Source organism: Arachis duranensis, chromosome 8, assembly GCF_000817695.3.
Source record: "Arachis duranensis cultivar V14167 chromosome 8, aradu.V14167.gnm2.J7QH, whole genome shotgun sequence".
NCBI classification, from domain to species: domain Eukaryota; kingdom Viridiplantae; phylum Streptophyta; class Magnoliopsida; order Fabales; family Fabaceae; genus Arachis; species Arachis duranensis.
The window spans coordinates 3837611-3981789 of record NC_029779.3 but is presented as its reverse complement, the minus strand read 5'-3'; the positions used below and the strand labels follow the sequence as shown (position 1 = coordinate 3981789).

The window sequence follows — 144179 nt, the reverse complement described above, 5'->3', positions numbered from 1 at the left end:
AACAGCATCTGCAGTCCTTCTTCAGCCTCTGATTCAGATTTTTGCTCAGGTCCCTCAATTTCAACCAGAAAATACCTTAAATCACCAGAAAAATACACAAACTCATAGTAAAGTCCAGAAATGTGAATTTTGTTTAAAAACTAATAAAAATATACTAAAAAGTGAATAAAACATACTAAAAACTACCTAAAAACAATGCCAAAAAGCGTATAAATTATCCACTTATCAGCAACCTAGGTAGAGAAGTCTCCAACGATCTTGATAAAGTATATTCAACTCCTGTCCATCCTTGCCGAAGGACTTCCACCTTTTGAAGAGATTCTTCAACTTCGAGTTCTTCCTCACCGGATTCATCCAACTCTTCTCCGTCACTCGAATTATAAATATGAGGTGGAGATAAATCTACCTCAATGTTGATTTCAATTTCATCTGGAGAAGGTTGGCTTGATTCGTGATCATCATCACCAAGGGAACTTGCCTCTTGATCTATTCCATCCAATTCTTCATAAGGAATATGCCTTGGAGGTTGTGCACTATCCTCCTCAACATCAATTTCAGGCTTCTTGGAGGAATACTCTATAACCCTAGATTCCTATGGAGGTTCAGCATTGATGAGCGGATATTTTATACGCTTTTTGGGGGTGTTTTCACATAGTTTTTAGTAGGATCTAGCTACTTTTTAGTACATTTTTATTAGTTTTTATGCAAAAAATCATATTTCTGGACTTTACTATGACTTTGTGTGTTTTTCTGTGATTTCAGGTATTTTCTGGCTGAAATTGAGAGACCTGAACAAAAATCTGATTTAGAGGCTGAAAAAGGACAGCAGATGCTGTTGGATTCTGACCTCCCTACACTCAAAATGGAATTTTTAGAGCTACAGGAGTCCAAATGGTGCACTCTCAATTGCGTTGGAAAGTAGACATCTAGGGCTTTCCAGTAATATATAATAGTTTATACTTTACCCAAGTTTAGACGATGCAAACTGGCGTTCAACGCCAGCTTTCTGCCCTATTCTGGCGTTAAACGCCAGAAACAAGTTACAAACCAGAGTTAAACACCAAAAATAGGTTACAAACTGGCGTTTAACTCCAAGAATAGCCTATGCACGTGAAAGCTTCAATGCTCAGTCCCAACACACACCAAGTGGGTCCCAGAAGTGAATTTCTGCACTATCTATCTTAGTTTACTCATTTTCTGTAAACCTAGGTTATTAGTTTAGTATAAAAACTACTTTTAGAGATTTATTTTGTATCTCATGATATTTTTACATCTGAATTTGTATCTTTGACGGCATGAGTCTCTAAATCCCATGGTTGGGGGTGAGGAGCTTTGCTGTGTCTCGATGAATTAATGCAATTATTTCTGTTTTCTATTTAATCACGCTTATTTCTATTCTAAGATGTTCATTCGCACTTCAACATGATGAATGTGATGATTTGTGACACTCATCACCATTCTCAACCTATGAACGTGTGCCTGACAACCACTTCCGTTCTACCTTAGATTGAATGAATGTCTCTTGGGTTCTTGGCTCACGAGTTTGATTGCCTCTCCTGACAACAGAGCATTCAAATCCGTGAGATCAGAGTCTTCGTGGTATAAGCTAGAATCAATTGACAGCATTCCTGAGATCTGAAAAGTCTAAACCTTGTCTGTGGTATTCCGAGTAGGATCTGGGAAGGGATGACTGTGGCGAGCTTCAAACTCATGAATGCTGGGCGTGGTGACAGACGCAAAAGGATCAATGGATCCTATTCCAACATTAGTGAGAACCAACAGATGATTAGCCATGTACATGGACCCTTTTCACTGAGAGGATGGCTGGTAGCCATTGACAACGGTGATCCACCAATATACAGCTTGCCATGAAAGGAGACCTGCGTGCATGAAGAAGAAGACAGTAAGAAAGCAGAAATTCAAAGGGCAGAGCATCTCCAAAACTCCAACCCATTCTCCATTACTGCGTAACAAGTATTCATTTCATGCTCTTTCACTTTTCACAATTAAAACTAAGAACCACTATTGATATCCTGACTAAGAATAATAAGATAACCATAGCTTGCTTCAAGCCGGCAATCTCCATAGGATCGACCCTTACTCACGTAAGGTATTACTTGGACGACCCAGTGCACTTGCTGGTTAGTTGTGCGGAATTATATAGTGTGAGTGTAATTTTCGTGCACTAAGTTTTTGGCGCCGTTGCTGGGGATTGTTCGAGTTTGAACAACTGATAGTTTATTTTGTTACTTAGATTAGGAAAATTTTGTCTTTTTGGTTTAGAGTCTTTTACTTTCTTTTCAAAAAAAATTTCTTCAAAAATATTATTTTTCTCTATTAATTGCTAGTTTCTCATTGAGTCTAGTTGCATGTTTTAAATTTGGTGTCCTTTGTGTTTTTGTCATCTAAAAAAATAGTTTTTTTTATCTATTCAATCCTTGTATTTGTTGAATGTGTCTATTTTCTTGGGAATAGTTGCCCCTTTTAGTCTTTCTTTCTAAAATCTTTTTAAAATTAATTTTTCTTTGATTAAATCTTGTGCCAAATCTTAAGTTTGGTGTTCTTTTGTTAATTTTTCTTTAGTTTTCAAAAATTTTATTTTGGTTTTCTAAAAATTTTAGGTTTGGTGTTCTTTCTTTTGTTCTTGTTGTTCTTGTGAGTCTTCAAAGTGTTCTTAAGTCTTCAAAGTGTTTTGATCTTAAAATTTTTAAGTTTGGTGTGCCTTGGTGTTTTTCCTCCAAAATTTTCGAAAACAAGGAGCATTGGATCTAAAAATTTTAAGTCTTGTGTCTTTTGTGTGTTTTTCTCTTTCATAATAAAAAACAAAAATAAAAAATATCTTTTCCTTTAATTGCTCATAATTTTCGAATCCCTTGGGTTGACTTGGTCAAAATTTTTCAAATCATATCCTTTTAAGATTTCTAAAATCATATCTTTTTCAAAAACATCCTAACCACTTTCTCTCTCCTCTTTTTTTTTCGAAAATCCTCATAAAATATTTTCAAATCTTTTTTTTATTTATTTTAGTTTTTTTATTTTATTTTTTCAGAATTTTTTTAATAAATTAATATAATAAAATAAATCCACATCATCTCCCTTTCTCCATCATGGACCTAAGTGGAAATGAACAGTCCAGAAGGACTCTAGAGTCATATGCTAACCCTACTACTGCTTCATATGGGAGTAGTATTTGTATACCCTCCATCGGAGTCAGTAGTTTTGAGTTGAATCCTCAGTTCATTATCATGGTGCAGCAAAATTGCCAGTATTCCGGTCTTCCACAGGAAGAACCTACTGAGTTTCTGGCACAGTTCTTACAAATTGCTGACACAGTACATGATAAGAAAGTAGATCAGGATGTCTACAGATTATTACTATTTCCATTTGCTGTAAAAGACCAGGCTAAGAGGTGGTTAAATAACCAACCTAAAGCTAGCATAAGAACATAGAAGATGTCAGACAAATTCCTGAATTAATATTTCCCTCCTAAGAGGATGACACAACTAAGGCTGGACATCCAAGGATTCAAACAAGAGGATAATGAATCCTTTTACAACGCCTGGGAGAGGTACAGAGAGATGCTAAGGAAATACTCCTCTGAAATGTTTTCAGAATGGGTGCAGTTAGACATCTTCTACTACGGGCTTACAGTAAAAGCTCAGATATCTCTAGACCACATGAGAAAAACAATTAAAGAGGCTCAAGAGCTCATTAATACAGTTGCTAGAAATCAGCATCTGTACTTAAGTAGTGAGTCCTCCATAAAAGAAGAGGCTAAGGCAGTATCAACTGAACTTAGTCCTCTAGAACAAGTTGCTGAAATCAATCAGCATTTATGTTATCTAACAGAAGAGTTGGCAGAATTTAAAGAGATGTTACAAGACACTAAGGATGCTAACAGAAACATGGAAGCACAACTTGATCAGACAAGACAGCAGTTATCAAAATAGATAACAGAAGAGTGCCAAACAGTTCAATTAAGGAGTGGAAAAATATTGAATACCTCAACTCAAGGCAGCAGAAAGCCAAGGAAAGAATAAATAATAGAGGATGAGCAAACTGCTACCCAAAATCCCTCTGAGCACAGTAAGAGCCCAGAGAGGAATGATTCTGGCGTTCAAACACCAGAAAAGGGTGAAAAACTAGCGTTAAACGCCCAGTGGACGTCCAGTTCTGGCGTTCAAATGCCAGAAAAGGGAGAAAAATTGGCGTTAAGCGCCCAACCCATGTTCAGTTATGGCGTTCAAACGCCAGAAAAGGGAGGGAATCTGGTGTTAAATGCCAATCCAACCCCCAATCCTGGCGTTCAAACGCCTCTAAGGGGTCAGACACTTGCAAGTGCTGATAATAACTCCCTCAAGAAGGCTTCTCAACCTACCTCTGTAGGAAATAAACCTGCAGCAACCAAGGTTGAAGAATACAAAGCCAAAATACCTTATCCTCAGAAACTCTGCCAAGCGGAATATGATAAACAATTTGTCCACTTTGTAGACTATCTCAGGACTCTTGAAATCAAGATTCCGTTTGCAGAGGCACTTGAGCAAATACCCTCTTATGCTAAGTTCATGAAAGAGATCTTAAGTCATAAGAAAGATTGGAGAGAAACTGAAAAAGTTCTTCTCACTGAAGAATGCAGTGCAATCATTTTAAAGAGCTCACCAGAGAAGCTTAAGGATCCTAGAAGCTTCATGATACCATACACATTAGAGGGTACCTGTACCAAGACAGCTCTATGTGATCTTGGGGCAAGTATCAACCTAATTTCTGCATCCACTATCATAAAGCTTGGCTTGACTGAATAGGTCAAACCAACCAGGATATGTCTTCAACTTGCTGATGGCTCCATTAAATACCCATCAGGCGTGATTGAAGACATGATTGTAACAGTTGGGCCATTCACCTTTCCCACTGAATTTGTAGGGCTGGAAATGGAGGAGCACAAGAGTGCAACTCTCATTCTAGGAAAACCTTTTCTAGCAACTGGACGAACCCTCATTGACGTCCAAAAAGGGGAAGTAACCCTGAGAGTCAATGAGGATGAGTTTAGGCTGAATGCTATTGAAGCAATGAAGCACCCAGACACATCAAAAGACTGCATGCGTGTTGATATTATTGACTCCCTGGTATAGGAGATCAGTATGGCTGAGAATCTCGAATCAGAGCTAGAGGATATCTTTAAAGATGTTCAGCCTGATCTGGAAGAACCAGAGAAAATAAAAGAACTTCTGAAAATTCCTCAGGAAGAAGAGAAACCTCCTAAACCCGAGCTCAAACCACTACCACCATCCCTAAAATATGTATTTTTGGGAGAAGGTGAAACTTTTCCTGTAATCATAAGCTCTGTCTTAGAACCACAGGAAGAGAAAGCACTAATTCAGGTGCTGAGGACACACAAGACAGCTCTTGGGTGGTCCATTAGTGATCTCAAGGGAATTAGCCCAGCCAAATGCATGCACAAGATCCTACTGGAGGATAATGCCAAACCAGTGGTTCAACCACAAAGGCGACTGAATCCAGCCATGAAGGAGGTGGTGCAAAAAGAGGTCACTAAATTACTAGAGGCTGGGATTATTTATCCCATTTCTGATAGCCCCTGGGTGAGCCCTGTCCAAGTTGTACCCAAAAAGGGAGGCATGACAGTGGTTCATAATGAAAAAATGAACTGGTTCCTACAAGAACAATTACAGGGTGACATATGTGTATTGACTATAGAAGACTCAATACAGCCACCAGAAAGGATCATTTTCCTTTACCATTCATAGACCAAATGCTAGAAAGGCTAGCAGGTCATGACTATTACTGCTTTCTGGATGGCTACTCAGGCTAGAACCAAATTACAGTAGATCCCCAAGATCAAGAGAAAATAGTATTCACATGTCCATCCGGAGTATTTGCCTACAGAAAGATGCCCTTTGGTCTGTGTAATGCACCAGCAACCTTTCAGAGATGCATGCTCTCTATTTTCTCTGATATGGTGGAAAATTTTCTGGAAGTCTTCATGGATGACTTCTCAGTATTGGAGACTCATTCAGCTCCTATCTTGATCATCTAGCACTTGTTCTGAAAAGATGCCAAGAGACTAACCTAGTTTTAAACTGGGAAAAATGTCACTTTATGATGACTGAAGGAATTGTCCTTGGGCATAAAATTTCGAACAAAGGCATAGAAGTGGATCAAGCTAAGGTGGAGGTAATCGAAAAATTACCACCACCCACCAATGTTAAGGCAATCAGAAGTTTTCTGGGACATGCAGGATTCTACAGGAGGTTTATTAAGAATTTTTCAAAAATCGCAAAACCTTTGAGTAAACTGCTAGCTGCTGATACACCATTTGTCTTTGACACAGAGTGTTTATAGGCATTTTGAGACTCTGAAGGCTAAGCTAGTCACAGCGCCTATCATTTCTGCACCGGACTGAACATTACCATTTGAACTAATGTGTGATGCCAGTGACTATGCTATTGGTGCAGTATTAGGACAGAGGCATGACAAGCTTCTGCATGTCATTTACTACCCCAGCCGTGTTCTAAATGACACGCAGAAAAATTACACAGCCACAGAAAAGGAATTGCTTGCAGTGGTTTATGCCATTGACAAGTTCAGATCCTATTTGGTAGGATCAAAAGTGATTGTGTACAGTGACCATGCTGCTCTTAAATATCTACTTACAAAGCAGTATTCAAAACCCAAGCTCATAAGATGGGTGTTGCTTCTGCAAGAGTTTGATATAGAAATAAGAGACAGAAAAGGGACAGAGAATCAAGTAGCAGATCACCTGTCCTAGATAGAACTAGTAGAAGGGATGTCTTCTAATCCGTAGGTGCGTGCCTAGAGAAGAGGCACAGAAGATCCTATGGCATTGCCATGGATCACAATATGGAGGACATTTCGAAGGTGAGCGAACAGCCACCAAAGTCCTCCAATGTGGGTTCTACTGGCCTACAATCTATAGAGACTCCCGAGAGTTTGTACGTAACTGTGACAGTTTCCAGCAAGCTGGTAATCTGCCTCATGGTTACGCCATGCCTCACAAGGGATCTTAGAGATTGAATTGTTTGATGTATGGGGTATTGACTTCATGGGGCCTTTCCCACCATCATACTCAAACACTTACATTCTGGTGGCAGTAGACTATGTATCTAAATGGCTGGAGGCAATTGCAACACCCACTAACGATACTAAGACAGTACTGAAGTTTCTCCAGAAATATATCTTTAGCAGATTTGGTGTCTCTAGAGCTCTAATCAATGATGGAGGTACTCATTTCTGCAATAAACAGCTTTATACTACTATGGTCCGATATGGAATTAGCCACAAGGTGGCAACTCCATATCATCCATAGACCAATGGGCAGGCTGAAGTCTCTAATAGAGAACTAAAAAGAATCCTGGAATGGACTGTAATTGCCCGTAGAAAGGATTGGTTAAAGAGCTTGGTGATGCTCTATGGGCATACAGAACAACATTCAAGACTCCTATAGGAACCTCTCCATACCAGCTTATGTATGGGAAGGCGTGTCACCTGCCCATGAAACTAGAGCATAAAGCCTACTGGGCAACCAGATTCCTAAACCTTGATGCCAAATTAGCTGGAGAGAAAAGATTGCTCCAGCTGAATGAGCTAGAGGAATTCAGACTCAAAGCTTTTGAAAATGCCAAAATTTACAAGGAGAAAACAAAGAGATGGCATGATAAGAACCTGTCATCTAGAGTCTTTGAGCCAGGACAAAAGGTTTTCCTGTTTAACTCTAGGCTCAGGCTATTCCCTAGGAAATTAAAATCCTGGTGGAGAAGACCATATGTGATTACAGGCGTGTCATGATATGGATATGTAGAGTTTCAGGATATTAATTCTGACAAAAAGTTCATTGTTAATTGACAGAGAGTCAAAGATTATCTTGAAAGCAATTCTGAGCAAGAATGCTCAAAACTGAGACTAGATTAAAGCTCAGTAAGGTCCAACTAAAGACAATAAAGAAGCGCTTGCTGGGAGGCAACCCAGCCATTGCTGTAGTTTATTTGTTATTTAAATAATAATTATAGGAGTTTAATAAGTTATCATCAGAACTAATTCTCATTTACAGGAGTTCATAGAGTTACAGAAGAATTCAGAGCAAAGAGCAGAGAAAAGAAGCTCATTGGCATGAAAACGCCAGTAAGAGGCACTTTTGGGCGTTAAACGCCAGAATGGGCACCATTCTGGGTGTTTAACGCCAGAACTGCAGCATCCTGGGCGTTTAGAAAAACGCCCAGTGATAAAGACTTTCTGGCGTTTAACGCCAACCAGAGTACCTGGCTGGGCTTTAAACGCCCAAAACAAGCAGCAATTGGGCGTTAAACGCCCAAAACAAGCAGCATTTGGGCATTTAACGCCATGAACGTGGAGGGGAGGTGATTTTGTTTTCCAACCCAATTTTTTTATGTTTTCATCCATAATTTCTTGCATAAACATATTTCAAATCCTCATATTTCAATTTCAAATTTCAAAAAAATAACTCTTAATCCTAAAAAGCTTTTCTTCTTTTCAAATCTTTTTCAAAATGCATATATCTTTTTAATTTCTTTTCAAATCTTTTTCAAAATTCATATATCTTTATAATATCTTTTCAAATTTTTTTTTCAACTCATCATACTATCTTTTCAAATTTAGATTTATCTTTTTCAAAACTCTCTCCTATCTTTTCAATTTTAAAATTACATCTTTTGCATATCATAATTATCTTTTTACAAATCATATCTTCTATCATATCTTTTTCAAAAATGTTCAAACCCACCCCTTCCTTTTAAATTAACATTCGGCCACCCCCTCTCCTCCACAATTCAAATTTGGCTCTCCTCCTTCTCATCTCCTTTCCTTTCTTTTGCTTGAGGACAAGTAAACCTCTAAGTTTGGTGTGTTTTGTGTGATCACTGAGCTAAGACTCACTAAGATCATGGCTCCTAAGGGAAAAGAAACCACTTCAAGAGGCAAGAAAGAGAATAATCCAAAATCATAAGTTTCCCATGTTTGCTACCTCCAGAAATCTGTATCTGGAGTAGACCTTGAAAATTCCCGAGGAACTACAGCAGTACACCTTCGATCAGATCAAACAACGAGGCTGGTTCTTCTTGGAGAGGAACTTGACTGAGGAAAATGCTTCCTGGGTAAGAGAGTTTTACTGCAATTATTTCAAAACTTCCCTGGATGCAGTGCACCTCAGAGGGAAACAGATACTAGTCACTGAAGAAGCCATTGAGGATATTTTGCACCTTCAGCCTAAGTCAGATAAGCCTGATAGTTACCAAAAGGCTGAAGAGGACATGCACTTTCTGATATTTGACTGGGATGCTGTCAAGGAGAGGATAGCCCTTGACCCTACTGTCCCTTAGGTCATGGGTAAGAACACCACCATGCCTAAAGGAATCAAGCGAATATACTTGAATGATGAGGCTCGGCTCTGGCACCAGATCCTGAGTAACTTTATTATGCCGAGCACTCATGAGACAGAGCTGCCTGCTGCTATGATCACCCTCTTCTGGTGTGTGATGGAGGGTAAGGACCTGTACATGCCACTATTCATCCGGCACTATATGGCCAGGGTCCATGTCTGAGGCACCCTCCCCTTCCCTTATCTGGTCACCCAGCTAGGCCGTTGAGCTGACGTGCCTTGGAAGGATGCTGATGAGAGGCCACCTGCTACAAAGTGTAGGAAGATCATCCCTCACAGCAGAAACTTTCTAGCTTTAGGCTACAGACCTCTATTCCTTCCCGCTTCCGATGAGACAGCCACACCTTCAGCTGCCCCCTCTTCTTCCACTACTGCACCTGCCCCACCCACTGCACCCCCACCTGCTCCTGAGTCCATCTACCATTTGGTGCATCGCCTCTTCGCCCGATTGGACCGTATAGAGCGTCGCAACAAGTGACGCTATGAGCACCTCAAGTTGATGATCCGATCCGACGGTGACATCCTCTCTGAGCCTGACACCCCTTCTGACACATCTGAGGCAGAGGCGAGCGCTCATGAGGAGGATACACTGGCCCCGGCGGAGCAGACCGGACCACAGTAGGCTGCGCCACAGCAGGAGGAGCCGTAGTAGCTTCAGGCCGCTAATACAGAGATTCCTATCCAGTCAGAGCCTCCCCTACAGCAGACAGATCCTCAGCCTACCATCGAGACACCAGCAGCCCATCCTTCCGGAGATGACACTTCGTCACACCCTGCTTGAGTGAGCATCGAGGACGATGCCATTATTTAAGTGTGGGGAGGTTGCCATCTCTGGCATCTATTTATTTTGGTAAACCACTACAAACTCTGTTCTTATTTTGTCCATTTTCTGTATTTTTGTACATTTTTCTCTTTTTGCTTTTTTATTGTACTTTTTGCATTATGCACTTTGAGCTATATGTATACATCTTGGATATTTTAGCTTGATTTGCACCTTAGTTTACTAGTTATTTATTAAGTGGATTAATTAGCATAGTTTACCCTTTTTAGCATATGATAGTTGATTTGATTGAAAATAAAAAGGAAGTAAGCTAGAGACTTTAACATAATCAATCCACACCTCTTGTATATATAGCATTACATGTTAGTTAGTTAACAACATTTCATCAAGGAGGAACACTAAAAGTTTAAAGCCATCCAATATATTTTACATTGAGAATAATGGAAACTCTTAATTTATACTTGCATGACATACTTAATTGATATATGATTTATGAGTTAGAGAACACATAGCCTGTGAGTTTTGAGCTTAATTGTATGGTTACATTCAAACCATAAATTTCATTCCTGTGTGTTTTGCCCTTCTTTTTATTTTATTATGATATTCTTTAATTTGTTTTAATCTATATGTCCAATTATAGAATATAGATACATACCAAGATAGGATTGAGGCCATTACTTGTTTTCACTCACTTATCCCAAAAAAAAGCCTACCTTTTATGCCATCATTGTTAGCCCCCTTGAGCTTTTTAACCCCCTTCTGTTTTATAACCATATTACTAGCCTTAAGCAGAAAAACAAAATAAAAAAATCCCAAGTTGAATCCTTGGTTAGCTTAAGATAGATATTGTGTAAAATTTAAGTGTGGAGAATTTTATGGGAACATGGATGATAAAAAAAAGGGTAGGGAATTAAATTGAATAAGTTATTTGAAAATTTGGGAAGCATGCTCATGTGAAATCAAAATAATTAAATTACCATGTGCATCGAAAAAAAAGAAGAAAAAAATAAAATAAAAAATAAAAAATAAAAAATAAAAAATGAAGTAATTAAATAAGGGGATACAAAAAAAATATATTACCCCAAATGAAAAATAAAAAGAATCAATGCACATAGGACAAAATTCAAAAATAAGTCTGATACATGAGCATGTAATACAAAAAGTGAAAAAATTGGGTAGCTAGGTAAAGTATTTTAAATTGTATAAAGTATGTATGTTAGGTGAGATCTTAGACTAATCAAGGATTCACTTATTAGCTCACTTGGCCTTATACATATACTCCTACCTCTACCTTGGCCCCATTACAACCTTGAAAAAGACCTCATGATTTTTGTATGTCTGTATTCTATAATTGTTGATTGGTTAGATGAAGAACAAAGTTATAGAAAGTAAAAATAAAAAGAAGATTAGAGTGATTAACCCAATAAACACTGAGTGTCTAGAGAATAAACACAAAATCCAGTGAGGGTTCAATAGCTCATCACCATATATCTCTACTTCTATTGTTAATTGTCTTGCAAGTTTGAAAAATATTTTATTTACCCATCTCAATTGTAAAAGTGCTTTAATATTATCTAAGGATTGGCTATGCGTGTGTGATTCCTTGAGAATGTGAATTAATTTAACTACATGTAAAGCTTTATATATAGGTGAATAATAACTAGATTTGCATGACTCATTTAGGTAGTTGCATCTAGGATAGATTGCATTGCATGAGATTCCACCATTTTTGCCTTATTCTTTCTCTTGGATTTAGCATGAGGACATGCTATTGTTTAAGTGTGGGGAGGTTGATAAACCCATATTTTATGATATATTTTGTGCTGAATTTAAGTGAATTATTCAATTCTTCACCCACTTATTCATGTGAAATTCCATGGTTTTACTTTCCCTTCCTTATTATGTGATGTATGTGAAAAACATGTTTCCTAGGCTTTAAAAATATTAATTTTAATTACCTTTTATTACCATTCGATGCCGTGACTTGTGTGTTAAGTATTTTCAGATCTTCTAAGGCAGGAATGATTTAAATGATGGAAAGGAGACATACGAAAATGGAAGGAAAGCGCAAAATGGAATTTTTGAAGAAACTGGCAGTGACGCGAACGCATGGACGACGCGGCCGCATGCCAGCATGAAATGGCAGTGATGCAACCGTGTGATTGATGTGATCACGCGCCATAAGCGAAACGCATATGATGTGGACGTATGACTGAAGCGACCGCGTGACAAGGAAAACTCCAAATGACGCGACTGCGTGACCCACGCGAACGCGTGACAGAGACATGCACCAGAAATTACAGATCTCGTTCCCAGCATTTTATGGGCTCTTTTTGGCCCAGATCCAAGCCCAGAGAACACAAACCAAGGGCTGTAAAGTGAAGGAATGAAGTAAACACTCAGGGGGCAAATTTCAGAAAGCACTTTTCATAGTTTAGATGTAGTTTTTAGTGAGGGAGGTTCTCTCCTCTCTCTTAGGTATTAGGATTAGGATTTTTAGAAATTAGGAATATTTTCATCTTCTTCAATTATAGGTTCAATGTTCCTTTTATTTATTTTCTCAATTTAGTTTATGAATTTCTATGTTCAACTCAACTTCTTTATTTGGCTATAACTGCCCATGTTACATTTGATATCTTTATCAATTCATGATTTTGAGGTATTTCAGTTCATTATTACTCTCTTTTATTTATGTTATTGTTGCTCCTAATCTGAAGACATTTTTATTCCAGTAGATTTACTTTTCTCCTTTTGGTCTTGGTTAAGAAATCAGTAACTCAATAGTTATTAGACTCAACGTGATTGATAATTGCTATCTTTGCTAATTAGCTTGAACTTCTATAATCCCAATCTTTTTCTAGGAATTAACTAGGATTTGAAGATTAAACTAATTAGTCACTTGACCTTCCCTTGCACTAGCAAAGGTTAACTAAGTGGAATTAAGATTCAATTTTCATCATCATTGATAAGGATAGCTAGGATAGGACTTTCAATTTCTCATACCTTGCCAAAAGTTTATTTTACAGTCATTTATTTATTTTACCTGCCATTTAAATTACTTGTTCCTCATCTTTAAAACCCTGACTTACAATCTTTATAACCAATAATAAGAACATACCTCCCTGCAATTCCTTGAGAAGACGACCCGAGGTTTAAATACTTCGATTATCAATTTATTTAGGGGTTTGTTACTTGTGACAACCAAAACGTTTGTACGAAGGGATTTTCTGTTGGTTTAGAATCTATACTTATAACGCGACTATATTTTTACAAATTCTTTACTAGCAAAAATCCTAACATCAAAGACCTTTTTCACTGAGAGGATGGATGGTAGCCATTAACGACAGTGATCCACCTACATACATCTTGCCATGGAAAGGAGTATGAATGATTGGATGAAGACAATAGAAAAGTAGAGGCTCATCAGGAACAAAGCATCTTCATACTCTTATCTGAAATTCCCACCAATGAATTGCATAAGTATTTCTATCCTATTTTATGTTCTATTTTGTTCTTTTAATTATCAAAACCCCATAACCATTTGAATCCGCCTAACTGAGATTTACAAGATGACCATAGCTTGCTTCAAGCCGATAATCTCCATGGGATCGACCCTTACTCACGTAAGGTATTACTTGGACGACCCAGTGCACTTGCTGGTCAGCTGCACGAAGTTGTGTATCATGATTTTGTGTACCAACGATCTATTCCATCATCACCAGGTCCAAGCTTTGTGAAATATCTCCACACATGTGATGTTGTTGCCTTTGTCTTTTTCTTTTTAATATCTTCTGCCGTTTCAGATCTTTCCATATCTTCAGGATTTTGTGTTACATTCCCACCATCAACTTCCATAGAGACAAAATTATCCATTGCAAAATCAACAACTCAACCTAAATAACACAAATACATAACAATATCTAAATCAGCAATAAATCAATAAGAAAATATTGAAACAGTAAAATTTCAAAAGCATGAAAGAAGCTAAGCATCAGAATTCCAGTTTTAGAAATAAAGCTGCTCATAAAGTTTCAGCTATTGATAACTGATGTAGGAATTGGATGTGTTGGATTTTATAAAAATGGGTGGGTCAAAAGCAAACCATCAATTTGTTTGTGATCCAAAAAAATATTAAAATGGTACTAATACTTAAATAGAAGCCACACAAAGATAGGCAAGAAATAAGATGAATACATACAGTATCAAGTTACACGCATTGCAGTTGCAGTGAGTTTTCAGAAATTCACCAAGTCTCATTTACTAAATTCTTGGAAATAACAATATTCATGAAACTGAACACCAAATTCAATATAAACAAATGAAATGATTAATATAGCCTATACAAAAGAAAACAAGTTCATCAACAGTTCAGCACCCGCTCCAAAACAAAATAAAGAAATACACAAAAGCATTGAATAGCATGTATTGTTCACAATATAATGCTGATATCTGAGAGGGTTACCTGCCTGCTCTCAAAATTCATAAACAAATTTCATAAACAAATTTCTAAAACAAACACCAGTAAAACAAATTTCATAAACAAATCCACAGCAATTTTCAACAGCATCAAAGAAGTTATCCAGTGTCCACAATCTCAATCACAGATTCACAGTTCTTTACTTGAAAAAAACAAAAAAAATCTTTACTTACTGAATACTGACTCACAATCATCGAGAGGCAGAGGAGGAGAGAGTAGCGCCACCGGGATCCACCAGAACACAGAATCGTCGAGACAGCGTAGAGGCAACACGAGACAGCGTCACCAGGACTTCAGTTTGGTGAGGGCTGGTGAGATAAAATAGCAACCGACGACGTGACTGACCGACGACGAGAGGCAGCTCAGAGAGAAGTGGAACTGGAGCGCGCCGCCATGAACCGCGACGGTGTGATGCTGCCTGCGCAAGGAGCTCGGGGAACAGACGAGGGAGCTGAGCTGTTGAAGGCTGAAGCCGGGGGTCAGGGTCCGTCGGCCTGAGGGTCTCACCGTCTCAGGGTCAGGGAAGGGAGTAAGGGACGAAGGTCGAAGGGTTAGGGCCGACTGTTTGTGGGAAGTGGGAACTGGGAAGCAGGGGAAGGAAAACTTAATTTTCCTATATTTAAATCACGTGTAAATTTACGAAATTACCCTTAAAAAAACAATATGGCAGCCCACTGGGCCAGCCTGCCCCACCCCGCCTTGGCCTGCGGTTTTGGCGGGCTTTTAAAATTTGGCGGGTTCAAAATCTCGTCCCGACCTGCCGTTTTTGGCGGTTTGACCCGGCGGATTCAATCCGTTTTGTCACCCTTAGTTTACACCTATGTCATAGTAATTTAGGCTTTCACTGATTGAATCTTTGTTTAAATAAATTTCACAACCCTTAACATATGATCGAACAGTTTCTTCATGATAGTACATATTAGCATAAAACTGTCTAACTAACTTAGGATACACTAGTTTTCAAATTTCAAACAAATTTTCCCAATCAAGGTAAACAATATTTTCAATAAAGTTCAAGCCTTTTTCAGTCAGTGCATCTAAATCATCTAGATATGTTAAATATAAAGGGCATTTAGATATCACATCCTTGTGAAATTCAAAGTTCATATTAGAATATCATAATTAGGAACAAAATTAGAAAAATATCAAAGAGGGTCAGAAAAAAATCAATGTAATATATTAGGATATTATTTCATAATTAGCGTACTCATTAGCACACTCTTGGTCTATATATTGGTAAAAACCTTGTAATCACAAGAGAGAATGATAACAAATGATACTTTTCTAAATAATTCTTCTTTTCTTTCCTAAATCTTTTGTACTATGGTAACATGGTATCAGAGCAGAGTTGGGTTCTAAGAACTCAAAATCAACCATTTCTGACAAATTGAAATTACAAATTACAAATATGCTATGCAATAGTCTTGGAATGCGATCATCATAAACCAATTCTGACAATTTGTCAATTGGTTTCAAATTAAATGGAGATAATTATCCATTATGGACACTCTGATAAAAAAGGCAATTGGTGGAAGAAAAAAGAAGAAACACACCAAAGAAAACTGCTTTAAGATTATGGATTACCCAGATTGGTGGAAAAACAAGCCCAAGTCATCGAAAAATCAGAGTAAGGAAGCTGCCGCTGTGAGCACCTCAGAGGTCACCAGCAGCAATGGCGAGGCCAGAAGAGAGGAAGCAAGTCGTGATGGCAAGGCAACAGCGTTGGTAAGGGTAAGGACTACTGAACTCCTTGGCTGCTCAGTCCAAGCCGCAACTCAATATGAAAGGGAGACCCAAAATAAAAATGCAATTAAAAAAATAAATGAATGGATTTTTGATTGTGGGGATACCGATACTATGACTCATGACCGCCATGATTTTAACAGCTTGACTATATTCTCAAAAGCCCATACTAAAACAGCTAGTGGAAAATTAATTGATCTTAAAAGAGGAGGCTCCATTATTTTTTCAGAAAAATTGAAACTAAAAAATTGCCTCTATGTCCCTGCACTATCATCAAAATTATTGTCTATTAGTCAAGTAACAAAGGAACTAAATTGTGTGGTACTCGTATACTCTACTTTTTGTCTTTTACAGGACATTCTTACGAAGGATATCATTGGGCGTAATACTGAACGAGAAGGCCTTTACTGCGTTGGTGAAGTAGAGAACCAAGGTCATGCCATGCTTGCTCACGGAATGGTTACTAGGCAACTTTGGTTATGGCACATGCATCTCGGACATCCTTCATTTGGGTACCTCAAGTTTTTATTTCCTAGTCTTTTTACAAGTAGCACTGAACCCCTCAAATGTAAAACTTGTATTCGTGCAAAAAATCACAGAGTTTCTTTTTCTCGAACCAACACAAGAGTCAATTCCAGTTTTTCTCTAATAAACTTTGATGTGTGGGGTCCAGCCCCTATTTCCCATAATAATTTTCAATATTTTGTACTATTTGTGGATGATTTCTCTCGCATGACTTAGGTATATTTTTTAAAACACAAATCTGAAGTGCCTGATAAATTCTTTACTTTCTACCAAATGATTCAAACTCAATTCAACAAGAAAATCCAAGTACTTCGCTCAGATAATGGTGGGGAATTTATAAACCAATCAATGAGCGCTTTTTTTTTATAAAAAATGGTAGTATCCATCAAACTTCTTTCCCAAATACATCCCAATAAAATGGTGTGGTTGAGCAGCAAAATCATAAGTTACTTGAGATGACCAGAGCCATGCTTTTTGATGCACAAGTTCCAAAATCCTTTTGGCCTGAAGCTATAGCGACCTCTGCCTACTTACTGAATCGCCTACCTACCCAAATTCTCTACCACAAAAGATGCTTACAAGTTTTGGCTACTCAGACTCCAATCATGCCTATTCTAACCTTACCACCTCGAGTATTTAGATGTTCCGTCTTTGTCCATATCCCCAAAGACAATAGAACCAAACTTGATCCTTGTGCAGAAAAATGTGTCTTCGTTGGGTACGTTACACACCAAAAGGGGTATATGTGCTACAATACAATCACTTGTCGTATTCATGTGACCATGGATTGTGATTTTTTAGAATCCGAATTTCACTTCAGCCGCCAACATGGCATTCAGGAGGAGAACACTAATGAACCACCAAGTTGGCTAAATAACCTTTGTTGTCTAGAAACTATTCAAATAGAGCAAGTAGATGGAGCCACAGAGCATACTTCACTCAACGTAGAAAATAACTTGGTGCATACAACCAGTGAGAGTCCTTTTGAGAATGTCAGACAAGAAGTAAGTAATTGCCAATCTGATAATTTACTCCTTGTTTTTAATGAGGCCACTAACAATAACAGTATAGCACTGGAACATGAAGAACCAGAGCCCAACACTTTTATTCTTCCTCCAAAAGGAAATAGAGGGATGCCTCCTAATCGGTACTCACCAGAACATGTTTCCCGTAACTCAAGATGCCCAATAAGAGTGGCTATAGAAGGAATAGCAAATGTTGCAAAGGCTTTTTCTACCACACTCTTGACAAAAGACATTCCAAGAACTATCTGGGAAGCCAATGAGAAAGTTGAATGGCAAAAAGCCATGAATACAGAAATAGAAGCTCTAGAGAAGAACCGAACTTGGGAGAAATGTATCCTACCGATAGGAAAAAAAGCCAGTCAGCTGCAAGTGGGTTTTCACCATTAAACACAAGGCGGATGGCACCATTGAATGGTACAAGGCAAGGTTGGTGGCCAAAGGTTATACACAGACATATGGTATCGACTACACTAAAACTTTTTCACCAGTTGCAAAGATTAATACTATCAGGGTGTTATTTTCAATTGCAACAAATGAAGATTGGCCACTCCATCAGTTTGACGTCAAGAATGCTTTCTTGCATGGAGAGTTGAAAGAAGAATTGTACATGGAAGCTCCTCCAAGTTTTTCAATGGGATTTAGAAAACATAAAGTTTGCCGGTTAAAGAAGGCTCTTTATGGGCTTAAACAATTTTCACGTGCTTGGTTTGGAAGATTTACATGGCCATGAAAAGGTATGGGTACAAGCAAAGCAACTCTGATCATACCCTTTTTTGAAAAAATGGGGAGATTTAATCACTTGCCTAATAATCTATGTGGATGATATGATCATAATAGGAAGTGATGCTGAAGAAATTGCAAAATTGAGAAGGAAACTATTTACAGACTCCAAAATGAAGGATTTGGGAATACTAAAATATTTCTTAGGAATTGAGGTTCTACATTCCAGTAAAGGAATTTTTATCTCTCAAAGAAAGTACATTTTGGACCTTCAGGCAGAAATAGGAATGGTGGATTGCAAACCTATAGATACACCCATGCAAGTTAATCACAAGTTGAAGATAGTAGAAGGTTCCACCCTAGCAGATAAGAAAATGTACCAATGACTGGTTGGAAAACTAATTTACTTATCCTATACTCGGCCTGACATAGCTTATGCTGTGGGAATAGCAAGTCAGTTTATGCATAAGCCATAAGAAGATCATATGGAAGCCGCCATGAGGATAGTTCGATATTTGAAGGGAGCTCCAGGAAGTAGAGCCATATTCAAAAGGAGTGGCCATTTGAAAGTTGAGGCATACACTGACGCAGATTGGATGGGCAACCCAAATTATAGAAGATCAACAGCTGGTTACCTTACACTTGTTGGAGGCAACCTGGTAACTTGGAAAAGCAAGAAACAGAAAGTTGTAGCACTTTCAAGCGCAGAGGCAAAATTTCAAGGGATCGTTAACTAAAGTATTATGGATAAGAAAATTGATGACTGAGATCGGGTTTCCATCACAATTACCAAGCCAGTTGAAATGTAACAATAAAGCCACAATCAGCATTTCAGAGAATCCCGTACAACATGATAGAACAAAACATGTTAATGTAGACGACACTTTATCAAAGAAAAAATTGAGAATGACATTATTGAGCTTGCATTTGTGAGATCAGAAGATCAGTTGGCTGATATTCTTACTAAAGTAGTTTCAAGACAAGTCCTTGCTATAGTACTAACCAAGCTGAGTATTGGTGATCCCACTACTCACCTTGAGGGAGAGTATTAGAATATCATAATTAGAAAACAAAATCAGAAAAATATCAAAGAGGGTTAGAAAAAAATCAATGTAATTTATTAGGATATTATTTCATAATTAACGTACTCATTAGCATACTCTTGGTCTATATATTGGTAAGAACCTTGTAATCATAAGAGAGAATGATAACAAATGATACTTTTCTAAATAATTCTTCTTTTCTTTCCTAAACCCTTTGTACCATGGTAACAGTTCATACTTGAAGATAAACAAAATGGGTCAAAATGGGAATAATGGAGGTTACCTAAATGAGATTTGAAACCTACAAGGTTAGAGTCCTTAAATTCTTTTATGGAATGAAGAATATGATTATGGTTACCTTTGGTTGACCGATTTCATGGAGCTGTGGGAGCAGAATGTCCTTGAGGATGGGAAAAAGATCAAGGAGGAGGAGACACGGGTAGTTCTTCCTCAGTCATAGGCTTTTTTCCCTTGGCCGCATTTGCCCTAGAGGTGCCAGCATCTGGTGGTGCCGTTGAGGGACGATGAGAAGTGGTCTTTGTTCATGCCATGGTTTCAGGAATGGGAAATGAGTGTGAGTGAATGTGAATATGGGTGTGTGCTTGACTCTTTGGAGGAGGGTTTTGAGGAGGACAGTTTGCCAAAGAACCTCTACGAGTAGCCACTTTCTTTCTCATTATAATGAATACCAATGAATGCAATTTTTGAAAATGATAGAAGTTGGATGAGGAAGATGAGTGGTTTCCAATAACTACAATGAATGCTTATGGAGAAAATGGTATTTCAAAATAGTTTAAAAAGGTATTTCAGAAAGGATTTTATATTTGCAAGTAAGCATGTGAAAAGACTAGTCAAAATATTTTTGAGAATCTGATTTGACTTGGTAGAAAACATAAAAGAAAATATTTTAGATTTATAATAAAAAAATATGATGAGGCCCACTTCATAGAGTATAACTTCCTTTTGGTCCCATGGTGGGTTTTAAGAAAACACAAGAGACCACCAAAAAAGAGTTCAACTTGACCCATATAATAAAAAAGACAACATTCAGCGTTGATCAAGGAAACTTAGAGGAATTCATCATTTGTCAAGTTTTGTATCCTGTCAACCTGAGAGACAAAAATATGCAGAGAACATCATTATCAAATTAATTCAAAGATTCAACACAAACAATCCCTAAAGTTGTTCTCAACTTACAAAATCTATCATCAGATAGTGGTTTAGTAAATATATTAGTAAGTTGATCATTAGATCTTATAAGTTAAATGTAAATATTTCCTTTTTAAATGTGTTTTCTAATAGAGAGAAATTTTATTTCAATATCCTTGGTTATAGAGTACAGAACAGGACATTTGGAAATGTTTATTGTACTCATATTATCACACATTAAGAAAATACTATTGACTTGCAATTTGTAATCTGCAAGTTGGCTTTTCAGCCATAACAATTATGAATAGCATGAAAAATGCAGCTATGTATTCAACTATGGCTGTAGACAAAGCTATAGTGGCTTGTTTCTTGCTAAACCATACATTAAGTAACTATACATCCAAGAAAATAGCAGATTCCGGATTTGCTCCTTCAGTCTACTCGATCACTAGCAATTTTGCATCATAATAACCCACTATACCAAATTCCTTAGATTTAGGATACCATAAGCCAAATTTGAAAATGCCATTTATATATCTAATGATCTTTTTTAATGGCTGGAAGATGGGATTCTTTAAGTTGTGATTAGAATCGAGAACAAACTCCAACACTAGGTACAAAAGTGAACCGATCATCCCTCTAAACCTAGTTTCATCCATATCTTTGCCATTTTCATCATTTTCAAGCCTAGATTTTGAATGCATTGGTGTGCTCATTAGTTAACATTTTTCAAATTAAATTTCTTAACTAACTCTTTGGCATATTTTCCTTAGTGCACAAGAGTGCCATTAGAAATTTGTTTGATTTGGAGTCCAAGAAAGAATATGAGTTCTTCCATCTACTCATTAATTTGCTAAAAACAAGAATTTATTAGCCAGCCAAAAATTATATCTTCAACATAGACTTGAACTAGTATGAAATGATCAGTAGATTTTTTAATGAAGAGAGTTGTATCTGTAGTATCTATTTGAAAACTATTTCAATAAAAAAGAGCTAAATCTTTCATACTAAGCTCTAGGAGATTGTCTCAAATCATAAAGAGCTTTTGAAAGTTTAAAAATATGGTTTGGGAAATTTTTATTTTCAAAACTGGAAGGTTGTGCCACGTATACTTCTCTATTAATGATAGCATTCAAGAAAGTACATTTAACATCTATTTGGAATAATTTAAACCCTTATTGAGCGGTATATGCAATAACGATCTTATGGCCTCCAATCTTGCAACCAGAGCAAAAGACTCGTCAAAGTCAATTCTTTCTTCTTGATCATACTCTTGAGCCACAACTCTTGCGTTGTTCCTTTTTATGCTACCATCTTCTCCTAACTTGTTTTGAAAGATCCACTTTGTTTCCGTCACCTTCTTCCCATTGGAGATTGGTACTAGTGTCTACACTTCATTTTTCTCAAACTGAATTAACTCTTCTTCGATTGCTTTGACCTAAGATCGATCTTCAAGAGCTTTTTTCACTGTTTGTGGTTTGATTTGAGAAATGAAGGCAAGATTGTTTTGTTCTATCCTCCTTCTATTTGAGGATCTAGTGATAACACCTTGTGACGAATCTCCAATAATAAATTCTAATGAATAATTATTCAAGAATTTTTATTCTCTTCATTTAGGAGATTCGGGATTAAATTCAAATGAAGTTTGATTTAATTGGCTGTCTTTTTTAGGATTTTCTACAAAAGGGAAAGATAAAACTAGTTTGTCTCGTGCAAAATTATCTACATTATCAGAATCAGGTACAACTTGCTTATATTCTATTTTATCTTGACCTTGTGCTTCAGTTTGGTTCTTCTCAGTTAAGTTATCTGCATCAACATCTTCTACAACACTTGGGATAGAATTAGAATCACAGAAAATAACATGTATGGTCTCTTCAATGGTCCTAGATTCTTTAAGGTAAACTCTATAAACCTTGCTAGAGACTAGACATCCCACAAATATGCATTCATATGACTTCGGATCAAATTTTTTAAAATTATCTTTTGTATTCAAAACAAAGCATTTATATCTAAAGACATGAAATTATTTCATATTTGGAGGAATTCTTTCCATAGCTTATAGGAGATTTTCTTTAAAAGCTTTCTGATGATGGTTCTATTTAGAATATAACAAACTGTATTTACAGCTTCAGCCTATAGGAATTCGGGTACATCATTTTCACAAAGCGTGGCTCTAGCCATTTCTTGAAGACTTCTATTTTTTCTTTCTACAACACCATTTTGTTGAGGTATTTTAGGATAAGAGAATTTTTTGATATACCTAATTCATTACAAAATGATTCAAAATTTTGATTTTCAAATTCGTTTCTATGATCACTTCTAATAGAAGCAATTTTCAACTATTTTTTATTTTGAATCTTTTTGCACAAATCATTGAAGGCTGAAAAAGTATCATTCTTGTGAGTTAGGAATAGAACCCAACCGAATCTAGTATAGTCATCAACCACAACTAAGCCATAGTATTTACCTCCTAGGCTTTGAATTTTAGTAGGACCAAAAAAATCAATGTGGAGCAACTCCAAAGGTCTCTTAGTTGAGAAGTCTTCCTTTGATTTGAAAGAGATTTTGGTTTGTTTACCCATTTGACAAGCATCACAAGTAATGTCTTTATCAAATCTTATTTTAGGAAGATCTCTAACCAAAGTCCTTTCTAATTAGCTTAGAGATTTGAAACATATTTGCATGTCCCAATATATTACACCATAACTATTTTTCTGAATCTATGGAGGTGAAGCAAGCTACATTTTGTTCTCTAAGTTTCTCTAAGGAAAGACCATACACATTATTACATCCTTTTACAATAAACAAAATTTTGCCAGATTTTTCATTTACAACTAAGCATTCCAACATTTTGAAAGTTACCCAATATCCTAAATTACACAGTTGACTGATGCTTAGAAGGTTGTGCTTCAAACCATCAACCAAAAATACCTTATCTATAAAGGTAGAAAAATTCTTACCCACATTACCTTTGGTAATGATCTTGCAATTTTTCATTTTCATCAATTCTATCCATTAAAGCAATAACTGAGTGCTTCCCTTTAAATTTTTTATTTTCAGTTTTGATCCATTTACTTTCTTTAATTAAATTAACAGTACTTTCAACTTCACTCATTTTTTTCTTTAAGGCATGTATTTTTAGCTTTTAAGGAATCATTTTCAGCCTCATATTCATAATATTTATCCAAAATTTTTCTAACATGAGCAGTTAAATCATCCATTTGATTGAGTTCTTCATTAATAAGGAGGGGATAATTTACCTTTTTCACTTTGATCTTGGTCAGCCATGAAACAAGCTTGTGCTTCGTGATATGATTCTTCATCATCTTCAAAATCATTTTTCAAGTCCTCCCATGACGCCTTCAGTGCCTTCTTCTTGTCATTCCTCATCTTGTCTTCCTTTTGAGCTTGGGACAGTCATACTTGAAGTGACCAACTTTCTTGCAATGATGAAATATGACCTTACTAAAATCCTTTTTGTGTTCTTTTGAACTTGAGCTTTTGTACGTTCCTTTGCTCCTCATGAGTCTTCTCAACCTCCTAGCAAAAAATACAATTTTGTCATCTAAAAAATTATCACCGGAATCTTCTTCTAATGACTCAGGCTCAGTTTGGGTAAATAGCTTAATTAAGTTCCTTTTGAAAAAATAGCTTAAACAATAAATGCTTATATTAAAAGTAACTTATATATTAAAAATAGCTTATAAATGCTTATATTAAAAGTCTCTTCTTCGAAGTGCTTATTTTAAGAGAAGAATGATAAAAAGCTTTTTATTATGAGAGAAGTTTTTTTTAACTTCTCCATAAGCACTAAAATAGCTTTCTAGAAAGCTGCAATTTAGTTTTGAAAATTGTACCAGATATTAATACTATACATTTTCATAAGTTAAAAGTAAAAAAAAAGTAACTTATGAACCTATCCAAACGGGCCCTCAATATGAGATTTCAAGGCCACTCCTTTCTTTTTAGTGTCACGGTCCATGTGGGTGTTTTCATAAGCAAATAGTTTTTCGCTTAACTCATCATATGACATTTGGTTCATATTGCTACTCTTAGAGATGGAAGTTGCTTTTGTTTTTCACTCCTTGGTGAGACTTCTAAGTATTTTTCTCACTAGCACTATTTCGGTGTAAGTCATCCCCAAAGCATCCAAGATATTTATGATGATCAAGAATCTCTCGAACATCTCATCGATGGTTTCTCCTTCTTTCATTGTAAACATTTCATATTCCTTTCTTAGCATATCGATCCTTGTTTCTTTGACTTGTTCAGTGCCTTTATGAGTGACTTGGAGTTTATCCCTAATCTCTTTTGTTGTTTTACCCCTTGATACCTTTCGGTATTGCTCAAAGCTAATTGAGAAGTGCATCATGTTGATTACCTTTGCATTCAATTCCACCTTTTTCTTATCTTCGTTGTTCCATTCGGCTTTATCTTTAGGAGTCACCACTCCTTTTGCACTTGTTTTTGTTGGAATTTGCGGACCGTTTATAATGATCTTCTAAATACTGCAATCAACATACTGCACAGATATTCTCATTCTCTCCTTCCAGTGGGTATAGTTATTGCTATTGAAGAAAGGAGGTCTATTGTTGGATTGACATTCAATGAGTGTGTGAACCACGATATTCAAACCCATGTCGTTGGCCATTGGATCTTTACTCCAAGCTGTGAAGCTTGATTTTTTGAAACCAGACTCTGATACTAATTGAAGGTTCTCTATGGCCTAGAGAAGGGGGATTGAATCTATGGCCTCTTTTGAACTTTTGCTCTTTTACTTCAAACTTGATTTTTCTCAATGTTGCTATTGAGGCTGTTATGTTGAATATGAAGGAGACAACTTTATTTTCTCTCTTAATGATTAAACAAGAACAGAGCAAACACGTTACTTGTGAGTATACTGAGATGCTGTGACTTCTACTCTATTGATTATGCAAGAGATAAATTCATTTTGTCTCTCATCGAATAAAACCATAAATAGAACAGAGAAGAAAAAATGACATAGCCATATATCCTGGTTCAACCACTATGTGCAATGTAGCCTACATCCAGTCTCCACTACAACTGTGATAGAATTTTTAACTATCTTTCACAAAGATTACAAGCATCAATTTTCCTAGGATTCTACTCGATCTTATTTGTGACAAACCAAACTTTTATCCAAGCTTAATTTGGCTAAGTTCACTCCCTAGACTTTCAACCACTAAGTGCTCACCAAACTTAGCAAGAAAATCTCCTCAGGATCATGAATATAAAACAGAAATACAAATAAAGAAGTTTGAAATAATTTCATGGCTTTTTCAAGATTACTCTCTTTGCCTTTTCTCTCAATGGCTTTTACTGATGCCTCACTTAATGCATTTTTTGCATTGAAAAGAAATAAAGAAAGATAAAAATTGAAGAACAGAAAATTTAATGTAAAACCATGAAGGAGAAGAAGGGATAGCTTGTAAGCTATGAAGACCCAAACTGTGTGCTCACTCCTTACTTCAATTTCTGGTCATTTTACACATTTTATAGAAGAGTAAAGCTTCCAAAATGTGAGATTGGTTGAGCACCTTTGACTTGTTCTTCTTTCCCAAAATCTAGATCAAAGACGCAGAGAAAAGATGGGACAATAGCAGTGATTAAAGATGGTATGCATCCTTACCTTGCTGCTTCTTGATAAACCCATATTTTATGATAATTTTTGGGTTGAAATGAGTGGATTTTATCAACTTATCTTGCACTTATTAATTGAAAATACATAGTTTTGTGAATTTCTCCTAATTGTACTTACTAGTGAAAAGCATGCTTTTTATGCTTGATAATTGCTAAATTTAATTCATTGTTATCCCATTTGATACCTTGATGTGTTTGTTTGAGTGATTGAAGATTTACAAGGCAAGAATGGCTTGAAGAAATGAAATAAAAAGCATGCAAAAGTGGAGAATTCATGAAACAATGAAGATTGGAGATTTTCATAGTTGTAAGTACGCATGGGTCATACATATACATCACTCACAATTCACACGTACGCATAGTAGATATGTACACATGACCTGAATCTCGTGCCTCACGTAAAATGGCACGTCACTCACAATTTCTGGCCCAATCATTTCTGAAGTATTTGAAGACTCAAGGAAGGTCAACCAAGTAGTGTAGGAAGTAGTGTAATGTAGAGTAGAATCATGTTTTACGGTAGAATAGCTTCTCTCTAGAATTTAGGGTTTTTAGTTTAGTTTCTTCTTAGATTTAGGTTTTAATTCTTGTTTTAGTGTAGCTTTCTTTATATTTTCATATTCTAGAATCTTAATTTGGTTAGTTTTACTTGTTAGTTTCTTCATTTTGTCAATTTTAGTTTATGAACACTTGTTTGAATTTCATTTTCCTTTAATACAATTTTATGTTTCATGTTTATTGTTGCTTGATTGAGTTGTTATTATTATTTTCTTACAATTAGTAGTCATAGATTTTATTATTCTTGCAATTCATTATATTTTTATTTTATACCTTCCAAGTGTTTGTTAAAATGCCCCCTTTTTTAGTTTTAAAGTAGAATTTTGCATTCTTGACTTGGAATTGAGGAGTTAGGTGACTTTGAGTCATTGATGTCTAATATTGATTAGTAATTTAGGGTTGTTAGTTAGTTTTGTTTCCACTGATGCTAGTTTTTCACTAATTCTAACTAGTGACTTGGCTAGGACTTGTGAATTAAGATCAATTATGCTTATTTGACTTTCTCCCGATGTTTGGGAATGACAAAGTGGGATTAACTCTTCTTAATTGTCATGTTTGGGGTCAATGAATTGGATAGGAACCTTAACTTTCAATCCTTGTCAAGATGCCTTTTAGCATTTAAATTCCTTGTTTGATCTTTACTTTCTTGTCATTTAATTTATTGTCTTTTGCTTTCAGAACCCCTCTTTTTCCATAGCCAATGATACACACACCTCACTGCAATCTCTTTGAGAGATGACCCAGGATTTAAAACTCCCGATTTTATTGATTTGAATTTGTGATAATCTTATAAACTCTGACACGAGTCATTTGTTTCTTTGGAACTATACTTGTGACGAGATTCTTTTTGAGAAAATCTGAACCGATGTTTAGCCCGCCGTCAAGTTTTTGGCACCGTTGCCGGGGAATTGTAATGTGTACTTGTTATTGGTTATTGTTAATATGTTAATATTTTTAATAGTTTTCTTTTAGGGTTGCTTGCTTTTGTTAGTAATTAGGACTGTGTTTTCCTTTGTTTCTTGATAGCTTTTGTTTTTCTTTACTCTTTTTTCTATGAATTCTCAACCTTGTGGCTTTGAGTTTGGTTGTGAGTATGTTGTAGGAAATGGTAATTTCAATGACGGTTCGCACCAAGGAGACAATTATCAAATAAGGGAGGGGGCCGCATTCATATGGACAATCCTCATTTCAACCCCCTCCTCCATTCTACTATGATTTAAATTCAGCCTATGCTGAATACCAATCTGATAGATATGGTGGCCTTTGCTCTGATTATAAACCTCAACCACCATCTTTATATAACCTCTATTTTCTTAACATTTTTCTTAACTACAATACCCTCAAGCCTCATTCCACTACCAAACACCTCCACATTATCCAATTCCATATCCACCTTGCAAGTTGCAACCAACCTTATGAACTTTACCACCAACCTTATGTGCCTCAAGAACAACCATATGCATCATATGAACCATACTTAGAACCACTATTATTCCAACATCAATACTTTTATGGCTCTATTGAACCATCACCTCCATATACACCACCTCAATATTCCTACTCTTATGAACCACTTCTCGTATATGATGGCTACCTCGAATATAACACCCTGTCACACAGAGAAAAGGGTATGATCAAAACCAAACCGAAGATACAACGCTCACGAGAAACAGAAAAACAAAAAACTTATACAGAAAACCAAGAGACAGATAAATATCTAAGTAGAGTTCCAAAAGATAGTTATATAATCAAGATCTAGACTCGTCCTGCGAAGCAAAAGCCGCCTAGATTATATACATATACAACCCAAAAGTAATCCAATAGACAAAAATACAAATCCTAATTCTCCAAAGTCAACCTCTAAGAGGGACGAAACATATTATATATATATATATACACACACACACACACACACACACGGGGTGGTGATTCTATACACATATATAAACATAAACAAAATACAATACTAAGTCCCAAGAGTTCTTCCCTTCCAAAGAGTCTCCAGCATGCTTAGTGCGGTGCCTCGCGTCCTGCATCTGAAAACAATAATATATGTATGGGATGAGAACTGGGGTTCTCAGCATAGTAATAGTGCCCACATAAATAATATATAAAGTCCCAGGAAAACCAAAGGCAATCCTAGAACTCCGACACTCAGATTTAAAACTTAGAGTTATAATTTAAACCTGAGAAAGGGTTAACTATCTAGGATACTAGGGTTCTAATCCAAATGTGACTTAACACCTCAATCTCACTCTCCTACAACCAATCTCACTTTTCTTTGACCAATCTCACTCTCTTCCAACCCTCCAAACTCCAGTGGACCTACCCTCGTCACTCCTCTGCCATACGAGGGGTCTCTCAGTTGCACAGACATACAATTTAGACAAAGAAAACACAAATAGAGGTACAGATATGGCAGTTAGTGCAAATAGCAGTTAAGCATGTATAAGTATTTAGGCAAGCCAAAATAAATCATACTCAAGCAAATCACACAAATTCACATGATGCATGCCTGTCCTACTGGCCGTGAGCTCACGTGTCGGTTATACTGTCAGAATCTGACACATTCTGGTAGCTAACCCAGATGCCGTCTCTCGTCTACTGATGCATGAGCATCTTTCCTATCTTTTCCTAGTGAATTTGCATGGATTTTGTTGAGTTTAATAAAGAATTAATTATCTTTTAGCCAATATGGATGCTACTTTGAGTCTTTTGCAATTTTGTTTATTTTAGGTAGCATTCGGCTAGATTTGATGGAGTTTCTGCAGCACAAGAACAAAAGGAGATGGCAGCAAGGAGCAACACATACGCGTGCTGACGCGTACACGTGATTTGGAGCTTTCCATGGCGACGCGTGCGCGTGACTGATGTGTACGCGTGATTTGAAGATTTGCTCAGCAACGAGTGCACGCGACCGACGCGTCCGCGTGACTTGCGAAGAAGACCAGCGACACGTAGGCATGATTGACGCGTACGCGTGACATGAGCCACGTGGAGAAAACGTAAAAAAATGCTGGGGGCAATTTCTGGGCTGTTTTGACCCAATTTTCAGCCCAGAAAACACATATTAGAAGCTACAGAATGGACAAAACATGTGGTCCCCACCCATCAACTGAAGACCTGCTAATTATTTTGATTTAAATTCAAATCTTATTTTTAGGAAAAGATATTATTTTTTAATTTTAGATAATTAGATTTTAAATTAATTAGGATTAGTTATAAAAATGGGATTCCATTAGGGAATTAGACAAAAATTTTACATGCCATCAGATTCCATCTCAGACAATTTACCAGAATCCTTATTTTTCTTCTCTGAACCATGAGCAACTAAACCTCCATTGTTAAGGTTAAGAGTTCTGTCTATTTGTATGGATTGATTTTATTGCTTTTTCTATTTTAATTCATGTATGGATTTATAATTTAAGAATTGTTTTCGCTCTTTATCTTATGAATTTGGGTGGAACGGAAGTATGACCCTCTTTCTATTTGAGTTTTTGTAAAACTTGGAAAAGCTCTTTACTTGAACAACAGCTTGAAAACAATTTCTCCTAAATTTTAATTATTTGGATTTAACAGGATGCGTGACATATAATCCTCTTGTTTTTGGGTAATTAAAATTTTTGCGGCATATAAACTGGAATTTGAACTTCACCCTCTAATTAGAATTAACTGACCAAGGCATTGGCAGTCGATGAATTTTAGAGGAGGCTAGAAAGGTCTAAGGAATTAGGGTTTAATCACATATAGTTTGCCATAAATTAAATCCTACATGATTAAAATAGTTAGTAAAAAAAGTTAATCCGAAAAAATAGATAACTCTGAAGCATTAACTGTTTCTCCAATATTTTATCTTCAACTTATTTACTTGCGTGCCTGCCTTCTAATATTTTCAAATTTAAACCTTTTGAATATCTCAAAACCCTTTTCTGTTTGCCTAATAAGTAAATCTTTTAACAATTATTGCTTGATCCATCAATCCTCGTGGGATCGACCCTCACTCACCTGAGGTATTACTTGGTACGACCCGGTGCACTTGCCGGTTAGTTTGTGGGTTATAGAATATCGCACCATCTACACATCTCCAGGAGGGAAAACGTCAGGAAATTAGTGCCCTACCACCTTCCTCACATCCCACAAAACACAATCAAAAGGAATGCGAGGGAATGAATCGAGGGATTAGCACCCTATCGCCTTCCCCACATCCAACACACCATAATCACAGAGAATGCAGGAGGGGTAAAATCGAGGGATTAGCGCCCTACCACCTTTCCCACATACAACTCATTAATATCATCATTTCCATTAATTATGTCTCATTCATTACTCATACATTCATACATTTCTGCACTTCCTCAAATATTTCACATCAAATCATTTCATCATTCATATCATATATTACCTTATTCACCCTTCTCAATTTAATTCATCCACTTCACAACCCTTCTCTATGGTTTCACTCTATTTCCTAAGCTTAAAGACTAGGTAATGGACCATAGAAGGTAGCTACAGAGGTTTGGAAAGCTAGAGGATTGGCTAAACTTTGTAAAAAATCACATTTCTACCAAATAGAGGTTCTGCATATGCGAGATACCCCTTCGCGTATGCAAACAATCGGAGTCGCATACGCAGCCATGTCCCGTGTATATGAACGTCCAAGGCAGAAGAGAATACTCGCGTCGCAACCATGCTTCCGCGTATGCAAACCCCGTTTCCTTCAAAAGCTGCTAAAACCAGATTTTTGCACCAAACTTCGAACGTGCATAACTTTTTTATTTTAAATTATTTTTCATCTATTCTTCAAACGGCATAAACCTCACGGACCAAGGGTCCAGAAGCCGAGTTATGGCTTGCCAAAGTTGGTTAAAAATTCACTTTTTACCAAAACACCAACACCTCTATTCTTTTCAAATTTTCAATTCAAAACCTACATTTCACTTCTAAAAATAATATCAAAAGTACTTAAAATAGCTATACATTATTAAACAACTCCTTAACCAAACCAACAACAATTACATTCACATACATTAATCTCATGCCACAACATGCCAACACAGATATTCATCGTATCACACATCAATTACACACTAATACACATTTATTCATAAATCAAATCAATAACCAAATTCAATTCAAGCTTATCCTATGGTCATCTAGCCTAAGTTTTCACGTTACATTATATGTTACCTACGAAAAACAAAAATCATACCTTGGCCGATTCCTCCTTAATGACAAAGTATCTCAAATATCTCTATTCCTCAAGTGTTCAAAATCCTGAATCCTCACCGAACAAAAATCCAACCTTCACGGGTTGCTTTCTAGTCACCGATATCACCAAAACATATATCCCACTCTAATTCCACATAAATACCACAAAATCGAACTAGAGTTCATAATCATTAATGGCTCACAAGAGTTAATGGTTCCTCACCTTACCGAAGGAAATTTGGGACAAGACCCGGTAAATCCACAAGACTAATTTGATCCTAAATACCAAAATTTAACAAAATCTCAACACATTTACTCAAAGGTTTTGAAATTGGGGAAGGAAACTCTGGGTGTGAAATTGATATCTTCTTATCAAATTGTTCTGTGAGTTTTAAAGAGAATTCTAAGATGAACGCGTGGCCGATGATGGCTCGTTAATTGAAGCTTCAGATTGAAAGTTATGTGAGATTGAATTTTGGGTGAGAGTTTGAATGCTCTTCTCCCTTTCCTCCTTGTGCCCAAATGTTAAATGTGATGAATGGGGAGGAAAGGAGCTGAAGTTTCCATTTATATGTTGGGCCATGGGCATGGTTTTGGCTCGATCCAACCGGTTCGACCCATTCGGCCTAATTTTGGGCCAAAGTCTTTAAAATTAGCATTAAAATTCATATTTTAATTATTTCTACTTTATTAAACTATAAAATTCAATTTCTTAATTTATTTGATTAATAATTATTTTTTTTTAATTATTTACTAATTAATCGAGGTTTACATCCAACACAATCAACTATTTTTTCCACTATAACCCTCCATGGAAGAAGCTTTCCAACCTTCACCAAGTTTTCTCCAAGAGCAAAAAGAATCCCAAAAAATGTACGATGTTGTCATGGATTCCATAATAGAAACCATAGCTCGTTAAACCTCACTTCGCTCACACGGCAATCAAGGTACTCCCGTTAACGAATGTGGACAATTAATCGAAGAGTGTAGTATGGAAGAGAGCTTGGAGTTTCAAGAGAAAGAAGAGGATTTAAAGCATGAGTTGCAACAAGTTGAAGGAGTTTAGATCGATGAATCAGAAGAAGTGGTTGAAGATTTAGGAGGAGTTGAGCAAGAAGTGGATTCCAAGATTGAAGACACTTCTACTCTAACTAATAATCTTATTGAGATTGTTGAATCTTCCTCTATGAAGTGCAAAATTGATGTTGAGGAGGACTGTGCACAACCTCCGACACATAACTTGGGCAATGAGGAATGTGTAGAAGAAGTTGGTGAGTAAGGAATGGAAATTGAAGAAGCTTGTCAAGAGGCAGAAGTTACCCAACAGGAACAAAAGGGAGTGGAGATCACATTACTAAAGCCATTGGAAGCCTCTCTTCCTAGGTCACCACCATCTAACACATCATTTGAGTGGATAAAAATTTTATCTTTAACTTTATTGATCCACTTGAATATGGTTTGTGTAACACTCCGTTACCCTAAGCTTTACCTCTAGCCGTAAAGCAAAGGATAACAAAGTGTCACGACAGCTCTAAAGCTTATAATATATAATATATGTCTAAGAATTTATATAACTAGAAACCCGATGAAGGAATAAACCTCAAAGTCTCATAAATCGGAATTACAATACGCAAAATGTTCACACACGATACTAAACGTGTAGGCACGGACAGAACAAGACATAATAAATATAAAACTTTGTACATAGCTCCAAGATACACAAGGTAAATATTATTTTAAACAAGATATATATATATATAAGTATGATATAAAAAAGAGGACCAGTCACAGTCTGCGAAATTTAGGTTAGCTAGTCAAACTGAATACATCAGAGTTTTGGAAATTTAAAATAGCTTATACAACTTGTCTCTCAAATCAAGCCTCTAGGGTTATAAAGTCTAAAATAGAAAGGTGAGAGAAAGTACTACAACAAAATAATCAAAGTACATAAGAGAGTATAAGATCCTCTGCTCCGTCACCATCTCGCAACTGACCGAGGTGGGTTACAACCTGCATCTGAAAAATAACAACAGCATATGGTATGAGAACTAGAGGTTCTCAGTATGGTAACAGTGCCTAATATGTAAGATATAAGGTTTCGGGATGCCCAAGACAACCCTAGAACTTCACATCCATTATGGATATTCAAGCTGTATCACACAGCCTTCACCAACCTAACCTCCGTGCAATCCCATCGCCACTGCCTTCTGATCCTCCTCAACCCCAAACAATCACAAGTATATTCAAGCAAGTAATACACAGGTAATATTCATGTATAGCAGGTAATTTAAGAAGTAGGTAGGCATATTATACAATTAGGCAAACTGTAAGTAATCAAAGCAAACATGCACGTAAGAGATGCATATGATAAATGTCTGTCCTATTGGCTGTTATATCACATGTCAATTATAGTGCCAAACCCGACACAAAATCCGGTCAGCAACTCCCAGATTAGTCTCTTTGTTGTGCATACTTAGGAGGAATAATTCCGAGGGATGAGTGCCCTATCACCTTCTCCATTCAGAAGGAAACGTTCCGAGGGAGAGTGCCCTACGACCTTCTTTTGGATGCCGCATGATTATGTGGGGTAGTGCCCTACCACCTTGTAACCAGAGAGAAAATGCATACTCAGGAGGAATAATTCCAAGGGATGAGTATTCTACCACCTTCTCCATTCAGAGAGAAATATGAGTGGGAAGCCCAGCTTCAACCCTCACATCCGAACGTAGGCGGAAGACTGCCACAGCCCTTACGATGGAGAACTAAAGCATATTGCAATCACATAACCCATCTTAGAGACCACTGCTCATAGCACACTTCCATGCATACTCATTCTATTAACCATAATCATTCATTTTCAAGTTCCAACCTCATCATCCATCATCAATATTCCAAATTCATCATCAACCCATCCCCCCATTAGTTCACAAGACAAAATCACCCAACTGACATACCAAGCCTAAGTTATCGTCTTCTAAAACCCGTATATAAATCCATAATCTCAAACATAAACCCATCTATACTAGTCTTAGAGCCTATTTACTAGCCACAAGTCTTAAGGAGAAGTTAAAGAAGTTTGGAAAGCTTGAGAGCCCTTAAAAGTAAAGAAAAACACATTTTTAGCAAAACAGGGGTTGTGTGTACACACCCCCTATCGTGCGTACACACACGTTGAAGAAAGTGCGTCCGGGTACGCATCTAAGAAAAAATTGGACCATTACACATATGCATGCATGGGCCGCATATGCGGGAATGCTGGACAGAGGCCACCACTCGCGTATAAAGCATGGGGCCACGTACGCATGTATATCAAATTCCAGAAAAGTTTAGTTGCAGAAATTTCAGTTTTAGAACCCAAACTTTAAACGTTCATAACTTCCTCTACAAAATTCCATTTTTCTCAAACTTTATATCAATTTAAAGCTTTTTAAACCATATTTAATTTAAAATAATTTTCAACTAATTTTAAAAACTGAAGTTCAAGTTATGATCCACCAAAGTTCACCAAAAATAGGTTTTTACCCAAGGATACAATTCTCAAATTTTTTAAAACGTCCAAACCCAACCAACTCAAACATACTCAAAACAACCCCAAAATCATAATAGACACTCTCAAATATTTGTCAATCACCTAACTATCAAAGCCTCTTAATACTCACCTTCAACTCCAATTCCTCCTAAATTCACACCAAAATTTCTCAATCATTTATTCTCAACATGAACCACAACAACTAATAATCCATGTCATCTCATATTCAAACTCATACAACCTCCATCTAAACCACAATCAAACATAGCATTTATATACAATTAATCATACCACCATATTATTCAAACCTATCTTAAAGGCCACTAGCCCAAGTGTCTAGAAATATTATATATTATATAAAGAAAACTAAAATTATACCTTCGCTGATTCCCAAAATGCACCAAACACCAAAATGAAGCCACCAAACTCGATCCAAAAGCCTTAAACTAACTCCAACAAACACCAAAACTCAATCTAACATCATACAACATACCAACATCAAACCTAGGGTTCACAAAAATAACTAAATACAAGGGTTTGGTGATATCTTACCTTACCTAATGAGATTAGGGATAAAACCCAATAATATTCCAATGCTAGATCACTCCTAAATAAACAAAATAAAAAAATCTACTCAAAAACCAAACGTAAAAATGCAAAATTACTTAGGTCAGAAAACTATAGCATGGATTTCGAAAATCTTGCCACTTTATTTAGATAGAAATGAAGAGCTTTATAAGACTTCTCGTGGCCATAAATGGCTCGTCAATCAGAGCACCTAGCTCAAGTTATGGCTCCTAGAAGATGGTAATAAATAGGGTTCTTCCCTCTTCTCCTCTCCTCTCATCTCAACGCCTCCCCTCTCTCAAATTAGGATAAAATGAGCTGAAAGCTCATTAAAAGATGTATATATATGTGGCTTAGGCCCAACTTGGGTCCGGTCCAACCTGTTAACATTTTTAGCCCGTTTGGCTCACTTTGGCCAAAATCTTTAAGATTAGTGCCCGATTTTTAATTCTAAATTATTTTTGTCCTTTCAACAAAATAAATTTAATTTTCAAAATCTTATTTTTCAAAATATGCAGTACCAGATAGACTAAAGCCGGTACTGCCGGCTTAAGCACTGATACACAGTTTTACAATAAATTTTTGCAAACGATACATTTTCCCACTCAGAAAAATTCATTGAATTCAAATTTCACCTTTATATTTTAAAAAAGAACACTTTTATATTTTTGAACCTATTTCGAGCAATTAAATTATTTTTTTAAAGCAATTTTATGTAAAAACTCCAATTATTACAACTTGCTAGAAATGGATAGAAAACTTAGAACTCTGTGTGGGTTAAAAAGAAAGAGAGAGATGGGTAGTGGTTGGTAACATGAATCAAGGCTCAGTAAAGTTGAAACCTCAAGGTTTGGGTTTCGAGGTTAGTCCAATGCTCAATTGAATGGATCTAGGAGGATGTTTTGGCATTCAAGGTAAAATTTGAAAGCCTTGTCATCCAGATAAAACCATAGTAATCAACTAGAAGACAGGTACAAAAACAAGGTTTGGGATCCCGGGATACTTAGTAAGGATCATAAATTTTGGGAGCTCTTAGCTTGTTTGCAATTTCATTAAAGCTTGGTGCACATCAATTGAAATTTTGGAGCATACTTGAAGTCCAAGCATTGGTGAAAGTACAAGGATGAAATCAAGCACAAGCCTCCATGACAAAGGCTTACCAAAATGTCCAACTTAAGGACAATAAATGAAAGTGCTAGGTGGGAGACACCCCTACCATGGTAACATTTTCTAATTTTCTCTTATGTAAATAGTTGGTTAATAATTTGAATCTCCTTTTTAGATAGGTTTGTTAGATTTAATTAATAGATTAGCTTGTTTAATAATGTTTGGTATCATTTTGGGAACTTGTTGGGTGTTTGGAATGCTTATTATGGTACAAAAGTTTGAAAAAACAGAGCTTAATTCATGCGTATGCATCTCTCTTGTAAATCCCCATGTTATGCGTACGCATCCCTTGTGCGTATGCACCACCCCCAAGTTTTTACCAATTTATGCGTGCGCATAGAGCATGCGTACACATCATATGCTTTCATGAATGAAATTGTTTTTGCACGAGAATCGTGCGCGTTTCATGCGTACGCATAAAAAAATCCATATAATGCGTACACATGGCAAATGCGTACGCACAACCCTTAATTTTTCCAAGTCGTGCATACGCATAGAAGATGTGTACATACAAATTCAAAATGAATACCCCATTTGTGCAAAACCCTGATTCGTATTCACACATTGTTCTTCTTCTTCTTTGTTTATCTTCTTCTCTATCACAGCCCCCTGTTCCATTCTTCTCTGCCCCGTTCTTGTTTACTTTTAGGTTTTGTTTAATTTTTTCTTTTCCTTAATTTCTATTGAGTTAGTTCAATCCTTTTTGGTTAGTTTAGTTTCAATAATTCTATTAAGTTAGATTAATTTTGCTAGTTAGTTGATTTTTTTAGTTAATTGTTTAGTTAGATTGGTTTGCTGATTAGTTGATTCTAGGTTGTCAGATTAGTTACGGTTAGTTGCTGTTAGTTTATTTTAGTTTAGGTTTTGAATTGTTACTGTAATGTTTTTAAAATTATTCTGAGTCTAATGGTTGATGATGGATTCATTGTTTTCTTACTGTTTTCTGAATTTGCTGCTGGAATTGGTTGATATGGCTGTCAAGTTAGCTGGGGTATTGTGATAAAAGTGTTTGAAACTATGCTGGAATTATTGTAAAACTGTGCTAAGCCCAATTAATTAATTGTCTAGCTGCATGAATTATTTTTTACTGTTGTTATGCTGAGATATCCTGCTTCTTTTGTTTCATTGGGTTGCATTTTGGGAATTGGTGTTTCAAGGTCCTTATTGACGATATTCTATGTTGATGTGACCTTGCATGCTAAATGACCAGCAAATAGCCTCAAAATATTTTTAATAAAAAATTTTTGGTCAATCTCTTGCTTTAATGTTTGTTTTCCTAGAATTTTTTCTAAATGCATTGAAGTGACTGTTTTCAATCTCTAAGTGACCAAAAATTGCTCACTTTACATGTTTGAGGTTTCTTTTGCCTATTATTGCAAGTTTGACACATTTTAACCTATGTAACTCGTATGCTTCACTTTCTTTATTCTTAATTGGTTTGAGTTACATTAGGCATGGAGTTCCATTTTTCATTTCAATCTTGCAATATTAGTGTTTGAAAGCGTTGATGATTGAATATATTTTGTTTAAAGTTTTTCTTGTTTATTCATCATCAATTGCTCATGCTTATGCCTTTATGACATGTTAACTATTATTTTCTTGACTATGTGCGCTACACATACTTTAAATCATTCATTTAGCATAATGCGTGATTTGTGAAGTTAGATTTTGAGCTTGCCTATTTTTATCTTTCTAGAAAATTTTCAAGTTCTAAGGGCCATGTTTACTATGTTACGTGACAACTAACCTCTTTCCTTTTTCTAATTACATAGCAACCATGTTTCCATATTTTTTTGTTAAATAGGCAATTCGACTAACTTTGATTGATGTTATTGATTGGAGTGCAATTTCTGGTTTGCTTTGTTTCATAATTTCACTCATACATCCAATTAATTCTCTTTCCTCCTTTCACTTCATAAATCATAATTGCTTGGTCTCTTAGGATTAGGATTTAGGACTTCTCTTAGTTTTAGGAGTGACTCTCAATCCCAGGTTCTTTATTTTTATTTATCCCAATTTAATTTATGAACTCTTCCATGTTACAGATTACTCTTTTAAATTAATGTTATTTGAGATATTTCAGATCTAATTATTTTCATTCGAGTAGATAGTTTTTCTTTTGGCTTTGGTTAAATAACTGGTGACTCGTGAGTTATCAAACTCATTGTTAATTGAAAATTGGAATTCATCCACTTAACTTACCTTCATAGTTAGAAGTTAAAAAGTGGGAGAAAAATCCAATTCTCATTACAATTGATAAGGATAACCAGGATAGGACTTCCAGTTCCCATACCTTGCCAAGAGTTTATTTTATAGTTATTTATTTATTTTTCTTATTATTTTTTTGTGCAACATACTGCCCCTTACTTCCAAAACCCTAATTTACAAACTCATAACCAATAATAAGAACATACTTCCCTGCAATTCCTTGAGAAGACGACCCAAGGTTTAAATACTTCGGTTATCAATTTATTTAGGGGTTTGTTACTTGTGACAACCAAAACGTTTGTACGAAGGAATTTCTTTCGGTTTAGAGACTATATCTACAACGCGACTATTTTTATGAAATTCTTTACTGGCAAAAATCCCAACGTCAAAATGGCGCCGTTGCCGGGGAATTGCAAACGTGTGCCTTATTATTGGTTATTGTAAATATTTTTCTTAAAAAAATATTTTTCTTTTACTTGTTTATTTGTTTTCTCTTTTTCCCCCTTATTTCTGATAACTATTATGAATTCTCACCCCCTCTCGCTTTGAGTTTGGTTCTAACTTTGTTGAAGGAAATAGAAACCATAGCAGGAATATGCATCAAGGTCAGACCAATCAAGGATGGATGGAGCCAAGAGGATCTAATCAACCCTTTAGGCAACAATACCCTCCAAGATATCATGGACAACGACCATTCTATAATGCAAACACAGCTGAAAGATATAGTGGACAACCTTGTAACTACGAACAAGTCCCACCCCGTGCCTATATACCATCCTCTCAACATAACTTTGAACTACCACACTCACAAGCCCCTTTCCACCATTCACCTCCATATGACCCTAATCCTTATTCACCGCACCAACCACCATATGAACCATACACAGAACCACCACCTCAATATGCACCATCTCCTTATCATTATCAAGATGAACCACCTTCCTACGCCTTATCAAAAAGAACCACCTCTGTATTATGAATCTGTTTCCCCAACAAATGAACCCTCCTATCCACCCCAAATCTCCTTGGAGAAAGTAATTGGTGATCTAAACTCTACTATACGAGCTCTTTCCGCCCAAATCGGACCACCAAATACCTTCAACAATCAACCCTCTAGCTCTAGTGCACTTCCTTTTCAACCACAGAATGATCTCTCCACCCCATCACCACCATCCATGGAAGAGCACCAACATCCATCAATCCAAGAGTTGGAAGAGCACCAACATCCATCAATCCAAGAGCAACATGATCCCACTGATACAATTGACATGGAACAAGAGAGAGAATATCATTTTCGCGAATCCATACTTCATAAGGAGCTAGAGGAGGCACTAAGGGTGAAGGTAGTAGACACCCTTGAAGTTGACAGCGTGGTTGAAGAACTAGTGAAAGAAGACAACAAGGAGGATTTTATGCTTAAGGGTAAAGAAATAGTTGGAAGGAAAATCATTAAGGACGAATATGATTGCATACTTAAATACCTGGATCAAGAAAGAAATCGATTACCTTTCCAACGTTCGGACATTCAAAGCACCCCCATGGTTTCATGTGGGAAATCTACTGAAGAATGTAGCATGAAGGAGAAATTGGGCACCCCAGTGGATAGTGAGCAGCACGATTTGATATTGGAACAAGTGGAGGAAGCCGGAATTATTGAAAAAGAAGAAGAGGCAGTGGTTGAAGACTTAGGAGATGCTGAACCTCCATGGGAAAGTCAAGTTATAGAGCATCCTTCAAAGACGATTGAAGCTGATGTTGAGAAGGGTGTACAACCTCCAAAGCATATCATGGTTGAAGACGTTAAAGGAGACGATCAAGAGATGGATTCAATCATTAATGAATTCTTATCTACATTTGAATCCTCTCCCCATTGGACTTGACATGGAGATTACAGAAGAAGAAGCACAACCTCCTTTGCCCTTGGTGAACACTGAAGAAGAGATTGAATTGGAAGAAATCCACCAAGAGGAAGAGGTTGATATTGACGAAGATTGCCAAGAGGTGGAAGATGTCAAAGAAGAGCACAAGGGAGTGGAGCTTGCACGTTCATTAGAAACACCTCCCCCTAAGTTACCATCATCCTTCACAACATTCAAGTGGGTGAAATTCATATCCCTTAGCTTTCTAATTCCACTTGAATACGGGCTACTGGAGACGGATGGTCAACTTAGAGCTCTCTGTGGCATTAAGAGTAAGAAAAAGATGGTTAGAGATAAGATTTATCCTGCAAGGTTCAACTCGGTTGTGTGTTCAACATTCAAACGCAAAGGTTGGTTTAGAGCTCAACTGAATGGGTCTAGGAAGTTGTCTGGCTGCTTCGGTGAGAATTCAGACTGCTTGCCACCCAGATGGAACAATATTTCTCAAAAAGAAGACAGGTGCAAAGGCAAGGTCTGGGACCCCGGAATCCATTCTACCAATCACCACTCTTGGGGCCTTGTCACTTGCTTTAACTTGCTTGAAGGCTTTTTGCGCCTAGTTTGGGATCCCAGAGGCTATTGGAATTACAAACATTGGGTCTGGGACCCCGGAGGTTACTAGAGATACAAACATTGGTGGGAATTCCGGGATCAGTACATGCATAAGCCACCATGACAGGAAGCTCATCAATGTCCAACTTAAGGACTTTAACTAAAAGTGCTAGGTGGGAAACAACCCACCATGGTATGATCATTCCTTTTTCATTTATATTCAGTTTTATTTGTTTTCAAGTTTTATTTTATTTTATTATATTGAACCTGGAGTTTTGCATAACATTCATATTAGCATTGCATACTGCATACTTGCATATATATATATATATATAAAAGGCCACGCGACGCGACCGCATCAGCGACGCGTCCGCGTCGCAAGGAGAGGGGAGAAAATAAAAACGAACAGAGAGTCACGCTGGAGCGTGGCAGGAGGCGTGCCAATGGCATAAATCACCCCACGCGACCGCGTCGCTGATGCGACCGCGTCATATGGGAATAATGGCCTCCCACGCGGCCGCGTGACCAAGATTTCGACGTAAAAGGGTGCACAACCAATTATTGTGCTAGAGTGGTGCCGGATTGGTGCTGCACGCACAATTCTATCCACGCACAATTCTTCTAGAGCCCACTCACGCGATCGCATGCCCCATGCGATCGCATCACTTAAAATTTGGCACTAATAATAATTTGAACAGAGAGTTGTGTGAGTGCGAGGCTGCCCTCGCGCCAGTAGCATGACTTGTGTCACGCGACCGTGTGATCGACGCGATCGCGTCAATCAGTATCAGCGCAAGTCGCGCGACAGCGTGCCCCACGTGGCCGCGTCGCTTGCGTCGCACAGCTTATCTTGATTTGCCAAATATCTTATCTTTTCTTTCCCAATCCTAATTTCTTCTATCTTTTCTTCTTTCTTCTTTCTTTCTTACTTTATTTCTTTCACTTCTCATTCTTTTTCACCTTCATCCTATTTTACTTCATTTATTTGCATATTTCATTCATTGCATTTTAAAATTGTGCATATTTTTCTTTCCTTTTCTGAATTTTTTTATTGGTGTTAAAATTTTTTTCTTATTCAACCGTTGCATATTTTCTTGAATTTATTTTGGTAACTTGTTTTACACTGTGGGATGATATTAATTATCTGCCAATGCCAATCTTTTATGATACTTGCACTCCATTTGTATTGGCATGAACTTGTATTGATACTTCCATTACCCACTCTCCTCCCCTATGTTACAAATTTTATACCACTGGTATGCCATGGCTTCTCTTATTTTCTCACGTACATGTTGAAGCTTCCATGTAAATGAGACCCTTATCATTTGGCATTACCCCACCCATACTTTATTTATTTTCTTATCTTTATTTTTGGGTTACTTTTCTTTGCTTTTTCTTTCAGGATGGCCACCCGGAGGGAAACCGGAAGACGTTTACATGGGGAGACAGACAAGTTCATCTGCAAAATCTTGAAGAAAAGCATCAGTTGGAACAACCCATCCACCTGCACATCTCAGCATGCACCGAGGACGGTGCAATCTTTAAGTGTGGGGAGGTCGGTACCGATCTCCATGGGTTAGTACTTTCTTGTCTCAAACACCAATGTTTAAATTTTCTTTGTAGATTAGTTGTTGCATTTGCATACTTGTTTGATTTTTGCATATTTTACCACTTGGTTAAAGTAATATTTTCTTTTTCAAGAAACCTTTTAGAGCATTTCGCTAATTTGAATAAAATTTAATGTTACACTTGTTTGAAGAAATATTATTTTGGAACATGGTTTAGAGTTCGGACACTGTTTGAAGAATTTTATTTTGGAACATGGTTTAGAGCTCGAACACACAAAACCAGTGAGATTTTGAGCTTATTTGATTGGTTGCATTTTATCAACCAAAATTTTGTTTTAGTGTGTATTTTTCTCTCTAAAATTGTGATCTTTGTCTTGCTTAATTCTATATTTCCATTATTTGATGTATGCATGCACTTACATGATTGAGGCATTTGTTTCACTGAGCTTACATACCCATATGGCCTTACCTTACATTATCCCTTGCAAACCAATGTTGAGCGTATTATACCCCTTTATTCTTTACTTTAGCACATCATTAACTCTAAGCGAAAAACAATAATATCCTTAATTTGAATCCTTGGTTAGCTTAGACTAGTGAAAGTGCTCATGAATTAAGTGTGGGAAAGTGAATTTGGAAACATTTGGTTTGAGAATTGAGTATGTTAGAATTTTCTGAAAATGTGAAAGAAATGTTTAGGACATGATTCATGCATCCAATAATTTAATCATATGCATAGAAAAAAAAAGAAGAGAAAAAGAGCAAATAAGAAAAAGGAGACAAAATGCCCCAAAGTAAGTAGTGAAGGCAATGCATATGTACTGTACTTGAAATTAGAATGCATGAATATGTGGAAAACATGGTTAATGGATGGTTAGATGTTGTATTATGATTACATGGATTGTTTAAGTTAGGTGAGAAAGTTTCAGTTAATTAAGGATTCAGATTTTAGTCCACTTGGCCAAATACAATCCTACCTTGACCCTAACCCCATTACAACCCTTAAAAGACCTCTTGATATGTGCATTTATGCATTAAATTTTTGTTGATTGATAGAAGAAAAACAAGCCTTAGAAAGCAAGGTTAGTAGAGAACTGAGAGAATCAAACCTTAAACACTTGAGTGATTAGAGTGTACACACTACCAGTGAGGGTTCGATGCTCAATCCCTTGTTCCCAGCTTTCATGAGCTATTTTCTCCTTGCAAGTCTATTTGTACTTCATTTTTATGATTTGAATTAGTGAAATCCAATTCATATATGTTCTTAAAAGAATTATTTACTTTTAACCAAGTAGGTAGAAGCATGTTGCATTTAGTTGCATTCATAGGTTGCATCTCATACATTCTATCATTCCTCTTCATCTCTTTATAGTTTCTCTTGAGCTTAGCATGAGGACATGCTAATGTTTAAGTGTGGGGAGGTTGATAAACCACTATTTTATGGTTTATCTTGTGCTCAATTGAGTGGTTTTTATCAAATCTTTACCCACTTATTCATACTATTTGCATGTTTTATATTTTCCTTCCTGATTTTGTGCTTTGATTGAAAACATGCTTCTTTGGACTTATATTTGCTTATTATTAATCCTCTCTTATTACCATTAGATGCCTTGATATGTGTGTTAAGTATTTTCAGAGATTACAAGGCAGGAATGGCTCAGAGGATGGAAAGGAAGCATGTAAAAGTGGAAGGAATACAATAAGTTGGAGAAATTGCTAAGCTGTCCAGCCTGACCTCTTCGCACTCAAACGGCTATAAATTTAGCTACAGAGATCCAAACGACGCGGTTCCAGTTGCGTTGGAAAGCTAACATCCAGGGCTTCGATTTGATATATAATTTGCCAAAGCTGCCCCAACGCCAGGTGACGCGAATGCATGAGTCACGCGGACGCGTGACCTGGCAAGAACGCAACCCGCGCGGCCGCGTGAGCCATGCGGCCGCGTCACTTTTCCGCGACCTGTATGGACCAGAAAGCGCTGAAAATGACTTCTGGGCTGTTTCTAACCCAGTTTTCAGCCCAGAGAACACATATTTAGAGGCTATAAAGTGGGGGAATGCATCCATTCATAATTATGCTCTCATAATTCACTTTTCATATTTTTAGATGTAGTTTTTAGTGAGAGAGGTTCTCTCCTCTCTCTCTTATGATTAGGATTTAGGACTTCTCTTAGTTTTAGGAGTGACTCTCAATCCCAGGTTCTTTATTTTTATTTATCCCAATTTAATTTATGAACTCTTCCATGTTACAGATTACTCTTTTAAATTAATGTTATTTGAGATATTTCAGATCTATGATTGCTTTCTTTAATTTATGTTGTTGGTACTTATCCAAATTATTTTCATTTGAGTAGATAGTTTTCCTTTTGGCTTTGGTTAAATAACTGGTGACTCGTGAGTTATCAAACTCATTGTTAATTGAAAATTGGAATTCATCCACTTAACTTACCTTCATAGTTAGAGGTTAAAAAAGTGAGAGAAAAATCCAATTCTCATTACAATTGATAAGGATAACTAGGATAGGACTTCCAGTTCCCATACCTTGCCAAGAGTTTATTTTATAGTTATTTATTTATTTTTCTTATTATTTTTTTGTGCAACATACTGCCCCCTTACTTCTAAAACCCCAATTTACAAATTCATAACCAATAATAAGAACATACTTCCCTGCAATTCCTTGAGAAGACGACCCGGGGTTTAAATACTTCGGTTATCAATTTATTTAGGGGTTTGTTACTTGTGACAACCAAAACGTTTGTACGAAGGAATTTCTGTCGGTTTAGAGACTATATCTACAACGCAACTATTTTTATGAAATTCTTTACTGGCAAAAATCCCAACATCAGAGGGTATACATAATTTAAGTGTGGGAAAATTTAGAAAATATTGGTTGACAAAAATAAGTATTTTGTATTTTTGTTAAAATTTTGGAAATTGGGTATATACTCATGCATTGAATGTTGAACTATATACATTAATCTCTTTATATATATTATATTATTAAAAAAAAGAAAATGAGAAAACAATAAAAAAAGGACAACTGTTACCCCAAGAGAAAAGTATGACCTGTATCAAAGTTTAATTTGTTTGTCATGAATCCAAACCAATAAAAATTGGAAGTTTTAACTCCTAGATCATCTCTCAAAGAATTACAGTGAGGTGTGGCATCAATGGTTATAAGTAAAAGGGTTTGAAAGCAAAAGACAAGAAATTAAATTGCAAGAAAGTAAAAAGCAAACAAGAAAATTCAAGTGCTAAAAGGGCATCTTGGCAAGGATTGAGAGTCAAGGGTTCCTATCCAAGTCATTGACCACAAACATGGCAATTAAGAGGAGTTAATCCTACTTCGTCATCCCCAAACATCGAAAAAAAAGTCAAATAAGTATAATTGATCTTAATCCACAAGTCCTAACTAACTCACTAATTAGACTTAGTGAAAGACTAGCGTCAGTGGAAACAAAATCAACTAACAACCCTAAACTATCAATCAATATTGGGCATCAATGACTCAAGGTAACCTAAGTCCTCAATTCCAAGCCAAGAGTGTAAAAATCTATTCTAAAACTAAGAAAGGCATTTTAACAAACACTTCGAATGCATAAAGGAAAAGCATGTTAAATTACATGAACTATAAAATCGATAACTACCAAAACAAGAAAATAATAATAGAAACTCAAAGGAACATCAATAAACATAAAAAATATCAAATTGTATTAAAAGTAAATAAGAATTCAACAAGTGCTCATAAACTAAAATTGATAAAATTAAGAAGATAACAAGTAAAATTAAGAGAATTAAGATACCAGAACAAGAAAATGCATAGAAAACTAAATTAGAACAAGATTAGAAGCTAAATCTAAGGAGAATTTAACCTAAAAAACCCTAAATTCTAGAGAAAAATTGGAGCTTCTCTCTCTAGAATTCTACTCAATAACATTACTCTAAACTAGTACTACACTACTTCCTACATTACTTGGTTGATCCCACTTGATTTTTGCCTTCAATTGCATCGGAAATGAGTTGGATTTGGCCAAAATTGGGTCTGAAATTGTGAGTCACATGCCATTTTAAGTGAGGCACGAGATTGGGGTGATGTGTACGCATGACCCATGCGTACCCGCGAATTGCGAATGATGCGTACCCATGAACCATGTGTATGCACAACCATGAAAATCTTCAATCTTCATTTCTTTATGAATTCGCCACTTTTGCATGCTTTTTCTCCATTTCTTCAAGTTATTCTTGCCTTGTAAACCTTCAATCACTCAAACAAACACATCAAGGTATCGAATAGGATAACAATGAATTAGATTTAGCAATTTTCAAGCATAAAAAGCATGTTTTTCACCATTAAGCACAATTAGGAGAAATTCACAAAACTATGCATTTTCAATGAATAAGTGCAAGATAAGTTGATAAAATCCACTCATTTCAACCCAAAAATCATCATAAAATATGGGTTTATCAACCTTCTCATATTTAAACAATAGCATGTCCTCATGCTAAACATAAAAATATACAAGATCAAGGAATATTGAATATTTATTAAAAGTAAACTATATATATCTATTCAATCTATTTCTATTTAACTATCTACTTGTATCTATTTGTATCTACTTGGTTAAAACAAATCAATTTTCAAGAAAACATATAAACAAAGAGGGCTAAAATAATATAGCAATCAATACAATCCCATAAATCCATTTGAGCTCTAAAATATATAATAACTTGCAAAATAAGAAGTCATAAAAGGTAAAAACATATAATTGAGCAATCGAACCCCTCACCGGATGTGTATACTCTCTAATCGCTCAAATGTATAAGGTTGATTTACTAATCTTTCTTTCCAAGAGTTATTTTTCTTCTAACAATCAACAATTATTCAATGTATGCATACAAGTATTATGAGGACTTTTCCAAAGATTGTAATAGGCTAGGGTCAAGGTAAGATTGTATTTCACTAAGTGGATTTGAAATTGAATCTTTGATTAACTTAAACTCTCACCTGACCTATGACAACTTATTCAACTCTAATGAAAAACCTAATTGCCCATTATTCACTTATTTTACACACTCCTGCATTCTTTCAATTCATATCACATATGCATTTATTTTTCAAACTTTTCTTTCTGAGATAACATTTGTTCTCTTTTTATTGTTTTCTCATTTTTTTCAATAATATAATATATACAAAAAGATTAATGCATATGGTTCAACATTCAATGCATGAGTATGAACCCAATTTTCAAAATTTTCAATAAAAATACAAAACACCCATTTTTTCTCTACCAATGTTCTCAAATTTCTCCACACTCAAATGATGCATACTTTCACTAGTCTAAACTAATTAAAGATCGAAATTAAGGATATTTATTATTTTTAACTTAGGGGCAATGATGTGCTAAAATTAAAAATAAAATGAGATTAAATAGGCTCAAATTGGTTAACAAAAGTAGATAAAAGGGTAAGACCATTTTGGTGAGTGAGTTAAAATGAAGTAAGGGCCTTAATTATGTAAATGCATTTATACACAAAATATTAGACATAATGAATTAAACAAGTCAAATATTGTAATTATAGAGAGAATAACACACACAAGAGTAAAATAGCGGTTAATATAATACAACCACATATTAAAGCTCAAATCTCACTTGGTTGTGTGTTCTAGCTCTAATCTATGTTCCATAATGTTTTTCATACAAGTTCAATAAAAGGCTTTAACTCAAATCAATGGGATGTCCTATAAAAAAAATGTCTTGGAAATTAATTATTTTGACTAAGCTTATTATATGTATATGTATAATGTGATTGGATGAAAAGTAAAAATCCTAAGTCCTTTTTCTATTCTCTATCAATCTAAAGAATCATATGCATATAGAAAAATGAACTAGGTCCTATTAGTACATTATCCAATCACAACTAAAAATTAAAAATATATACAAACCATATTAAAGAAAAAAAAATATGTAAAACTACCCAAAATAAAAATGTGCAATAAACTAAAGGAAAAACTAAAAAGATAACTAAAATATATACAAAATAAAATAATAAAGTGCAAAAGCTAGAAAAGTACTCAAAATAGCAAAATACTAACAAATATCGAGAAAGCATAATAAAAATCAGAATGGAGGTATTTAGAAGAAAAATTGTTACCCAATAGCAGATCTGGTCACTCGACCTCCCTATAATTAAAAATATGCATGGTCATACGTGCAATCAAGAAAAAGCTGGAGCTCTACTCATCTCCACCTTTAGTTGGTGGATCCTGCTCCTCCTTCGAGGGGGTCTATACAGCCAAAAAGCTTTTTCAAGTACTCATAGTGTCGCTTGTTGCGACGCTCCATCCAAGCTATCTCTTGGAATAGTTTAAGGACAAAACGGTGGATCGACGAAATGCTGGTGGTGGTGGTTATGCTGCTAAGGGTGAGTTTTCTCCATTCTTTATCCATTACGACATGTTCTTTCGTCTGCTTCCCTTGTTGCTTATGATTACTCATTCTGAAAAGTATAGAACATAATATATTAAGACAAGTAAATTCTAAGACAAGGAAGTATAGATTGCCGAGATGATTAAACAAACATTAAAATAAAGTGATATTGATTAGTTTGTGACATTAAAAAAATAGTGCGCGTGAATTCTAATTTTGAGTACGGTTTAGTTTTTGGCGCCGTTGTTGGAGACTTGCAATGTGTGCTTGTTATTGGTTATTGTTAATATGTTAATATTATGAATAGTTTACTTTTTGGTTGTTTGCTCGTTTTTGCAAGTAGTTAGGAGCACATTTTTCTTTGTTTCTTACTATCTTTTATTTTTATTTTCTCTTTTCTCTATGAATTCTCACCTTTTTGGCTTTAAGTTTGGTTGTAACTATGTTGTAGGAAATGGAAACTTTAATGATGGTTCGCATCATGAATCAGGAAATCAATCGTGGGAGGAGCCACGTTCTTATGGACAACCTTTATGGCAACAACCTCCTCCAGTCTATTATGGTCACAATCCACCCCATAATGCTTACCAATCCAATGGATATGGTGGGTCTCCTTATGGTTATTAACCTCAACCACCATATGCCTATCAACCACCTCCTCAATATTGTCCTCAACCACCATACTCACAAGCCCTATTTTACCACCAAACACCTTCATATGCTCCTAATCCATATACACCACCATACCACCAACCATATGAGCTATATAAACCACACTTAGAACTACCACCATTCTAATATCAATACTTTCAAACCCCAATGACCAATTATCTCCATATTCACAACCTCAACACTCTCATTCTTATGAACTACCTCCCATATATGATGACCACTTCCAACATAATCAACCATCTTTTCCACCACAACTATCCATAGAAGAAGCTTTTCGAACTTCATCAAGTTTTCTCCAAAAATAAGAAGACTCCCAAAAGAGGCACGATGATATCATGGCTTCCTTAACCTCACAGAGCTCACACAGTAATCAAAGCACTCCCATTAATAGATGTGAAGAATTAGTTTTAACCAAAGAGCATAGTGTGAAAGAGAGATTGGAGTCCCAATTAAAGAAAGAAGAGTTGATAGATGATATTCTTTGCTCATTCCTTCAAAAACAAAGTGAGACAAGAAAGGAACAGCAAAAATCAATCAAGCATCAAAATGCTAGAATAACTACCTTAACCAAAGCTTTAACCTGATTGGCCTCAACAAGCTCTTGCAACAATCCAAGCACATCCACAGATGAATGCAAAGAATCAACTTCAATTGAAAAATGTGAAGTGGAAGAGAGTTTGGAACCTCAAGGAAAAGAAGAGGATTTGAAGTATGACTTGTAACAAGTGAAGGAAGTTGAGATAAATGAATCGGAAGGAGTGATTGAACAGTTAAGAGAAGTTGAGCAAGGGACAAGCTCCATTATTCGGGACACTTCTACATCAACTAGTGATATTAATGATCTTATTGAGTCTTCTTCCATTGGATGTGAAATTGATGTTGAGAAGGACCGTACAAAACCTCCAAAAGCCAAAAACTTCACGGCGGTCCAAATGTCGATTTAGACTTTGTCTCAAAAAGAATCTCATCGCAAGTATAGTTCTAAACCAACAAATAACTTGTATCAAAGTTTAATATGTTTATTACGAATCCAAAACAATAAAAACTGGGAGTTTAAATTCTAGGTCATCTCTCAAAGAAATTGTAGTGAGGTGTGCGCATCAATGGTTATAAGAAAAAAGGGTTTGAAAGCAAAAGACAAGAAATTAAATTGCAAGAAAGTAAAGAGCAAACAAGAAAATTCAAGTGCTAAAAGGGCATCTTGGCAAGGATTGAGAGTCAATGATTCCTATCCAAGTCATTGACCACAAGCATAGCAATTAAGAAGAGTTAATCCTACTTCGTCATCCCCAAACATTGAGAGAAAGTCAAATAAGCATAATTGATCTTAATCCACAAGTCCTAGCCGATTCACTAATTAGACTTAGTGAAAGACTAGCGTCAGTGAAAATAAAACCAACTAACAACTCTAAATTACAAAACGATATTGGACATCAATGACTTAAGGTCACTTAAGTCCTCAATTCTAAGCTAAGAGTGTAAAAATCTACTCTAAAACTAAGAAAGGCATTTTAACAAATATTTGGAATGCATAAAAGAAAAAGCATGGTAAATTGCATGAATTATAAAATCTATAACTACCAAAACAAGAAAACAATAATAGCAACTCAAAAAACCATTAATAAACATAAAAATATCAAATTGTATTAAAAGTAAACAAGAATTCAACAAGTGTTCATAAACTAAAATTGAGAAGCTAAAAAGTAAAATTAAGGGAATTAAGATACTAGAACAAGAAAATACAAAGAAAACTAAATTAGAACAAGATTAAAACCTAAATTTAAGGAGAATTTAACCTAAGAAATCCTAAATTTTAGGGAGAAGTTGAAGCTTCTCTCTCTAAAATTCTACCCTAAAACATTATTCTAAACTACTTCTACACTACTCTCTACCCTACTTGGTTGATCCCCCTTGAGTCTTGCCTTCAAATGCTTTAGAAATGAGTTGGATTGGGTCAAAATTGGGTCAGAAATCGCAAGTCACGTGCCATTTTAAGTGAGGCATGAGATTGGGGTAATGCATACGCATGACCCATGCGTATGCACGAATTGCGAATGATGCGTATGCATGACCCACAACCATGAAAATCTCCAATCTTCATTTCATCATGATTCCTCCATTTTTACATGCTTTTTATCCATTTCTTCAAGTCATTCTTGTCTTCTAAATCTTGAATTCACTCAAGCAAATACATCAAGGCATCGAATGGGACAATAATGAATTAAATTTAATAATTTTAAAGAATAAAAAGCATGTCTTTTTACAATTAAGTATAATTATGAGGAATTCACAGAACTATACAATTTCAATAAATAAATGCAAGATAAGTTGATAAAATTTACCCATTTTAATCCAAAATTCATCATAAAATATGGGTTTATCACTTCTCCTTCTTTCTTTTTCTTTTGGCTTCAAGGATTTGAACCATTTATCCATTTTTTGATTCCAAATTTTATTTTTTACCTTTGATTTGTAGCAGTGATACATACTACCTCTATTTTCTTCATCTTATCCAAATGATGCATGTAGGAGGAAGGCAAGTTCAACAAGCTACTATGGAAACACAAAGGTAAAAATGTTGTTATAATTCAACCTTTAATTTGATTTTTACTTTTGTGCCCTAACCTCTAACTTTTATTCTTTTTTTCTCTTTGTTACTTGGATTTATTAATCACCTTTTTCTTTTTTATTAAACTCTAAACTGAGCTTTCTTTTCTTTGCTTGCTTTTAAAAACCTTTCAACCTTGATTTAAGGTTAATTACATTGGTTATAGTACTTGAGATAGAAGAAAGAGTTCAGTTGCTTAGTTATGAGTCAGAGGAGAGAGTGTTGCTTTATTTCTTGGTTTGTGATCAGCAACAATTATCATGTGTTACATGAGAATGAAATGTTTGTTATTTGTTATTGGGCCTTATTTGTTGTAGTTTAATTTAATTTTTGGCTGGTACAATAGCCAAACAAATTATACACACAATTGAGCAAGATTATAATGTTTAGATATCATCAAATTATTATTTTTATTTTTTCAAACTCAACACTCATGTTTACAGGAAGCAAAAAATCTTAGCTTTGGCATTCACTAACTAGTGTTCAACCATTACCTCTAAACCTTTAATTCCCTCTTACCAACCCTACCCTTCATACATATTTTATTTATGAAATTTTTATTATTTTTCTTTATATGAATTCTCTTTTTCCATCTTTTGTTATTTCTATTTTTTGTTAATTCTTATTTGGTTTGCATTGTACACTTTTATAATTGTGATTTTTGTGTATTATATTTATTATTATCGTTTTATAATATGATTTATTAATTCATTAAATAAAGTAAATTAAACAAAAAATTAATCATAAATAATAATAATAATAATAATAATAATAATAATAATAATAATAATAATGAAAAATCATAGCATACAAAAAAAGAGTATCAAGTGTACTAGAAAAAAATACTATAAAAAACATACCAGAAAAAAGTATAAAAAATAAAACATAGTTAAAAAAATAACATTATAATTTAATGTCACATTCTTTTTAACAATTATTTATCTAAAAGTGATTTTAACTAATATTATCTAAATAATATTTATTTTATCAAAATCAATTTTAGAATAGAGTTGCCAAATATAAATCTAATAACACAAACCCTCTTTTATCCAAAATCAATTTTATAAAATTACGTTCATTCACATTCTAGTTTGACAAACGACAATTCAAATACACATTGTGTGTTTAATTTAATATTTCATCCAACAAAGCGTACACTTTATTTTCTTGAATGCCGTTCTTTTTGTTTGGTTTCTTTTTTCTTCTTTTTCATCAATGTTCAACATTCTCCAAAAATACATTTTTCAAAAGCAACATTAGACTTAGTTCAACATTCAATTGAGAGTTCCCATTGAAAATTTATGATAAACTAATTTATTTTCTACCAAACATACCCTTTTTCATATCCTTTTCTCCCTTTCAAAAGAGCTCTTCCATGAAATCTCAAATACAAAGAAAATTGACTTTGAAATTATAAGACTAGTTAATTCAATAACAACCATATATAAGTGAACACTTTCCTTTATTTCATAATTTTTTTATTATCTATCATTTTGAACAGGTTTTTGTGTTTTGGTTTATTCAACCACAACAATTTTTAAATTTATCTTTCAAAAAAGAATGAGTAATTTTTATCTTAATTTCATTCATATACTTATATTTACACATCATTTTATACACATGTTTAAACTATTACACTACGTAAAAAAAAAAACTAATCTCCTAATCACCTTATTATACCTACCAATTTGTATAATACATAATGTCATATTTATTTTATATTTTCTCATAGTTACATATATTCAATTTTTTTGTTTTTTAAATCATATAATAATATTTATTATTTAAATACATTTTAATTAATATATTATATTTATATAATAATATTTATCTTTTGCATAAGTAATATAAAAAATGATATAAATTATGTCTTTTTTAGTAATTTTACATTCTAATGTGATTTTGGTCAATATAACCCAAACATAATTCGTTTTCTCGAGATCAAATTTAACAAAAGAATATCCAAATATAAATTACATTGACACCAATCCAATTTTGATTAAAATTAATTTTGTAAAAACACATTTGTATTAACGTCTGTTTGCAAATGTTAATCTAAACACACACTACTCATGTAGTTTATTGGTGCGAAATTTCTAACCACAACTTACCAACAAGTGTATCGAATCGTAATAAATAATAAATTTAGATGAGTGAGTGTCGATCCAACGAGAATTAATGGACTAAGCAAGTAATGATTGATTGTTCTAGTTAGACAAGTTGAAATGAGGGTTGTGAAGATTAAATAGCATAAAAAGCAGTAAACTAAGAAAAATAAATAGTGGTTGAGAAAATGGTATGAGAATAGAGTTAAGGCTTTGGAGATATTTAAATGTTAAGATTAATATTCAATGTCAACTACCTTGATCATGCAATGATTAAGTTTAGGGTTATGGCAAACCTAAGTGCTTGAATTCATATTACGAGGCAATCTGATTTCCTTTAATCTAACTAACTGTCAATTCCTTGATCAACCAATTGTATTAAAAGTTTAAGTTCAATTTCTGATTTATAAACCACACAAACCCTAAGAACCCAAGAATAATGTAGTTGTATATCACGTACTACATTAAACCCAGATAATTAAGGAGTTGTGAAAAAGTGGTTTCAAAATGTAATTCTAATGATATAGTTTTTCCAAAATTCAATAGAATTCAATTTGGATTAGAGTTATTTTCCAATAATCACTAATCTGTTGGATGAAAAACGAAACCAATTCTTAAACAAGAATCAATGCATTAATCAAGAGTAGAAGAACAAATAATTATTAATCCATCAAAGTAAACAGAACTCCTAACCTTAACAATGGAGGTTTAGTTACTCATAGTGTGTAGAAAATCCTAATAGAGAAAAGTGTAAAAATGCAGAATAAAAATTAGGAGAAGAAAATTCTCTGCGATGGCGAATCTCAATCCTATTTATAGTCCTAATTAAAATTGATTTAAAACTTAAATAAAACCCTAACAAATCTTTTCTAATAATTATTTGATTTGAAATCAAAAGATATGCTTTCGTTGATGTATTTCAAACGTGTGGTCTCCATTCTCAATCACGCTATCAGTGCTAAACGCCGGTAACTGGGCGTTTAGCGCCACCCACAAAACGGCTTGCACATGAAATCAAGGCCTATATGCTAAACGCCGGTGAGTGTGCATTTAGCGCCAACTATCCAGAAAGCTGGGCATGAGTTATGAAAACGTCAAATCGTGGTGTTTAGCGTCCACTGTGTAGAGAAGAAAATGGCTTGTTACACTCTTTGCAGTCATACGTATGCACAACTTATACGTACGCATGAGTCTCTTTTGCTTCTTCATGTGTTTTTTATCATTTTTTTCATTCGAATGCTACTTGAAATCAATCAAAAGCCACAAAAACTCATCTAATGGGGCATAATCCATTAAAACTTTTTAATAAATCAACAGAATACTATATAAATCACATAAAAAAGACTCTAATGATGTTCACACATCACTTATCCATAAAGAAGAAACCAACAATTAAGAAGATAAATTTGGTTGCAAGTGTCAATTAAAAGAGGGATACATTAGAGGTGATAGAAGAAAATATATTTCATTAAAATTGTTCTATATCCATGTTTTTTAACAAAGTCCTGATATAGGCATTCAACGAATCCATTCCAATGACAAATTAATTGACTTGTTGACAAAAATGCTATTTACTTAAACATTTGAGAAGTTACTACATAAGATTAAACTACTAACTAAAAGATATTAAGTGATGTAATCATCATGGAGAGTATTATTTTTTTATGAATTATCTTACATGAATTTATATTACTCAAAATTACTAAAAAAACATGAATTTATAGAGGTGAATTTTTACTATTGTCATTTTTACTATTGTCATTTTTTTTACCAAAAGCTTTAGAGGTGAATTATCAAAAGATTTATGCTAAGTAAATTTCTTTTGCCAATGATCAAGAAATTTTAAAAAATAAAAAATTTTAGAGATATTTTTTATTTTTATATGTATCTTTAAATAATTATTTAAATATTTTTACAAAATTTTAGATTAACTAAATAAACAATTTGCTAAATACAAACATTATCTATCACTTATAAAAAATATATTTTTATTGTTTTTATTATATTTTAAAATATTTTTAAAATATATTTATCACATTTTATAATATTTTGCCTACATAATATATAGTTATAATATAATGGTTGAATTGATAAAAATATCCGAAGATTGCACAGTTTAATTTCAAGTGTTTAATTTCCAGTTTTCCACTATCATTCATCTCTTCTTCTATATATAACTCAAATTTGAATTTTGGTAAGATCAAAATTTATATCAAATGGATTGCACAGTTGCACAATGCACTAATAAAACCGATTGTTATTGTTGACTATTTTTGTTTTACAAATTAAATTGGATCTTTTTCTATCTTTCACCTCTAAATCAGCAATATTAGTTGTTTTTGAATTTTAAAAATAGGATTGCTATGAAGATAAGTTTTCATTTATGATTGAAGGAGGAAATAATTTAGATTGATAGATGGATTATTTTAAAAAAAATAATTTAATAAATAGATAGATAGATGGAGCTGAAATTGGAAGCATGGTTTCCTTGTGTGGGAAGTGGAAATAAAAAAGAAAGGGACTGACTTGAAGGAATAATAAAACAATCAAGAATTGTTAAGCATAAGCGTTAAGCGGCCGAGCAATGAGGCAATGACACAGAGGCAAAGAGTAGTCACGTGAGTGGCACGCATACATCACCGTATAGTATCCGAATAGAAGTAGACACATACAACATACTAATACACTATTTTATTTTTATTTTTAAAATATTAAAGGAAGAGAGAGAGAGAGAGAGAGTAAAAAAAGAAAATAAAGAGAAATTAGTAGGTGTTTGTTTAGGGAGCGAGAAAAGAGGAGGAAACAATGGGCGAGGTATCTGAAACGATGACGAAGAAGAAGAAGAAGGGACGCCCATCCCTTTTGGATCTTCAAAAGCGATCCCTCAAGAAGCAACAACAGCAACAGCAACAGCAGCAACAACAGAATCAACGACACGCCGTTTCGAGAAACGCCAAAAACGGCACCATCGTCGACGACGACGATGACGAGCGCAAGCAGAAGAAGCACAAACTCCTCGTCGGACTCAATCCCCACCTCCAACACCACAGCCACCACGCCACCGCCGCATTATCCCCTTCCAATTCTCTCCCCAGCGGCGATCCCGATGACGCCGCCACGCGCAAGAGGCGCAGAATTGACGCTTCCTTCCACGGATCAGACGAAGCCGTGAGTGCCTCACATTATTCATCTCTTCAATTATTGATTTTCCCCTCTCATATATACAATTAGATTTTGTTTGTTGTTGTTGTGGGGTCTTACAATTGGGGCAAAAAAAAAACCGAAATTTATTCCCTTTTGGGATTTCGCGCGTATTATTTCCTTTTTTATTTTTTAATTTTTTTATGAGTTGAACTCGTTGATTTTGGGCGAGGGGAGGGGGGTGGGGTAGTCGCACTGGTGCTGCCGCTTCTTCTTTCTTTTTCCCTCTTAATTTAAATCCCTTCATTATTTATCCGCACAAAGTGCACGGATATGCCTAAAAGCTTCAATTTGTCTTATCTCTCAGTATTCTCTGTTTCTTTTTTTTGTTTTTTCAATTTTTTTAAATCCTGTCTCTGATCTGTTCAACTTTTTTTTTTCTTCTCGTTTTTGTATTTTTCTTGCTTCCACCCAACCAACCACTCACTACCTTGGTTACTGCATGTGGGTTTGTGACACTTTCCTTAAATTTGATGTGCTTTCTTAGTTTTCGATCCTGTTAAGGATAAACCAGAGTGTGTTAAAAAAAGGGGGTTAGTATAAAATGAGTAGCACATGGCTTTTTGGGATTTGATGATGGGATGATTTTTGCAGGATGGAAAGCTTCCGAAAGCGACTGACAGTAAACATGGTATGAAGCTATAAGGAAATGATTTTTTTTGCCCTCGAAAAATCTCACTCCCTTGGTGCAAGGTGCGTAGTGGGGGAATATTAATGGCGATTTTTTATAAATATATTATGTGTTTGACAGGTTCGCAGGGTGAATCCGGTCCCACTACACCTTTGCCAGACAAAAAGCTCTTGCTGTTTATCCTTGATAGGCTTCAAAAGTATGACTATTGTTTCTTTCTCCCTTTTCTTTTTTTTTTCCCCTCCTTTTTTCATCCCGGGTTTTGTTCTTTTACTTGAGAATTTGACAGATTGTGTTTTCTACTGTTCATCCATTTTGCAGAAAGGACACTCATGGGGTATTCTCTGAGCCTGTGGATCCAGAAGAGGTGCTTGTTTTTCTGATGCTTGCATATATATGATATTTCGGTTCTGGAAATCTGAATTCCCGTAACTTGAGTTGACATAAAGAAACACTGTTGATGCAGCTTCCTGATTATCATGATATCATTAGACACCCTATGGATTTTGGAACTGTGAGGAAGAAGTTGGATGGTGGACTTTACACCAACTTGGATCAATTTGAGGTTTGTGCTGTAGTTTTTACCCGCTTTTGTAGAAAATATATGGGACTTGCTTCTGAGATCAAAGTCCCGTGGATTTTAGCTCGTTTAAGGAGGTTGTGTGGTCCACTTCATGATGGATGAACCCTCCCCCTCTGTGTTTCCTCCTCCCACTTTTCACCAAATTTGTATCAGTTTTTCAGTGACCTCCAAGGCTTAGTCCAGCACTACTTTCTCTTCTCTTCTCATCCTTTTATGAATTCCAATCCATTCACTCAGCCAGCTGTTGTTGTTTTCGTTTTGGATGCTGGTTGTTATGTAGGAAATTGGAAGTTGTTTTTGTCCAAAGACTGAAAAAGATTGGTAAACCAAAAGAACTGTTATTTTTGGTGTTGGATAATATTTCCACTTGGATTTCATGATTTTTTTTACGGAGTTTTGAATACTACTCCCATCATTTATCTAGAAACTTCAGCCTTTTGTATTAAAGGTTTATTGTCAAATAGTGCTGAATTAAGTCCTGATGTGTTGTCATTATTGATCTGTAATTCTTTTTCTATTGTTTGGCTTGACATCATTATAAACCCAAGCCTTGACTGTCATTTGCCTTCTTACCTATTTAGACACACTGATTGCTAAATTTTGGTAAATTACCTTGCTCATCATAGCAGATTTTGCATTTTTTTATACTTATATACCTTTCTGGTAGCTTAGGCCATTCAGATGGTTTGGATTTTTTGTACTACAATTGATCTTTGAGTTAGTATTTCTTAATAGTCTGATAAAATTTTGTGACACTGCTTCATTCTTGCAGAGTGATGTGCTTCTGATATGCTCAAATGCAATGCAATATAATTCACCAGATACTATTTACTATCGACAGGTTTGGTGAAGTCTTGAAACTATATTAATTTTGATTTTTTATTATTTGTTTGTTATATTCTAAAGACCGAACCTTTTTCTTAGGCTCGGGCCATGCAAGAAATTGCAAGGAAGGACTTTGAGAATCTCAGACAAGATAGTGATGATAGTGAACCACAACCTAAAATTGTGCAGAGAGGAAGGCCACCAGGCAAGCACAATAGAAAGTCACTGGTCATGTCTCCCGCAGAGCGCATTGCTCCTGAATCTTCATCCGATGCAACCCTTGCTTCTGTTGGGGATATTGCCAGTGGCTCCAATGGTTATAATCTAAGAAAAGTGCTTAGTAAATTTCAGCCTGCGGATTCATCAACTAGGGCCTCCCACAACAATTTTAACAGTGGAGGTACAAGCTGGACATCTGAATGGGAGAATGAATTTCCAGGTTAGCATGTGGATCAACATCTTCCTGGTGCTTTTTCAGTTCCATCTTTTTGACCCTGGTTAAACAAATTCCCACTATTATATTTTTCTTGCAGCTTCTGTTCTAAAAGCTGTGTTAAGGTACGGAAAGAAGCAGTTTGCGGTTGATGAGACCAGGCGTGATACTTACAATTGTCCAGTGCCTTCACGCAATGAACCACCAGTATTGACTACAGTTGAAGATGAATTCAAGCAACTACTTGCGGTATGAACTTTTCTTATTGCTTTTTCTCTTTTTCTTGTTTTCCTGAACTAGATAAAACAAAATTGGAAGCATATATCAAGTATAAAGTCATCTTTTGCTTCTTACTTAGTTTTTTTTCAACATCAGGTTGGTTTACATGCAAAGCATAGCTATGCAAGGAGCCTAGCCCATTTTGCTGCAGATCTTGGTCCTGTTGTTTGGAAGATTGCTTCCCAGAAAATCAGCAGTGTTTTACCAAAAGGACACGAGTTTGGTCCTGGATGGGTAAGTGAAGATGAAGTGTCAGAGAGGCAAAATCTCCCAGTTTGTGATGAAGAGAAAACTTCAGACCCTTGTTTACCAGAGGATCATAGAAGTAATTTTTCTTCTTCATCTGGATCATTCCTTGTTTCAAATAGATCATGCTTACAAGGTGGTGAAATGGTAATTAACACTGATGATTTTGGTTCAGCTGGCCGGTTAGGTTCAAATGTATCATCTCAAATGAAGATGGTAAGACTTGCTGACTTAACTGGTTCGTCCTCCAGTGTTGGAAATGCTCCCCAGATGTTAGACACGGATCACATAAACAGCCTTCCTAGGCACACGGCACCGACAATTATTAATCAGCCTCTTAAGGCTCAGGTTTTAAACAAGTTTAGTCAATTAGATTCCAGTAATTTGATGGCTCGGGAATCTGGATTCGAGCCACAAAGTTCATCGCAAGGATATGCTGGAAAAGCTTCATGGCCGGGCATGGAAGTTCCCATTCGACACAATTCTATTTCGCTTGGAACATCAAATTCATCTAGTTCCAATATGGAGACCGGTTCTCAGCTGCATCCAAATTTGGCATTGCAGCTCTGATTATATACTATTTTCTCCCATATGATGGCTCCATTTTTTTCACCCTTAATCATTTTAGTTTTTTGACTTGATATTTCAGCTTTCTATGCAAACAAGCTTAGAGTTATAGTGCGATTAACACCGGCCTAGGTCTTAGTCTCTTAGACTTGGGTGATGTTAAATGATTAATGATTAATTCTTCAACCGAGTTACTGCCGTCCTTTCATATTCAATGTAGCTAAAGGAAATAATGGAGACTTGCTACAGCCAGTGACTCAAAAACTTGCTCTTGTATTTCAATATTAGTCCCCTACACATTTGTACAGTTCTTTTTTCTTTTTTCGACAATCTGCACACTTGACTCTGACTATTTTGTTTCTAACGCAAATTCATTATAATCAAAATGGTAATTGTAAGACCCTGAGTGATTGGGACATAATTTTTTCCTTTCCCTTTTCAGTGGATGATGGTTTCTTTTCTGTTGAAATTTGTTTGAACCTTTTTCATGTTTTACGACTCTAGCTATAACATATAAATCTAGTAAACTTTTAATGTCACAATCAAGAAGGCATAAATCCTTGTCTAGCTTATCATAAGAGACCGTATAATATGACTTTAGGTGTGTATCCTTATCATGTTGTAACCTACATGTGCTATGTGTTTTTTCTTTGCGAATTTTTTTTTCATTTTGATCATGATGCGAAATTATTTGAAGGCATGTCATAAGGTTCCTGATTGAAAACGCAGAAGCAAAATATATGTTTTCACTCTCAATGTTCAACAAGTTGTTACTGAGCTAAGCAAAAGAGGGAGCCTAGCTTCATTGTGGTAACGAAAACGAACATGCAACATCGAATGCCTATTTAGCACGATAAAAAGGAGAGGACTTAAAGAGATGCAGAGGATAAAAAGCCGTGTAATATTTGTCACATTTTGAGTGTGGTCACTTGAGGTTATCTCTTAAAATTGTTAAAAGAGAAAATTTATTGATTTGATTTGCTTTGCGTTTAACGTCACGTCTATATTGAGGTGTACTGTTAGCCGAAAATAATCTCTGTGGAGGTGTATAAATAATTCACTCAAACAGTATTCATTAGCATTGTAGTTAGTGATAATAGAATTCTATATAGAAACATTTTCACAAGTATAATAACTACCAATTAACTTAAGATGTTTGTTTACCCATCAAAACTAATATGGGAAACTTGAAGCTGATTCTTAAAAGGATTAGGGAAGGACATTTTAATTTAGTGGCCTATATTAGTGTCCTATAAAAAGTGTGTAAATTTGTAAAATTCTACTTTAAAGTTGTACTAATTACAAAAGGGCCTGTCAGATTAAGTAAAAAAATTGATGAAGTATCAGTTGAAGAATAATTATATCCTTTTGATTAATTTTTTGAAAATATTAAACAATTTTTTTAATATTATGAAAAAAATCGTATTTTGGTATCATTATTAAAAGATAAAAAACCTCTTTATTTTTAAAGTTTTTTAATTGTATTACAACTTAAAATTTAATTTCTATTTTAAAATATTAAAATATCTATAGAATTCATATTAAAAAAACTAAAATATTTGTTAATTACCATTAAATTTAAAATACCAAAATATTCTTTATGTAATAATTTTAAAATTACTATAACACATTTTATATGAATAATTAATATTATTTGATTTAATAGCAATTATAAATTTTAATTTAATATTAAAAAGTTTAGAACATTTTATAGTTAATTTAAAATACCAAAACAACTTTTTTAACCATTAACCTTGAAGAACTAAAATACCATTTTAGAATAAAAATTACTTAATTGTATTAGAAATTGTAAATTTAAATTCGAAACATTTAAAATATCATATAAATTTTTAAAATAACAAAATAATATTTTAAGGTTAATCTAAAAAAATTAAAATACCATTATAGATTAAATTCATATTGTTTGATCGTATTAGAAATGAAAAATTCGAATTTGATTTTAACAAGACTAAAATATATACTCATTTTAAATGACTAAGGTATTCTTTTTAAAATTCAAATAAAAATAATTTTTTAGTATTAATTTTGAAAAATACTAAAATATCCTTTTTGATTTTTGTATTAGAAATTAATATTTAAATTTCATTATAAAAAGACTAAAATTTATATAGAGTTCATTTGAAGAGAATAAAAAATTTTCTTAACATTAATTTTTAAGTGATAAAATTTTTTGTTATAATTATAATAAATTTTATTATTATTATTATTATTATTATTATTATTGTTGTTGTTGTTGTTATTATTCTTATTATTGTTGTTGTTACTTTTTATGACTAACACATTTTTAACAAAAATGTTTTAAATTTTTTAATGAAATTGTTTTTAGAAATGAGCAAGTGATTTATATTTGTAGTGTTTCTCTTATTAATGATGTTGGCACGTATAGAGAGTGGTATAGAGTCTTTAAAAATATGAGTTTCGAAGTCTCTTTAAATGTACACGTGATGGTCATATGAATGTGGTAGTCATGTAGAAGTTAATTATTTTTTTTTCATATTTTAAAATGACCCCATATTTTTCATATATTCTTAATTTATCCTAATTCATTAAGAACTTTAAAATATTTTCCCCACGCCAAAAACTTCCTCAAAACTTATATCATTAAATAAGATATTCGAAAAGAAAGAAAGAGAGAGATGCTCTGGATGAGTTACTTTGGCAAAGGTCCTGTAAATTGAAAATGGAACTTTTCTAATTTTTTTAATATTTGAAAAAATATAGTGTATCTTTTGTTATTAATTTTATAAGTGGGGTCAAAATTAAATATGAGAAAAAAATAAAAGATAAAATATTACAATTGACATCATCTAATTTTTTTTTACTGAAAATGATCCACTCTCTTATAAACTCTGCTTCTTACGACTTTAAGAGTGTGAAAATTAAAAAGTGTGACAAATAATATATTTAAAAAATTTATTTTTTATTAAAATAGAGTTAAATACAATAAATATGTGTGTCAGACAAAGGTTAATAAATATTGTATCTAAAATTTATCCTAACCACACTAATTCATCAAGCGTATGTGTTTCAAAGGATGGAAATAAAAAAAGGTGTATGCTATGGTATCTATATACACTTGCCTAATTTACTAAAAAGAGATAAAAGTTAATATTTAAATTAAAAAATAGAAAAATAAATAATTTTTTAATATTTAAAACTTACTACAAAAGGTAATTTCGATAATTTCTACACCAAAATTAAAGACATGGAAAAATTGACCATAAAAAAAATCTCATTCAACCCACAAGAACAGATGGAACATCAGCTCTACTTTGCTCGTCAAAAACAAAAAGTCAATCTACAACAAAACACCACGTCACCACCACAATGAACCAATTCCAACCCACATTCTTTCGTAATTTTCCTATACAAATGTTGGGAAAAGAATAAAAGAATCAAGAACTGGTCTGGTCAGCTATGCGTGGGTATGGTTGGGCCTAAAGGAGCCGAACCACTTTTGGGTAAATGATTTAAGCCTCTCATCCCTAACCTCACAGAACTTGGTGGCCCAGTCCTCAGGCTCAATGGCCTCATGGCCCAGCCCAGGAGTCCTATCCTTAGAATTTAGATTCACATTTTGCCTCCAATCTACAACATAAGCAGAGACCCTTCTCCGAAACTTGTTCTTGAACTCATCCCACGCTTGGTACTTGTAGTGGTTCACCACCCATTTGTCCAACCCTAATTGAATCGACACGAACCCAGCCTTGTCGTTCACCATAAAGTGATGAATCACGTTCCACAAGCTGGGATTCACTGCATCCACCAACACCATAGACTTGTGCCTCTGCTCCACCTTTCGACGACACGTGTACCCTTGCGTCACACCTTCCAAGGGGTGTACCTTCTGACTCGATGGCCCAAACTCCAAACAATTCACCGAAACCTGCCCTACATGTTTTTCTCGTGGCACCATCGATTTCAGCGAAGGAAATTTTTCATGGCCCTTTCCAATATTACCCCAAGAAGGAGAGAAAACAAATTCGTCAACGTCCACGTACATGATCCATTTGCACATTCCCTGAGACTTGGAGTATAGAACACTGTGAGAAAACCCAGCTTCTTGAGTCTTGGGCCAGATCCAAAGCAACACTGAGATGTTGTAACCCTCTCCACGAAGCTCGTTGATCACTTTTTTCAAGTCATCATCGCTTCCGTTGTCGTACAATAAAAAATTGTCAATGCCAACCTTGGAATGGTACATCACCCACTCTCTTAAGAATTTCGCTACGTTGTAAACCATGGTGCATGCGCATATCTGATATTTGGGCTGGGCCTGAAGAGAATTGGGCTTCTTATTGGGCCTAGGAGTGTAATAAGCCACAGAAGGGACAAGGAGGTTTCCGGCAATGATCTCGAGTGAAACGGTGATTCTCTCGGGTCCTTGTCCAAGGCCCAATTCCAATGGATCCGGGTGCGGGCAACGGAACACCTCCTGGACGGAGCTAGTGACGGTCGTTTTGACGGTGTTACGAATTCCGTCTCCGAAACTGAAGACGCAACGTAGCTCGTTTGGGGAACGGTCGTTGCCCTGGCGACTGTTGACGCCTTTTGCGAACAAAACGACGTCGTCGTCAGTGGAGAATGACTCGTAAACGAAGAAGTTCCATCTCAGGAGTTCCGGCGCCGGCGAAGACGACAAGTCCGGTGACTCGTTGTATGAGGATGACGCCACCAAGTTCGGCTGAGAGAATATACGACGGCGACGAACTGATTCCGGCATGACGCACCTGAAGGTGGTGCGGTTGGTGAAGGGCAAAACGGCGAAGAACTTGGCCGGAGACCTTTGGTTGTTGCGGAAAAGGCAATGGTAGTTGTCATCGCGATCAAGAGGAAGAGGAGGTAAGGGTGTGTTTGGGGAGACGATGAGAAGGATCTCCCAATCGGGGAGGAGAACGGATTCGGAGACGGAGACGGAGAAGGAAAGGGAGGAGACGTTGATGGAGGAGACACGATGTGCTATTGGATGAGGGAGGAGGCCATCGTTGTCGAAGTTGTTAAGGAGGGCGCGCTTGTTGGAGTGGTGGAGGAGGTGGTGGCGGTTGTCGAGGTTGAGATTGAGATGGAGGGAGGAGGAAGAGATGGCATTGCGGGAAAGGTGAAGGGAGAATATGGAGAAGAGGAGAATGAAGAGGAGGCAGAGAAGAAATGTGCCGGTGGCGCGTGTTGATCTTCTCCGCATGGTTTGAATGGAGAAGAGACACACGCGCGAGCGGGCGGTTGTTATTGGATTAATGAATGGAAGCTGGTGAAGGCGGAGAAGGAGGATGAAATAAAGGAAAAATGAATGAAGATTATGGAAGAATGATTAATAAGTTGGCGGACATCTTATAATTAGAAAGCTAGCTAGGCATTGAAAGGTGATACATGACTACTATAGCATTAGGTGAGTGTTGTCATTGTTTTATTTTCTCTGTGAAAGGGGTGAAATGAAAATGTCAAACAGAACACACACGTAAGTAGAGGGATGAGAGAAGACACAAGAAATTTGTATTCAACACAGTTCAAAAGTGATTCGAGGAGTGATGAGTGGGTAAGCTTAAGTTGCGGCCTTGCACCCAAGGCAACATCTTTGTTTCTTCTTGCGTGGGCATGCATATGCTGCCTTCTGGCAAAGTATCTTTCTTTTCAAATGCTTTGTCACGTTGTTTCTAATCACAAATTCAAATTTATTCTAATGCTAAGTGGGATTATTTGGATGTGACAAATAAATCTTTATGAGCATTATATGACATACTAATAAAATATTTAAAATAATATTAAATATTATATAGTTCGAACATTAATTTTAGATAGATATTTTAACGAGGATGTCTTCATATGAATTTTAATATGGGTGTGAGAAAACAATTTTTTTTCCAAAAGTGGCTCAATATCGTAACTAGCTTTTCTGAAATTGTTGGGGGCATTTTGGTCTTTCAATTGTAAACACTAAATCAAGCATAGTTGTTAGAATTGAATCAAACTGATCAGATTACTAGGTCATTGGTTCAAGTTCAACCGGCGAATCACTAGTTGAATCGGTTGACCCAATCCTATGTAAATAAAAAAAAAGTCAAAAATTTAGAATTAAAATTTAAAATACATATTTTTACTAATATTTTAAGAATATCTAGTTATTCTAAAATAATATAGAACAGGAAAAATAAGTATTTTGTTAATTTTATTCTATCATAAATATTTTATTTTATTTTTATATTAAAATAACTATTATTTTTAAATTTTAATAATTTATTAATTAATTTATATCTATTATATTATTATATACTACAAGTATTTATTAAAAAATAATATTAATAGATATTATATAATTATGAAAAGAAAAAACAAGTGAGTTAATAATTATTGTTAAATAAAAATATAATTAATTTAAGAATGAGTGAATTTATGACTAAAATCAAAATAATTAAATAAAAGTAAAATATTTGATAAAAGATATATATCTGTTTTATAATTTGTAAATATATTAATAAGAAGCATGACAGCTTGGTGGCTATGAATGACATCTTTTTCATTGAGGAAAGGGATTTAAACCCCACCTTAAGCATTATGAAAAAATTTTAAATTCTAAATAGTTCGGTTGGATCGATTTTTAGCGAGTTTGATTTTTTTTTTTTATCGGTTCATTGGTTTTTGGTTATTCGGTTCATCGATATAGTATTAGGCATGACTGAAATTATTGGTTCTACTATTTTCATTTGGAATTTATGATTTTTTTAGTGAAGATTAAAGAATTGTGACGGAAAGAGATAGCGATAAAAAAAGAAGATAAAAGTAGATATTTTATAAGTTTTTATAGTGTATCTAATATTAGTACTAAATAGATACAAAATAATTTATGTCTTTGCTTCAATATTTTTAACTCTTTCTCTCTATTTTTGTATTTATATTCCAAGAGAATATTCAAATTGACTCCAAAAATATCAAAACAAAAACATTAAAAAGAATTCATTGGATTGCCATGGCACTATAATACTCTAAGTTAGTACTATTGAATTAGAGTTGAATAGAGATTTAAGATTTGTAAATTCAAGGACCAAGTTCATCATTTCCAAAAATCAATAATTATTTTGATGATTGTCGAAAATTTTAAGAACCAAAATGAACATTACTTTAATTATAAGATTTAATTACTGTGTTAGTCTCTAACTTGTTATAGTTCTATCAAAAATTCTATCAAGTCCTTATATTTTTTTATCTTTTTAATTGAATTTCTATGCCATATCAGATTTTATAATTAAGTCTCTATCGCGACAAAAATATTGAAATTAATAAAATATTCTATTTTTAACAAAATATTACAAAATTTGATATAATATAGAAACATAATTGAAAAAAATTACAGAAACTTAATTACAATTTTAATAAAACTATAAAAATTAAAAAAAATAATTAAACTCGATTATAATATACTGGTATATGCGAAAATTCTATTTTTTTGAGCCATCGAAAATTTCCTTTTCAAGTACTCGTACATCTTAGCCCATTATGGTATGGACTTTTATATGCTCATAATTTTCGAAGGAAAAACTTTATTTGGTTTTGCCTTCGGTCTGAGTAAAAGGTGTGTCTTGGTGGTGGAAAGCAGAAGCCCGACTATTTAAAAGGCTTTTTCTTGAATCAATTAAAAGATGAAAAATCCATAAACCAAAAAGTGGTGAGGTGTGGTGATAATCTATAATTCACATTCACCTTATTAAAATAAAATAGTAACCAACTTGGGTCGATTAAACAACTCATTGAGGAAGAGATTAAGAAGATTGATGATATGGTTAGTGCTGGTAGGTATGACGGAACAGTAGAGGTTAGACGGAAGGCTCTTGTGATTTGTTGTGTGACGTGGTATGCCAGAAAGGAGATTCATTAGAAGCAGATGTCTCGATCCCAACATGTTAGAGATATAGACAAAAACACTAGATACTTCCATAACCTAGCGTCATCTAGAAGGAGGAACAACAGGATTGATTCTCTGGTAATCAATGGCCGATTAGTGAGGAACCAGTCCAGAATAAAGGGTGCAATTATGGGATTTTATAAAGATTTATATCGACAAGAATTGGCTCCTACAATTGGGATCCGTGATGGGTTGGTTAAGCAGATTGAGGACGAGGAAGCAGCAGTGCTAGAGACGATGCCATCGCCTGAGGAAATACGAGAGGCAGTTTGGGATTGCGAGTCCAGTAAAGCGCCAGGTAGTGACGGGTACAATATGAATTTCATAAAGAAATGTTGCGGTGAGATTGGCCAAGAGTTTACTACAGCTGTATTGGATTTCTTTCAAAGTGCGAAGCTACCAACGGATGATAATGTAACATGGGTGACACTAGCTCCAAAATTTGTGAGAGCTAAAGAAATCAAAGACCTGAGGCCTATTAGCATGGTTGGTTGTGTCTACAAGGTGATATCTAAAGTTTTAGTGAGAAGAATACGATCAGTGATGCCAGGTATAGTGGGAGAAACTCAATCTGCATTTGTAAAGGGTCGTAAAATACACGATGGGGCACTCATAGCATGTGAGACGGTCCAATGGCTATAGGTACGAAAGAAGCAGGCGGCAATTATCAAATTGGACTTTCAGAAAGCGTACGACAGGGTGAGATGGAGTTTTGTGGATATTGTGCTGCAAAAGATGGGCTTTGGTCTTAGATGGAGGACATGGGTGAAGGAATGTGTGACTACAGCATCTATGTCGGTGTTGATCAATGGATCACAATTTAAGCCGTTCAGGATGGAAAAGGAGACCCTCTCTCTCCCTTTCTGTTTGTTCTTGTCATAGATGTACTGCACAGGATGGTGGGTAAGGCAGTCAGGAATGGACGTATTTCTCCACTGATGGTAGGAAGAGATAATATAGGGTTGTCGCATCTCTAATTTGCAGATGACACAATCTTATTTTGCCCCCAGAAAACAGAGACAATAGTAAATTATAAGAGACTACTGCATTTTTTTGAGCTAATGTCTGGCTTGAGCATTAACTTTGATAAGTCCAGTTTGATCTCGATTAACTGTGAACAGGGGTGACGAATATGTGTGATTTGTTGGGATGTGCGGAAGCCACTCTACCTGTCAGGTACTTAGGTATTTTCCTAGGTGCAAACCCTCGGCTGGTGAAGACCTAGAAACCGATCATAGACAAGGTGGAAGACAAGCTCAGCTTATGGAAAGCGAAGCCCCTCAACAAAGCTGGTAAGTTGGTCCTCATAAAATATGTTCTTAATAGCCTACCGGTGTACTACTCGAGCTTGTACAAGATGCCAAAGGCAGTTGCAGAAAAGATAATTGAGCTACAGAGAAGGTTTTTTTGGAGTAAAGAAGATGGGAACAAAGGTATACCACTGGTTAAATGGGAGATGGCACTCCGAAAAAGCTAGGTGGTTTAGGGGTGGGAGATGCTTTAATCAGAAATGCATCGCTTTTGTTTAAGTGGTGGTGGTGCTTTTCGAAGGAAGATTGCCCATTGTGGAAGAAGGTGGTATGTTCTTGTAATCATTTGAACCCAACTCTAATGTTGTCAAAACAGACATTACCGTCAAGAGGTGGCCCGTGGAAGGACATTTGCCAACTTAATATTAAAGAGTAACAGGTAAGAGATATGATGATCAATGATTTGTCTATGGAGGTGGGGAATGGCAGACGTATTCATTTTTGGGAGGATGATTGGCTACAAAGTGGCTCCTTAAAAGATAGTTTTTCGAGACTCTTCTCTATTTCAAATCAACAAAGATCTGTCATAGGAGACTGTGGATTTTGGAATGGGTTAGAGTGGGTATGGAATTTTCAGTGGATGAGAGAATTATTCCAATGGGAGCTAGAGTTGCTCAATCAACTTCATGAGCGGCTACGGTTAACTAGACTATCATCTGATAGAGAGGATACAGTTGTATGGAAATTTGACAGAACAGGTGTTTTTTCTACTAACTCTTTGGTGCAGGTGCTACAATAAGAGACTATCTCAGAGGACATCACAAACTATAGTTTCACCAGTCCCATATAGAGAGGATTGGTTCCCCCCAAGAGTTAAACTGTTTGCATGGTTTGTCTTAGTAGGCAGAGTCAACACTAAAGAGAGTCTCAGTAGACTAGGAATTATACATCATGGTGATAATATTTGTGTTCTGTGCAAAAAAGAAATAGAATTTGTGAATCATTTATTTCTTGGCTGTGAGTTTACATGACATGTGTGGTGCGCTTGGTTGATGACTACCGATAGAGCTTGGGCTATTCCGAAGATTGTCAAAGAGCTGTTTGAGAGCTGGATTGAAGTGCCTGGTCGTAAATCTGAGCAAAAGAAGTGGCTGATAGGGTTCTTTACAGTTATCTGGAACATTTGGTTGGAACGGAATAGCAGAGTATTCCAGAGCTGTGAGAGAGGTGTTGATGGAGTCAAGAATAGGTCGTTTGTGAGCTACAAGGAATGGAGTGGTGTTGATCCGTTCAGTTGTTGATAGCAATGTCGAAGATGAAAACGGATTATACCGTATTGTATGGTGTTTATTTTCTTGCTTCATTTTTGTGTTTTACATCCTTATATGCTCCACTTCAATGTGTTGAGCTCCATTTGTTAAAAAAAACTCACTCGTCTACTTAAATAAATGTCGGGAGTTTGAATCTCGCTTGCTGCATAGCTCTAACTACTGATTCACTGATTTACTAGTTCAATCGTAGTTCAAATAGAATAATTGTTTTATAATAGAATAATAATAAATAAATATACAAAAATATAATTATAGTCTAATGTAACTCTTAAAATATCCAAATTTAAATGATGAATCAAATCAATGCCGAAAACCCAATAATAAGAACAAAAAGACATAAAAGGATTAAAAAATGCCTCCAAAACCAAAATAAAGTTAAACAAGTTAATAAAACAGAAGATCAACCTTGTTGTATATGTAATGATGTAGTCTGGAGATGTAGAACCCACATTGGAATGCGTGCAATTCCTTTTTTCTTCCGTTAAACTGACGAAACAACGTCGTTTACTATAAATCCAATGGAGTTCCGGTCTGGTTCGACCAGTCGGTTCCCGGTCAATTCAACGGTTCACTTCTGGTTTTTGGAACAGCGATTTCTGTTATTGAACCGAACAAAATAAATTGATCAAAATAATGCAAACAAAGCAATCAAATGATGCCACGTAGGCATGAACATAAAAAATTTCGTAGACTTCAAAGTACCTTACCCTTTCATTAAAACTTTGTTTAATGTCTACCTAAAATAAATAAATAAAAAAAACAAAAACTTTATCACTTACAGCATAGAACACACCACTTGAATCTATAGTGTTCTGAGTGTCGAACATTCAAGCTTCTTCCTTAGTTTCAGAGTTACAAGCTCCTATCTTCCTAAAAAAATGGCTTCGCTTTCTCTCAACATGGTTTTAGTTCCACCTAGAACAACAACAATCTCATGCACAAGAACAAGGGTGCCTTCACTTCCTTTCTCATTCACTAGTAGGTTGACTCACCACACACTTTCTGGTTTTCTTGGTTGTTGAAAGAGTAAAACATTGGGTTTTCAAATTTCAAAGTACTCTTTTTACTGTTCTTATGTAAAATATGGTAATTTGCTTAGGCTTAGTTTTTTATGAATCAAATGATGTTCAATTTTGTTTTTAAATAATAAAGGATGATTAGCACCACAATTTCATTCACTTACTGAAATTTGAGAACAAGGAGTTCAAGAATGAATGAAAGGCAAGTATAGTTGTTTTAGACAAAATTTCTGATTCTTGATGTTGTTGTTGACAAAATCTTCCAAATCTGACCACAATACCACATGTATTTCACCAAGAATTTAATTTTCATGCACCTACAACTTAAAATAGTTTTATATAATATCGAATTTTGTATTTGTCTATTGCCACACCATCAAAAGTAACTATTTTCAAACACACTACTTAAAAAGTCATCTAAAACACATGAATTGGATGACAGTGAAAAACTATTTACCCAAAGGTGTATATGATTTTTAACAATTTTGAAAGCTATTTGAAACTTTTTCTACTTTTGTGGCTCGATCCTCATGTGGATGGTGAACTATGATGCAACAATAAGGTTGTTGCCTCCGTGCGGTCTTGTAATCTTGAGGTCACAGTCTGATGGGAGCCTCGTGTATTAGGCTGCCATTCATACATCACTGAAAATGTAGTTGAACATGTTGAAAACGAATTAAGCTTTGAATGTGGTTATAAAGTTCTAACTTGAAAGTTTTTTGCTGCTAAAAATTTATTGCTTTATTTAGGTGTACTTGGTAGTTAACATTATGAAACTGCTTTTGTACTTATCCTTTCTATTTATGTTGTGCAGAATAAATGGAAGATTCAACTTCAATTTACAAAACCTATCACTTGGCCTCCGTTGGTTTGGGGTGTAGTTTGTGGTGCCGCTACTTCTGGTATAACATTTCAATTTAATAGTATTCTGTTGACATGTTGCTAGTATTGTTCTCAAACATTAAACATATTCAAAGGGCACATATACCATTAATGTTTATGCTCTAATGAGGTTTCTACATCAATCTTGTGTCTGAGTAGAAAATTTTCATTGGACTATTGAGGATGGTTCTTAATGTTTCGAAATTCTGCAGGTTATCACTCAAATATGGGTGCTGCTACTAGGAGGTCTTGGCTTGGCAGGTCTATTAGACGTATGGGTAGGTACTGCTTGATCTTCTTAAATGTTTATTGTTCTCAACCCAAAACTTTTTTTTAATTAAAAAAAGGAGTCTTGGATTGAGGTTAGTGTGTTAAGAAATAACAACATAGCCCCTTGGGTTTGTTAACATGAGCTTGAGTTTTCTTGTTATTTTTCTTCTGCAGGTTGTAAAGTGGCGATGTCCAAAGCAAAGCCTATCTCCCAACCCTGATCCCGGATTTGGTTGTCCAAAGAAAAGCCTATCTCCCAATGCTGATGCCGGTTTTAGATTTCCAAAGAAAACCATATCTCCCAAGAAAAGCCTTCCTCCTAACCCTGATACTAGCTTCCAGAAAATGATCCTCAATTTAGATTCCATAGTTCTAGACTATTTCTCAGTTATCGAAAATTATCCGAAGTTGATCACTGCCTCCCTCGATGACATTAAATCTACAGTGTAATTCATTATGTCCATGGACTTCATAGTACGGAATTTCTAACAACAAACTAACTAGCAAGTGCACCGAGTCGTACCAAGTAATACTTCAGGTGAGTGAGGGTCGATCACACGAGGATTGATGGATCAAGCAACAATAATTGAGTGATTAGCTTAGTCAGACAAACAGAAAATAGTGTTTGAGTGTTCGAAAGCATTAAACAGTAATTTAAAAAATTAGAAAGCAAGCAATAAATTGAGGTGAAAACAATATGAAGATGGCAGTTAAGGCTTCAGAGTTATCTATTTTCTGGATTGACTTTTTTTATTAACTATTTTAATCATGCAAGATTTCATTTATGGCAAACTATATGTGACTAGACCCTAATTCCTTATACCTTTCTAGTTTCCTCTAACTTTTATCAACTGCCAATTCCTTGGTCAATTAATTCCAATTAGAGGGTGAAGTTTAGTTCAAGTTATTATGCCACAAAAATCCTAATTATCCAAATATAAGAGGATTATATGTCACGTATCCCATTAAATCTAGATAATTAGAATTTAGGAGAAATTATTTTCAAGCTGTTGTTCAAGTAAAGAACTTTTCCAAATTATAGAAGAACTCAATTAGAAATAGGGTCATACTTCCGTTCCACCCAAATTCATAAGATAAAGAATGAAAACAATTCGTGAAGTATAAATCAAAACATGAATTAAAATAGAAAATAATAGTATCAATCCATACAATAGACAGAGCTCCTAACCTTAACAGTGGAGGTTTAGTTGCTCATGACTCAGAGAGAAAAACTAGAATTTCGGTAAACTGTAAATTGCGGAATGTAAATTGGAATAGAATAATATTATCTTTTATATCTAATCCTAATTAATTTAAAATCTAATTTCAAAAATTAAAATAATATCTTTTCCTATTTTAAAAAAATTTAAATTTAAATCAGAATTAATTAAATAATCCGCGCCTTGTAACGTGGGGACCACTTGGCTTCACTGGATCCGCGCCTAACTTGGCTGAGAGCTGCGCCTTACTTGAGTGCCAAAATGGGTCCCAGAAATCGCCCCCAGCGTTTTCTGCATTTTCTGCACGTGGCGCATGTCACGCGGACACGTCAGTCACGCGTACGCGTCGATGGTCTTCTTCGCGTGTCACGCGTACGCGTCAGGTACGCGCACGCGTCGCTGCATAAATCTCCAGATCACGCGCACGCATCAGGTACGCGCACCCGTCGCTCCTCGCTGATCATCTCCTTTAATTCTTGTGCTCCTTCCATTTGTGCAAGCTTCCTCTCCATCAAATCCAGCCAAATGCTACCTAAAATAAACAAAATTGCACGAGACTCAAAGTAGCATCCATAGTGGCTAAAAGATAATTAATTCTTGATTAAACTCAATAATATAAATGAAAATTCACTAGGAAAAGATAAGAAAGATGCTCACGCATCACAACACCAAACTTGAATTGTTGCTTGTCCTCAAGCAACCAAACTAATACAGGCTTAGGATGTGAATTTGCAAGATAATGAGAGTTCGATTAAGCTCATGTCTCTTCTTATAGTGGGGTTTATAACTGCAATCCTGAATAGTTTTGGCATCTCACTCTACTTTGAATCAGAAGGATGTCATTGTCATTCGAAATTAGAATCCAGATAATATTATGAATTCTCTGATCTTTATACTCCAGTTTAATCCTTGAACACAACAAAATTTACTTTAATTCTCTTTTCTTTGGTGCTTTGCACCTTGAGCCTAGCCGTGACTTTAAATGTTTTGTCTCAAGGGTTACTTTACACTGAAACACCACAAGCACTTAACTAGGAAACTCTTCTTAAGTTCTGATTTTTCTTTCAGTTACTCCTAGACAGTGGTGCTCAAAGCCTTTGGCATACTCTGTTAAATGCAATTGATCTCGACCCTTAGTGTTCTGTCTCAAGGATTACTTGACACAATCACACCACAAGCATATGACTAGGGAAACAGCTCTTTGAGCTTTTAATCATGTCTGACCTCCCTAGTCATTGATGCTCAGAGCCTTGGAACTTGCTTTTATAGTTTTTTTTGTTGTTTCTTTTGCTTCAAGGATTAAATTTTTGTTTATTTCAAAGAAGTCATAATAATTTTCTAAATTCCTGTTTCTTATACATGAACATCTTTTGATTCAAATTCAAATATGCACTGTTCATGTCATGCATTCAAAAATCACAAATAATACCACCACATTTAAGTAAATAAGACTACTCTTAAATATAAACTCAATTTCTCATGCAATACATCACTTTTTTTCTTTTGAATTCAAGCTTAGTGAGCAATATATGAGGCAAATTTTTTTTGAAAGTACTAAAGATCATGCAAGCAATCAAAGCAGCAGAAAACAGAAGACAACAAAATAAGAATGGAAGAGAAATAGAATGAAAGAAACTCAACCACCTCAGTTATGCTGGTGGCCATCTCATTCCTCCATGAAGAACATTCATCTCCCTTTGGTGCTAAATAGAGAAGCCATAAGCAAAGCGTCAATACCAAACTTAAAGGTTTGCTTGTCCTTGATGCGTGAGCATCTTTCCCATATTTTCCTAGTGAATTTGCATCTAATTTGTTGAATTTAATAAAGAATTAATTATCTTTTAGCCAATATGGATACTACTTTGAGTCTTTTGCAATTTTGTTTATTTTAGGTAGCATTCGGCGGAATTTGATGGAGTTTCTGCAGCACAAGAATCAAAGGAGATGGCAGTGAGGAGCGACGCGCACGCATGCCTGACGCGTGCGCGTGATTTGGAGATATCCATGGCGACGCGTACGCGTGACTGACGCATACGCGTAAATTAAAGATTTGCTCAGCGATGCGGCCGCGTGATCGACGCATCTGCGTGACTTGCGAAGAAGACCATCGACGCGTACGCGTGACTGACGCCACATGCAGAAAATGCAAAAAAACGCTGGGGGCGATTTCTGGACAGTTTTGACCCAGTTTTCAGCCCAGAAAACACAGATTAGAAGCTGCAGAATGGACAAATCAAGTGGTCCCACCCATCAGCTGAAGACTTGTTAATTAATTCAAATTTAAATTCAAAATCCTATTCTTAGGAAAAGATATTATTTTTAATTTTGGATAATTAGATTTTAAATTTATTAGGATTAGTTATAAATAGGAATTTAGATACCATCAGATAAAACTCATTACATTTTACCAGAATCCTAGTTTTCTTCTCTAAACCATGAGCAACTAATCCTTCATTGTTAAGGTTAGGAGCTCTGTCTATTTGTATGGATTGATTTTATTGCTTTTTCTATTTTAATTTATGCATGAATTTATAATTTAAGAATTGTTTTCGCTATTTATCTTATGAATTTGGGTGGAACGGAAGTATGACCTTTTTTTCTATTTGAGTTCTTGTATAACTTGGAAAAACTCTATACTTGAACAACAGCTTGAGAACAAATTCTCCTAATTTTTAATTATCTGAATTTAACAGGATACGTGACATATAATCCTTTTATTTCTTGGGTAATTAGAGTTTTTGTGACATATAAACTAGAAATTGATTATCACCCTCTAATTGGAATTAATTGACCAAGGAATTGGCAATTAATGAATTTTAGAGGAGACTAGGAAGGTCTAAGGAATTAGGGTCTAGTCACATACAGTTTGCCATAAATTAAATCCTGCTTAATTAAATTAGTTAGTAAGAAAAGTTAATCCAGAAAAATAGATAACTCTGAAACCTTAACTGTTTTCTCCATATTTTATTCCCAACTCATTGCTGCTTGCTTTTTGAAATTCTTAATTTACTGTTTAATGCTCTTTGAATACCAAAACACTCTTTTCTGTTTGCCTAACTAAGCCAATCACTTAACCATTGTTGCTTAGTCCATCAATCCTCGTGGGATCGACCCTTACTCACGTAAGGTATTACTTGGTACGACCCGGTGCACTTGCCGGTTAGTTTGTGGGTTATAAAATACCGCACCAAGCTTTTGGCGCCGTTGCCGGGGATTGACTGTGATTAACAACTATCAGTTGTATGATTGCTTAGATTAGGCGTTTTAATTTTAATTTTATTTAAATTTAATTTTATTAGTTTCAAAAAAAATTTCGAAAAAATTTTTTAAATAAAAAAATAGCACCAATATTTTTCTTAATTTCTGAAAATAAGTTTGGTGTTACCTATTTATTATTTTTTCTATTTATTAATTTATTTTATTTAGTACTTTTCCTTTACACAGGTTACCTCACTGGAAATTCTCTGCACTCTGACGTAGAGATTTCCATCCTTTCTTGTTTTCTGTTTGTTTATACGCAAGAACAGAGACAAAGAACATCTCTTAGACTTTGATCCTGAACCTGAAAGGACTTTCAGGCAACGTTTACAACAAACTAGACTTTACAAGGCTGCAGAATCCACTATGGATCCTAATGATGATGATAATGCAATGTGGCCAATCCGAATAGGAATGAGCAACAAAGGAGAGTGCTTGGCTCTTATTCTACTCCTACTACAGATCTTTATGGAAAAAACATTGTGGTGCCTCCTATATCTGCGAACAACTTTGAGTTGAAGCCTCAACTGGTCACCCTGGTGCAACAAAATTGCTAGTATCATGGTCTTTCCCACGAAGACCCAAATACATTTATTTCTAGTTTTCTACAAATTTGTGATACTGTGAAGACAAATGGAGTAAATCCAGATGTGTACAAACTCATGCTCTTCCCGTTTGCTCTGAGGGATGGAGCAAAGCAATGGCTAGATTCCCAATCCAAGGAGAGTTTGGATACTTGGAACAAGGTGGTTACTGAGTTTCTCACCAAATTTTTCCCACCAAAGAAGCTGACTAAACTTAGGTTGGAGGTTCAGACCTTCAGACATAAGGATGGTGAAACTCTGTATGAAGCTTGGGAGAGATACAAGCTACTGACTAGGCAATGCCCTCCAGACATGTTCTCTAAATGGACACAACTAGACATCTTTTATAAAGGTTTGGGTGAAATGTCCAAGATGTGCTTAGATAATTTTGCAGAATGTTCATTGCACAAGAAGAAGACACCAGAGGAGACTATTGAGCTTATTGAATTGGTTGCTAGCAACCAATATTTATACTCATCTAACAGGAATCTGGTGAACTCTGAGACCCCTCAAAAGAGAGGCGTGTTGGAAGTAGAAGCTGTTAATGCTCTTCTTACTCAGAACAAGCTGATGTCTCAGAAAATAAATCTACTTACTCAACAGATGGGTGGCATACAAGTCTCAGCTATCACCACACAAAATTAACCACAAAAAATCTCCTATGACATGGCAGATAATTTTGTGCAAAATGATAATTATAATTATGCTCAACCTTCTTTTGAACAGGTGAATTACATGGGGAGTGGTCCTAGGAATCCCAACAATGATCCATATTCTAAGACATACAATCAGGGGTGGAGGAATCACCCAAATTTTGGATGGAGGTATCAACCTCAGAGACCTCAGAACTTCAACAATAGTTCTCAGGGCGGTTTCCAACAGAACAATGATTTGGAAGCAATATTGACAGGTTTTAGACAGGAAACCAGAGCATCCATCAAGAACCTGGAGATTTAAATGGGTCAATTAGTCACAAAAGTTAATGAGATTGATTAGAGGACTACTAATAGCCTTCTGGGTAACACAATTCCAAATTCAAGAGAGGAATGCAAGGCTATCTCCGTGATAAGTGGACAAGTGGCAAGTGCGGAAGCACAAGTTATGCAGGAAACCAGAGCCTCCATTAGAAATTTAGAGGTGCTAGTGGGCCAACTGAGCAAGCAAATACTTGAGAGGTCTGCAAGTACATTTCAAGGTGATACAGTGGTGAATCCAGGAGATGATTGCAAGGTTATTCAATTGAGAAGTGGTAAAGTAGCTGGCCTTGAAACCAAGGCCAATGAAGAGCTAGTTGAAAAGGAAGCTCCAGATGAGAAGAAGGGAGAATTGGAGCACACCCCTCCAAAGCGTGCGGACAACCCATTCCAAGACTCTCTTGACACTTATCCTACACTGCCAAAGGCTCCTGAGTACAAGCCTAAGATGCCGTATCCTCAGAGACTTCAAAAGGAGACCAAGGACAAGCAGTTTTCAAAGTTCTTGGAAGTCTTTAGAAAGTTACAAATCAATATTCCTTTTGCTGAGGTTTTGGAGTAAATGTCTATCTATGTCAAGTTCATGAAGGAGCTGTTGTCAAAGAAAAAGCGTTTAAAGGGAGATGAGACAGTAGTCTTGACTAAAGAATGTAGTGCTATCATTCAGAATAACTTGCCAAGAAAGATGCCAGATATAGGGAGCTTTCAAATTTCATGCACCATTGGGAGCACAACCTTTGAGATAGCCCTATGTGATCTGGGGGCAATCATCAATTTAATGCCCTTGACTGTGATGAAGAAACTGCAAATCCAATAGGCACAATCCACAAAGATAGCATTACAGATGGCAGACAAATCTATGAAGTCTGCATACAGATTAGTGGAGAATATCTTGGTCAAAGTGGGTAAGTTCTTTCTCCCAGCAGACTTTGTGATTCTTGACACAGTGGAGGATGAGAATGCCTCTATAATTCTAGGAAGATCATTCCTAGCTACTGGAAGAGCTCTGATTGATGTAGAAGTAGGTGATTAGTGCTTAGAGTGCATAATGAGCAACTGGTCTTTCATGTCTTCAAAGATATACATCTAACAGGTGAAGAAAAGAGGTGCATGCATGCTGAGCTTATTGATCCAAACCTTCAAAAACCCCCTGATGATACATAGCAGAATCTACAGCTCAAACCTTCCTTGGCAACAATCAATAAAATTCCTCCTGACATCAAACTTAAGTTTGGTGTTGGGAATGCATCATCTACCAAGGAAGAGGTTCCCAAAAAAAGAAAGTACCCAGAGGATGGAGAAACAAAAAGATCCCCACTGAAGGTTTCTTCCCAGGAATGAAGGTAGTGTTGACCAGCAATCCAGCATGGGTTTATACAGTAATCTGAATCCTTTCTCTGGAGCATATTGAGCTACGTTATGGAGACACAAGAAAGAAGTTCAAAGTAAGGGGTGAAGAGCTGAGCCCCTATGATCCTCCTTCTTAGAGGAGCTGACCGTCAAGCTAGTGACGATAAAGAAGCGCTTGTCGGGAGGCAACCCGATAATTTCATATCCTTAGCTATTTTTATTTTTCTTAGTAGTAGTTTTCTTATTTATTTTATTTTTATTGCGTTCTTACTAATTTTCTGATCATGCAGCTATTTTAGAACAGAAACCGTATATTTCAAAAAAAAAAGCACGTGGCGCGCAAGCGTCGCTGACGTGAACGCGTCAGTCATGTGTGCGTGAAAAATAAATTTGAATAGAGGGATGCATGGGAGTGGCGCAAGAATGATGCCTCTAGCACAAACAAACCCACGCGTGCGCATCGTTTATGATATTTCACCATTCACGCGGGCGCGTCAGCGACGCGTACGCATGACCTGAAAAATCGATGTAAAAGAGTGTTTGAGCAGAGAGTTGTGCTGGCATGAGACTGGAAGTGTGCTAGACACACAAAAATTGACCACGCGTGCGCGTGCGCGTCATTTACACAATTGGCCATCCACGCGTGTGCGTCATGAAAATCTGGGTTCCCAAAGCACGCGAACAGCGAGTTGTGCGTGCGTGCGGCTGCCTTCGCGCGAATTGCCCAAAACTCAAGGCATGCGGACGCGTGCCTGACGCTGACGCGTCATTTAGAAATTTTGCGACCCACACGTATGCGTGTCGTACGCGTACGCGTCGTCTGCGCCGCACAACTACACTAGTTCGCCGCCCAGTTTTAATTTTCTTTCCCCCTCTCCCAATCCTAATCCTCTTTTGTTCTTTTATCCTTTTCTTTTTCTTTTATCATAATATTTGTCTCTTTCTATTTTCAGTTCTTTTTTTCTTTTGCTTGAGGACAAGCAAACCTTTAAGTTTGGTGTTGACGCTCCGCTTAAGGATTTTCTATTTATTCCTATGGCACCAAAAGGGAGGCAAATCATCTTCACGGAGGAGCATAACCTGAAGAATAAAGCGACCGCTAGGATAACTAAGGTGGTTGGGTTCCTTTCATTTTTTTCTCCCCTCTTTTTCTATGTTATGTTCCGGTTTTCTACTATTTTGTTTTGTCTGTTGCATGATCCTTTATTAGTGAGAATCCTAGGTTTAGTTTGATTTCCCCTTAAATGCTTTAATTCTGAAAAGATGTCTCATGTATTACCCACTGAGCTTGAATTCAAAAAAATGAAAAAAATATAATACAGAAGTGATGTATTGCATGAGAAATTGAGTTAATTTTAAGAGTAGTCTTATTTACTTAAATGTGGTGGTATTAATTGTAATTCTGAATGCACGATATGAACAGTGCATATTTAAATTTGAATCAAGGGATGTTGATGTATAAGGAACAAAAATTTAGAGAATTATTATGACTTCTCTGAAATAAACAAAAATTTAATCCTTGAAGCAAAAGAAACAGCAAAAGAAAAAAAAATAAATAAATAATAAAAGCAAGGTCCAAGGCTCTGAGCATCAATGACTAGGGAGGTCAGACGTGATTAAAAGTTCAAAGAGTTGTTTCCCTAGTCATATGCTTGTGGTGTGATTGTGTCAAGTAATCCTTGAGACAAAACACTTAGAGTCGAGATCAAGTGCGTTTAACAGAGTATGCCAAAGGCTTTAAGCACCACTGTTTAGGAGTAACTGAAAGAAAAAATCAAGACTCAAAGAGAGACCCCCAGTTAAGTTCTTGTGGTGTTTCTGTGTCAAGTAATCCTTGAGACAAAACATTTAAAGTCACGGCTAGGCTCAAGGTGCAAAGCACCAAAGAAAAAATAAATTAAGGTCAATTTTGCTGTGTTCAAGGATTAAACTAAAATGTAAAGATCAGAGAATTCATAATATTATCCGGATTCTAATTCTGAATGACAATAACATCCTCCTGATTCAAAGGAGAGTGAGATGCCAAACATATTCAGGATTACAGTTATAAACCCCACTATAAGAAGAGACACAAGCTTAATCGAACTCTCATTCTCATGCAAATTCACATCCTAAGCTTATATTAGTTTTGGTTGCTTGAGGACAAACAACAGTTTAAGTTTGGTGTTGTGATGCGTGAGCATCTTTCTTATCTTTTTCTAGTGAAATTGCATCTAATTTGTTGAATTTAATAAAGAATTAATTATATTTTAGCCAATATGGATACTACTTTGAGTCTTTTACAATTTTGTTTATTTTAGGTAGCATTCGGCGGAATTTGATGGAGTTTCTGCAGCACAAGAATCAAAGGAGATGGCAGCGAGGAGCGACGCGCACGCGTGCCTGACGCGTGCGCGTGATTTGGAGATATCCATGCCGATGCGTACACATGACTGACGCGTACGCGTGACTTGCGAAAAAGACCATCGACGTGTACGCGTGACATGCGCCACGTGCAAAAAACGCAGAAAAATGTTGGGGGCGATTTCTGGACTATTTTAACCCAGTTTCCAGCCCAGAAAACACAGATTAGAAGCTGTAGAATGGACAAATCAAGTGGTCCCCACCCATCAGCTAAAGACTTGTTAATTAATTCGAATTTAAATTCAAAATCCTATTCTTAGGAAAAGATATTATTTTTAATTTTGGATAATTAGATTTTAAATTTATTAGGATTAGTTATAAATAGGAATTTAGATGCCATCAGATAAAACTCGGTACATTTTACCAGAATCCTAGTTTTCTTCTCTGAACCATGAGCAACTAATCCTTCATTGTTAAGGTTAGGAGCTCTGTCTAATTGTATGGATTGATTTTATTGCTTTGTCTATTTTAATTTATGCATGGATTTATAATTTAAGAATTGTTTTCGCTCTTTATCTTATGAATTTGGGTGAAATGGAAGTATGACCTTTTTTCTATTTGAGTTCTTGTATAACTTGAAAAAGCTCTATACTTGAACAACAGCTTGAAAACAAATTCCCCTAAATTTTAATTATCTGAATTTAACAGGATACGTGACATATAATCCTTTTATTTCTTGGGTAATTAGAGTTTTTGTGGCATATAAACTAGAAATTGATTATCACCCTCTAATTGGAATTAATTGACCAAGGAATTGGCAATTAATGAATTTTATAGGAGACTAAGAAGGTCTAAGGAATTAGGGACTAGTCACATATAGTTTGCCATAAGTTAATCCTGCATAAATTAATCAGTTTGTGCGAATTGCGCGAAGGCATCCCCATGCACGCCCAACTCTCAGGTTGATGCGCATGTGGGCGAGATAAACGGACGACGCGTGTGCGTACCCAAAGTGAAAATGACGCGCACGCGTCAGGGACGCGTACGCGTGATGGAGATTGTGCGTTTAGCACAATTCCAGCCCCAAGCCATCACAACTCGCTGGCCAAACACCTATTTACACCGATTTCTAAGGTCAAGCGTACGCGTCAGGGACGCGTACGCGTTGTCTGGCAAATGCGCAAGTGACGCGCATGCATCGTGAACGCGTGTGCGTGGTTTTGCTTGTGCGGAAGGCACGCTTCCAGCACCACTCCGGCCTATCTCTCAGGTGAATTTTCTTCTTCTTCTGCTTTTTTTTTTGCGGAGTGTTCGGTTTCTTTTCTATAATAGCTGCATGATCAGAACACACGTAAAATGAAGGAAAAACAGTGAAGACTCAATAAAAATTAAATAAATAAGAAAGCTACTACTACAAAAAATAACTAAGGATACGAAATTATCGAGTTGCCTCTCGACAAACACTTCTTTACCGTCACTAGCTTGACGGTCAGCTCCTCTAAGGAGGAGGATCATAGGGGCTCAGTTCTTCACCCCTTACTTTGAACTTCTTTCCTGTCTCTCCATAGAGTAGTTCAATATGCTCCAGAGAGAGGATCCTGTTTACTGTATAAGTCCACACTGGATTGCTAGTCAACACCACCTTCATTCCTGGGGAGAAACCTTCAGTGGAATCTTCTTGTTTCTCCATCCCCTGGGTATTTTCTTCTTTTTGGGAACCTCCTCCTTGGTGGATGATGTATTCCCAACACCAAACTTAGGTTTGATATCATGGGGGTTTTATTGATTGTCACCAAAGGAGGTTTGAGCTGCAAATTCTGCTGTCCGTCATCAGGGGGTTCTTGAAGGTTTAGATCAATAAGCTTAGTCTGCATGCACCTCTCTTTTTCACCTACTGAATGTATATCCTTGAAGACATGAAAGGCTAGTTGCTCATCATGCACTCTAAGTACTAATTCACCCACTTCTACATCAATCAAAGCTCTTCCAGTGGTTAGGAATGATCTTCCCAGGATTATAGAGGTATTTTCATCCTCCCCCGTATCAAGAATCACAAAATCTGTTGGGAGGAAGAACTTACCCACTTTGACCAAGATATTCTCCACTAATCCGTATGCAGGCTTCATAGATTTGTCTACCATCTGTAATGCTATTCTTGTGGGTTATGCCTCTTGGATTTGCAGCTTCTTCATCACAGACAAGGGCATTAAATTGATGTTTGCTCCCAGATCACATAACGCTTTCTCAAAGGTTGTGCTCCCAATGGTGCATGGAATTTGAAAACTCCCTGGATCTGGCATCTTCCTTGGCAAGTTATTCTGAATTATGGCACTACATTCCTTAGTCAGGATCACTGTCTTATCTCCCCTTTAAAGGCTTCTTCTTTGACAACAATTCCTTCATGAATTTGAAATAGAGAGGTATTTGCTCTAAAACCTCAGCAAAAGGAATATTGATTTGAAACTTTCTGAAAACTTCCAAGAACTTTGAAAACTGCTTGTCCTTGGTCTCCTTTTGAAGTCTCTGAAGATATAGCATTTTAGGCTTGTACTCAGGAGCCTTTGGCAATGTAGGATAACTGTCAAGAGAGTCTGGGAATGGGTTGTCCACACGCTTTGGAAGGACGTGCTCTACTTCTTCCTTCTTCTCCTCTGGAACTTCTTTTTCAACTTGCTCCTCATTAACTTGTGCTTCCATACTTGCCACTTGTCCACTTATCAAGGTGATAGCCTTGCATTCTTCTCTTGGATTTGGAATTATGTTACCAGGAAGGCTATTAATGGTCCTCTGATCAATTTCATTAACTTTTGTGGCTAATTGACCCATCTGAATCTCCAAGTTTTGAATTGTATTTGCAGACCTCTCAGGTATTTGCTTGCTCAGTTGGCTCATTTGCACCTCCAAGTTTTTAATGTAGGCTATGGTTTCCTGCATAAAACTTCTCATCATCTCCCAATTAGAATCTTGTTGGAATTGAGAGTTTGCCTGCTGAGGTGGTTGTTGTTGATGAGACTGAAACTGGCGGTTATTATGATTGTTCTGTTGGAAACTACCCTGAGAATTATTGTTAAAATTTTGACTCTCTGAGGTTGGTCCATCCATCCAAGATTGTATGTCTTAGAGTATGGATCATTATTGGAGTTTCTAGGACTACTCCCCATGTAATTGACCTGTTCAGAAGATGATTGAGCATAATCATAATTATCATTTTGCACAAAATTACCTGTCATGTCATAAGGGGCCTCTTGAGGTGGATTTTGGGTGTTGATAGCTGAGACTTGCATGCCACCCATCTATTGAGTAAGTAGACTTATTTGCTGAGACATGAGCTTGTTCTGAGCAAGAATGGCATTAAGAGCTTCTACTTCCATACACCTTTCTTCTGAGGAGGCTCAGAGTTTACAGGATTTCTGTTAGATGAATATAAATATTGGTTGCTAGCAACCAATTCAATAAGCTCAATAGTCTCCTCCGGTGTCTTTTTCTTGTGTAGTGAACCACCCGCTGAATTATCTAAGCACATCTTGGACATTTCACCCAAAACTTCATAAAAGATATCTAGTTGGGTCCACTTGGAGAACATGTCCGGAGGACATCGCCTAGCCAGTAGCTTGTATCTCTCCCAAACTTCATAAAGAGTTTCACCATCCTTCTGCCTGAAGGTCTGAACCTCCACCTTAAGTTTAGTCAGCTTCTTTGGTGGAAAACATTTAGTAAGAAACTCAGTAACAACCTTGTCCCAAGTATCCAAACTCTCCTTGGGTTGGGAATCTAGCCATAGCTTTGTTCCATCCCTCAGAGCAAACGGGAAGAGCATGAGTTTGTACACCTCTGGATTCACTCCATTTGTCTTCGCAGTATCACAAATCTGCAGAAAACTAGAAATAAATTGATTTGGGTCTTCGTGGAGAAGACCATGATACTGGCAGTTTTGATGCACCAGGGTGACCAGTTGCGGCTTCAACTCAAAGTTGTTCGCAGCTATAGGAAGCACCACAATACTTTTTCCATACAGATCTGCAGTAGGAGCAGAGTAAGAGCCAAGTACTCTCCTTTGTTGCTCATTCCCATTCAGGTTTGCCAAATTAGCAATAGCATCATTGTTAGGATCCATAGTGGATTCTACAGCCTTGTACAGTCTTGCTTGTTGCAAACGTCGTCTGAAAGTCCTTTCAGGTTCAGGATCAAAGTCTAAGAGATGTTCTTTGTCTCTGTTCCTGCGCATAAACAAACAGAAGACAAGAAAAGATTGAACTCTCTACGTCAAAGTGCAGAGAATTCCCAGTGAGGTAACCTGAACTAGGAAACACCAAACTTAATTTCATAAATTAAGAAAAATATTAGTGCTATTATTTTTTTTCAAAAATACTACAATAAAATTTAAATAAAATTAAAACTAAAACGCCTAATCTAAGCAATCAAACAACTAATAGTTGTTAATCACTGTCAATTCCCGGCAACGGCGCCAAAAACTTGGTGCAAAATTTCTAACCATAAACTAACCGACAAGTGCACCGTGTCGTACTAAGTAATACCTCAGGTGAGTGAGGGTCGATCCCACGAGAATTGATGGATCAAGCAACAATAATTGAGTGATTAGCTTAGTCAGACAAACAGAAAATAGTGTTTAAGTGTTTGAAAGTATTAAACAGTAATTTAGAAAATCAGAAAGCAAGCAATAAATTGAGGTGAAAACAATATGAAGAAGGCAGTTAAGGCTTCAGAGTTATCTATTTTTCAGATTGATTTTTCTTACTAACTATTTTAATCATGCAAGATTTAATTCATCGCAAACTATATGTGACTAGACCCTAATTCCTTAGACCTTTTTAGTCTCCTCTAACTTTCATCAACCGCCAATTTCTTGGTCAATTAGTTCCAATTAGAGGGTGAAGTTTAATTCAAGTTATTATGTCACAAAAATCCTAATTATCCAAATATAAGAGGATTATATGTCACGTATCCCATTAAATTCAGATAATTAGAATTTAGGAGAAATTATTTTCAAGCTGTTGTTCAAGTAAAGAGCTTTTTCAAATTATACAAGAACTCAATTAGAAAGAGGGCCATACTTCCGTTCCACCCAGATTCATAAGATAAAGAACGAAAATAATTCGTGAAGTATAAATCAAAACATGAATTAAAATAGAAAATAACAGTATCAATCCATACAATAGACAGAGCTCCTAACCTTAACAGTGGAGGTTTAGTTGCTCATGACTCAGAGAGAATAACTAGAATTCCAGTAAACTGTAAATTGCGGAATGTAAATTGGAATAGAATAATATTATCTTTTATATCTAATCCTAATTAATTTAAAATCTAATTTCAAAAATTAAAATAATACATTTTCCTCTTTTAAAATTTTTAAAATTTAAATTTGAATTTAAATCAGAATTAATTAAATAATCCGCGCCTTGTAACGTGGGGACCACTTGGCTTCACTGGATCCGCGCCTAACTTGGCTTAGAGCTGCACCTTACTTGAGTGCCAAAATGGGGCCCAGAAATCACCCCAACATTTTATGTGTTTTCTGCACGTGGCGCATGTCACGCCTACGCGTCAGTCACGCGTATGCATCGATGGTCTTCTTCGCGTGTCACGCATACGCGTCAGGTACACGCACGCGTCGCTCCTCGCTGATCATCTCCTTTAATTCGTGTGATCCTTCCATTTGTGCAAGCTTCCTCTCCATCAAATCCAGCCAAATGATACCTAAAATAAACAAAATTGCACAAGACTCAAAGTAGCATCCATAATGGCTAAAAGATAATTAATTCTTGATTAAACTCAACAATTTAAATGCAAATTCACTAAGAAAAGATAAGAAAGATGCTCACGCATCACTTCACTACGATCGAGTTTCGACGCATAGTTGGCATGCATGTGCCCGGATGTTCTGACCACCCACGTCTCGGACATCATACCCGTCTTTACCTTCCTTCTCCGCGAGGCTCATGTAAAAGGCTCATATATTAAAATGGTCATACATCGTCGTCCGAGATTGCTTGTTTGTAGTGTCAATAACCAACTCCGTCCTGCACTTTACTACCTCCAAAGTATTGGCATAGAAGAGGTAAGTAGGCACACTGATTTGCTATCATGTAGTGTCCAAGAAAAGCTTATACCCCGAATAGATTACTTCGAGAATATCAGGTTTTCTCGACGCGATGCAACTATTATGTTCCAAAGATTTCCTCCACTGTTTTGTTACAGTATTAAGAATAATCTGGAGCCAAAATACAATTACTTTGTGGTGGAGATGGGGAGAGATTTAAAGGAGCTGAAGGAGTTTCCACAGCATTTCTCATTTAATTTAGAGAACAGAATTAAGCCGAGACATAAACGCTGTATAGAAATGGAGGTGTGTTTCCCTCTTCCTATGTTGTTAAAGATGACCGAAATGAGCTTCTAAAATAAGTTAGATCTATGTGTAAATTCCTCTAACACTCTTGAAAAAATCTCCTCTGTGGTGTAATGCTTGTGATATTCAAGTATAGAGAAAAAAAAAATTGACAACAATTGCATTATGTATTTACATTGCTTTTGATGAATCTCAGTTTATATTTTAGCCTTTAGGTTCTCTTGCCCTCGTTGGGCATGAAAAAGTTGAAGTTGATCAGTTCAACTTGAAATGTGGTTTAGTTAGAAGTTTGACATTCTCAAAAACCAGCAATAGCATATGAATTTTTAATATTTGTATAGATTAATTTGTAGGTAGTTTCTTTTTTATTTATCATGATTAATTTGATAAATCTATATACACTTGCTAAAATTTAAAAGAAGCACGAGGATCATATTCAACTAAATAAATAAGTAAAGGAAAATAATGTCAGAAGCATTTTGTCAATAGACTAAAATTAAAATAGACAAATTTAATAAGTATTAAAGTAAAAAACGTGATTAAATAGACTTACATTATACTAAAAGTCTAAAACAGACAACATAATATTCAAAAAAACTAATATAATATCCAAATATCATTTTTATAAAGCATTGTCATCTTTATCATTATTTTCATCAATATAATTGTCGAAATCATTTGATTCACTTTCTATCATTTTCGTTAATTTTTGTATGCCACTAACTTCTAAAATCTTTACTAAGTCCGTGTATACTATGTCTTTCATCCAGACAAATTTAGTGCCACTCTTTCAGACTTTTTATAAAAATTATGATAATTTTTATACTTCTATCTTCTTGAAATTATTTTTGACGGCTATATTATGTATGACTAACCATGTAAAACATCTCTATATAATATTCAAAGTTAATAATGATTAATGAGTAAGTTACTATTTTCTTATACGAATATTCATAATGCTGATAAATTTACTTAAAAAAAATGGACCCATAAAAGATCAATTTTAATTTACAAAACTACAATCCTAAATTTTTTAAAATTTTTTTAAATTAATCCTCTTAATCTAACTAACCTATCCTAACAATACAATGACATCATGTGGCGTCACTCAAACTGGCACCCCTAATGAAACATTATGTAATTTAATTAAAATAAATCTTTGACGATAACCTTGCTAGCAAGCGTGCAAGCTTTGGTTATTATTATCTATAAAATTTTATTGGTAAATTAATTAGGTAACTTTGTAAATAATTGTGTTTAACAGATCCTAGAATTGTGAACCGAGGTGAATTCGATTTAAGAAGTGTAGACACTATGGGCAACGACGACATCATCATCGACTACTAGTTCAAAGCCAATGGCTCTATCAAGCTCGGGATTTTAAAGAAAAAAAAATTATTTACAAATATAGATAATATGTGACGTCTTACGAATTTATACTCTATTACTTATTTCGGTACGTGTAAATAAAATAATAATATGAATATTTTATTTATACGGTAAACGAGATAAGATACGATATGTAAAATATGAATATTTCGTTTACACTGTAAACAATATATACATAATATTATTTCGTTTATACTACAAACAAGAGATAAACGAAAAATTATGATGTTTGCACTCTAAATTAGATATGGTACAATAAATTTTCAACAGCTATAAAAGATCTGCAATTATTTGTATTTTCTACAAACATTTTACTTATTTTTCTCCTACAATTTTCTTCCAAAAATTAAAAGAAAATATCTAATTGATATGTGGTTGTAAATATGTATTCCAATTGTCATATGAAAAATAATGATACTGGAGTGATATTTGATTGTGATAATCCCATTTTATTGCACACTCGGATAAATTCTTTATGCCAGCTAAAGCGTTTGATATTGAGGAACATTAATGCTAGGAGAAGAAAAGAGTTAAGTATAAATCGTTATCATCAATGAAAAATAAAATTTTTTTATTTCGTCTATTTTGTCTCTATAGTGATAAATATGTGTACTTTATGTTTGACATCTATAAAAAAAATTATGACACAACAAATGATAGAACTTTTTGTAAAAATTAGTGATATTGATAAAAGTAAATTTGACCATTTGAATTTTATGCAGAATGATCCACTTCTTATATCACCATGGCTATACTTTGTTAATCTAGTGAAAGACATAGACATGAACAATAAAGAGTCCGATATTCTTATACGAACAACTACATTGGCTCAACTTTGATATAGGAACTAATCTTATATGACGTTACCTATATGGTGAGTTCTACTATATAGAAGTTGCTGTATATTTTACACTTCTACATGTATAGAAATAGTGTGGACATGTCTAATATGTGACAAGTGTCTAGTTAGGAGATCAGAAGTAATATTCTACAGTGTTTATCTTTTTCTCTCCTGTTTACATTACTTTAAAATTTTATTTGCTTGTATAATTAGGTTTATTTAAATTAATTAATGAGAGATGGGAGGGCCACAGTTTTTTGAACTTTTGATATCATTTGTATTAAAAAGCTAAATAAGTAGACTTCATTGAATTGGGTTATTTGGTACTGAAGCATGCATTTAATCTCAAAATCTCTTCCACCAAAAAAAAATTGCATTTCAGGGAAAAAAAATAATTTGACTTATATATCTTTTTTTTTGTAACAGAATATATCCTTAAATTATTTTTGTTAGCCTAATAATTACTTATTTTATATTACTTTTAAATTCTTTAAGATTGAGTTATAATTAATTGTTTAATATTATTTTACATATACTTACAAATATCTTTTAAAAGTCTAAAGTCTATATTTAATCTATATTTAAATTAACTATAATTTTATGAATCTCACATTTTATAATATGTAATCAATTAATTATTTATTTATTTAATTAACTTTTAATATGAATTATTTATATTACATTGTCAAAACTTCTTTCTACTAATTATAAATACTCAACTACCAAAAATAAAATAAATATGAAAATAAAAACATTAAAAATATACCAAAAATAATAGCTTGAATCAAAACATTTTAATCCTTCATAAAAAATCCAGTAATTTAACCAAACAATAAAAAAGGTAATTTGCATCAATAAATTAATTAAAAATCAATTTTACATAAATATCTTGAATAAAAATTGGTTACACGTCTGTCTTAAATAGATCTATAGAAATTAAATAAGGCAGACTCAATTGGAGGATTTACATAAAAATTGAATTAGTCTGATTTGATTTATTACTTGTACAACATATACTTAATAAATTTTAATAAATTGAATCAACTTGATTCAATTTACTAGTTGTATAAATTATTGATATTTTTTATTTTTAAGTTAATTATTAACTTTAAAACATAAATATCAATAAAAAATATCCCCCATTTAGAATCAAATAAAATATCAAAAAAATTAAAAAAGAATAAGAATAGAAATTCATATTTTGTGTTTTAATTCAAATTTTAAAAATTTTATATTTTTAAAAATTATGAATTTAAAACAGAATAATAAATAATTTTTTAAATTTTGTTAAAATTTATGCTTTGATTCGTTAGTATCCAAAAAATCATTACTAAAACTTTTGTTGTTCAAAAAGTTATTATAAAATATGATTCTCTAAAGTGACATAGGAGTTAAAATTTTAATTTTTTCAGAGTTAGAATAAATATTTTATTTAAATTCAAATAAAAAATGTCAATGATTTGTACAAGTAGTAAATTAAGTCAAGCTAATTTAATTTATATATAAATACTTAAATCAAATTTATGCTTGATTCGATTTATATAATTTTATTTAGTAATTAATTTCTATTCAAGACATCTTCGTAAAAATTAATCTCTAATAAATTAATTGATGTCCCAAAAAAACTTACCTATCAATCCCATAATTAGACTTGCTAACTTAATAGTATTGAACCAAAATAATATACCACTTTAGAAAATTCATTACGTGATATAAATAAAATTGTCTTGTATATAATTATCTATGTATATGTATATTTATATATTTATTTTAGTTTTGGTAGTTAAATATTTATAATTAGTAGAAAGAAGTTTTGACAGTTAATATAAATAAATCTGGTAAATTAAATGAATAATTGATTAATTGATATATTATAAAATATAAGGATGATAAATTTATAACTAATTTAGATACAAGCTAAAAATTTACTCTAGACTTTTAAAGAGCATTTTTAAGTAGATGTGAAATAATATTAAATAACTAATTATAACTCTAACTTGAAAATTTTAAAAGTTATATGAAATAAATAATTATTAGGCTAATGAAAATAATTTAAGGACATATTCAATTATGAGAAGAATAAAGATGTATAGGTCAAATTGATTTTTTTTCCTGGATTTTGAATTTCTTTTGTTGAAAAGACTCTCGAAATTAAATTCATATTTTAGTACCAAATAATTCAATGCAAAAAAATTTATTAATTTTGTATTCTAATCCAATAATATCAAAAGCTCAATAGACTAAAGCCCAACTCTATCTCTCATTAATTGAATCTTACTAGAAAATCAATAGAGTATCTATATAATGTATACTATTTATTTGGCCTAATATGAGTTAAAAAATGAACATTCTGAATAAAATACTACTAATTTTTTAAACACAATACACTCATACTATCCAGAATAACCATCCAAATACCAAGAATAATAAATATCTGATATCCTACTAAATCGAACATCCCTAAATCCACATTATACATATTGTACATGTATTCCATTAATTTCCTATACTTCCTCTCTCACTAAACCTAATTATACAAACAAACAAAATTTCAAAGTCACGTTATGTAAACAATGAGAAATGAAACAAACACTATAAAATATCATTTTTGATTCCCTAACTAGGCAGTTATATGAGTTATATCATATAATGAACATATCCACAGTATTTCTACACATGTAGAAAGTACAACAACTTCTACATGGTAGAACTCCCCTATATGTATACTAACATTATGTGCTTTATTTGTTTGAAAATCCCACTTTGCTGTAATCTAATTTTGATAGCCCTTGTAATAAAGACGGTGATTTTGTATACTCATATACTATTATAGAGCCAACTCAAACTGACTCATACAATAACAATTTAAAATGTAAATAAAAACGTGCAATTATAAAAGTTTGTTCATTTGGATTTTTTCAACAAGCTAATTAAGTATATTAAAAGTTTAAATATATTTAAAAAAAGTCAAAATAAAAAAGGATTTATTTTTTAAAACTTTCTTTTTTTCAAAATTAAAATAATTAATGAAGAAATTGTTAATATAAATAATTTTTTTGGTTTAATTATTCTGCTGATTTCTATAGTTTTGCAAAATTTTTAATTAGGTCTCTATACTTTTTTTTCTTTTAATTAAGTTCTTGCACAAATTTTTTTTAATTGAGTTCTTATATTTTTTTATTTGAGTCCTGCATCAATTTTTTTTTTTTTAGTTTAGTCTCTATACAATTAAACCAATTACTATCAAGAGGGATCTAATTGAAAAAAAAAAGTTAGTGCATGACTTAATTAAAAGAAAAAAAAGTATAAGAATCTAATTAAAAATTTTACAAAACTATAAAAACCAACAGAATAATTAAATCTTCTTTTTCAGTAAGAATAAATAGACTAGGGTAGGACTGGCAACGCCATTCACACTCATAAATATCCAATTTACGCCAATTTGATTACAGCAAATAAAATTGATAGAAAATGTGTGAAGTTGCAGATAAAATAAAATTTGAGGCAAGGTCAATCTTACCCATAATTATCATAACCGAACTGGTAATCAACTCAGTCATACGATCAGATCACTGGGTTATTGATTCAACTGGTGGGTCACTAATTCACCCATTTAACCCCGGTCATTACTAAAAAATTTTAAATTATATGAATAAAATTAAAATAATGTCTTAAAAATTAAAATATAAATCTTTGCAAACATTAATAGTTCAATATTAATTTTTAAACATAACTAATTATCTAAAAAAAGATAATATATTAGTCTCTAGTACAAAATACTTTTTTAATTTATATCAACAAAGGCGAATGAAAAATAACACAATCGGTAAATCCACAATTTGTTTACAATGACCCCAAGCAGGATCAGTCTTCCCTCTATTATTATAAACTCTATGATTGTTACAAATACTAAAAATAAGAAAGGTCTAAGTGTCCATGCCACCAACCAACTCCTGAAAGAAAAAACAAGAGCTTCCCGACAAACCAGTAGAACTTATTACCCCTGGAAACAAGAACAAACTCCAAAGAAGAGGAAGGACTTCTCACAATCTCAGGTACCATGGCTAGTTGGAAAGCCTTTCCATTCAAGTAAAAGAAACACATGAACAACTAATGATAATCAACAACCACCAAAAGTTCACTAATGATAATCAACAACCAATGTAACTATTCAATCTAAGTTCACTAAAATTTCCTCAGGATCAACAATAACTCTAAAAAATCAAATAAGAGCAGCAACTGCCAGATTCAACAATAATTCTAACTAAAATTTATATCAAACCAGAGAAAGAACAGAAAGAATAGCAACAACAACTCTAAAAAACCAACATTCAACAAATAGAAAGAACAACAACTCTAAAATTTGTTCAGGTTCACCAAAATTAACATCGAATCAGCGAAAGAACAGCAACAACAACTCTAAAAAACCAATATTCAATAAGCAGAAAGAACAACAACAACTCTAAAATTTGCTTAGGTTCACCAAAATTAACATTGAATCAGAGAATGAACAGCAACAACAACTCTAAACGTTAAAAGACCACATTAAACAAATAGAAAGAACAGCAACAACTCAAAATTTGCTCAGGTTCACCAAAATTAGCATCAAACTAGAGAAATAACAACAACAACAACAACTCAAAAAACTAAATAAAACAGCAAAAACAATATTCAACAACCACCAGATTCACCAAAATCAACATTGAACTAGAGAAAAAATAAAGTCGAAAGCTGGAGCTCGCCTGGTCGAGAAGACGACCACCACCACCACCCGAGGGAGCAGATGTTGCTTCATTGGTTTCGACGACGCGAACATAGGGTCACACACTCACGGTGAGAAACCGAGAGAGCGACGAGATGAGAGACCCAGAGACTGAGAGTGACGAACTCACGACGTTGAGGGAGTGACGAACTGACGACGAGAGGAGAGACGAGGTGAGGGTGAGGGGATGCTGACGCCGAGCTCGAAAGAGTGATGAGGTGAGGGTGAGAGGCTGCCCGTTGCCGACGTCGAGCTCGAGAGATCAGAGACGAAGAGCAGAGACAGAGAGACGATGGTTTGGGAGGGGGTGGTTGAGTTCCATTCTGTGACGCCAGAGAGTTATGGTTCATTCAAAAGAGGGGGTGGAGAGGGTCTGAAACGATGCCGTTTCAGGAAAGAAAAAATAAAAAAAATTAATAAACATGACCCAGACCGGGTTGGATTAACAAGCCGGGTCACCGGGTTTACATAAAATCCGTCGTGTCGAACTGGATTCGACCGAATCTATTACGTAAACGGTTCAACGAATAGTTCAGTCCAATTTTATGACCGAATGACTGAGTTTTCGGTCGAACCGTTGGAGTCGAGCCGAATTTGATAACTATGATCCTACTTTATCAATCCATTCCAAATGAGGGGTATGAAGTGTGAACTCAGGTTTTTGTTTGTTTGTTTAGGTTTTAAATTCCAAATTAAATATATAAAAATTATATTTTATTACTATTGTAGTTGTTAAGCATTAAAAGATTGGATGGTCTGTTTGTTTTAATTTTTTTTTTTATTGGTTGAATAAGTCAAATTGGTTGGAGTTGTTTTTAGAATTAAATTTTAGATGGAAGAACTTTAAATTCAAGATCGGATACGATCTTTTTAAAAAAAAAATTAAACTCAAGAAAAGAATTAGATAATTTTAAATTCTAATTTACTTAGCTTATTATATATTGTCGCCTTTTCTATATATATATATGAGTGATATTAAGTGTACAAGTTTTTTTAATTAAAATCAATTAAATTGGTGTAAAGTCTAATAAAAAAAATGCGTGTATATCTCTTTTTTTATGTTTTTTGCAGGATACAAATTTTTATTAGAGAGCATAAAAATTTATGGATAGAGCGTACAAATTTTCGAAATGTAACGCACAAAATTTTGCAAATAACATAAATTTATCGATATAGCACATAAATTTTTATACATGGCACATATATTTTTGTACATGTAAAGAAACAACTAACTTTTTTAATAGAGAACTATTAACAAAGAAGAAGAAACTTGAATATCTATTTAACTTAACAATGTTATACCCGTGGTTTCTTATTCTAGATGACATTTTCTTAGTTTTTTGAGTTTTTTTCTCTAAAAAATGTCACTTTAAGGGTCTCCTAACCAAGATTTTGAAAATTGGACTGGATCGGCCGATTAAACCGGTTCAACCAAGAACCGGTGATGCAAACGGTCCAATCCTCCCTCTATAACCGCTCGTAATAAAACTGTCAGAAAACTGTCGAACCGGCCGAAAATCGATCGGTTGGATCAGATCGGTAACCGGCCGATTTGAATAATACGGCGTCGTTTTTTAATTTGAAAAAAAAAGGGGAAACGGATCCAGTGATCCACTCGTGAGTCGTGACCCAACCCCCCTCTTCCCCAATCATTCATTCATTCCTAACCCAGGTCCTCAGAGAACAGAGATGAGAGAACTCTGAATCGAAGAAACCCTAGCTGCCTAGCCCTCCATCGTTGCCGCCTAACCCAGGTCATGAGCGCCGCTGCCGTCCCAGGTCCTCAGCACCGCCGTCGTCCTAGGTCCTCAGCACCGCCGCTTCCTCCTCTTCCCCATGTTCGGAACCCAGTAACTCGGCAGGTCCTCTTCGGCTCTTCATCTTTGCTAGCTTCTCGACACGGACCCAGGTTAGTGGCTTCTTGCCTTCATCTTCACTGAATGTTTGGTCATCTTCTTCAAATTTTTTGTTGTTCTTCTTCTTCACTGAACCCTAGTCTGCTTCGGTCTTGGTTTCAACTGTTTCAAGTTTGGTTCTGAAGGTTGGTTCTTCAATTCTTCTTTTGGTTCTGTCTTGTATTTGCTGGTTGCTAATGGTGGAAATTTTACAAATGTGCAAATTTGTATGTGTGGTTCTGATTGTATGGTTCTGTATGTATGGTTCTGATTGCAGTTGCTGATAGTGTTTTACCAGTTGCTGTTCGTGGCATGGAGTAGCTTGCCGTCAGGTCGCCGGTTGCCATCGTTTCGCCTATCGACTCGTCTCGCCGGTTGCTGTTTGTCGAAGGTTAGTGGCCTCCGCTTCTTCCTTTTAATTTCTGAATGTTCGGTTTTCTTCTTCGTTTGAAGTTCTGAAATTACGGGTGGCTGGCTCTGTTAGTCTGATTTAGTTTTCTGTTTTGTAATTGCTGGATTTTGTCTGAAATTTTTGTCAAAAACTTTCATAAGACCATTAACTTGTTTTACTGTTATCACATTCAAAAACTTTCATAAGAGCATTAAGTTCATTAGGTTGAAACTTTATTAGGGAGCAGCTCAAAGATGGGAGTGGAGTAGCTTACAACATTGAAAACCATCAGCACAATGAACTGGACAACACTGAGTGCTTCAGAAAGTATGGTGATAAAACAGAGGTTTCTTAACAAGTATAATGGATTTTATGTTTTAGAAGCCAAATGATTGATCCTATTTTAGGTATCTTTCTAAAGATGGTTTACACAGACTTAATTTATGAATTTTCACCATCATCTGAGAACACATTTGATTGGAAGCTTGGAAAACATTTAATACTATCAATGTATTAACTATTAAACAAACATGTTCTATAATTTTATATTATAGCAATAAATATGTTCTATAATTTTTATTGTGTTGATGATTTATCGATTATTTTTTATTGTGTTGATGAGAGTTGTTTTATAATTTATTTATTTGCTCCTAACATAACTCATCTTCTTCCTTTTCTTCTCTTTCTTCATTTATGGTGTCCCTTCCTTCTCTTCTTTTTCTCTTTGAAACCTTATTCGTCTCCTCCCTTCTATTCTCTTTTTTCCATTTGCAGAAGAAGTTCAATGGGTAGACTTGAGTTTCACTCTCAATCTAATTCCAGTTCTTTTCCTCCCTAAAAAATGAACCCAGAACTTACTTTCTGCTGGTACCACCTCTGCCATTATTTGCGCAGCTCTTTTTCTTGTTCTCTTTCTTTCATTCCTACCCTATTACCTTTTCTCTCTCTTTCTTTCTTTTGCAAACCCTCATTATGATGGAGATTTCATTCTGATTTCACTTCTTTTTTTTTTCTAGAATTTCAAACCATCTCCTGTAGTCAAGGAATGGTTTGGTTGGGACCTAAAAAGGGTGGCAAAGTCTAAGTTTTAGAGGAGATGCTGCCAAAATTTTGTTATAAAATTTAAGACTTTATTTGAAATGTTATTTAGAAAAAGATTTAGATTTGAGAAATTGTATTATTTAATTTTTGATTTATTAAGAAAATAGTTATGTTTTGAGTTTAATTTATTTAAAAAAAATATATGTTTGAGGCCGATTTGATAAAGAAAGAATTATACTGTTTTGAGTTGGATTTATTTAGAAAAGAATTATTTAAAAATAATTATTTATTGGTGAATGGAATAAACAAAAAAAATATTCAACAAGGTAAGCGTAGCTAGTTCAAACACCAATATGCTTTCAACCATTAATATCACAAGATTAATGTCAAAATTTTGAAGTTCCTCCTAATGTAATCAAAAACCAATTAAGCAAACAAAGTTAAATAAATGGGTTACATAGAGCAAATTTGTTAATCTTGTAATATTAGGCAAGAGACCTCAACATTCAAAATTCAAAACTTGGTCTGATTAAAAATAAATCAAATTCAATTATGAATGCATAATAACAATTATAACGTACAAACCAATTTGGGTTTGGTCGAGTGATTAGTTCACTCGTCCACTTAAGTAAGTGTCGGGGGTTCGAATCCCGTCTTGTGCATGCAACATTTTATTAGCCAACAGCGCACATAAGGTATTTATAATCTCTTATTAAGTTAAAATATAAAAAATCCTAAACCACAGACATCTAAAAATATAAACTAATATCTTATATTTGTTCATCACACAACCAACACACTAAAAGCACTCAACATGCGTGTTGGGCCTCCTCTCCCTACAACATCTATCCATCTATAATTACACAAAATAAATCCATTTCCAGCAAAAATACCTTAAATTTTGTTCATATATAAAAAAAATAAGCCATGGATATTAATTCGATCGTTTTTATTTTTCTTATGAAAGTCGTAGGCTCTCAAGTCTGGGCCAAAATAGGTCCAACATATCTAGTGGCTAAAAGTACCAGAGAGCCCAATAAGCCAAATCCAGAAAATGGCCAACGGTCTCTTGATGACTTGTACCTTTCACACCAAAGAAACAAAAGAGGCTTTTCATCCGATGACTAGCTGATGTGGAAGGACGGAATGACTTTCGTGTGGAAAACGGTCGGATGGGCAATACGGGATTCGGAGTGTTGGAGCATGGAGGAAATGAATAAGGAGGGCAAAAAGGTAAAAAGGCGAAAGAAGGGGGAAAAGGGAAAGCGATGATGTCTGGGACTGCAACGTTTATAAATGCGCACAAGACCCTAACAGAGAGGATAGAGAGCGACCCGCCCTGCAAATCAAAGAGATTAATGCAACCAAAGTGGAAATCCAAAATTAATACTAAACAAAAATACCACTAAATTATAAAATGACAAAAACAGAAAAAAAATACACTTCTCTTTCGTTTTGGTTTCTAGGCTCGCCCATGTTTTGGGGACCGGAGAAAGTTCATACAATTGGTTGATCCCCTTTTTAACTCTTTCTCTCGATTTTTGTATTTATATTCCAAGAAAATATCCAAATTGACTCCAAAAATATCAAAACAAAAACATTAAAAAAAATTCATTGGATTGCCATGTTACTTTATGGTTGGGGATGTCACGCTAATACTCTAACTTAGTCCAAGTTGATAATTTCCAAAAGTCAATAACTATTTTGATGATTGTCAAAAATTTTTAAGAATGAATTGCTGCATGCACAAGACGGGATTCGAACCCCCAACACTTGTTTAAGCAGACTAATGAGCTAACCACTAGACCAACCCAACTTGGTTAATTAAACTTGATTATAATGTGCTAGTATATGCCAAAATTTCCTTTTTTTTGGGCCATCGAAAATTTCCTTTTCAAGTACTCGCATCTTGGCCTATTATGGTATGGACTTTTATATGCTTATAATTTTCGAAGAAAAAACCTTATTTGGTTTTGTCTTCGGTCTGAGTAAAAGGTGTGTCTTGGTGGTGAAAAGCAGAATCCCGACTATTCAAAAGGCTTTTTCTTGAATCAATTAAAAGATGAAAAATCCATAAATCAAAAAGTGGCGAGGTGTGGTGATAATCTATAATTCACATTCACCTTATTAAAATAAAACAGTAACTAACTTGGGTTGATTAATCAACTCACTCGTCTATTTAAATAAATGTCAGGAGTTCGAATATCGCTTGTTGTATGGCTCTAACTACTGATTTACTGATTTCCTAGTTCAATCATAGTTCAAATAGAATAACAATTTTATAATAGAATAATAAATAAAATATAAATAAATACACTAAAATATAATTATAGTCTAATATAACTCTTAAAATATTTAAATTTAAATGATGAATCAAATCAATGCTGGAAATCCAATAATAGAACAAACAGACATAAAAGGATCAAAAAGTGCCTCCAAAACCAAAATGAAGTTAAACAAGTCAATAAAACAGAAGATCAACCTTGTTGTAGATATAATGCTGTAGTCTGGAGGAGATGTAGAATCCACGTTGCAACATGTGGTAAAACTCTACAGGATTCCTGAAGAAGTAAATGAAAAGCAATACAACATTTAATAATACCTTCTTCTATTAACAGAATTCAATTTATGTTTGCACAAAAATTAAAAGCTTTAGCAAAAATTAACAAGATTTAACTAAGATTAACAAAGTTTTCAACACAATTTTAACAAGGTCGGCACAAAAATTAACTTGCTCTAACAAAGATTAACAAGGCTTTTAATCCAATTTTAACAAGGTCCACAATGTTTTCACTTTTCAGCACAAAATTTAATAGTGAAACGCATGCAATTCCTTTTTTCTTCTGTTAAACAGACGAAACGACGTCGTTTACTATAAATCTAACGGAATTTCGGTCTAGTTCGACCAGCCGATTCCCGATCAATTTGGTGGTTTGCTTCTGGTTTTAGGAACAATAATTTCTGTTATTGAACTGAACAAAATAATTTGATCAAAATAATGCAAACAAAGCAATCAAATGATGCCACGTAAGCATAAACATCACAAATCTTGTAAACTTTAAAGTACCTTACCCTTTCATTAAAGCTTTGTTTAATGTCTACCTAAAATAAATAAATAAAGAAAAAAAATAAAAACAAAAACTTTATCATTTACAGCCAATGTTCTAAAAATCGGATTGGATCGGCCGGTCGAATCGGTTCAACTGGGGAACGGCAAAGAAAACGGTCTGATCCAATATATAAAACCGTAAAATCTAAAACCGTTCAAGAACCACTAAACCAGCCGGTCGGACCGAACCGGAAGCCGGCCGGTTTCCAAAAACGACGTCGTTTCCTTTCTTGAAAGGGAAAAGATTGCACGCGTTATCCACTTATCCCTCCTTCTCCAACTCCTTCCTTCAGCAAATGCCCTAGCCTCCACCAAAGAAAGCAAACGCTAGCAGCCTCCACCAATCGTTGTCGCCGTCTGTCGGAGTGAGAGACTGCTGCCGCCGTCCGTCGCACTCAAGAACTACCATCTTCGTGGTCTCGGGCCTCTCGCCGGATCCTCCGCTTCGTGTGCTCGCATCTCCCCTCTCTCCTCTGTGCTCGGCTGCTCGCGCCTCACTCCGCCAGTGAGTGCTCGAGCTGTGCGCGTTGGTTGCTGCTCGTTGTCCGTGGTTGTCTCTGCTCGATTCTGCCTCCCAGTGTCACTCGAGTCTCGTCTCGGTCACTGGCATCTCGTGGTTCGTCTGTCTCGTCGCCGGCGGCAGAAGCAACTCGTGGGGTTGTCTCTTGCTTCGTCGCCTTCTGTGGGGTGGTTGCCGACTCGCCTTCAACCGTTGGTGAGTCCCTGAACCATAGCTTCCCTGTTCTCTCTTTTCCAAATTTCCCTTCTCCCTGTATTTTTGCATGTTGCTGAATTGCTAATCAATAAATTTGCCTTGTTGCTGATCTAAATGTTGCTGTAAATCGGGACTTAAAAGATTTGTTAATTATGTTGCTGTAACTTGAATTTGTTGCTTTCCAGTAACAGAATCATAACAGAATGCTCAGTCAGTGCTTGGTTGATTGGCTTTGCTCACTGATTGTATTTGATGATAGATTTTAAATTGATAACTTTTAAATTTTAAATTTGCACTGCCCATGTTAATGATTCACTGTTCCTTCTGTGTGTTTTGTTGTTGTTAATCATTGTGATGAGCTTTGTTAAAATTGGGTTGAAAAGTGTTAATCTTTCTTCATTTTTCATTGTTCTTAACTTCTGTTCTTATTAAAAAATTGCAATTGGTGATCTTTTGATTTATTATATGCTTCATGTTTTTAATTTCACTCTGCTTCTAGGCTTTGAAATCAGTTTATGATAACTGTGATGCAATTATTTAGTTGGATAACTGATGTAATTATTGAGTTCAAGGGATTGAGTTTTTCTGTTCTCATTATTAGTAAGACATGGATAGTTTAGAATTTTCTATTTCTTTCCCTTACTTTTGAAGTTCGTTATTTCAAAAGGTTCAGTGTTGGCTTCAAGTTTCAAATGGGAATTGGGAGCTGGTGAAGATAATAACATCTTCTGGAACTGAGTCTGATCTAGAATTATGCTAGTACACAGTGATGTTTGTTCCATTTGGCTGGACTCAGTAAGACAACTGGGAAATGTTCTTTTTTGGTCTGATTAACTACAATGTTTAACCTTGTTAATCATATCTTGTACAATTCAGACAAAAGCAGGGCCTATTTTGGTTGCCATAAATTCCTTCAAGAAAATTCCTCTGTATGGTAATGATTGCATTGAAGCCTACAAACATAAAAGAATTAAAAGGGCCTGTTTTGTTTTACTTTTTGACTCAATTACTTTAAGGCAATATTGTCTATCTTTAACTTGTGCACTGCAATTCAATCCCATTATTTTTAATGGAAGTATAATGATGTTAATTTTGCATATTTTGATGATTAATTAATTACATTTAGTTGGTGATAGACTGATAGTTTGTGTAGGGTTTTAAATTTGAAAGATATTTTATGATGTTTATTTATAATTTATTTATTATTTTATCATGGAACGTTTTTCCGGTGGAACCACGGTTAGACCGGTTGGACCAGTAAACCAGTGAACCAGTGACTAGAGCGGTTTGATGACCGGTCCGGTTTTCAGAACCTTGCTTACAGCATAGAACACACCACTTGAATCTATAGTGTTCTGGGTGTCGAACCTTCAAGCTTCTTCCTCAGTTTCAGAGTTACAAGCTCCTATCTTCCTAAAAAAAATGGCTTCGCTTTCTCTCAACATGGTTTCAGTTCCACCAAGAACAACAACAATCTCATGCACAAGAACAAGGGTGCCTTCACTTCCTTTCTCATTCACTAGTAGGTTGACTCACCACACACTTTCTGGTTTTCTTGGTTGTTGAAAGAGCAAAACATTGGGTTTTCAAATTTCAAAGTACTCTTTTTAGCGTTCTTATGTAAAATGTGGTAATTTGCTTAGGCTTAGTTTTTTATGAATCAAATGATGTTCAATTTTGTTTTTTTTTTTTTTTAAATGTTTTCTTTTTGTGCTTGTAGCTTCATGGTTTCAGGCACCGGATAAGGCTCCATTGAAAGATGGTTCAAGCATCAATCAGCTTCTTGGTATTAAAGGAGCTGCTCAAGATTCAGTGAGTTAACCAATTTTGTGTCTTCTTTGTAGAGTTGTGATGGTTGGAAATTTGGGTTAAATTTTCATTATGGATGTACACAATTATCTCAATTTGATTTAAATAATAAAGAATGATTAGCACCACAATTTTATTCACTTACTGAAATTTGAGAACAAGGAGTTCAAGAATGAATGAAAGGCAAGTATAGTTGTTCTAGACAAAATTTCTGATTCTTGATGCTGTTGTTGACAAAATCTTCCAAATCTGACCACAATACCACATGTATTTCACCAAGAATTTAATTTTCATGCACCTACAACTTAAAATAGTTTTATATAATATCGAATTTTGTATTTGTCTATTGCCACACCATCAAAAGTAACTATTTTCAAACACACTACTTAAAAAGTCATCTAAAACACATGAATTGGATGACAGTGAAAAACTCTTTACCCAAAGGTGTATATGATTTTTAACAATCTTGAAAGCTATTTGAAACTTTTTCTACTTTTGTGGCTCGATCTTCTTGTGGATGGTGAACTATGATGCAACAATAAGGTTGTTGCCTCCGTGCGGTCTTGTAATCTTGAGGTCACAGTCTGATGGTAGCCTCGTGTATTAGGCTGCCATTCATACATCCCTGAAAATGTAGTTGAACATGTTGAAAACGAATTAAGTTTTGAATGTGGTTATAAAGTTCTAACTTGAAAGTTTTTGGCTGCTGAAAATTTATTGCTTTATTTAGGTGTACTTGGTAGTTAACATTATGAAACTGCTTTTGTACTTATCCTTTCTATTTATGTTGTGCAGAATAAATGGAAGATTCAAGTTCAATTTACAAAATTTGTCACTTGGCCTCCGTTGGTTTGGGGTGTAGTTTGTGGTGCCACTGCTTCTGGTATTACATTTCAGTTTAATAGTATTCTGTTGAAATGTTGCTAGTATTGTTCTCAACATTTTTCTTATTGTTGAGTTTCTTCATCCCTAGGTATGATGACAGTAACTAGTATGTTTACATTGTTATTTCTAAGTTAATCTGAAAAGGTTAAGTGACAACAACAGGGGAATGCTTCCATTATTGATCATCTCCGTATAACAATAGAAAAGGAAAAACATCAGTAGAATTATAATTTGTTGGTAGTATTCTAGAGGTGATATATTAACTAAAACAATCAAGAATATCCATGAGTTTGTTTCTCACTTTTTCTTTTCTTTCTTTTTCTTTCTTTCTTCGTATATCTATTGTTGAATTGTATGCATTAATAATTAAAATGTGTTCTAACTTCACATTTAACATGTAACAACACATCGCTGATTAACATAATTGCCAAAATTAGGATATAGCTATTAAAGACAAGATTCAATGAAATTTAAGTGTGCATGCCAAGCATAATTTAGGTGGTTGGAAGACTGTATCCAACTTAGGTAAAAGTTACTGGCTTAGTAAAACAAGCTAGCACTACACTGTGACACATGAATGTTTCTGATCTAATGAGGTTTCTGCATCAATCTTGTGTCTGAGCAGGAAATTTCCATTGGACTATTGAGGATGTTGCTAAATCAATTGCGGGCACGTTGATGTCTGGCCCGTTTCTAACAGGATATACTCAGGTAATAACTTTTGTTATCTGAGTTTTACACTTTACTAGCCTGCTCGGAGCAAATAACCTTGATTTTGCTGTTTTTTTCCTTTTTAGACTATAAATGATTGGTATGACCGAGAAATCCGAATTCCTTCTGGGGTTATATCTGAGAACGAGGTGAGACTGATGTTTTATATTTTGTGTTTTTCACTTGCCATTTGATAAGCACATATTTCTTTTCTCACTCGAAATTCCGCAGGTTATCACTCAAATATGGGTGCTGCTACTAGGAGGTCTTGGCTTGGCAGGTCTATTAGACGTATGGGTAGGTACTGCTTGATCTTCTGAAATGTTTATTGTTCTCAACCCAAATCTTTTTTTTTTTTTAAATAAAAAAGGAGTCTTGGGTTGAGGTTGGTGTGTTAAGAAATAACAACATAGCCCCTTGGGTTTGTTAACATGAGCTTGAATTTTCTTGTTCTTTTCCTTCTGCAGGTTGTAAAGTGGCGATGTCCAAAGCAAAGCCTATCTCCCAACCCCGATCCCGGATTTGGTTGTCCAAAGAAAAGCCTAGCTCCCAATGCTGATGCCGGTTTTGGATTTCCAAAGAAAACCATACCTCCCAAGAAAAGCCTTCCTCCTAACCCTGATACTAGTTTCCAGAAAATGGTCCTTTATTTAGAGTCTATAGGTCTAGACTCTTTCTCAGTTATCGAAAATCATCCGAAGTTGATCACTGCCTCCCTCGATGACATTAAATCTACAGTGGAATACATTATGTCCATGGACTTCACCACGATCGAGTTTCGACGCATAGTTGGCATGTGCCCGGATGTTCTGACCACCCACGTCTCGGACATCATACCCGTCTTTACCTTCCTTCTCCGCGAGGCTCATGTAAAAGGCTCGGATATTAAAAGGGTCATACATCGTCGCCCGAGGTTGCTTGTTTGCAGTGTCAATAACCAACTCCGTCCTACACTTTACTACCTCCAAAGTATTGGCATAGAAGAGGTAAGTAGGCACACTGATTTGCTATCATGTAGTGTCCAAGAAAAGCTTATACCCCGAATAGATTACTTCGAGAATATCGGGTTTTCTCGACGCGATGCAACTACCATGTTCCGAAGATTTCCTCCACTGTTTTGTTACAGTATTAAGAATAATCTGGAGCCGAAATACAATTACTTTGTGGTGGAGATGGGGAGAGATTTGAAGGAGCTGAAGGAGTTTCCACAGTATTTCTCATTTAGCTTAGAGAACAGAATTAAGCCGAGGCATAAACGCTGCGTAGAAATGGGGGTGTGTTTCCCTCTCCCTGTGTTGTTAAAGATGACCGAAATGAGCTTTCAAAATAGGTTAGATCTATGTGTAAATTCCTCAACACCCTTGAAAAAATCTCCTCTCTGGTGTAATGCTTGTGATATTCAAGTATAGAGAAAAAAATTAACAACAATTGCATTGTGTATTTACTATTTACATTGCTTTTGATGAATCTCAGTTTATATTTTAGCCTTTAGGTTCTCTTGCCCTCGTTGGGCATGAAAAAGTTGAAGTTGATCAGTTCAAAAAAAAAAAATTTTATATATGAATATATTATTTATTATATTTGGTTTAACTCGACATAATTGAATTTTTAAATTTCTTGTTTTACTGGTTCGATAATTCATTCAATTTTTAGAACTTTTATTTTTATTGATAAAAAGGCAATGTCAAAGTATAGATTAATTTGTAGGTAGTTTCTTTTTTATTTATCATGATTAATTTGATAAATCTATGTACACTTGCTAAAATTTAAAAGAAGCACGAGGATCATATTCAACTAAATAAATAAGTAAAATAATGTCAGAAGAATTTTGTCAATATACTAAAATTAAAATAGACAAATTTAATAAGTATTAAAGTCGAAAACCTGATTAAATAGGCTGACTTTATACTAAAAGTCTAAAACAGACAACATAATATTCAAAAAAAACTAATATAATATCCAAATATCATATTTATAAAGCACTGTCATCTTTATCATTATTTTTATCAATATAATTGTTGAAATCACTTAGCTTGATTCACTTCTATCATTTTCGTTATTTTTTGTATGCCACTAATTTCTAAAATCTTTACTAAGTCCATGTATACCATGTCTTTCATCCAGACAAGTTTAGCGCCACTCTTTCATACTTTTTATAAAAATTATGACAATTTTTATACTTCTATCTTCTTAAAATTTTTTATGGTTATATTATGTATGAGTAACCATTTAAAACATCTCTATATAATATTCAAAGTTAATAAAGAGTAAGTTACTATTTTTTTATACGAATATTTATAACACTGATAAATTTACCTAAAAAAAAAATTGTATCCATAAAAGATTAATTTTAGTTTACAAAACTACAATCCTAAAATTTTTTTAAAATTTTTAAATTAATCCTCTTAATCTAACCTAACCTATCCTGGCTCCCCAATTTTTCACCACCGCAACCACCACCATCCAAATCCTTCCTCATCCAACTCTCCTCACCTCCAGCAAACTGTGATTGTCCTTCATATGCTCAGTTTTTGAATGTGTTCGTGCACACAGTCGATTATAGCCCAAGCTTGTTGAAGAATACTATTTGTGTTTTCTAACAATACAATGACATCATGTGGTGTCACTCTGAAACTGGCACCCCTAATGAAACATTATGTAATTTAATTAAAATAAATCTTTGACGATAACCTTGCTAGCAAGTGTGCAAGTTTTAGCTATTATTATCTATAAAATTTCATCGGTAAATTAATTAAGTAACTTTGTAAAAATTTGTGTTTAACAGATCCTAGAATTGTGAACCGAGGTGAATTTGATTTAAGAAATATAGACACTATGGGCAACCACGACATCATCATTGACGGCCAGTTCAAAGCCAGTGCCTCTATCAAGCTCGGGATTTTAAAAAGAAAAAAAAAATAAATTTTTTATTTATGTGTAACGTTTTGTGAATTTATACTCTATTACTTGTTTGGTACGTGTCAATAAAATAATAATGTGTATGTGTATATAAATGAGATAAACGAAAAGTTATGATGTTTACACTCTAAATTAGATATGGTATGATAAATTTTCAACAGTTATAAAAGATATTTTCTTACGATTTTTTTTTCAAAAATTTAGTAATTAAATAAATAAAATTAAAATAAAATCAAATTAAATTAAAACATTCTAAAAATATAAACTAATATTTTTTAAATAACACTTGAACTCTTCATATCACGAATATTTGAAGCACGTAGCAGTAGTTCTGCAAACATCATAGTGCATGAAACCACAAACGAATTCTCATGTGTATTTCATATAATCTTACTATTGTGATATACCGTTATATACTTATATTTGTTCATCACATCACTAACACACTAAAACAACTCTCCTCACAATAAAGTTTAACGGTAAGGAACTTCGCTTTTATAGACAAAGCGCTCAACATGCAGGTGACATACGAATCACATCGAATCAATATGTGACATGTGTCTAACATGCAACCCACGTGATGTAACACGCTCCTTGCATGTTGGATGAGGACTCGCCACGTGTCCAACACGCCTCTTGCGTGCTGGCTAAGAGCTTATCTCGTGTCCAACACGCGTTCTGCATGCTAGCTTAGCATGCCACCTGCGTATTGGGCCTACTCTCCCTATAATTAACATCTACTCATCTATAATTACACCAAATAAATTCATTCTCAGCAAAATTACCTTAAATTTTTTTCATATATAAAAAAATGAACCATGAATATTAACTCGTTCATTTTTATTTTTTCTTATGAAAATTGTAGGCTCTCAAGTCTGGGCCAAAATGGGTCCAACATATCTAGTAGACTAAAAATACCAGAGAGCCCAATAAGCCAAATCTAGAAAATGGCCAACAGTCTCTTGATGCAGTACCTCTCACACCAAAGAAATAAAAGAGGCTTTTCATCCAATGACTAGCTGATGTGGAAGGACGGGAATGACTTTTGTGTGGAAAACGGTCGGATGGGCAATGCGGGATTCGGAGTGTTGGAGCATGGAGGAAATGAATAAAGAGGGCAAAAAGATAAAAAGGTGAAAGAAGGGGGAAAAGGGAAAGCGATGATGTCTGGGACTGCAACGTTTATAAATGCGCACAAGACCCTAACAGAGAGGATAGAGTGCGACCCGCCCTGCAAATCAAAGAGATTAATGCAACCAAAGTGGAAATCCAAAATTAATACTAAACAAAAATACCACTAAATTATAAAATGACAAAAACAGAAAAAAAAAATACACATACCAAAAAGAAAAAGCAAGAAAAGGCAAAAAACCTCTTTATAAATCGTGAATAAATAATAGATGCTTAATTAATTGTAGCTACCATAACTAGCGTCAGTTCATTTCTGCTAAAGAAAACACACACGCAAACGAATTAAAAGGGAAAACATCGGAGGAGTGTGTCGCGAATCTAATGAAACCGCTTTGGAAACAATAGCCATTTTTGTTTGAATATACGCTTTGCATTGTAGTATTTAGGCGAAAAAGAAGTGCAGCTTTATTTCAAGTGAGTGAGTGAGAGAGAGAGACTGAGAGAATGAATTATGCAAAGATCCCCTTCCACACCGCAGAATAGGGATTTGGATCTTTTAAATTGAAGTGAAATTGGGTTAGAAAAGCGACATGAGCTGCTTCTCGTGCTTTGTTTCTCGCGCCAAAGATGCCAGCAGAGTCGAAATTGACACTGGTTCTCGATCTGCTTCCTCAGGTCCATTCCTCCTTCTTCTCTTTTTTCTCTTTTATTTTATTTTTGCTCGTTTATTTTATTGAATTACGAGGGTTCTGTGTGGATTTTACAGGCTCTGGTGGAGGGAAATACACTGCTGCTACTGGTATGCCTTGCGATTCTTCTGCCTTGTAATTATGATTATTTATTATTATTTTAATGTACTTAAATTCAGAGTAGATTTTTTTTTTTTTATCAAAATCTTAAAACAAGTGTCAGATTATTTAAGTTAGTTTTGGGTGGTTAGAGAGTGAAAGGAGGAAGAAGGAATCGTATTCGGAGGGGAAGGGGAAGAGTACGAGTAATGGGAAAAGCAGCACGGCGGCGGCGAGCTTTGGATTCCGAGAGCTGGCGGCGGCAACACGGGGTTTCAACCAAGTCAATTTGATCGGTGAGGGCGGTTTCGGACGCGTTTACAAGGGTCGCCTCTCTACTGGCCAGGCAACTAACTACCTCTTTTCTTTTCAATTCAGAGTTTCAGATCACATGACATGACTAACAGTTTAGCAATTAACAACAGAATAATCAATTTATTGTGGTTATTTGGATATGTTTTTCAAATTTGAATTGTCCTCTTGTGTAGGTTGTTGCCATAAAGCAGTTAAGTCATGATGGTCATCAGGGCTTTCAGGAATTTGTGATGGAGGTTCTTATGTTAAGCCTTCTTCACCATTCTAACCTTGTCAGGCTCATAGGTTATTGCACCGATGGAGATCAAAGGCTTTTAGTTTATGAGTATATGCCTATGGGTTGCCTTGAAGATCATCTCTTTGGTAACTATTTATTGTTTATGTTTCTCGCACTTACACTTAATTTGCAAGTGCTTGACTGTTGCAATGCTGTAGAAGCTCTGATTGGATTGTTCCAGACAACTTTGTGGTTTTATAGTCATTAGTCAACAGTCAATGTAAATTTGTGACTGGAATAGGTATCTTTAGTTTCTTCATATCTCAGTATTGACCATTATTTATAATGAAGTTGATGCAACAGAGCACATTGCAACACCTGCTACTTACAGGAAAACTTTTGTTGCTTGTGTTGCTCTTGCAAGTATATTTTCATAATTTTGTATATTTCGTTTGTATTGTTTATATTTTGTTCCCATTAACCACAGAAGGAGTTTATGTATATAGAATGAACAGATTTTGTCTACTTTGATATGCGTTGCGGTGTTCCTTGTGATTGCATAGTGACTACTGTAAACTGGTTTATGGCTTATGTGTCCAACTGTGTAAGGAGTGTCATAAACTTCGTCCAATGTGGAGAAAAAATGGTCTTAGTCTTTGCTTTCTGATTTTTCTTCTGTGACACCCATCCATGATTCGTCAATAAGTATGCGGCATATGAGTATAGGCTTCAAGTGGATAAAATCATAAATTCTGTTTATCTATTTTCTGTTAGGTTTACACTATTGTGCTGTAGACAACCAAAACAGCTTCTAGTTTTTCAGTAAGGATGGTTTTGAAATTTGATTTTGTGAACTAGAATTACCTAAAAGTAAACTGCAGTTGTTCTTCGATGTTCGTCTGTGTGGATCTTTGTTAAAATTAAAGAGCAATTTTTTTACAGCTTAGATGTATAATGTATAATTTATTGGAAGAACAAACTTGTTCTTATTATGTTTGTTTATTCAAAAATCCTCTACTCCTCTTTAAATACATCCCAACGTTAGTTTCTCGGTTATATAATTAATTAACTGATTCTGTTGTAACTTATTCTATTTCAGATCCTCCCCAAGACAAAGAACCACTAAGTTGGAGTACACGGATGAAGATTGCTGTTGGGGCTGCCCGAGGCCTTGAGTATCTCCATTGTAGAGCTGATCCGCCAGTTATTTATCGAGACTTGAAGTCTGCAAATATCTTATTAGACAATGAATTCAATCCCAAACTGTCAGATTTTGGGCTTGCTAAACTTGGACCTGTTGGAGACAATACCCATGTTTCAACAAGGGTGATGGGAACATATGGCTACTGTGCACCAGAATATGCCATGAGTGGCAAATTAACACTTAAATCTGATATATACAGCTTTGGCGTGGTTTTGTTGGAGTTGATCACTGGGCGTAGGGCAATAGATAGTAGCAGAAGACCAGGGGAGCAAAACTTAATTTCATGGGTAAATGTTTAGCTTGTTTGTTTCCCAAAATGAATTTTTCCCCTTTTGAGTAAATTATTTGTCATAGTTTTGCTCATATGTAACTCCTTTTAGTGTATTATTTCCATTGCCGTATAGCTTACCCCCTATATATGTAGTTTCTATATGGCAAAAAGTGAAAAAAGCCTTGAAAAAAAATAGAGTATGCTTCAGCATAAAGGAACTGACATGGTGATTTAGGTTGATTCCTGCCTTTAACATGCAAATTCGTCTTTAGCTTAATAGATGGATGTATCTGTATTCTTCCGTTTCATATGTGAAATTACTTCTTAACACTTCTCTTTTGTTTTGGTTTCCAGGCTCGCCCATGTTTTGGGGACCGGAGAAAGTTCATACAATTGGTTGATCCCCTTTTGCAAGGGAACTTCCCCTTGCGCTGTTTACATCAGGCAATTGCCATTACTGCAATGTGTCTACAGGAGCAACCAAAAGTCCGGCCGCTAATCGGTGATATTGTTGTTGCATTGGAGTACCTAGCCTCTCAGAGTATCCCTGAACATCATAGACAGAACCCACCATTGCAATATTCAGAAATCGACAGAAGTTAATTTCGGTTGGTATCAGAAGGTAGATTGAGTTCGATTTCTGTTAATGTTTAGTAAAGATTTACTTACTGGTTTGGTTGGTGTATGCTACAAACTTGTACCTATTTTGAAAGTCAAGCATTATTTCTTTAGTTAAACTTATTGCCATTGCAGAAGTGAAACTGTGAAAGTTAGTCCTGTTGAATGTCGATTTGATTTAATTGCAATGGACGTGAATATTTATGACTAATTAAACTTAGCGAATCTAGCAATATTCTTATCATTTCAAACAATTAAGGAAGACGGGGATCAGAGGGAAAGATATGTTATTAGAAAGGAAACATACTGTAAGTCTGTAATCTTTATTTATTTATTTATTTATTTTGGTAACTCTGCAAGTCTGTAACCTTATGATGATGGATTAGGGAGAAGCATGTGAGTTTGCCCCCATCTTGTTTGTTTTTTTAGGTCAGGAGTTAGCCCCCATATACAAGTTCTGTCTTTGTTTCTTGGGCCGTTTGGCCTATTACGTTTTCTACGTTAAATAATTCTCAACATCCTGAAGGAATTGTTATACCTGTAGTTAATTAAGAACAAAAATTTAACTTTTTGTATTTTTTTTTCTGTAAAATCTTCTCGCATAACGCCATTAACTAGTTTTCTTGTTGGGTCATAGGACCCCACCATGTGCCAAACACTCATATTAGGTTCGTTAACTCTGATGATTATTGATTAATGTGGCTACTCAATGATGCAAAAGCGTGATATCGCTACCAGGATTTCGTTCATTAATAAATTCTTCAGTGCGAATCTATCTTTTCTCTTTTTTTTCCTTTTTTTTTTTCATTCTAGATTTCTGGTCACCTAATCTAGTTTATGTGGAGCCATATTATTACAAAGAAACCAAATACTCCACATGCTGAAACATCGCCATTTGGCCGAAATAATACAATAGTGACAGTTTTGCAAATAATAAGAGGAAGACAAATTGTTATAGCACTATATATGGTACATGAGGCTAAGGTTGACCCTGGTTCCACCGACCGTAACAATGATAATCTAGAATACTATTGGAGATGGAGTGAATTTCCTCCTGATTGAAGAGACCAAGAAAAGGTCAAGTTTGTTTTTCTTCCTTGCATTTCTGTAGCTGTGTGTGTGTGTGTGTCTGTGTCATATCCAATTATCAATTAGAGCTAAGAAACTTCCTTCATTGTTGGTTTTCTTAGGAGCTTAGAATGTGGTGCTACTTGTGTGAACGTGAAACCAGGTTACGCTTGCGTACTTCAGGGTATAGCTTGTTGAGAGAGAAAAAAATAATGTGAAAGAAAGAAAAAATAATTTAATTTATAAATAATAAGAATGACTTGTACTATCTATGAATAATGCTAAAGAGACAATAATCTAAAGTTATTTTATTAAATTTGAAATCTATAGTTTCAAATATGTAATATGCATAATACATAGTTATTATATTTAATATTATGCATTTATTCTAGCCGTATTTAATGAAAGAGAAAATACTCAGTTTGGTCTGTGAAGTTACACTCAAGTCTCAATTTAGCCTTTGAAATTTCACTTGCCTCAATTTAGTCCCTAAACTTTTCAATTGACTCTATGACGGAAACCATCGCAGAGACTAACGTGATTAAAATTTGAAAAGTTTAGGGACTAAATTGAAGTAATTGAAATTTCAAGGACTAAATTGAAATTTAAATACAACTGTGGAGACCAAACTGAGTATTTTCTCTTAATGAATGCAAATAAAAACAAACAAAAAAAATCCTTGGCCCCAAAATTTCGTTATATATTTTAGTTGTACAAAATGTATATTAACAAATAGATTTGTTACTCACGTGTTTTTTCATTAAATCAAATAAGCTAACCTAACCTTAAACTAGTTTATTATTAGCATTTGGGTCGTTTGGATAGAAAATAATATAAAGAAAATGAAGGAACATGTATAAGATTCGTAATAACAATAAAGACCAGGAGCATATGTATGAGCAAATGTCAAATACTCCTAATTGGACCCAAATAAGAAAAATAGAAGAAATGTTTGGTAATAAAAAAGAATTAATAAAAAATAGTTAGAACTGATGAATGCTAAATAAAATAAGTTGTAAATGTTTTTTTTTTTAAGTATTGTCGTAAAAAAAAATTGCAAATTGAATACGAATGTGACTACACTGACAATTTAAGCCAAAGGGACCGACAAAAAATTTAGGTTAGACATTATGAGACACCAAAGTCAGCTATAAAGTTAAACTAATTTCCATACATGAATACAAAGTGTTCCGACCACCGCGTATTTGCGCATGTTCCATGCATGTATTCTCCTTTTTTCTTTTCCGGGCCCTCATTTCTTTGAATCAGGTTTATTAGAAGATTCTCCCGAAGGGTTCTAATTAATTCCATTCCCAATTATAGATAACACTTAATAGTTCAAATAATATATTAATATTCAATTATACATGAAAATTTATTATTCACAAAATCGTTTACTTAATTAGCTGTTATTTATATATAGAAATAAATGGAAATGTACAAACATGAATGTTGAGTACACATACCTTGGACATGCAAGACAGGCTTGGTCACATAATGAGTATAATTTGCATGCAGTACAATTTAATTGGTTGACTTAGCTTGGTTAGGTTTTCTTCATGAAAAAATATAGGTAAATAATTTTTAATTAGTTAATTTTAAATAACTGCAATTAATATTTATTGATTTTATATTTTTTAAAAAATATAATTTAAATAATTATTAATTAACGATAAAATGACTGTTAGTTAGCTGGTTGAATGTTGGTTAGTTGATGGAATTCTTCCTTCATTTGTCTTTATGTCTTCCATTGCTATATACTAGCTATTAGAATTTAGAAGAAAATTAAAAGTATCCATTAAAAAATTTGGTACGGTATATATTAATATTTTAATAATTGAACTGAGCGTTGCTTTTTCTCCATCCATATGTCATATGTTCACACACACCATATCCATTTGCTAAGATAATAATTAATACTGTTGCGATAACACATGGAGAACAAATTATGACTATTGACGCTTTTGAATAAAGTAAATCTTAGAAAAGATCGGACAAGGCCATAAAGATCACTATATTATTCGAGCAGCTTATCAGATCACTATGATCAATTATAAGGCTAATTTTTTTGGTAATGAATTCTCAGTATGTATTATTATGGTTATGGATTAATTGGGTGTTTTTTTTATAGATATAACGATGATTTATTTTTAAAATTACAAAATATAAATCGAATGCTCAGATTTAATGGGGATAGAAAATTTAAGGTTTAATTTGTGGCTTGGTGAATTTAAATTCTGTTGATGAATAAATTAGAGCCTCGATTTTGTGTGGATGGGAATAGAAAATTTAGAGTTTAATTTGTGGTTTGGGAAATTCAAATTCTGGTGACATTATAAAAAAAAATGTTGAGTATCATTGAATTTATTGGTGAAAAAATAAAAATAATTCGTCAGTAATAAATTTATTGTGGGATCCAATCTGATAATATAAATCTCATCGATAACTGTTTATTATTGGATTTTGTTGCTCGCCGTTAACTTGCAGTGGATTTAGCGTCAGAATTATTTTTTAAGCTACGAATATCTAACGTTAATTACTGGCGGTTTTTTTTTATAGTAACTTTGGCGCCAAACTATTTTGTTCCCGCATGATTACCGTCGGATTTTTTCCCGGTCAATCCGACAATAAGTTCTTTTTGTTTTTAGATTTTTTGACAAAATTAGTGGTCAAATTCTAAATTTTTTATTTCAATTCAATTTTTGCACAATTAGTAGCCGAATTCTAAATAATAGAAGTCAAAATGTTAAGTTATCAAGTGTATAAATAAAATAAAAAGTCAAATAACAGAGAATATGATACAATCAAACAGTGTATAAAGAAAACCCTAGTCACTAAAGATCTTGATAGTCGTCATCATCGTCGTCGTCGTCCCGCTGGTGGGACTGCTGAGGCAGCGCCCTAGACGGTTGATGTGTTTGTATTTTTAGTAGTTTTTCTTGCATTCTTTTTACATTTTCATTAAGCAAATTACAGTTTTTTTTCATCTAAATTGATTGATTTGAAGTATTTTCTATTGCTAATATGTTTCTAAGTACTTTTAAGAAAATACAGGAAGCTGGCGTGCCACTCCAAGGAATGGCGTGTGAAGAGAAAACTTTTGTGTGGTCTAAAATTTAGAATAAATTTCCGTTACAAGTATAGTTTCTAAACCAACAAAAGTCCTTTCTTAGAAACGTTTTGGTTGTCACAAGTAACAAATCCCTAAATAAATTGATAACCGAAGTATTCAAATCTCGGGTCGTCTTCTCAAGGAATTTCAGGGAGGTATGTTCTTATTATTGGTTATGAAAAAGTATATTTTTTGGGTTTTCAAAAGGGTTGAACAAGTAATGTAAAATAACAAGTCGTTAAAATAATAACTAATAAAGCTCTTGGCAAGGTATGAGAACTGGAAGTCCTATCCCGGTTATCCTTATCGATTGTGATGAGAATTAGATTTTTCTCCCACTAAGTCAACCTCTAACTATGAAGGTAAGTCAAGTGAATGAATTAATTTTGATTCCTCAGGTCCTAGTCTTTCATTAGGAAAGGCTAGAGTTATTGAAACTCGAATTAATTCTTGAAGAATTCTAATTTTCAGTCAACAATGAGTTTGATAACTCAAGAGTTACCAATTAATCAACCAAAGCCAAAAGGGAAGAAAATCTACTCGAATGAAAATAATTTGGATAAAGCTAAAGCATCCATAACATATAAGTCTGAAATACCTTAATGTGTATTAGTTAAGAAAATCATAACATGAATGGTTCATAAGCCAATTTGGCAACATAAATCATTAATAAATAAAAGCTTCAAAATAAACAAAAATAGAAGAGAAACATAAATTATTGAACCTGGTATGAAGAAACAATCCTAATCCTAATAGAAATCCTAATCCTAAATCCTAAGAGAGAGGAGAAAACCCCTCTCTCTAAAAACTACATCTAAATCCTCCGGAATGGGAGGTGTGAAACCCATCCGATACACACTAAAGACCGAACTAAGACGATACACCTGGTGGACGTAAGGCTCCCATGTAAACCGTGAGTAGGCACAGCATGCTAGTGCGTGGGGACACGGGAAATGAAGTGTCTGGAAGTAACCGCAGTTACATGTCTGAGACTCTGTAGCTACCCAGTGAGAAAGAACCAGTATGAGTCGTCTTTGCGATGGTGAACTCGGAGTTCTCTCTGTCATACAAAGTCACCGTGAAGCACCTAGCCGTCTTCAAGTTGGCCTCTATACACTTCACCAAGTGCTGACTAAATTGTTGTCCGGTTTCCTACTGCGCCTCAGCCTCTCTCCCTTTGCGAACAAATAATTTGGCCAACCTTCCGTATGTTGCCTTCACAAGCGAGCACACAGGAAGGTTTCTGACACCCTTAAGGATTGAGTTCACACACTCAGAGATATTCATCGTCATGTGTCCGAATCTACGCCCCTCATCACAATGCTGTGTCCACAATGAATACTCAATTCGGTTCGCCCATTCACACATCGCCGGGTCTTCAGACATCAGAATATCAAACCAGTAATGGAACTCGACCTCGGTCTTAGCGTACGCTGCATTCACAAGTAGCCTCCTTGCGTCTTTGCCCTTGAAGGTTAGGGCAAAATTTGCCGCTACATGTCGAATGCAGAATGCCCAGTATGTAGACGGAGGTAACCATCCTCCGTCAGGAGCCTCAAGCGCGGTCTTGATGCCGTTATGCCTGTCCGATATAACCAGTAGACCCGACTGCGGTGTCACATGCTCACACAGGTGGGAGAGAAAGAAGGCCCACGACTCAGCATTCTCACCCTTGACTAATGCGAATGCCACAGGGAGTATGTTGGAGTTCCCGTCCTGTGCAATTGCGACAAGCAACGTTTCCCCATACTTGCCATAGAGATGGGTGTCATCAATACTAACTAGGAGCTTGCAATGACGGAATGCCTCGATCCACGGTGGAAACGTCCAGAATAGTATGTGAAAATAAGTTTGAGACTCGTCCAGCTGTGCACCAACACGAACAGGACTCGTCCTAAGGACTGCAACAGTACCAGGCATCGTCAACTGGACTCCTAACACCCACCTTGGGAGCTCGTTGTACGACTCATCCCAGTCACCATAGATGAGGGCAACAACCTTCTGCTTGGCCAACTAGATCCTCCTATACGTCGGCCTAAACCCAAAGTGTGCGGCGGTGGCATTTAGGAGTACCTTGATGCTGACGGATGCATCAGCCCTAACTATTGGCATAATGAACGCCGATATCACATGGTAATCCAAACTCCTGTGGTTGCTGGAGATGGAGGTGGCGAGACACGTATGCGGTCCGTTGTAGTGTTTGACTTCTCAAAGGCCCTTGCGCTATCGGAGACTCAGGCGAATCAACCAGGTGCACCCATTCCCGAACTCAGAACACTTGTCCACATACCGGCGATAGTCAGACTCCACGACCTTGTACTGTACCCCTCGACGGATGCTGTAAGTCTTCACACTTAACAGGGCCTCATCTTTATCCTGAAATTGCTGACCAACCTGAAACTCTTTCAGACCTGCAGACCCTTCACCATCTCTAGAGCCAAATCCAGCCGGCTGCCCAGGAACCCCCTCCTGCCTCATGGCATCCAAGTCCAAAGAGAAAAAATGTGGAGGGTACTGCTGTGTGCCAGAGCTAGAACCACTGCCCGCCCCAGCAGGCTCACTTGCTCCGACATCATTGCCACTGTCATCAGCAATCATATCCGGCTCGACATCATCGTCATCTGGGTCATCCAAAAATCCATCTCCAACCCCAGCCGGTGCAGCACACTGTAAAGAGGTTTGTAGAAATTCTCCTGTTTCGACCTCGTCGCCTACACTGCCGTTGAGATCAACAGCGAACGAAGGGGAGGCAACAGGTTGGACGGGTGGCTCGTACGCAGGGACGGAGGAAGAAGCAACGGCAGGTCGGGAGCTAGAACCGGCTACCGTGGCGAAAGTGGTGCTATGCCGGTTCGAACCCCCGAGCTGGATACCACGTCAACCAACTTTGCCAACAGTTCTGGTGTTCTCACCTCTGGAAACTGCCGGCGATAATGAAACATGACCTGCAAGTCCTCATCACTCCCGATCGTGAAACAATCATACTTAACGGTTTCCTGGAGCATCGTGATTGGAATGCGATAGAAAACTTCTTAACCCATTTCACACCTTCTAGACCAAGTTTCAGCAGTACAGAGCTAACAAGGTCCTCATACCTCGTCGTAGGCCTGACGATCATACACAGAGGATCCTTATCAGTGAACTTCACACCGGAACGAGTTTTCCTCTTAATGGATCCTCTGTGGTGAACCAACACTACGAAACTCTCCTCAGTAGTCATCTCACCCCTCTAATGAGAGTAACTTACGTTCACACCATATATATACATGTCTGGTCCTAACTAATTCGAACCAAGCTGCTACGAATTATTAATTACTAATTCGAACCAACTTGGTTCGAATTACTTTGGAAATCTTACACTATATAATTCGAACTCATCTAGTTCGAATTATGTATGTTTTGAGTTTGAACCAACCTGATTCGAATTATTGTGAATTTTGCTGAGTAATTCGAGCTGATTCGGTTCAATTTATATACAAATGCAATTCGAATTGTATAGAGAAGTGCTTTGGTTGATTGATGAATCATTTTTCAACTTGGCGCATTCACATAATATCTGTCTATCCTTGGCTTATATATATTTTTTGCCCATTTAAATAAATTTAATAACGATAAATATATCTTTTCATTCTCATAAGATATATTCTGTGTGTGTTAGTGTGTATGTGCATATATAGGTTAATATTATTTTAAGAATATTATTTTAATATGTTAATTAAGATTTATCCAAAAAAATGATATCAATTAAGAAATTAAGATTAGTATATATTTTTAGTATTTTGTTTTTTTTTTAGGTTTTAGCTTAAATTAATAAAAAATAGGTAAATAATTATATTTTTAATATATCACATCATACAAGAGTTTCTTTTAAAATTAAAATATGATTTTATATGAGTAAACTTTTATAATAGTTCTTGAAATTCATGAGATTATCTAATTTAGTCTTTGAGATTACAATGTCATTATAGTAGTCCCTCAAATTGAGCTTCGAAAACTATAATGATTTTTGGGCATCTTTCTGGTAGTGACTCAATTGTTCAGTACTAACGTCGTGCCACGTTTGGAGTGTGCAACGGCTAGTCCTCCTCCTCCTCCTCTTTTTCTTGTGATGCTTTTTCTTTTTCTTCTTCGTATCAATGATTAATACTCCATTGGTATCATGCCACCTAACATATTGTTCTCTCATGACAATGCCAAAAGTTGAGGCATCCACACCATAAACCATAGCAAAGTACCCCTAAGTTTGTTGTTGCTTATATCTATCGCGATCAATCCACTCTTTTCAAATCCTGCAAAATTTTTTTCTATTAAAAAAACTCGTTAAAAAATAACGTTAATTGCTGCAACGATGGAAGCTCGAAAAGAGCGAAAAAAATTGTCCCACTCAGCTTATTCGAAGTCAAATCCAATTGGTCGATTTTTCAACACTACTAGTTTTAGTACTCTACTCAACTTATTGTTCCTCATCGAAATACGAACCAAAAAAGCTGACAACCAGGTTGAAAATTCTTTGATTAGAAAATTGTCACTAGCGTCGAAGTAATTAAGGCAGTTTAGGAGACCCAAGTATTTGGGAACTGAACCCTGGAGTTTGTTGGATTGAAGCTCCAACCTCTTCAAGTTCTTGAGGCCGTTGAAGGTGGATGGATAGCTTCGATGAAGTGGTTGTGATTGAAGCGAAGCTCTTCGAGAGTGAAGAGTGAGCCAATGGAGGAGGGTAGTATGGCGTCAGAGAAGGAGTTACCAAAGAAGGTGAGTCGGTACAAGCGAGTCAAGTTGGATAGGGAGTTGGGAATGTTGCCAAAGAAAAAGTTGTTAGAGAGATTCAGAGCTTGGAGGTAGGGAAGAAGATTCCAAGTTGGAGTAGCCGACCTAGTCAAGAGCGAGTTTGGTAACTCAGCTGAATTTGGAAATGTTGGAGTTGCACTTGAAGCCGCATGTGAATTTCTGAGTGAAGAGATTATCGCACGGGTCGAGATGAAGTCCCATGAACTTAAGCAGGAGCCGGGAATCACAGAACTTGGGTGAATTCTATTCTTAAAATCTTTCAAAAACTGTGTGTCACTTCAATGAGTCTTTGATTTTACTCCCAACGATAATAATAGTAGAGAAATTTGGCGGAGACACCAACTCTTTTTAGTGGTAGGATTGGTGATGGTGATGACAAAAAATACATGGAGATGCATCTCTGCTAATTATTATATTTTTTGTTTGATGGCTAATAATTGTGTTGTGTATGCTTGATGCTAATTATGAAAATTAGCACTGCTTAATGATAAAATAATACTAAAAGGTGGTTTGTCAAATATTTGTAAGGTAGAAAAAACTAGAGACAAAGGTGGCTGGTTGAGATTAGAGAATTAAATATAATATTAATCATTGATATAGAAATGGGTAACGTTCACAAGATTCGAGAGGGACCAAAGAATGTTAGTGTTAAATAGAAAAAGAAGGATCAAATTGAGTCTAAATTGTAATCTTGCCAGCTAAGCTAATCGTTGCACACTTTAATATGGCATAGGATAGTCACATCCACGAACGGGTCTACCTTGTAGGTTACAAGGACAAGTGCCCCTATTAACATTCTAAAAAAACATATGAAAGTATATGTACAAATATATATATGTGCCCCTTAAAAAATTGTATTTGCCCCACATTAAAAAAAATACGTATTAAATTGTGTCAAAATATTTTAAAGATTTTGCTAACCTATACTATAAGGGCACATTTTAAAAATACCATAATTTTTTTTTATCAAAAATTATAGATTCTTTTATACTCCTTTATTATATATATATATATATATTTTAATTTTTAGAATTAAATTTTGATATATTATTAGTGTAAAATAAATTTACACATATATCTGATTATGTAATGTCATGTCACAAAAAATTTATCTTTTATATTGATTGTGTGAATGATCTTTTAAAAGAACATACATAATTGAATAATTGACACCGTTAATACATTAACATTAAACTCTAATCTATATCTAAAAATACAAGATAAAAATATATATTAAATCAATTTAATAAAAAAACAAAACACTACTGTAGCATTATAAATTAATAAATTTATTTAGTCAAAGTTTATATCCTTGAGGTTTTTTATTCAATTTTTTTGTATTATTATTATATACATACATACATATATATATATATAATTGAATTAATAATTATTATTTATTAATATCAATATTCATAATGAATAAATAAAGAGTAAGTATCGTTTTTGTCCCCAACGTTTGGGGTAAATTTTATTTGTGTTTCTAATGTTTAAATCGTCCTATTTGTATCCCTAACGTTTGTAAAAGTGATTCAATATTATCCTGCTGTCAATTATACATCATGAATGTTTTAGTTTGAGTTTTAAAAATCTCTTCTTGAAGTTAGAATATAAATGTCTGGGATAGAATTGATGATCCACTCTGAAAAATAACTCATCAAAAGTTGAAACTAATTTCTACAACATTTACATAATTTACCTTTTTAGGGACATAATTGAATCTAAACACAAATAGTAGGTATAATATTAAAATCGAACACATCCAAGTGAGACCTAATTGAGAATAAATACATCCAAATGAGAATAATTGAAAAATATAATCTGGTTTGTTAGTATAATTGATAGTAGGATAACATTGAATCACTTTTATAAACGTTAGGGATACAAATAAGACAATTTAAACGTTAAGGACACAAATAAGACTTACTCCAAACGTTGGGACAAAACAATACTTTACTCATAAATAAAAAATTATTTAATATTTAATATTTTTATATTATTTATTTTTATATACTTCGATATATTTATATAATTTTTTTTTGTTATTTGTATGTGCCATATATTTGTCCTCATGACTTAAAATTTTTGGATTTGTTATTGATCACATCAATACTAAAACAATTTAGTCATCATAAAAAAGATATTCAGAAATTACTATGATGTTGGAAGTTCGATCTAAAGATTATTATGATAAAATTAAAATTTCAAAAATCAAATTAAATAATTCTATGAATCTCAAAGACATTCGATTTTATATGCTAAGATTTTTTTTTAGTTTGTCTTATTATGCTAAATTGTTTTCGTAAAACATTTAATATCATGTACAAATTATAAACTAAATGATACATTCCAAAGATTTAAGTAAACAAAAAATATATAATTAATTATATGCATCATTTTATTATGACTATATTATAGTAACTTATAATTATAATATTTTAAAAAATATGGTTAAAATTAAAATAATATTTTTTTATTTTTTAAAAAGTGTTAATTAAAAAGAATATTATCAAAATATAAAAAAATATAACTTTAATTTTAGCAATACTTACATAATTACTATAATCATTATAGTATAATTATTATAAAATTATTATTCATCTCAAAAGTTTAAACTAATAGGAAAAAGCAATATAAATGATTATATTTCTAACACTTTTTTTTAAATAAGACTCTCTTCTTAAATTTACTTGATTTTTTTATAATTTTTTTTTACTTTATGCTATTTTTTATACTTTTCAAATTTTCTAAAAATAAAATTCTAAACCTCTCAAACATATATATAAAACTCTAATAACATCTCATAAAATTACTTATTCCAACAAATTAAACTGATAAAAAAAAACAACATATATAGACCGATAATCATACTAAAATTTACCTAATTGTATATCTAGAAGTTATAAAATATAATACCGGTGATCAACTTGGTATGAATGTGGGTGGGGTCAAGACCCAAATTCGTTGCAAGGTTGAGTTTATATTTAGTTAGTCAAAATTTCCATCAATGTCTTCTTAAACCCGCCACTTGCTGCGCGCACTCACACGTGATGATGACAAAATCATATATATGACGTTTGTTTTAATTTTTCTATTTCTTTCATAGATATCATATGATGTTCATGTATAAGAAAAAAATACGAACAAATAATAAAATAATAACTGATAATTGATTAATATAAATATTTTTAAATTTTGATGTATATTTTAACTTTTATATGTAATTTATTTTTTATTGATTATTATTAACTTTTTTATTTTCTCAATACAACCCTACTTATATATATGTGGCATGATTTCATTCGTTTACATTTCCGGATATCAGTTACTAGTTAATATACATAGCATGAGATATATTATTTGTTTATATTTATTTTGTAAGGAATTAAAAAATTTTAACAGCTCACAATTTTTATTTATAATTTTTAATATTTTTCCGGTATCCAGCTTATAATATTTAAGAGAATTCATATTGTCTGTTTATTTATGTCTTAGAATCATCTATTTGTACATATATAGTGTTTCATTATTTAATTTAATTTATAATACTTGTATTATGAAATCACTTTTCTTAAATGTGGAAGCACATGTGAAAGGTTATATATTTTTAACACATTTTTTATGTCTTATATTAAAAAAAAAATTGTAATCAACAAAATTTGAATTCTAAACTTTTATATGATAAAAACTTTGATATTATATATATTATAAAATTATTTTTTAAAAACATTTAAGTTGATAGAACGATCAAAAAACACCAACATAAATAATTATATTTGTAGCAACTTGTATCTAAAATTGAATGCTAGTTAGTAGATGATTCAAAGTCACGCGGGAAAAAAAATGCATGATACATGTTTAACATATAAGAATAATGTTTAGTAAGACTATTATACGTGATTAGAAAAATAGCATTATATTCATAGTATTAGGAATGATCTCTTATATAATTGAGAGAGAAAGTTGAGTAGTACCTTCACATTGTTATATAAACGATTATATGAGAATTGAACTAGTTTAGAATAGGGGGAAATAAGATTTCAAAAATAAATAAACAATGTGGATAGAATTTAAGTAGATTATTTAAGCAGCGGCTGGATTTAATTCTGCTGTTGGTCTGGTATTTTAATTTTATTTATATAGAGGTCAATAATCTTATCCTTTATTGCTTTACATGTTGAGATATTCAATGATCGGATCCATGAACCACCATGATATATAGATGAATATATAATACTGCTTTTTTATTATACTAATACAAATTTTAGCTTTAATAATACCAAAACTCTTGTATATATGTATATATCACTTCACTATTATATTTGACATTATGGTGCACCTTTTTTGGATTTCTTTTTTTTTAATCTTTATTTATTTCATATATATATAAACGGTTTATATTGAAGTAAAAATTTTATTAGGCATTATGTATCAGTAGCAGATTAACTAAGTTAAATTAGTCGGTTAATTTTAGTCAATTAACTAAATCACACCATATATATATGACTTTACAATTACCATCTTTTAGAAATTAGAATTATTTTTCACATTATTTTGTCTTCATCTAACATAATATTAGAAGATATTTTCTCTCCCTTCTAGCACCTTCTGCAATTTTTCCCCATCTCTGTCTTCATTTTTTCACAGCTTTCTTCCGCAATTTCGTTCTTAGTTCTTCTCCCTTGTTCTCGTTAGAAGCAAGCAATTCCGATCACAAGCTCTGAGAAGCTGTCCAAAATCGTTTTTCGGCTTCAACGATCCATGGCGAACTCAGTTTCTTCATCTGCCTCTTTCACGATTTCAGATCCGTTTTTCCTTTCTTTCTCTGATCAACCTGGTTCGATACTCATCACTCAGCAACTTGCTGAAGACAAATTACCATTCGTGGAGTCGTGTAATGCGAAAGGCTCAAACGCCAAGCAAAAACTTAATGTTATCACCAGCTCGATCCCACAACCAGGTCCGGATGCTGAGCCAGAAAAGTTTGAGAATTGGCAATGTGTCAACGACATGATAAGCACGTGGATCCTCAATTCAGTTTCCAAAAAGATTGCCATATCTCTAGTTTACACAGATTCTGCTTAAGAACTGTGGAATGACCTCAAAGATCGCTTTCAACATGGCAATGGCCCACGTGTGTCTAAGTTGAAGTGCGAATTAATGAATGTTCGTCAAGGAGCGTTGTCAATTTCTCAATACTTCACCAAGATTAAAGTTCTTTGAGAAGAACTGAACTCATATCGACCTGTCCAGTGTAACTACGGAGATAGATGCTCGTGCCATGCAAGAGTTCCTCCAACCTGAGTATGTGCACTATTTTTTGATAGGATTAAATAAATCCTACTCTCAAATTCGTGGCCAGATCCTTCTCCTGGATCCTCTACCTGCAAATCACAAGGTTCTGTCCTTGGTGTCTCAAGAAGAAAAAAGCATCGGGCTATTGGGGCTTTTTCCTCTCAAAACCAGGTAGCTTTCTTTGCCAGAAACCCACAACCTCCTCAAACTCAAGGCAGAAGTAGGAGTTTAATGCGAAAAGATAAACCTCTTTTCTCTCATTGTGACCTTTATGGGCATTTAGTGGATAAATGTTATAAAATTCATGGATTTCCACCGAACTATGGCAAAAGAAGAAGAGTGAAACCCTCTGTCCATCATGTTTCAACACCTCAGAATCAAGATCAAGATATCAATTCAGCTACACAGCTTTCTCCTACACAAATCCAACAACTCCTTAGTTTGTTGAATAATCCGAATATTCAAGAGATTCCATCAAATGCCTTTACAGAGATCAAGACTCCATCAGGTATTGTTCTTAACACCTCAATGTCAAGGTCAAATTTATTAAAAAAATTCTTGGATCTTAGACAGTGGAGCAACCATTCACATTGCATGTGACCTATCACTTTTTTCTTCAATTCACACTTTTAGAAAAAATTTCGTTTCTTTACCAACTGGTAAACATTTCTTTCCAAATTTCATAGGGACAATTGTTCTAAACCAATACATTTCTCTCTATAATGTTCTATATGTACCAACCCTTTGTATAAATTTACTGTCAGTTTTTGCTTTCTTATCCAATACTGCTCTCACTGTAACTATTGGCTCAACATACTTCGCTATTCAGGACAACTCCACATAGAAAAGGATTAGGAAGGGTGATTTGCATCAAGGACTATACATACTAAAGGCATCATCTCCAACCGATTGCTCAAAGCCGCTGATATCACCAAATCTTTCAAGTTCTGATTCTAATCTTGTTTCAATAGATTTGTGCAACTCACAATTGTGGCACACTTGCTGAGGTCATGTTTCATCTAAAATTTTGTATCATTTAGATAATACTCTTTATTTACAAAATAAAGCTGACTGCAATGGTTGTGAGATATGTTCACTTACAAAATTTCAAAAACTTTCTTTTGATTCCCGCAATAATTTGTCTTCAAATTCCTTTGACCTTGTTCATTGTGATGTATGAGGACCTTACCAAGTTCCAACTTATAATGGAAAGAGATTTTTCTTGACTATTGTTGATGATGCCACGAGATTTCGTTGGATTTATCTACTGACTAATAAATCAGATGCTACAATTTGTTTAAAGAATTTCTATTCCTTAATAGAAACTCAGTTTAGCATTAAGATTAAGTGTTCTAGGTCAGACAATGCAAAAGAACTTGCACTCACAGATTTCTTGCAACAAAAGCGAGCCCTCCACTAATTCTCTTGTCCATACAGACCACAGCAAAATGCCGTGGTAGAACAGAAACACCAACACCTTCTTAATGTGGCTCGAGCTCTCTACTTTCAAGCTAAACTGTCTGTGTCTTTTTGGGAAGAGTGCATCACCACTGCTGCCTTTCTCATCAATAGAACCTCAAGTCCTTTACTAAACCTGAAGTCTCCATTCGAACTACTATTTAGCCTATGCAGCAACTAATTTGAGTTCCAGAACCAAGTTCTGTCCCAGGGCAGTTCCATCAGTCTTCCTTGGCTATCCCCTTGGATACAAGGGTTACAAATTATACAAACTTGAGACCAAACAATTTTTTGTCTCCAGAGATGTGATTTTCCATGAACATATCATGCCCTTTAGCAATTCCCCACACCTCTAACTCCATAAAGACTTGTTTGCAGATTTTGTCTTACCTACCCCAGTATAAGATCCTAAACCCAAAGATTCCTCTCCAATTCCAATGCCTACCCAACCTTCTATAGGACTAGCTACTACTTCTAACATTCCTTCAACCCTACCCCTGCTTCGAAAATCCTCCAAAACTCATCACCCTCCACCACACTGACTATGTATGCTTTACCAACACACCCTATCCTCTTTCCAACTACATCAACAATCATAGACTTAGTTCAAATTATCACCACTTTCTTGCCCAAGCTAATACCATATCCGAACCATAATTTTTCATCAGGAAGTGTACTTTCTCGAATGGAGATGAGCTATGCAAGATGAATTAGATACACTTGAGGCTAACAACACCTGGGAACTGCTATTCCTACCTGAAGGTAAATGTGCAATTGTTTGTTGATGGGTTTACAAGGCAAAAATGAAAGCTGATGGCTCTCTTGAGAGGTACAAAACACGGTTGGTTGCAAAGGGGTATACCCAACAAGCTGGGGTGGATTTCAGAGATACTTTCAACCCCATAGCCAAAATAACAATAGTAAGAGTTCTACTTACCATTGCTACCGTAAAGAGTTGGAGCATCCTTTAGTTGGACATTAATAATGCCTTTCTCAATGGAAAATTGAATGAAGAGGTGTATATAGACTTGCCTCTCGGCCATCCACAACACAATCAAAGTTTGGTTTGCAAACTAACTAGGTCCCTCTATGATTTAAGACAGGCTTCGAGAAAATAATTTACGAAATTTTGTACAACCCTGACTGACCACGACTTCAAGCAATGTAAACAAGACTACTCCCTTTTTTCTATTGGTAGTGGTGATTCAACTACATTTTTAATTGCGTATGTTGATGATATCATCATAGCTCGGCCAACACAAGCATCCATGAATGTCGTGAAGGACAGTCTTCAAGCTATCTTCAAGTTAAAGATCTTGGGTGACCTTAAATTTTTCTTGGGTTTGGAGTTGGCGAGATCGCACCACGACATCTCCTTATGCCAACGAAAATATACTCTTTCTCTTTTGGAAGATACGAGTTATGTCAATTGTAAGCCCCGCAAATATACCCATGGAAGCTAACCTCAAGCTTCCAACTGTAGAGGGTGAGCCAGTACCAGACCTGTCTACCTATTGCAAACTTGTTGGGAGGTTAATGTACCTCACTATATCCAGACCGGACATCACTTTCGCTATTGTAAAGCTTGCACAGTACATGTTTGAGCAAAAAATGCCACATTTAAATGCTATTCATCACGTCTTACGCTATTTGAAAGCATTTCCTAGGCAAGGGATTCTTTTCTCAGCAAATTCGAAGTTTAACATCTCACTATATGCTGACGCTGACTGGGACAGCTGCCTTGACACTCGCAGATCCACTACGGGTTATTGCATTTTTTGGGAGATTCCCTTGTGTCCTGAAAAAGAAAGAAGTAAGATGTGGTTTCTCGAATCTCTATAGAGGCTGAGTATCGGGTATTGACAAATGCATCATGTGAGATTATCTCCATCATTGCACTCCTCAAATTCATGAATATTGAAGCCAACTCTTCCATGTTATTTTGTGACAATATTTCTGCCATCCAAATGGCCACAAATCCAGCACTGCATGAGCGCTTTAAGCATGTAGAAATTGACTGCCACTTCATCAGGAAAAAGGTTGTAGCAGAAACTGTCAAACTCATACATAGTTAGTTAACTTTAATCAATTAACTGAACCACACCACATATATATATGACTTTACAATTGACATCTTTTAGAAATTAGAATCATTTTTCATATTACCATGTGTTTATCTAATAATTTTTGTTGGATATAAATAATACTTCCTCTTTTTTAAAATAAGTATTTTTTATTTTTAAATTCATTTAAAAAATAATGCATCTAAATCAAGAAAGTTATCGAAATACATTTATTTTCTTATAACTTTAATTTAAAAGGTTAAAAAAGACTTATTATAAAAAAAAGAATAATAAATTAATAATACTGTAGGTAATACTTTTGATTGGGTCCATGTCTAAGGATGGAGTTAGTTGAAAATGGATTTTTTAATTTTTTTTAAAAATTGAAAGAATAAAATATAATTTTTTATTATTAATTTTATAAGTAGGACTAAAAATAAATATAAAAAAAAATTAAAAATTAAAAATTACATTTTATACTTTCAATTTTTTTTAACAACGAAGAAGATCTATTATCCGGGCTAACTACTGTATATACAAGAATGTTTCTTACAAATTGTTTGTAGAATATGTGTAATTGTCTATTTTTGCTCATCAAGTTATGCTAAGCAATCAACGTGTGGGGTTTAGTGTTAATTATTAAGCTATCGTTGACCTTGAAATTCAAGTGTTGCGTTCGTTTATTGCATTAATATTTTACACATTTAAATTATTGTATACCACTCTCTCTATTTAATTTCAATTAAAATATTTATTATTTTAAAATTTTCATCAATAAAAATAAATTCATATATATAGTTACCCTCCTTTTTTGTGGATAACATAGGTTACCCATTAGAGATATTTAATTTTTATATGGACAGATACAAAGTAACAAAAGCAATGTAAGTTGAAGGACTGCAAATTATAGATCATATTATATGATTAGACGCATTTATTTATTTAACAGAATAATAATACAATAACCAAATATTAAAAAAAATTATATACAAATTAGTCACCAAATCCTTTTATTTAGTGGCGCTTATGTTAATCTCTGCCATTATATTACTATCTATGCATTTTTATTACAATAAAAATTATTTTTAGTGACAATAATACAGTGATTTTTTATTTAATTTATGTTTTTATTATTACTAAAATAAAATAAATAATTGTTTAAAATAATTTTTTTATAGTATGTGATATAGTAATTAGAATACAAAATATATATTAAAAAAATTTAATAAGACATGTGTATATAAAATGAATTTATTTTATGGATAGAATTAAAAGAAAAATGAATTGATAATAATAAGGAAAAGTATATGGAACAACTAATAATCAGCCAAGAATAGAACAACATAATTAATTATAATTAGGTTTATTAATTTATAATTTAATTTATTTGTTAAATTATTGTTGACCACGTTAGTGTTAGGAGAGAATCACGGAACAGATGCTTTGACATTCATTAGTTGATTCCATATAATTAATTATGTTTTATTAATGCGTAACACATGAAACATAGAAATTATATCTAAAACCATTCAATTTATAAGAAAAAGAAACATCCGTGTATCTATTAATAGCAACATTTGGTTATCAGTTGGCTGATTCTTGACTTATATAGAGTTGGTTCCCTAGCATTGTTGTAATAATAAATGAGGGAGTGATGAAGAGAAAGAAGAATCGAAAAGGAAATAAAAATATTAGAGAGAGAAAGTCAACGAAGCAAGTAGCTAGTAGTATGAGTATTCACGCTGTTTGCTTGGAATTTCTCGTCTCCTTCTTCGTAGAACCCAACAATGTCACTCTCACGCTATATATATATAACATATTAACCCTTCTTGGATCAGAACGTGTTCATTACATCACTCAAAAATCACAACAATGGGAAACTGTTTCCGGAAGGCGAGTAATAACAAGATTAATGAGCATCGTCATGCTACTAATTCCAATAATAATAATAATAAACCACCTGCAGGTATTGAATTCTTTCGTTCTTTCTTATTCTTTATATATGTTAGGTTTAAGTCTCTTCTTCTTTGCATCAGAAAGTAGGAAGGAGAAGGGAGTGATGAAGAAGGTGACGCCGAATCTGAGAATATTTACATTGGATGAGCTGAAAACTGCGACAAGGAATTTCAGACCGGACACTATGTTAGGTGAGGGTGGTTTTGGTCGCGTCTTTAAAGGATGGATTGACCAAAATACCCTCAAGCCTTCCAAAGTCGGAGTTGGAATTCCGGTTGCCGTTAAGAAGTCTAACCCCGACAGCCTCCAAGGCCTCCAAGAATGGCAGGTTCCTTTTATTTCGTTCCTTAGCTTTCACACACTACAAATAAATTTATAGACTCAGTAAAACATTTTCCTTATTCCATCTAAACAAATTTCTATCTTCCTCTTGTTTTTCTCTCAACCAAATTAAAAGGGGTAAATCCATAATTAAATCTATATAGAGTCTCTGTATTGGTTATTGTGTGAGTTGGCACATTCTAATTAAGAAGCATGACATATAGCATATAGTACAAAAATTCAATGTTGTGTTAAATTAGTAGCTAGTGACATGTTTTTTTCCCTTTCAAAGGCAAGCAAAGTATCATATTCCATTTTTTATTCTTTTGGATTGAAAGTACTGACTGAAAAAGATATTATCATTTCATTCAGCAATGCATATATATTTACTTTATTAAGTAAAATTGTTATGTACGTATAATGCACCACAAGAAATAAGTATTATGCATGATTTTTATCGAATAACTATAGTATAGCTACTAATCACACAAATTGACAAAACTAATTAAGGGAGTTACTGTTTTAAACTTAATAATTACTTAACTAGCCAGTTTGATTTGACGTTGGTACTCTTTTAATGTTTTTGGTGTAGAGTGAGGTGAAATTCTTGGGGAAGTTTTCTCATCCAAACCTGGTTAAACTAGTTGGATATTGTTGGGAGGAGAATCAATTCTTGCTAGTATACGAATACATGCAAAAGGGCAGCTTGGAAAACCACCTCTTCAGAAGTAAGAAATAATAACTAACGTATTACTATTGGGAGACAAATTATTGTATAAATACAGAGAACACAGGTTAATTAACTAGGACATATATGTTTGTTTAATTACAAAAAAGGCCCAGAACCGCTTTCATGGGATATAAGGGTGAAGATAGCCATTGGAGCTGCGAGAGGCTTGGATTTCTTACACACGTCAGAGAAATCTGTAATCTATAGAGACTTCAAGTCCTCTAATATTCTTCTTGACGGGGTAAGTATATTTCATATTTGAGCACATTAATTATGGTGTTGTGTGCATGGGTTGCACTTAATTAGTATATGCTTGTATTGTGATTACCTAGGATTACAACGCAAAGCTGTCGGACTTTGGATTGGCAAAGCTTGGCCCAGTTAACGGCAGATCCCATGTAACCACACGTGTCATGGGAACCTACGGTTATGCCGCCCCTGAGTATATGGCAACAGGTATGTACCTTTTTCTTTTCTCTTTTTGCATTTTTTAATTAATAATATTAATTTATTATATGTTATCTTTAAAACGTCTTTATAACAAAAATTTTTAACATTATTTTTTAGATTTAGTTATGAAAAATAAGTAATTAGAACTTTATAACGTATTTGTTACCCATGATATCCTAGATATCTTATTCATTAGAGAATTCTTCAATGATAATGATGTGTAGATGGTAGAATATTATATCCTTATATTAATAATATATTTATATACAAATATATAATAATTAATTTTTAATATGTACTCTACATACATAATATTTTGTATATGTGTGTGTATATATATATAAATCCAATAATTTATTGACAGGTCATTTGTACGTAAAAAGTGATGTATACGGATTTGGCGTAGTCCTACTAGAAATGTTAACAGGCCTAATTGCTTTGGACACAAATAGGCCCTCAGGTCAACAGAATTTAGTAGAGTGGGTTAAGCCCTCTCTTTACGAGAAAAGGAAATTAAAAAATAGAATGGATCCAAATTTGAGTGAACAATATCCCAAAAAAGCTGCTTTTGAGATAGCACAGCTTATATTACAATGCTTGGAAGAAGATCCAAAGAACCGACCATCCATGGAACAAGTCTTACAAACATTAGAGAAGGTACAAAGCATAAGATATAAACCCAAAGTGAAGAAAGACAGTGGCATAATGCATCATCAACAACGTCATCACTCTCCTTCCCCTCAAAATTAGTTGTTTCTCCTCCATCAATTCCAATTTGTTGGATACTTGTTTTCAAATTTTCACACTAATTTGTGCAGTATGCTGCTCACTCATATGTATAATTTTCCCAGAACTAATTTTTGGATTATCCAATGGAATAGCAAAACGGGCTAACAACATACTTGACTGGATGCTCTATGCTTTTGGGCCATCCCAGCCCATATTAGAAGTTTAGTTGGATCTACAAGCCCAAGTTCAATTTTGTTATTTTAAGATATCCTAATCCATCCTTAAGGGAAAAAAAAAAGGAAAGATAATCCTGATCTAGCTTAATTGAGCTTCGCAACAAAAGAAAAAGCGTCTAATTGGGCTTAGTTAACATGACAAGTTTGAAACCAACTTGGGTTAAGTATTTAGCTCACTAATTAATGCAGCAACCCATTGGCCAGCGACAAACCCTTAAATGAAGCTCAGTACCGCGACGGATTAGTCCTTGTCCTGTCGGGTTGAGGGATACCGTGGGAAACAAAAAAAATGTCTAAAAAAAGTATTAGGAGTGTAAGCAGTAACTAATTGGTCAGCGACAAATTCTTAAATAAAGTTTTGATTCGCAACGAATTAACCTTTAACCTGATCAGGGGATATTGTAAAAAACAAAAAAAAAAATATAGAGAATTTGAATCCCACCTTAAATATAGAAAGCATCCCGTAACTAACTGTTTGCTTTTGAGTAAATATGACCTGCAGTGAAGACATTAATCACTACATTCAAAAAATATGAGTAATGACTGAGTCTTAATTTAAATAACATTAGTCGTCTATCAATGAATATCAGTATATATTTCCAACAGAAAAAAAATGGATATTTGCTCAAATCAGTTATATGTAGGTCATTGTAGATTTGTAGGATAATTAAAAGTATGCATACGTCAAGTTGTGAACTTTTTTAGAGTTCCATTCAATCTAGTTTTGGTTTGGAAGAAAGTTCGTTTCAATGTTATTATTATTTATGTATAATATATACTAACAGCCTAAAAGGTTAGTGTGGATTAACTATATTTAGTATACATTCAATGAATCCAAAACCTTATGTAATTGTGTAACTAATTCCTCACATGGACACGTACGAAAATGCAGGTTACCACAAAAATGTACGAAATGTAGGTAAAAATAAAAGTCACAATTTTGTTTGAATGTATTATTAGTAAAAAATAGTTTCATACAAAACTTTAATTTTTTTTTTTTGTCATGTACCAAACTTTAATTTCTAAGATGATAGTACCTCAATTAACTTACTCATTATTGGCAAAGGCCAAGGAATAATGAAAATTAGGTGTATTAGGCCATGCATGCGTTTGGTACCACTTATGGTATATTACTATAATAATTAATACTTAGTAGTTAATACTAGTAAGACCGTCTTTATTGTTGTTACTAGTTAGGTGGTTTTCCAAGTCATTGTTCCATTAATTTTGTGAGATAAGAAGAAGGTTCTAAGGATTGGTTGAGTGTGAGACTTGTGGGGGTTCCCAATTTCAAGTGTCATTTTCGTAGCAACTAGCAGGCTTTCTTTGAAGACCTCATTAATTATAAATTGGATAGTTGGTTGGTGGCTTTATAGCGCGATTCCCATATAGTGGGCAACTTCAACAGTCAATTCATTAATCTCCATTGTAGAAGTAGAACATCAAGGAATCAAGGACGCCGCTTACGTGTTTTGCAGACACAAGTTTCTGTACCTCCTTGTTTTTTGCCACTTGATTATGTAATTTTTTTCCTTTTCTTTTTGTACTCATTTAAATTAGGGGAATTTAATTTCATTTAACATTATCCAAATCATCTAAAGTTTTGCAAAGGCTAGTATTAAATTGATATAATAGTCTTTGCAAAATTAATTTGATATAAGTGTCATGTAACAATTTATTAATCAGTGACAACTCTTAAATAAAGTTCTTTTTGCGATTAATTTTTGTCCTGTGAAGCTATGAAATACTGTAAACAACAAAAATTGATATAAGAATGTTTAAACATCTAACGTTAGTATTTTAACATTTTATGTTTTATATATATACAATTTAATTAAACTTAATATATATATTCTATATTATAAATTTATTTTATGCAAATAATTAATTTAGTGACTATTTTTTATATATATCTACTATTTTAGTGTTACTTGTTAAAAGTACTAAGCATAAAAGGTATTAATTGAAAATACAAAATAAATGATAATTACTCATGTGTGATTGTAGTTGGAATATATGGGATAATTTAATATATTAAATTGTTTAATATAATACTAGTATTTTAACTTTAGTTTTTATATGAGTAGTAACTAAAATAAATATTAATTCTTATAAAAGTATTTTTTTATTTATTCTTAATATATAATTAATGGAATGTTTTTGTTTGTAAATAAAATAAATTTTTTATTTATCAATATATATAATTTTTAAACTATTTATAAATTTAAAACCTAATACACACGTCTCAGATACAATGTATATAAAATAAATATACATATATTTCGAATATATTACATCTAAAATGTGAAAAAAATTTAAACACATTGAAAAAAACTATTGAACTACACCTGTACTTTCTTTTTCTTTTTACTTTTTCTTGTTTCAACAAGTGTGCGATGACTTATTTATTTATTTATTATATGTTATGTTATTTGACTATTTTGTGAAGCCTCATAAAAATACATACGATCATTTGAAATGAACATAAAAGCAAAACAAATTCACGATAAATTAAAAATCAAGTAAATTTGTTTTATATGTTAGAATTTGTGTTCAACCACATCAGAGTGTACAGTGAAGGATATTGATAATATAAAAAGATCAAGAAGCAGAGAGAAAATAGGAAGAAGAAAGAGAATAAGCAAAAGAGAGAGAGAGAGAGAGTTCTTCCTGAATAAAAATCTTGTAATGAATTTACGATCATCCAAATCTCCTCTCCAGTCAGCATCTGCAAAGGCAAGAAGCCAAAAGTCAATAGATTTTGTAAACAGAATTTTATGATTAACTGTATATTTAATGTAACGAAGATCTATACCCTTTAAGATTTTCAAAAAGCTGAGAATCATTTGTGGCCAATTTAGCATTGAAACCATTGGGATTGGCAGTAACTCAGAATCTAGGTGTCTTACTACAATGTAAGCTATAATGCTACATGAATGACCATTTTAAATGTCAGAATTATTTGAGATAAAGGCAAACTGATCAGGAAATCTATGAACAAAGTTAGTCTGATGCTTATTTTTATTTGATACTGAACATAGATCAGAATGTGTTGTAGAAACTAATTTTGGCATATAGAGATGATCAAAGTGTAGATTCCATTCTTAATTATGCCTTGGAGAAGATGCTTTCGGGTAATTTGATCACGGATGATAATAAAATTAGGCTAGAATACAAATTTTAAATTCACTCTAGTCTATTCCAAAACTCACAATCTCTCGTGGCAAATTTTCTTTAGTCTAAAAGTCTCGGATACTGAAATTTCAACGAGCCACATTATAATCACACATTCTCCCAAAAACAAATCCTTCTTCTATTACGTTCCTCCATAGATAAGCCAGCAATCATCTTATCCTTTACATGCTGCTCTTTAATCTGTAGGTGGCAAATATTCTTTCACAGGCCACTTTTGGTCGTGTTAGAAACAAGAGACTAAACTGGAGAAATGATGGTATATTATTAAGTGTATTCAAGTTGTCTAAAATGATACAATATAAAAGGGTATTTATAGGTACGAAGAGAATCGTAATAATAAAGACGTTAATCTCCTATAATAAATATTCAGATATATTAAATAATCCTAATTGATGCTAATTATATTCTAACATCCCCCCTCAAACTCAAGTGACAACTTAAGTTTGAAACTTATTTAAAATAACGAAATAAAGAGAAAAAAATTGCATAAACTGATAAAACGGGTGCAGACAGAACTGCCAAAAGGAAGCGCAGATGGAAATGCCGCTAGTTTGAAGAAAGCACGGCGGAACTGCCGCTTGTCTGAAGGAAGCGCAGACGGAACTGCCGCTTGTCTGAAGGAAGCGCAGACAGAACTGTCGCTATCTGAAAGAAGTGCAGACGGAACTGCCAGAAAAAAACGCAGATGGAACTGCCACGAGAGAACATAAACGGAACTGCCACGAGAGAACGCAGGTGAAACTGCCACGAGAGAACATAAATGGAACTGCCACAAGAGAACGCAGATGGAACTGCCACAAGAGAATGCAGACGGAACTGCCACGAATTTGATAGCATCTCATTGGGGTTCAGATTATTACAAGAGCATACCACCTTCTTCCACAAAGGACATTCCTCATTCGAAAAGCGCAACCACCACTTGAACAACAGTGCTGTGTTATGAATTACTGCATCTCCAACCCCTAACCCTTTAATTTTTTAGGAGCCTGTACCACTTCCAATCTCACTAATGTCATATCACTTCTATCATCCTCTTTACTCCACATTAATCTTTTCTGTAAGGAAATTAAATTCTCTGCAATGGTCTTTGGCATCTTATACAAGTTCAAGTAATAAATCGACAAACTATTTAACACTGATTCAATAAGAAGACCAGCGACGCGTACGCGTGACTGACGCGTATGCGTGACATGCGCCACGTGCAGAAAATGCAGAAAAATGCTACGGACGATTTCTGGGGAGTTTTGACCCAGTTTCCAGTCTAGAAAACACAGATTAGAAACTACAGAATGGACAAAACAAGTGGTCCCCACCCATCAGCTGAAGACTTGTTAATTAATTCGAATTTAAATTCAAATCTTATTTTTAGGAAAAGATATTATTTTTAATTTTAGATAATTAGATTTTAAATTTATTAGGATTAGTTATAAATAGGAATTTACATCATATTGAAACTCAGTACATTTTACCAGAATCCTTATTTTCTCTAAACCATGAGCAACTAATCCTCTATTGTTAAGGTTAGGAGCTCTGTCTATTTGTATGGATTGATTTTATTGCTTTTTCTATTTTAATTTATGCATGGATTTATAATTTAAGAATTATTTTTGCTCTTTATTTTATGAATTTGGGTGGAACGGAAGTATGACCCTCTTTCTATTTTAGTTATTGTAAAACTTGGAAAAACTCTTTACTTAAACAACAGCTTGAAAATAATTTCTCCTAAATTTTAATTATTTGGATTTAACAGGATACATGACATATAATCCTCTTATTTTTGGGTAATTAGAATTTTTGTGGCATATAAACTGGAATTTGAATTTCACCTTCTAATTGGAATTAATTGACCAAGAAATTGACAGTTAATGAATTTTAGAGGAGACTAGAAAGGTCTAAGGAATTAAGGTCAGTCACATATAGTTTGCCATAAATTAAATCCTACATGATTAAAATAGTTAGTAAGAAAAGTTAATTCGAAAAAATAGATAACTCTGACTTAACTGTTTTCTTCCATATTTTATTTCCAAACCATTTACTTTACTATTTTAGTTTCTGCATGATTGTTTAATACTCTTTGAACATTCAAAATCCTTTTCTACTTGCCTAACTAAGCCAATCAATCAATTATTGTTGCTTGATCCATCAATCCTCGTGGGATCGACCCTTACTCACGTAAGGTATTACTTGGTACGATCCGGTGCACTTGCCGGTTAGTTTGTGGGTTGTAAAATACCGCACCAAGAGGCACGACAGTCGTTACTACCCTCATCAAAGTATGCACGTAACCCAAGGAAAACTTCGCTCCCCATTTAAAGAGACAACGTTTAAAATTTTAAAAACACATCGGGTGTCCAACGTAAAGGCCACAATGCTTGAGCCCGACCTCTCTAAAGCGCGGACTCAAGTAAGGGCACTGTTCATACCTTGACCCAAAACATAAAGTCAGGCCCAATAAGGATAAAGGGCCCAACCCATGAGGGTGGCCTTTATCCCATACCTGACCTCTTTAAAGAGGCCAGACACGATGAAAAGGGCAGCTTATGCTTATCTAAGTAATTGTCTCTCCGAATCTCTCCAACTATCTCTATCTTCCCTGAAAG

At 34.6% G+C, this 144179-nt stretch overlaps 8 protein-coding genes and 2 pseudogenes across 9 annotated transcripts; 6 read left to right on the top strand and 4 right to left on the bottom strand.

The window, feature by feature from the left end:
- Positions 1 to 58339: 58339 nt before the first annotated feature.
- Positions 58340 to 62410, top strand: LOC107460197 (uncharacterized). Its single transcript, XM_016078534.3, has 9 exons — positions 58340 to 58810; positions 59438 to 59474; positions 59595 to 59673; positions 59796 to 59841; positions 59941 to 60039; positions 60830 to 60898; positions 60982 to 61321; positions 61416 to 61564; positions 61691 to 62410. The coding sequence occupies exons 1-9, from the start codon at positions 58448 to 58450 to the stop codon at positions 62408 to 62410; spliced, it is 1902 nt and encodes a 633-aa protein (XP_015934020.1). The 5' UTR covers positions 58340 to 58447.
- Positions 62411 to 65680: 3270 nt separating this feature from the next.
- Positions 65681 to 67892, bottom strand: LOC107460196 (glycosyltransferase family 92 protein Os08g0121900). The gene has a single exon (XM_016078533.3). The coding sequence runs from the start codon at positions 67608 to 67610 to the stop codon at positions 65844 to 65846; it is 1767 nt and encodes a 588-aa protein (XP_015934019.1). The 5' UTR covers positions 67611 to 67892; the 3' UTR covers positions 65681 to 65843.
- Positions 67893 to 75329: 7437 nt separating this feature from the next.
- Positions 75330 to 93395, top strand: LOC107460195 (transcription termination factor MTEF1, chloroplastic-like; annotated as a pseudogene).
- An 11457-nt stretch (positions 93396 to 104852) lies between these two features.
- Positions 104853 to 110182, top strand: LOC107460243 (uncharacterized). Of its 2 annotated transcripts, XM_052252976.1 has the most exons (9): positions 104853 to 105310; positions 105978 to 106105; positions 106555 to 106832; positions 107031 to 107122; positions 107915 to 108002; positions 108630 to 108715; positions 108802 to 108864; positions 108947 to 109012; positions 109183 to 110182. In XM_052252976.1, exons 3-9 carry the CDS (start codon positions 106733 to 106735, stop codon positions 110122 to 110124), a joined length of 1437 nt encoding a protein of 478 aa, XP_052108936.1. In that variant the 5' UTR covers positions 104853 to 105310; positions 105978 to 106105; positions 106555 to 106732; the 3' UTR covers positions 110125 to 110182. The 2 variants fall into 2 exon arrangements, with proteins under 2 accessions (XP_052108936.1, XP_052108935.1); XM_052252975.1 differs by lacking the exon at positions 105978 to 106105.
- Positions 110183 to 112997: 2815 nt separating this feature from the next.
- On the top strand, positions 112998 to 116307 carry LOC107460255 (probable serine/threonine-protein kinase PBL21). Its single transcript, XM_016078606.3, has 6 exons — positions 112998 to 113440; positions 113532 to 113564; positions 113706 to 113899; positions 114042 to 114231; positions 115185 to 115576; positions 115915 to 116307. The coding sequence occupies exons 1-6, from the start codon at positions 113356 to 113358 to the stop codon at positions 116161 to 116163; spliced, it is 1143 nt and encodes a 380-aa protein (XP_015934092.1). The 5' UTR covers positions 112998 to 113355; the 3' UTR covers positions 116164 to 116307.
- A 5203-nt stretch (positions 116308 to 121510) lies between these two features.
- LOC107460194 (uncharacterized) lies at positions 121511 to 122278 on the bottom strand. The gene has a single exon (XM_016078532.1). It carries the CDS (start codon positions 122276 to 122278, stop codon positions 121511 to 121513), a length of 768 nt encoding a protein of 255 aa, XP_015934018.1.
- A 303-nt stretch (positions 122279 to 122581) lies between these two features.
- Positions 122582 to 123578, bottom strand: LOC107460193 (uncharacterized). The gene is made up of 3 exons (XM_016078530.1): positions 123396 to 123578; positions 123271 to 123354; positions 122582 to 123223 (listed from the first exon to the last, which is right to left on the bottom strand). The coding sequence occupies exons 1-3, from the start codon at positions 123576 to 123578 to the stop codon at positions 122582 to 122584; spliced, it is 909 nt and encodes a 302-aa protein (XP_015934016.1).
- A 920-nt stretch (positions 123579 to 124498) lies between these two features.
- On the bottom strand, positions 124499 to 125347 carry LOC127741196 (receptor-like protein 19; annotated as a pseudogene).
- Positions 125348 to 133321: 7974 nt separating this feature from the next.
- On the top strand, positions 133322 to 133741 carry LOC107460191 (uncharacterized mitochondrial protein AtMg00240-like). The gene has a single exon (XM_016078529.1). It carries the CDS (start codon positions 133322 to 133324, stop codon positions 133739 to 133741), a length of 420 nt encoding a protein of 139 aa, XP_015934015.1.
- Positions 133742 to 135815: 2074 nt separating this feature from the next.
- LOC107460272 (probable serine/threonine-protein kinase PIX13) lies at positions 135816 to 138330 on the top strand. The gene is made up of 6 exons (XM_016078625.3): positions 135816 to 135928; positions 135999 to 136246; positions 136832 to 136967; positions 137077 to 137210; positions 137302 to 137425; positions 137784 to 138330. Exons 1-6 carry the CDS (start codon positions 135835 to 135837, stop codon positions 138167 to 138169), a joined length of 1122 nt encoding a protein of 373 aa, XP_015934111.1. The 5' UTR covers positions 135816 to 135834; the 3' UTR covers positions 138170 to 138330.
- Positions 138331 to 144179: the final 5849 nt, after the last annotated feature.

Bases quoted from the DNA above. Each gene is read 5' to 3' on its own strand.
- LOC107460191 (XM_016078529.1), top strand. From the start codon at position 133,322: ATGTCAATTGTAAGCCCCGCAAATATACCCATGGAAGCTAACCTCAAG.
- LOC107460196 (XM_016078533.3), bottom strand. From the start codon at position 67,610: ATGCGGAGAAGATCAACACGCGCCACCGGCACATTTCTTCTCTGCCTC.
- LOC107460272 (XM_016078625.3), top strand. From the start codon at position 135,835: ATGGGAAACTGTTTCCGGAAGGCGAGTAATAACAAGATTAATGAGCAT. The intron at 135,929-135,998 runs GTATTGAATTCT...TCTTTGCATCAG, and splicing joins TAATAATAAACCACCTGCAG to AAAGTAGGAAGGAGAAGGGA. The intron at 137,211-137,301 runs GTAAGTATATTT...GTGATTACCTAG, and splicing joins CTAATATTCTTCTTGACGGG to GATTACAACGCAAAGCTGTC.
- LOC107460193 (XM_016078530.1), bottom strand. From the start codon at position 123,578: ATGACTACTGAGGAGAGTTTCGTAGTGTTGGTTCACCACAGAGGATCC. The intron at 123,355-123,395 runs GTTAAGAAGTTT...ACGATGCTCCAG, and splicing joins GTCTAGAAGGTGTGAAATGG to GAAACCGTTAAGTATGATTG. The intron at 123,224-123,270 runs GTGAGAACACCA...CGTGGTATCCAG, and splicing joins ATCGCCGGCAGTTTCCAGAG to CTCGGGGGTTCGAACCGGCA.
- LOC107460243 (XM_052252975.1), top strand. From the start codon at position 106,733: ATGGCTTCGCTTTCTCTCAACATGGTTTCAGTTCCACCAAGAACAACA. The intron at 106,833-107,030 runs GTAGGTTGACTC...TTGTGCTTGTAG, and splicing joins ACTTCCTTTCTCATTCACTA to CTTCATGGTTTCAGGCACCG. The intron at 108,003-108,629 runs GTATTACATTTC...GTGTCTGAGCAG, and splicing joins TTGTGGTGCCACTGCTTCTG to GAAATTTCCATTGGACTATT.
- LOC107460255 (XM_016078606.3), top strand. From the start codon at position 113,356: ATGAGCTGCTTCTCGTGCTTTGTTTCTCGCGCCAAAGATGCCAGCAGA. The intron at 113,900-114,041 runs GCAACTAACTAC...CCTCTTGTGTAG, and splicing joins GTCGCCTCTCTACTGGCCAG to GTTGTTGCCATAAAGCAGTT. The intron at 115,577-115,914 runs GTAAATGTTTAG...TTTGGTTTCCAG, and splicing joins AGCAAAACTTAATTTCATGG to GCTCGCCCATGTTTTGGGGA.
- LOC107460194 (XM_016078532.1), bottom strand. From the start codon at position 122,278: ATGCCTGGTACTGTTGCAGTCCTTAGGACGAGTCCTGTTCGTGTTGGT.
- LOC107460197 (XM_016078534.3), top strand. From the start codon at position 58,448: ATGGGCGAGGTATCTGAAACGATGACGAAGAAGAAGAAGAAGGGACGC. The intron at 59,475-59,594 runs GTATGAAGCTAT...TGTGTTTGACAG, and splicing joins AGCGACTGACAGTAAACATG to GTTCGCAGGGTGAATCCGGT. The intron at 59,842-59,940 runs GTGCTTGTTTTT...CTGTTGATGCAG, and splicing joins AGCCTGTGGATCCAGAAGAG to CTTCCTGATTATCATGATAT.